Source organism: Phacochoerus africanus, chromosome 13, assembly GCF_016906955.1.
Source record: "Phacochoerus africanus isolate WHEZ1 chromosome 13, ROS_Pafr_v1, whole genome shotgun sequence".
Taxonomy (NCBI): Eukaryota; Metazoa; Chordata; class Mammalia; order Artiodactyla; family Suidae; genus Phacochoerus; species Phacochoerus africanus.
Genome location: NC_062556.1, coordinates 1,417,894 through 1,549,871, shown reverse-complemented (window position 1 = coordinate 1,549,871; position 131,978 = coordinate 1,417,894). Strand labels below are relative to the sequence as shown.

Here is a 131,978-nt window from a genome sequence, read left to right as displayed (position 1 = left end):
AGCTCAAGGCTGGCGGCGAAGGACGGAGCTGGCCCTACTCGGACAGAAGGCTTTCGCCGGAAGATGAAAGGCAGCAATGAATTTGCAGATTTCTCGGGCGCCGGAGGTACCGGCGACCTGGAGCGACCCGCCCCTGCCCCCAGGGCTGGAAGACGTGCTCCGCGAGCCGGGAGGACGGAGAGAGGCGCGGTGTCCTCCTCTCCATCCCCACACCCCTGTGCCGCAGTCCCGGGTCACTGGGCGTGCGGGGCTGACTCCGTGCGTCTTGCTTACGTGTTTATAAAGCTCCAGAGCCCTGCCCCGCGGTGCTTACAGCAGTCACGTCGACGGCGGGCTTTAGCCTTAACTGCTCAGTGGCAGATGCAAGAAGCTGGGGAGGAATGTCACTTCGCACAAACCACCCGAGTATCTCACATTCATCACGGAGCAGCCAGCAGCCCTGGGCTAAGCAGGGGCCCTCCTGGACCTCTTGGGTGCAACGCGCCGGGTTGGTTACTTTTTTGTAAAGCCTGATGAAGACAGACAGGCAGGCAGGCAGAGGGAGAGATGGAGAGAAGGAGACGCTTGAGAAGGAAAGGCGAGCAGCACGTGGACATGTCCACTGAAGACAGGACTGGGACAATTTCCACCAGCTGTCTCCAAGCACATTCTTTCGGTCTGAATTTAGACTGTCGGCCAATGAGCAGCGACCATTTCCGCTTCCGAATTCTGCAGCCCCGTGACTGTCACTTTAAAAGCGATGCAGCAGTGGGAGAGCGGGCTGAGGAGCTGATGGAGCACTTTCCCGGCTGGAAGCAGCCTCCCAGGGCGTCGCTTTTCCACTGCAGTTGCTTAGCCCACGTTTCCTCTGCGTCTCTAAGTGCAGCTGCAGAAAGCTGGGGCTGCTCCCTCGGCCCTTAACCTGCCCACCAGGTCGCTTCCGTGTGGTCGAGCTTTCTCCTCTGACAGTAGCAGAAGCAGTGGCCTTCCTCTTACTGACCCCATCACATTTCTCAGGAGCTCACCCAGCCCAGGGCCGACCTCATGGTCTTTCCTGGCTCCGCCATGACGGTGAGCTGGGCCTCACTTGCCTGCGCCAATGCTGACAAATACTCTTTAATTAGGATATAGATGCTAAGCTCCAAGAGGAGCGAGGCCTTGCTTTCCAGAGACACGTGGTGTAACTGGCTTGTAACTCCTGCCTTGGAAGAGGATTGTTAGGGATAGAAGGAAAAAAATGCACATAAAACAGGCAGCACACAATAGGCACTGAAGACAAAGTAGCTATCCTTATATTAGTCCTAATGTGATTCCCTAGAGTTCATCTGCCCCCAGGGTATTCAACATATACAGTTACTGTTTTGAACCCCAAAGCTCTCTTAGGCTACCTCTTCCCAGCATGTTAACCCCTTTGGTTTTCCCTTCTTCCAGTCTGTCATCTGTCTTTCCTGCCGATAATTTAGTACTTAGACCCGAACAGGAGGAATGACGAGGGTCGTGAAGAGAGATATGGAGGGGGATGTCCACTAGGATAGGATAGGGGTCTGAAAATCTGGACCTGGCTTCCCCACCTCTCACACACCCACGCACGCACGCATGCACGCGCGCAGTGTCAGGTTCCTCCGTGGTGGGGCTGCTGCAGAGTTGGGTTTAGGATGCATGTAAAAGTGGCCTGGATGCTCTCAAGTCTCTGCAAATATAAGGTGACCATTTGGAAAAAGTGCTCCACCCACGGCCTCTGCTTCATTAGCTTCATCCTTCTATAACCCCTCCAGGGCAGACCACCACAGAAGCTTTCAGCAGACAGGTGACTGGGCCTCTGTGCTTCATCCCCATGTCCCCATTCCCCACCCCGTGGACTCCCGTGTGGGAACTATGAGGTGTGTGGGGTGGAGGGGAGTGGGTTTGGAGTCTGTTCCCAGTCTGACCCCGGTGGACGTGGTTTCACTTCATTGGTAAGAGGACAGAACCGCTCCAGGCAACATTTATCAATGGCTTCCTGTGCCCAGAGGTTCTACTAAGAGCTTTCGTGCTTCCTCTTTTTAATCCTCAGAACGATCTTATGAGGTCAGTATTGTTAGCCCTCTGTACATGTGAGGAGACTGGCTTATAAAGGTTGAGTGACATGCCTGTGGCTCAGTGCTCACAAGCAGGCACCAGGTCCATAGACCTCTGAGCTCACTGTGCAGACCCCCACCTGCCCCGCTGTACTTGGGAGTATGCTTCTGCATATTTAACAGCAGTGTGTCTCCATAAAGATAAACATATAGAAGTAAATAGTATATCTGCAGGTATAAACAACCAGTTAAAATACATAATGAAGAAATAAAGACCACACTCACAAGAGGAAAAGAAAGACGAAGTTCCTAGGAATCAAATTAACAAAAGTGTGCAAGACTTACATGAAGAAATATGTTTAAACTCTCTAGGGACACAAAAGAAAACTTGAACAAAGGGGAAGCCATGCAATGTTCTTAGAAAACCTGAATAAATGTGCAATCATCCCTAAATGAATCTAAAAACTACATCATCACAATAAAAACAGCAAGTGTTTTTTATCATAAAAACTAAAGCTAAAGTTAATAGAGAAAATTAAATTTAAATTGACCAAAAATTGTTTGAAATTGACAAGAAAAACAAAAGGGTAATTAACTATAAAATATTTTTACTATTCCAACCTATATTAACACTACTCTGTTACTATAACACTGTATATAATACTACACTATAACACCATATATAATACTATATTATAACACTATATATAATACTATGCTACTACTATTAATATATACTATATGGTATATAGTATACATACTATACATACTATATATACTATACTGTATATATAGTATATATAATAATAATATATATACTATACTAATAATACAGGTAATACTCCTAACAGAATAGTATTATCCTATGACTTATTCATACCAGCATATGATTAAAGAGATAAAGCAATAACAGAATAGAAATTATAGAAATAGACCCAAATGTACGTATTTGCACACTAATAAATCAATGGGAAAAAATGAACTATTGAGTAAATGGTTTTGAAACAACTGAAAAATCATTTTGAAACAACTAGAAAAAAATTAGTATCTATTCTCCACACTCTACATGAGAATAAACCCTAAATGGAGCAAATATTTAAATATAAAAATAAAACTGTAATCAGGACTAAAAGAAGTAACAAAAGAATTGCTTTGTGATGTGAGCTGTGAAGGCCTTACTAATTGTATCACGGAATTGAAATGTCTAAAAGAAAGTAATGGTAAATTTAACCACACGCAAAGTTTTTGTTTAACTCCATGGGGAAGAACACAAATTTGTTCATTAATTTATCTATTTATTTATCTGTTCATTCCTTCGTTTTAGCTGTACCACAGTATGTGGAAGTTCACAACCAGAGGTGGAATCTGAGCCAGAGCTTCAACCTACACCTCAGTTGCGGCAATGCTGGATCCTTAACCCATTGTACCATAGCAAGAACCCTGAGAAAGTACAAATTTAAAAGAAATGACAAAATGGGGGGGGGGGTGGGCATCTCATATCAAGATAAAGGACTAGTTCCCTTCATGTATAAAGAGCTCCTACTAATCAATAAGAAAATACTGTTTCTGGTTCCCAGTCTGACATGCCAGGCTTGGAAGTCTCCTGTCTTCACAAGAAGAAAGAAGTTGACCAAAGTGAAAGTCAACAGTTCTTCTTGGATCCATCAAAGAATTGAGGTCATGGGACAAACTCCTGCTCTGGAAACCAGAGAGATGGACAGATACAGAGTCACAGCTTACTGGAGCAGAAGCTCACAGCTGGAACCAGCATCAGTAGAAACACTTTAAAATGTAACTCACGAATTGCTGGGGGCTCAGTGTGGACAAGGTTGAGAATTAAAAACTCAGAAGAGGGAGTTCCCGTCTTGGCTCAGTGGTTAACGAATCTGACTAGGAACCGTGAGGTTTCGGGTTTGATCCCTGGCCTCGCTCAGTAGCTTAAGGATCCGGCATTGCTGTGAGCCATGGTGTAGGTTCCAGATGCGGCTCAGATCCCGCGTTGCTGTGGCTCTGGTCTCCTGATTAGACCCCTAGCCTGGGAACCTCCATATGCCGTGGGTGCAGCCTTAGAGAAGACAAAAAAATAAATAAATAAAAATAAAAACTCAGAAGAGGCCCATTTGTAGAAGGGCACCCACACATCCCTGAAATTAACCTCCTGGAGCTGGACCAGGTTCTTACCGGTTCTCAGGAGATCTGAGAACAATCCCCTCCTGCTTCCCTCAGGAAGAGGGGGAAAGAAACTGTTTTGAAACATGGCCAGAGCGCTCTGTTTGACTTAAAGCCAGCCTTCGAGAGAAACTATTTTATCAGCACCTAACCAACCTGGGGGAGAGTAATACCCAACTCCAGCCCCTCTAGCCATCAGTGTGGAGGAAGGAAAACTGCTGACTCAGGCTCACTAAAATGCTGAGAGCTGGTCATAGGGCTGGGGGACATTTCCCCTGCCCCCATATCTTACTACCACACACACAGGGCTTCTGTGTAATAACAGGGATTAGAGCTAAAAGAACTACAAGACTCAGACCCTATTTAAGGATTCTCCAGGGAAACCCAAAGACAACAGGGGAGACAAAAACAGGGACACCAGAAGAAATTTTAGCCCCTGACACCATAGCTACTGCAAACAATAAAAACAGCCTAGCTCCTAGCCAGATAAATATAAAACTCACATGAAAGGACTCTCTACCTCGGTAAATGTTATCCGATACACCACAATTCGCTTTCAACAAAAAATTACAAAGCACGCTAAAAGTTTAAAACACACACACACTCAGTAGGAAGAGACAAAGCAAAGCATCAGAACCAGATTCAGATAGTCTCAGAAATGGCAGAGACTTTGGAATTATCACACCAAGAATTTGAAATAACCAGGATTAATATGCTAAGGACTCTATTGGAAAAAAATGGTCAACAGGCAAGAATAGATGGGTAATGTAAGCAGAGAGATCAAAACTAAAGGAAAGAATCTAAAGGAAATGCTAGGAATAAAAAATGCTGTAAAAGAATGAAGAATGCCTTTGATGGCCTCATCAGGAGAGTGGACACAGGCAAGAAAAGAAGCAGAGCGTTTGAACTATGTTAGTAGAAATTGTTCAAGCTGAAATGCAACGATAGAAAGAGAGAAAGGAGGGAGAGAGGGAGGGAGGAAGAATGGAACAGACTATCCAATAACTGTAGGATAATTACAAAAGACATAGCATATGCATAATGGAAAGATCAGGAGAAGAAGGAAAATACAGAAGAAATATCTGAAATGACAGCAGTCGAGAAGTTTCCAAAATTGATGACAGACCCTAAGCCACAGATCTAGGAAGCTCATAGATACTATGTAGGATAAATACAAAAAAATCTACACCGTTTATCATATTTAACATGCTATATACCATGTCTACAGTGTAGAAAACCAAAGACAAAGGGAAAATCTGGAAAAGGGCCAGAGAGGGGGACAAAAAAACTTACCTATAGGGGAACAAGGGTAAGAATTAAATCAGACTTAGCCTTCAGAAACCATGCAAGCAAAAGAGTGGAATGAAATACTTCAAGCCCTCAAAGATAAAAGAAAACTACCAACCATAAGATAAAAGAGTTTACAGAAAAGGAGATACAAATGGTTCTTAAACACTAGTACAAACATTTAACTCCATTCACAACAAAAGAAACAAAAAATAAAATTGCGATGACTTTCCATTTTTTACCTCTAAATTTGACAAATATTAAAAATAACATGAAACACAGTGTTGGAGTTTAGGGAATTCAAGCACTCTCATTACTTCTAGGCTTTTATTACTGTGGAGATGAACTTAACCTAGACTTTATGAAGGGTGCATCAGTAATATTTACTAAAATTAGACGTCCCCTGTGGCCCAGTGACTTAAGGATCTGGCATTGTCACGACATGCCATGGCTTGGGTTCCATCCCCAGCGCAGGAACTTACACATGCTTCTGGCATGACCAAAAAAAAGTGGGTCTCATAGCCAGGATGTAATTGGATCTTGCTTTTTTCTCAATATTCAAGAAATAAATTTTTAAAAAGGGAGTTCCGTTGTGGCTCAGTGGGTCCATGAGGATGCCTGCTCGATCCCTGGCCCTGCTCAGTGAGTCAAGGATCCAGCGTTGTCATGAGCTGCAGCAGAGGTCGCAGATGTGGCTCGGATCTGCCGTGGCTGTGGCTGTGGTGTGGGCTGCAGCTCTGATTTTACCCCTAACCTGGGAATTTCCATGTGCTGCAGGTGCAGCCCCAATAAGATAAAAACAAAAGCAAAAATTCCGTGTGACACTCTCTGCCTTTCGATTGGGGTGCTTAATCCCGTTACACAGTGCATGCGATTATTACTGTGGCTTTGCTTACATCTGCCATTCATCTCCTTTAATACCTTGTGAAAGTGAACAATAAGTTAAAACTGTGTTTGTTTGTTTGTTTGTTTGTTTTCTGTTAAATAGCTAAGCTAGGGATTTTCCCATTGAACCTATTAGGAGGAAAAAAAAAAAAAGCTTCCCTTTTTTTCTAAAGGCCTCTTCAGTGTTTGCTTCTTCCTTGACAGCTGATGGAATGTTCCTCGTATTCTCTAAGGATGGTTAGAAACAAACAGCAGCATCTTACTCACTGGGCTTGCCAGCCACCCCTGTTCTCCTGAAATGAGTGTCTCGGTGTAAGCCAGGGGTGGGTCCGCAGTCTCCTGTTCCCACCTCTTGGCTGGACCTGCCAGAGCTCATCTTCCGGGGATGGAAGCTTCCACGGTTTCCTCTCCTTAGCATCACTTTGTCGGTTTCTGTTTCTCTTGCTGCATCCCCTGTCCTTCTCAGCATCCAACACTCAGGTCCACAAACCTGGTCCCAGGTCCCTTCCCAGAACGCCCATCTCGTCCCGAAGCTAAATGCAGTCCAAGAGCTGAGACTTCCCAACCGCCTCCCTGGCATCCCCTCCACCTCAACAGTAATGTTTCTCCAGCCTCCATCCCGACGGCCCAGAAGGTCTCCAAGCCCCGACACGACAGAAGTGGACCCCCAGCTCAGGGCGCCCCGGTACCCGCTGTCTCCACCAGCCCACTAGCATTCACTCAGCTGCCCGGATGCAAGCAGGAATCACTCTTCACTCAAACCCTGGCAGTTCTGTCTTCAAACACCCCAACCCCCACCTGTCTCCGTCCTCACGGGAGTCTCACCACCAGCCTCTCTCCCTCGGCTGCAAAGCCTTCCCTCTGGCCTCTCTGCTTCAGCGCATCACCTGCAGGCCGCAGCAGTACGTCAGGTCCTGTCCCTCCAGGCGCCCTTATATCCAACGCCCTGGTGGAGACAGCAGGTACCGGGGCGCCCTGAGCTGGGGGTCCACTTCTGTCGTGTCGGGGCTTGGAGGCCTTCTGGGCCGACGGCTTCCTTAAAACTGGCCCCGGTGGCTGCCCTGATAGGCTGGACATTCCCATCTTCTGGCCGGCGTCCTGCTCCAAACACGTGTCCCTTTCCCACGTCGTCGCGTTGCCTGGCCGCACCGAGGTCTCCAGGGAATTGCCCCCTGGGGAGAACTCCCTGGATCACTCCATCGAAAACAGCTCTGTCTATCACCCACGGTCACTAGCTTCTGTCATGAGAACTAGTACGGGCCACGGTGCTTGCAACAACAAACTAGACGAGGCCTGTGCCATCATGAAGCTTACCCTCCGTGGAGAGAAGCAGAGGGACAGGCAGGCACAGAAGGTGGCTGTAGAGTGTCAAGGGCCTGCAGAGGTGCCTGGAAGCTCTTGGTTCTGAGGAGATGACAGGAGGGAGCCGGCCTTGCTGAGATCTGAGCGAGGGGGACTCCGGGGATGGGTCAGCCCACGGGCAGGACGGAGCCTGACGTCACTGAGGAGGAGAAAGCCAGTGGCGGCCGCAGAGTCAGCGTGAACTCGAGTCACTCGAAGCGAAGGAGCGAGGGACAGAGGCCGGCTCCCGCAGAACCCGTCGCCCTGGCGAAGGGGCTGGGCGTTACCCTGGGTGAGACGGACCCCACTGTGACCCATCACGAGTCCTTCGAAAGGGTCCACCCCAGGGACCTCCCAACGCACTCTGCCAAACATAGCAACCACCGAGCGGCGCGGAAACACGCCACGAGAATTCTCTGGAATTCTATCAACGCTCATGGGCATGAGACTTGATCTTTCCCAATACGGCCTGGCACTCCCTGTTCTTCCCAAAGACTGGTCTCTCCACGCCAACGTCTCCCCAGCTGAAGCTTCCTTTGTATCCCGCCTCCGCTGAATCGCCTGTCTACATCCTCTCCCTTTTTCCACCCCGGTTCCTTACCATGCACAGGAAGGCTGATTTTAAGGGAACATCTCTCTGCGTTCTTTCTTGCAGGCCTCTGCTCATCGATGATTCAACGGACAATGACAATTTTTATAGGAAGTACCTAAAAACACAAGACATAGGAAGAACAGCAAAACCATAAAAGCATAAACTCTATGAAGACGGAGGATATAGTACTAGACTTAAGTTTCTAGCATCCATATATCACATGTGAGAATGAGGGGAAAAGAAAAGAAAGGTAAAGAGAAAATTATCAACTAAGAAAGTAAGGGCATCTAACTCCCATTACCTGCCGAAAAAGCCTTCATGCTTCATTAAAGAATCTCTTTTCCAATTGGATCAGAATTTCTTTGGAAGAAAATATCCAGAAAAATATAGAGCACGTATTTTGCAGGAGACATTTGCTAGCGTTTGTTCGGGACACACACACAAATAAGGCAGTAGTCTTCAGCGTTCCTTTTGTTTTTATGCAGCCTTTATTCATTTGCCTTTGTCCTCTGCCTTTCCTTGATTGCATCTGGAAACACTTTCCTTCTTCTAAAGAACTCGCCATGGTTTTTCCTTCAGTGAAGCTCACGGGCCCCACATTTCCTCAGGTTCTGAGTGTCGGAAAGTGTGTTTATTTCACTCTCATCTTTTAAGATATTTTCCCTGGGTATAGCCCTCCTGCTTGACAGTCATTTTGTTCAATTGCTCTAAAGCTGTCCTTTCATTTTATTGTCTTCTGTAATTTCAGTGGAGCGGCCCGCTGCAAATCTTATTGTAGATATTTTGCAGGTAATGTGTCTTTTACCTGAAGGTGCTTTTAAGGTTTTTCTTTTTGCCTTTGCCTCTTCAGAAGCTTGAATATGTTGTCCTTGAGTACAATTTTTGTGTGCTTGACTCTTTGAGGGATTTACCAAACCTCTTCAATCTGTAATTGCTGACCTCCAGTTTTGGAAAATTCTTGGTCATGCTTTTGAATAGTTCTTCTCCCTATGATCTCTTTTCTCTTCTTCGAGAACTACAGCTATGTGTCTGTTGACGTTTTTTGTTTTGTGTTGTTTCCCCCTCCTCTTCTCTTTGTACTTCAGTTTGAGTATTTCCTTTTTTCTTTTTTCATCTTTTGTCCTTCTAGGGCCGTACCCGAGGCATATGGAAGTTCCCAGGCTAGGGACCCCCTCGGAGCTGTAGCTGCCTGCCTATGTCACAGTCACAGCCACACAGGATCTGAGCCACATCTGCAACCTACACCACAGCCACAGCAACACCAGGTCTGAGGCTCATCTGTGACCTACACCACAGTGTATGGCAATGCCGGATCCTTAACCCACTGAGCGAGGCCGGGGATCAAACCTGCATCCGCATGGATACCAGTCAGATTCGTTTCCAGTGAGCCACGATGGGAACTCCAGTTTGAGTATTTTCTGATAACCTCTCTTCCAATTTACTAATCCCATTTTCTACTAGGTCCATTCTGCTATTAAACCACTCACTAAGTGCTTAATTTCAGATCATGGGTTTTTTTCTGTTCTAAAATGTCCTTTTAATTTTTTAAAACAGATTCCCATTCTCTGGTGAAACCTCCGTATTTTGATTTGTGGTCTCCAACCCCCTGCATCTATTGTTGAACACTATTTTAAAGGTCTTATGTATTAACGCCAACGGTTTTTCCATGTGCTCCACTGCTTTCTGTCTCCCTATCATCATTTATGTTTTCTGGCTTCGCGGCATATGTCTAGACAGTGTTCACAATAGGAGAAGCGCCAGATGTTGTGTATTAAAAATGGAGGCTCCGGAAGATCCTGTTGTGACTCAGCAGGTTTAAGGACCCAACATCATCTCTATGAGGATGTGGGTTCGATCCCTGGCCTCACTCAGTGGGTTAAAGATCCAGCATTTCCATAAGCTGTAGCACAGGTTGCAGATACAGCGCGGATCCCATATTGCCGTGGCTGTGGTATAGGCTGCAGCTGCAGCTCTGATTTGACCCCCAGCCTGCAACATCCATATGCTGCAGGTACAGCCATAAAAAAAGAAAAAAAGTGGAGGCTCCTGATGACACTGAATCCCATTCTTTTGAAAAGGCTGGCTCAGGGGCTGGTCACCTGACTCCAACCAGGAACTGAGTTGGGTTGGGACTGGGGTGCAGCTTTAAGGAGACCTAGTCCTGGGTGCAGTCACCCCTGTTCCCGGGTGTAGCCCTCTCTCCCTGCTTCGGAAGGGGAGGCTGGTGGGTGTCAGATTCCTCAACTCTGAAAGACTGCAGGAAATCCGTCTCTACCCTTCAGAGATTTTCAAACCACCTGTCCAACCTCCTGGCCCCACAGAGCTTCTAAGCTTGAAGCCTCTGAAGTTTTCAACTTGTCCCACTAGCCCCATGTGGGTTAGAGCTTTGCTAGTTTCTCTTTCCTTCACAAGGACCCCTTGCCTGGGCCAAGCCTGATCCTCACCCTGTGTCCCCAATCAACAAGCACCCCGGGGCCAAAAACAGCTGTCAGTCACCAGCTGACCTTGGCACAGTTTTCCCATCTCTGTCATTGAGTTCCATCCAGTACTGCTTTCTTCCACGACATTCTGTGGCTTTAAAGATGTTGTGTTTTCAAGTTCCCACGTGGTACAGCAGGTTAAGGATCGGACATGGCCACAGCTGTGGTGCAGGGCACAACTACAAACCAGGTTTGATTTCTGGCCCTCCCACGTGCCACGGCTGTGGCCAAGAGTGTGTGTATGACAGTGTGTACATATGTGCGTGTGGTGTGTATGATTTTTGCTTGAAAAAAAATTCACTTTTGTAATTTCTCCAGTTTTTCCTAGTGGCTGCAGAAGGACTAGTTGATTGCCTCAACCAAGTCCTACTATCCAACCAAAAGTAGTGGGGTTATATTTTATTTTGAAAAATGATAAAATTGTTATGCCAAGGATTCTACCTTCTATTTCGTGGTGTCGTCCAGTCTTCAAAGGTCTAACACATCCACTCTCTCAACTGAACCCTGTCTCGTGGCTGGGACATCGTAAACTGGGGGACCTGCCTCAGCAGAGGAGCCCTAAGGTCCTACCACCCGGACATGTCTGTCCCTGAAAAAGACCAGGAGGGTTTGTCCAGCTTCTTCCAAGACCTGGCTTGTCTGCTCCGACTCTAATTTAAGGACCAAAAAAAAAAAAAAGGGAAACTTTTCAGCAGGCTCAAAAGCACAGCCTTCAACAACTGACTGACGCGTGCTCACGAAGCATCATGGATGCCGAGAGGTTCAAGCCGAGGGTGAAATGTCATCGGTGAATCCTCCTCCTGGGTCTTTATAAAGGCGGCTTTACGACACTGATGAAACAATCATCTCAAACAGCACTGTCCCCTGGGTTACTAAACAGAGAAAACACAGAATCAAACATAATGTTCCAGAAGTTTCCCAGTGGCTCAGTGGGTCGAGTGGCTCCAGTCGCTGCTATGGCTCCAGTCGCTGCTGTGGTACAGGTTCGATCCCTGGCCTGGAAACTTCCTCATGCAGTGTGCATGGCCAATAATAATAATAATAACACGGCAAATGCGTCTAAAGATGTATACAGCAGGAAACTGGGCCCGCGGGAATCTCCTGGCACATTAATTCTATGAATTATGCTGGTGTGTAAACTCTAAGATGATTCTGCTGGCTTCTCAGTGTTGTAGAGTCAGAAGGATGCGTTTATCCTTACTCACCCCCAGAGAGCTTTGCCAGTGCAGCGTCTCGCAGCATCTGCCCACAGTAAGCTTGGGCAAGTCAACGAAGCCCTTTCCTGGGGCACAGAGGCTGCTGCTCCATGAGCTGGGCTTCAGCCTGGCGGTGGTGGGATTTCTGAGGCAGCCTCTAAAGGAGATGCAGTAAGTCCCTCTGCCCCAAACTTCACCCTAACGAATTAAAACCAAACGACAACAACCAATCCGATGGGAGAGGAGGGCGAGTCTTATCCCCGAACTAGCCATGATGATAACTCCCTAATTTTTTAATTTTTAATTGCTCGACCATATGTGGGATTGTTGACCTCAATATGTTGAACATGTAGTGAAAGGACAATAACAAAAAAAGTCCTTAGTATTTCTGGGAGTTCCCGTCATGGCTCAGTGGTTAACAAATCCAACTAGGAACCATGAGGTTGCGGGTTCGATCCCTGGCCTTGCTCAGAGGGTTAAGGATCTGGCGTTGCCGTGAGCTGTGGTGTAGGTCACAGACGTGGCTCAGATCCTGCTGTGGCTGTGGTGTAGGCTGGTGGCTACAGCTCCATCAACCCCTAGCCTGGGAACCTCCATATGCCGCGGGAGCAGCCCAAGAAATGGCGAAAAGACAAAAAAAAAAAAAAAGTTCTTAGTATTTCTAAGTAGACACAAATATGGAGCGAATGCTCTATCTCGAATCAGTTCTCATGTGAAAAACTATACGGGGGAGTTTGCGGTGTGGCTCAACAGGAACGAACCTGACTAGGATCCATGAGGTTGCAGGTTCAATCCCTGGCCTCCCTCAGTGGGTTGAGGATCCGGCGTTGCCGTGAGCTGTGGTGTAGGTTGCAGAGGCGGCTCCAATTTAGTGTTGCTGTGGCTCTGGTGTCGGCTGGTGGCTGTAGCTCCGATTCAGTCCCTAGCCTGGGAACCTCCCTAAGCTGCAGGTGCAGCCAAAAAAAGCAAAAAGGAAAAAAGAAAAGAAAGAAAGAAAAACTATGAGGAGATCCATCTGACAGTGCCCATTCTTAGTCCTTGAACATTTCTTTCATGACAGCTGAGTTTTTCGTGTTTACTTTCCAGCCTTCCCATTGGATCAGTAGCATTTTTTCTGTCGATTTCAAGTGTGCATTTGATGATGCAGATTTTGATGGGATGGTTATCGATTACCAAGCCCAAACCTCAACACTATGACTTTTCCTCTGTAAAAAGTATTGCAGCGTGAACTAAATTTGAAAACATAAACTGAAGACATCTCTACTCACGCACGTAGAGACAAAGATGCGCTTCTCTTTGCTGAGTTGTAGAAAACCACTTCCACCATATAAGAAAACACAGAGCCAGATTTGGAGTCTCTGATGTCTTCTTTTCCACAGAACACAAGGCAAAGGAATGCTCCCCACCTTCATAAACCCCTTTATCCACAGAAGAAAAATTAAAATAAGCAAAACAAGACAGGCTCGCCAAGTCTTCAGATCCTAGTGTTCAGAACCCCGCACCCAGCGGACTGGACAAGCTCGCTCCCAGTCCTGGGACCAACTTTCTCCCTCTGTACAGAGACGACGATAATATTTGCCATGTATGTGTTTTGAGAACAAAGAGAGAGGCCATGTAAAATGCCTGGTACCTAAAAGAGGCTCAATAAAAAGTGCATCTTCGTATGCCACAGGTGCAGCTCTCAAAAAAAAAAAAAAAAAGATGCATCTTAGAAATGAGCATCGATTAATGTTACCTAGACAGTAAAGCCGTTTTCCACAAAGGGAAAATAGAAGGAAGTGATGCTAAGGAAGCCCAAGTTATAACAAAAACACACAAACAAACAAACATAAACACCTTTGAAGGCAGTGTGCTCAGCACCATACAAGCCCATGCGATGGGGAAGGGGGCCGGGGAGGGGGCCGGGGAGGGGCGCTGGTTGTTAAGGATCCTGAATTTACTGGGGTTTGTGCTCTAATTCACAGACTTTCAATAGTGTGCTTAATGTTACTTACATAATGAGGGGAAAAAAGTTGTTTTTGAATTTTGAAAGCTAAATGATGCCCTTTCTCAGAAAAATCACCTCCTTCCTAGCAGAGACATTCAGAATATTGTTTTCTATACTCCAGAGCTGTTTGCGTAATTGCGAATAATAATTTCATTCAATTCCTCGTGTATTGAGAGCCGGCTGCCTGCGTCCAGAAGAAACCAAAATAAATGAGATAGGGGCCTGTCCTCATTACGGCCCTTGACGGTCACAATGCTGGCGCTTCTCCTATTGTGAATCAGTCTGTTCATTGGGGTCACAGAGACACCGCGGGGAAGGGAGGGGAGGGGGCGAGCGCAAGGAATTGTGGGGCTGGCTGGGCAAGTTCAAAATCTGCAGGGGGGCCGGGGGAGGGGGGCGCGTGGGGGGAGGCGGAAGAGGGACAGCGCTCTGGGACAAGGAGCTGAAGCTGCTAGGGCCTGAGCGGGTTCTCCCGCTTCAGGGAACCCGCACCTGCTGCCAGGGTTCAATCGACTGGCTCAGGCGCCCCCCATGACCTGCGATAACCCGTCTACGTGGAGTCATCTGATGTAGCCCTGATACCTGCAGAACACCTGCAGCCCCTCCAGGCCGACACAGGCTCCCAGCTTTTCTCTCCTTCACCTCCTAGTAAACCATCGGTGTCGCAGCTCATTTCGGACCCGTCCAGAAGCAGGCTCTCGAGGAAACAACGTCTTTGCCAAACCCCTTTCTTCCGTCCCGAGGCCAGCTGGACACACGCTGGGTTGTTCGGGAACTTTCCGCGTAGCTGAACCACCATGCATCAAATGCAGCGTCATTACTACCCTGTGTAAACGCTCTGTCCGGAGACAGTGTTCCCGTTCTCGAGGCCGTTGCTTTGATCCCGGTGAAACCAAGGTCAGGAGGCACCAGGAAAGCCGGGGAACAGCAAAAGCCACTTCCTTGAACCCCCAAATCAAGTGCTGGGGCCTCAGGCCACAGGCCCCAAAGGCTCTGGGATTGTCGCCAGTCTTTAACCTTCGTGGCCATCTTTTTACGGGGCAGTCCCGTCCTTGTGCACACAACTGGCCTTGCTTGCGCCCTGTGTGTCTGCACCAGCCGGTCCCCTGTGGCCCCGCTGCCCGGCAGGGACTCCAGGCAACGTGGAGACCTGTTTGGCTGCCACCCTTGGCGGGGGGCAGGGCTACTGGCACCTACAGGGTGCAGGTGCCTCCGCGATGGACAGGGCAGGCCCCGTCCTGGAGAATCCCCCGGCTCACATGCCCCTGGGGCTGCAGAAAGAAACGCTGGTCCAGCGCGAGTTCTGCCCAAACTCCAATCAAGTTCCTCAAACACTTAGGCTGTGAAGAAAATCAGCTTGTTACATGTTCCTGCCTTTGAGTTAAGGCAGTAGTGAAACTGCCAGTTCAAAATGGTGTTAGAGCTTCCAGCGATTTCGAAAGAATAAGGTGAAGAAACCATGTCAATTTCTTTTTTGGCCACACCCACGGCCTGTGTGAAAGTTCCCAGGTCAGGGCTGGAACCTGCACCCCAGCAAGGACCCAAGCCACCGCAGTGACCATGCTGGATCCTAAACCCGCTGGACCACAAGGGAACGCCTCAGATTGTAGGTAAAGCATTAAACCTTTAAATATGTCACGTGTATGAGATGTCTACCACACTGCTGTCGGTTTGTCAGGAAACACAATTTATGTTATTGAATTTTTTTTTTTTTTGGTCTTTTCACCATTTTCTTGGGCTGCTCCTGTGGCATATGGAGGTTCCCAGGCTAGGGGTCCAATTGGAGCTGTAGCCACCGGCCTACACCACAGCCACAGCAACGAGGGATCCAAGCCACATCTGCAACCTACACCACAGCTCAGGGCGATGCCAGATCCTTAACCCACTGAGCAAGGCCAGGGATCGAACCCACAACCTCATGGTTCCTAGTCAGATTCGTTAGCCACTGAGCTACGATGGGGACTCCAATTGAATTTTTAAGTAATGTTATTTCAAGTCATTTCTTCAATTTGCATTTATTCTGTAACTGAACCCGCATTAAATATCATTTACTCCTTTCAAAACCCATTTCATCTCCAATGTGGGATAAGAGGAGGCTTCTAGGTCATAACTGTAGCGCCTCATGTCCAGTGATTCTAATTTGCAAGTAGTAAGCATATGCCTGTCTGCTAGCCAGCCAATGTGTTTGTTATTGAGGTGAACAATAAAAGCTAAAAAGACACTGAAATTGGGGGAGTTTCATTCCCCATGGTATTAATCCGGGTTCTCTAGATAAATATAATCAATATGATATATACGTGTGTGTGGAGAGACAGAGAGATTGATTACATATGCAATGTTAGTGTGTTTTATATATGACATCTTGACAAAGTTCCCTTCCAGTTGGGGGGCTGGCAAGTCCCAAATCTGTAGGGCTGCTCTCTGAAGGCTAGAAGCCCTATAAATCCAGGAAGAGCCCATGTCCTGGTCTGAAGGCAGGAAAATTCTCTTGCTCAAATGCTGGAAGGCGGAGTCAGCCTTTTAGTCTATTCGGGTCTTCACCTGATTGGATAAGGCCCACCCTCCTTGTGGAGGGCCAGTGGGCTTACTCACGTTACTGGTATAAAAGTCAACCTTGGCCCAAAGTACCCTCACAAAAACACCCAGAGGAATGTTTGACCAAATTTCTGGCCCGTAAAATTAACCATCACACCCACGGAGGGAAGAAAATGATGCCAGGAAAAGGAAAGAAAAATTAGAAATAACTTCAATGTCCAATAATGGGGAATCAGTTCAATAGACTCATTCGGCCACACTGATATGTGTAAACCATTATTTTTAGTGCAGCAGGAGACTGATTGGTATCATGGAAAAGTTTCTTAAATGCTATTGCCCAGGCTCTGCCATTATCAAGTGAATTCTTAGCATAATTTGAGATATAACTCATCCAGCCTAGGAATTTCTCTCTCTCTCTCTTTTTTTTTTTTTTTTTTGTGGCTGTTCACACAGCATGCAGAAATTCCCAGGCCTGCGGTTTGAACCCCCAGCACAGCAGTGACCCAAGCCACTACAGCAACTCCACTGCTGGGTCCTTAACTGCTACGCCACCAGGGAACTCCCAGCCTAGAAACTTAAACCTGTTTAGCACAGTTCACACTCACTCATCAGAGCCATAAAATGGGATCGTGTAATTGGAAGGGAAATTTGTCAAGATGTCACCCAAATGTTCACTAAGATAAACAGGTGGTGATTTCAGTGTACTTTGAATTATTGATGGGTCCTTGATTTCAGACCCTTTAAAATAATAAGCATTTAAACATCAGGCTAGGATTTGACGCTAATCACTACAAAGCAGGGGGAAAGTGTGAACCTATGGTAGCAAAATAATCTTTCACCCCCCCCAAAAAAAATCCCATTTTCTTATTACAAAGGAGAGACTGAATCGTGCCTACAGAGTGCTGTCACCTTCTAAGGAATCCTAGGTGTCGGTCTGGGCCCTGCCGATGTGTCAGGATTCTGTGTGCGGTGAAAAAAAACACAGTTACTTGGAACTCATTTCAGATGCACTGCTAGAACTTCCCTCCGCTTCTGGTGAGATTGCTGATCTAGATTTTTTCTTAAACTCTTGCTTTATTCAGACATGCCCAAAGCGAAAAGAAAAAAAAAAAACAATTACTGAGAGTGCAAATTCCGATTAAAAAAACAACAGGCCTACAATTTCAGAAACAGTGTTTTCACAACTACTTTTTTCCATGTTTAAAACAGAATTTTTTTTAAACAGAAAGTCTTACTGAAGTAATTTCTGAAGTTAATCACAAAAAAATACAAAGATTATTGATTTTAACTTGATCCATGTCAGAGTAAGAATTCAGTTATAAATTTGTAATACATCCTTTTTTTTTTTTGTCTTTTCAGGGCTGCACCCATGGCATATGGAAGTTCCCAGGCTAGGCGTCGAATTGGAGCTGCAGCTGCCAGCCTACACCACAGCCGCACCAACACCAGATCCTTAACCCACATCCTCATGGATGCTAGTCGGGTTCGTTAATTGCTGAGCCACAATGGGAACTCTCTATGATATATCCATCTTTTAATAACACTGAAACATTTGAATGCCACCCCATTCGCGCTAAAAATGCTCATATTAATGAGAGAGATGGTCTTTTTTGTGCCATTTGGTGTGTGTGAAATGCAGCAAAGTCTAGAGAAATAGTGGTTCTCACTTTTAAATCTGTTGCTCTTGGTCTGAAAAGGGAGAACAGCAATGTTTACAAACTGTCAAAACCATGATAAGAATGTAAAATTCTGGAGTTCCCATCATGGCGCAGTGGAAACGAATCCAACTAGGAACCATGAGGTTGCAGGTTCAATCCCTGGCCTCGCTGAGCGGGTTAAGGATTCGGCATTGCCCTGAGCTGTGGTGTAGGTGGCAGACGCAGCTCGGATCTGGCGTTGCTTTTTCCCTGGCGTAGGCTGACAGCAACCGCTTTGATTAGACCCCTAGCCTGGGAACCTCCATATGCCGTGGGTGCAGCCCTAAAAAAGACAAAAAAGACAACAACAATAAAAAGAATATATATAAAATTCGTTAAGAACTGAAGCGACAGTGTTGTTGTGGCTCCAGCAGTCAACAGAATCGGAAGTTTTTGTAGTTTTGCAAAACCAGTTAGGGAAATGTGTTACCTCTCCTGGGAGGTGATGAATTAATTTTTCTGAAATCTAATTCGATAATTTATCAAAGGACCTTCCCCACAGCAGACAGCTTCCAGCAAGGAGCCACCAAACAAAAATGCTGCTATTGAACCGGGTCTGTGCACCAGGCATCCCGAATGTGACCCGAAAACTATATGTATAGATTCTTTTTCGGATTCTTTTCCATGACCGGTTATTACCAGATCTCAAATACAGTTTTTCCTGTGCGCCACAGTAGGCCCTTGTTGTTGACTTCTTTTATGCATCGTAATGTGTGTATGTTACTCCCAGGCTCCTAGTTCGTCCTTCCCCGCTTTCACCTTTAATACCGTAAGTTTGTTTTCGATGCCTGTGAGTATATTTCTGTTTGGTAAATAAGTTCATTTGTATCATATTTTAGACTCCACATGTAAGTGATATCATATAATATTTGTCTTGCTAATTTCACTTAGTTTAATAATCTCTAGGTCTATCCATGTTGCTGCAAAAGGCATTATTTTATTCTTTTTTTTTTTTTTTTGGCCACACCTGTGGCATATGGAAATTCCTGGGCCAGGAATTAAATCCAAGCCACAGCTGCAGCCATGCCAGATCCTTAATCTGCTGTGCCACAGCAGGAGCTCCTACTTTACTCTTTTTTATGTCTGAGTAGTATTCCATTGTGTATATATGTACCACATCTTCTTTATCCATCCCTCTGTTGTGGACATTTAGGTTGTTCCATGTCTTGGCTACCTATGCATGGTGCCGCAATGAACGTAGGGGTGCGTGTATTTTTTTGAATTAAGAGTTTTCTCTGGCTATATGCCCAGGAGTAGGATTGCTGGATCATATGGTAACTCTGTTTTTAGTTTCCTAAGGAATCTCCATACTGTTTTCCACAGCGGCTGCACCAATTTGCATTCCCACCAACAGTGCCGGAGGGGTCCCTTTGCTCGGAACCCCCCTCCCCCAGAATTTATTCGCAGACTTTAACACGGGTGAGAATGGCCATCATTAAAACATCACAGCTGTTCCAAGTACAGTGCGTGGTTGATCTCGTTGTTCCCCCATGCGGCTTTCCACCCCGTTTCTCCCCATCTTCTCGTTTAGATGCCTTTCCTGGCGGTTCCTTCCATTCCGTCCTCCACGGAGATGGTCACTGTCCTGTCCGCCGAGGAGATGGTCGCTGCCCTGTCCAGGTCGGGAGTCCTCTGGCATCTGAACCCCATCAGTCTCATTTCCGAGCTGAAGAACCCCGGTTTCCTCCTCCCGCCGTTTCCATCCTCACCTCCCGCCCTCACCCTGGTGGGGTTTTCTCCACACCCCCACCTGGTAGGATGTGCCCTCCAACACCCCCCGGGGGGAGCCCTCAGGCCAGGCTGTGTCCTGTCCACACACACCTGCTGCCCCGCCTCGGCTGCTCACCTAGGAGTACCCGCTACCTTCCAGCTGTGACGACAGGTGACAAGCGCGTTATGTGCCCAAAGTGCACTCGCCCTCCTGTGGCGACTGCTGGGTGTCAGGGTGCTCGTGACACTTTACGAGACAGGAGTTTCCAGTTCTATAAAATAACACCTGTAAATGGCTTCTCTCCAAGATCTTCCCACTCTCTCCAGGCATTTCCTGGGCATCAGCCTGGAGGCAGCAGCACTCCTGCCTCCAACCACCTTTCTCTCCTGGTTTCCAAACACAAAGGTGATGGTTTTGTGCCAAGCCCTGGCTTGGCCGTTACTGGGAAGGAAGCCTACCCTCTGCCATCATAGGTCAAAGAACGTGAACACTGGGTAAGAATCCAAGCTTGAACAACGCACGATGCTAACGTCTTTCTCTTCCTTTGCGACTGGTTATCTGCTTCCAGCTCAGCTTTTGCTACGGAGCTCCCTGTCTCCTGGGAGAAGGCCTTTGGCTCGGAGCAGCCAGGGGGAGACTGACCCTCAGATAAAATCAGAGCTCCCGCCTTTCTTTCCCTCGGCTGCACTATCCTTTGCTGCTGCTCCTTAACCCCTGCAGAAAGGAGAGCAAACCCTAAAAGAGGCATCTGAACAACCGTGAAGGCCCCATTAGGACTTTGGCAGAGACCCAAGGAGACCACCAAGCTTGCTCGTGACTGCACAGCGTCTAGTAAAACTGTGACAGTGATTACCATTATACATTTATTGAGCAGCAAAAATGCGCTAAGTTTTAAAATGCATGCACGCTGAGATTCATAGCTCCTGATGGGTGTGCAGAAACTGCTGGCTGTTTGTCTCTCCCGGTAATTGGCATCTTGTTTTCCTGGCCCGATGGCTGCCACCATTCTGCTCACGTGCCATGGGTTTTCTGTGGACAAGGACGGCCCCAGACCATCACCTCCTGTCAGGGCCCCTTAATTGTGGGTCAAGCTCCGATCCACCAGTTGAGTCAGTGTGGGACAAAGACGCTTACCAGGCCCGGTGGGGTTTTATTTTCCATTTCTCCAAAGGGAAGCATTTGTTTGAGCTTTCAAATTGAGGAATTTGTTTTTTAACCCAAAGCTCGCTCTCGCTCTCTCTCTCTCTCTCTCTCTCTCTCTCTCTCTCTCTCACTCACTCACTCACTCACACACACACACACACACACACACACACACACACACACAGAAGTGACTTTGTATCCTAAATCCCCTTCTGACTTGGAAATCAGTGCAGGAAATCCCTGCCATCTCAGGAAAATTCCCGTTCTGTTTGGAGAATAACAACAACAAGAAATTAGTTCCTCGGGGAACTTTAGAACTTCCCCACCAGCCACGACTTTACAAGACTTTATCAACTCTTAGGCCAGGGGTCTGAAATACAGCACGTGTTTAACGAGTGGGAAACCACAGCTTGTATTTCAAACCAGATATAGGTGTTCTGTGAGCCACTGGCTTTCTCTTAATTCTGCAGTGAAAAGAATACAACCGGTCAATAGAAAAGTCTTGTTTGAAATCAGGTGAAGTCTGTTTTTCTCTGTGCCTCCTGCTCCTTTAAAGCTACAAGTCACTGAAATGACTCAGCCAAGGCTGAGAAGGACCCAGCTGGACTGGACATCAGGACCCAGCCCGCCTAAGGCCACTTCCTTAAAAGGCCCCGTCCCTTTTTGCACCTGCAACTATTTTCCTGCACAAGTAATGTAAGTGAAATCAGTCACTGGTGAGCTGAATTCAGCACTGGCTCTTCATCTCAGCTGATTAAGGAATCATCTTCCAGTGAAATCATAGTTTACAAGCAGGGTTTGTGTCTGCACGCTCCAGGGCCGAAACAAACCACCCTAAAGGTGGCGAGAGCAAGTCTTTTTAAAAACAGTACACTATGGAGTTCCCATCGTGGCACAGCGGGAATGAATCCATCTAGGAAACGAGGTTGTGGGTTCGATCCCTGCCTTCACTCAGCGGGTTAGGGATCCAGTGTTGCCAAGAGCTGTGGTGTAGGTCACAGACATGGCTTGGATCTGACGTGGTTGTGGCTGTGGTGTAGGCCGGTGGCTGTAGCTCTGACTCAACCCCTAGCCTGGGAACCTCCATATGCCACGGGTGTGGCCCTGAAGAAAAAAAAACAGGTACACACTAAACGTGTTTGTCATCTTCTCTCCTCCTAATTTTGTTAAGCTGATCAATCAAGAGCTGTCACACACATGCCAATTCAAAAAAACTAAAACAAATTCAAAGCGTCACGTGTTTCATAGTTTTCCCAAGAAAAGTCTGGGTTTGAGTCTGTCAGTTACGTCCAGGAAAATTACTCTGACAAAAAAGATCCAGCTGAGCCCCAAATCCCCACCCAGGAAAAATACTGTCATCCCAATTTTTTCACTTTATATTTAAGATTAGTTTACAATTCACACAACTCCTGTCTTTTGATGGAGAGGGAGCAGGGTATGTGTCCCTGTTACAGCAAATTTGCCAAGACATGGCATTCAGGAAAGACAAGGTAACAAAATCACTTAGAGAAGCAGTGTCCATGGCTAAGGCTGAAGGGTCCTTCCTGGGGAGGGGCTGCGGTGGGCGAGTCGGGTGCCCAGGACGCAAAGCGAAGGGGCTTCTGGGAGCCGCCCCGCCCCCGGAGGAGGCCGGCGTCCTGCCTCCCCTCTGCCCAGTCCGGGCCACTCTGGGGTCGCTGGTCAAGGTCACAGCCAGGCCTGGAAGCCCGTTTGGGTCCCTCATGGTGTGAAACCCGGGACGCTGAAGTAAGTCTCTGCATCTCCCTTACAACGAGTGCCAGGTGAAGGTGAAGGTGAGGTGGAGGTGGAGGTGGAGGTGGGGCAGGGGCGGGGAGGGCTCTGCTGGCCGGGGTGCAGGGGCCTTTGCAGGAGGCAGCTCAGCGGCTGCTCCTGCACGAGGGAGCCGGCAGGCGGGTGTCCGGCTGGCCGGCTGGGCTCTCGGAGAGGGGATGGAACCCTCCAGCCCCTCGGCCCCTGGCGCGGGCACGCTCGTCCCTGGGAGGACACTGTCGCAGGCCTGCTGTGGCTCAGGGAGATTAGTCTCTAGCTGGTGCACACGGCCTCGTTGAAAAGGCTCTGCTGGAGTTCCCGTCGTGGCGCAGTGGTTCACGAATCCGACTAGGAACCATGAGGTTGCGGGTTCGGTCCCTGCCCTTGCTCAGTGGGTTAACGATCCGGCGTTGCCCTGAGCTGTGGTGTAGGTTGCAGACGCGGCTCGGATCCCGCGTGGCTGTGGCTCTGGCGTAGGCCGGTGGCTACAGCTCCGATTCGACCCCTAGCCTGGGAACCTCCATATTCCGCGGGAGCGGCCCAAGAAATAGCAACAACAACAACAAAAAAGACAAAAGACAAAAAGAAAAGAAAAGGCTCTGCTGGCATTGGTGCCATCAGGCTGCTGCCCAAAACTTCCTGGAGGGAGCGGCGGGCGGCCGGGGGCGGGGGGGGGGGGGCGGGGGCACGGTCACTCAAGTGGAACAGCGGGCGGGCCCTCGCTCCCAGGCCGGGTCCATTAGGCAGAGAGGCGGCTCGTTAGCGGCCCTACCCCTCAGCTCCAGTTACCCTGCGCACGAGCCCCTCGCACGTGACCTCGCCCAGCGCCTCTCAGCTCAGCACCAGACCCCAGCACGGCCTGGGGACCGGGGACCTGGGCGCCAGGGAGCCCCGCCTCCGGGACTGGGAACCAGCGTGGAAAGCTCTTGTCCACATTTACAGCAAGGGGAGCAAAACCGGAGTCTCGGGGGGTGGGGGGTGGGGGTCTCTGTCTCATCTCTTTGCAGAAAACTGTGCAGAACAAAAAGCCAACCTGAACGCCTCTCGGTGCCATAGTCACCGAGGAGTGAAAGGCGCCGCAGGGCAGCCAAGGGGGACGGGGGGAGGGGGTGGGGGGACACTTCCCAGGAGAGCAGAAAACCCACCAACCCTCTAAAAGCGCATGCCCCCAGGTACCCACGTGCTGCACCCCTGGACAGAGGGCCCTGGGGCTCAGCCCCTGCTGGGCCCATGCTGTTATCCAGGGTCACCAAAATGTCACTCCGTTTCCCCACTCTCTCACCTGCTTAGTTCATGATGTATGTTGTAATTTCACACGGAGTTGCAAAAAGCCACGATGTTTAGTTTCCAGCTTTCTGGCCACTAAAGGAGTTGGTGTGTGTCCTCACCCGCCGCCTCTTCCTTAAAAAAAAAAAAAAAAAAAAAAGCCTCACAGGATGCAAGTCTGAACCTATTAAGGGAGTGTCCCCATAAGTGTCCAATCATAAGAAAAGGTAACTGTTTCATTATTTCAAACGAAGCAGCTTGTTTTCTGGGTTCTGTAAATACTCTTTCAAACATGCAGCCGCACACCCTGGAGACCGTGGCTGTGCTGACAGCTCTTGTCCGTGGGCGCTAATGAAGGAGATGTTTTCACGGATAAGCCAAGCAGCACCGAGAGCCCAGGTTATGAGGATCCCACAGGAATTTCCTGACGTTCTAAACTGACATCCCAAAGTCCTGATGGAAAAAAAATGGTAACTGTTTGGAATGTAACGCAACTGTCCAAAGTGACACGATGTTCTCTCTGCAAACAGCAAAACCTTCCAGCGTGAAGATAGAAAAGGTCGTTTCCAGATGGAAAATAAAAGCGCAGAATATACGCGCCCTCTTGTGGACAGAACCAGCACTACCGCGTCAGGAGAGCTTGCCCACCTCCCAGCAGGACCCAAATCACAGGTAAGCAAGGAAGTTCACCTTCCTAATTACTGCTCAGGTGAACGCTGGTCCTGCTCGGCGAGGACACCAGAGTTCTGTGCGCTGTGTAACCAGGGGCCTCGCCTCCCAGATTCTCCTTAGAGGACCCGTCCGTGAGCCTCCAGAGCCCCAGGAAGTGTGCCCACGGTGCCCCCGTGCTGGGAGAGGCCCCCTGGGAGGGCTGTCAAAACGGGGCCTCCCTCCAACATGTATGTTCGCTTCAACTTCACTATGTGCAAAATCATTAAAGCCTGGTAACAAGATGGTGCTTAAAAAAATCAGTCTTGGAGTTCCTGTTGTGGCTCAGTGGTTAACGACTCCAACTAGGAACCATGAGGTTGCAGATTCAATCCCTGGCCTCGCTCAGTTGGTTAAGGATCCAGCGTTGCCATGAGCCGTGGTGCTGGTCACAGATGCAGATCGGATCCCGCGTTGCTGTGGCTCTGGCGTTGACCAGCGGCTACAGCTCTGATTAGCCTGGGAACTTCCATATGCTGCGGGTGCAGCCCTAAAAAAAGACACACACCAAAAAAAAAAAAAAAAATCAGTCTTTATCCAGAGGCAGGTCCTTAGCCAGGAGGCAGTAGACCTGGGTTGTATTGCGAGATCGGCACAAAAATGTCCAGTCTCTGGGTTCATTTTACTTCCTTTGTAAAATTAGGGAGTTCATAAATAATTTCAACAGTTTCTCCCAAATCAAAAATTATATAATTCCAGAGTTTCCTTTGTGGCTCAGCAGTAACAAACCCGACTAGTATCCATGAAGATGTGGGTTTGTTCCCTGGCCTCGCCCAGTGGGTTAAGGAGCCAGTGCTACCTCGAGCTGTGGTGTAGGTCACAGACACGGCTCAGATCCCCTATTGCTGTGGCTGTGGCTGCGGTGTAGGCCGGCAGCTGCAGCTCTGATTCATCCTCTAGCCCGGGAACCTTCATATGGTGGCGGTGCAGCCCTAAAAAGACAAAACAAATTTTAAAAAGTAAAATTCCAGAGAATTCAAACTTTCCTATCATGACATATAATGAACAAAGGGGTCTTTTCCTCTTGTTATTAGCACAGAAATTAGAAAAATAACCCCTTTTCTTCTACTCAGATAACACCTTTTTTCCCCAGAGAGTTGGGCGTGTTTTTCAAAAGTATTTTCTTTAAATATCTTGACCACAGGAAGTAACCCAGTTAAAATACAATGTATTTTACAGGAAACAGTAATTATGATGTAGTGTTACAATCTGAAACTTTATTGAGGGAACAATTATATACACTTTCTCATCTCCAATATTATTTTTAAAAGCATCACATTTTAAGAGAGACTTTACTATTAATTATTATTATTAACAATAATAATACTAATTATAATCATTAGCCCTTGGCAGCTGCTTACAGAAGCTAGAGACTCTGTGAGCTTCTTCAAGTTTGGCATTTTTCTGCAGCATATAATTTCAAAATACTGAAAATAGATTTAAACACTACTAATTCTATACTTGTGTCCTTAATAGTGTTGTGACGTAAGAGATGTCGTCCCTACTTAAATAGTTTCTCCCAGCTGCATACGTGGCAATTATGCAAAACTCTGTAATTCACACGAGACTTGGATACAGAGACCCTAATAAATCTTTCTAGTGTCTGGAGTGAAATGCATCCATGAGCGTTGGTAATCTTGACATGATTTCTTGTGCTTCTTAATTCAGAATTCAGCTTATTTTAGAGCTTAGAAACAAATACACATGTAGGGATAGATATCTATCCTTTCACATTATAAGACCGTGTGAAAACCGTCAAAGAAATAGCAAAAGTAATAATTCCAATACAAATCAACAAGAACTGATTCCGCTGGTGTTACACATCCTAAATTTTCCAGAAATGATCATTTCACCCAAGTACCATCATCAGTACTTATCGTAGAGGACAGTCAGTCGGTTGCTTCCAAGGAGCAGTGTGAATGGTAGGATGTGTGCCTTACAATATTTTCCAAAACCTGTTTACCATTCTCAGTCCAGTCTGAGCTGTATTTTTCCAGTATCTTCCTTTCCATTTATACACACTTCATCTCCGCACACCGAGCAGCACTGTATTCTGTGTCATTAAATTTACAGAATTCTTGAGTGGGTGACATGAGGCACTACCTCGTATTCCATCCACCTCATCAAAATCAGTCAAGTGAGTCTTTAGAAAACGGGATTCATGACCTCCCGTGGCTCTCAAATCTTGGTCCAGGAAGCAAGGACCTGGGACCTCCCAGTGCAGTGGCATCGCAGGCTCGGTAGTCGGAAAGGGTCACTTACCGGGGCACAAACACATTTTGCATGAAGCGCCACCTCCGCTGCTCTGCTGGGTTTGCGGGAACCACGTGTGGCACGGCAGTCCTCTGTGGCATCACCCGTCTGGTCCCCCTGTCCTCCTGGGCATGTGGAAGCCTGTCTTTCCCACGTCCCCGCAGTTGGGGGGCCCCCAGTAAATGCCAGATGGGTGGCAGCTGTCCCTTGTGAGCGGACAGAGCAGAGATTTTGTGCCTAAGTCGCTCTTGCCTTATGTCAGGAAGGCAGGGGCCTCCCGTGAGGCAGTCTTTCACTTCTCTGGTTACATTCCTCCCGAAGTGTTTTATTCTTTTTGACGCGGTTGTTCGGTGCTCGTGTACAGAAATGCAGCTGATTTTTGTGTTGACTTTGTATCCTCTTAGGGAGTTCATGTATCAGTCTTAACAGTTTTTGTGTGGCATCTTTAGGATTTTCTCCGTATCAGATAACATCATCTGCCAACCGACGTCATTTTGCTTCTTCCTTTCTCGTTTGGATGCCTTTTCGTCCTTTACCTCGCCTGATTGTTCGGGCTAGAACTTCCAGGACTTTGTTGAACGGAAGTGGGGAAGGCGGCCATCCTTTGCTGGTTCCTAATCTCAGGGGAAAGGTCCATCTTCTACTATTATGTGTGATGATTGCTCTGGGTGTTTCAAATATGGCTCTGGTTATGTCGCGGTGCTTCCCTTCTGCTCCTCATTTGCTCAGTGTTTTACCATGAAAGGGTGTTGAATTTTGTCAAAGGCTTTTCCCGCACCAGTTGATGTTATCATGTGTTTCTTCCCCCTTCATTCTGTTCATCTGGCAAATTACGTTATTAGCTTTCGTGTTTTCATATGTTAAACCATTCTTGCATTTTATGAGTAAATCCCACTTGATCTTGGTGTAGAATTCTTTTGATATGCTGTGGAATTCTGCTTGCTAGTATTTTGTTGAGGATTTTTACATCAGTGTTTATAAGGGATGTTGGTCTGGAGTTTTTTTTTTTTTTTTTTATTGTGTCTTTGTCGGCTTTTGGTATCAAAGTAATGCTGGCTTCGCAGAATGAGTTTGGAGGTCTTCTGCCCACTTTAATATTTTGGAGAAGTTCGAGAAGAATTGGTATTAGTTCTTTAAAATTTGGTAGAAGGAGTTCCTGTTGTGGGTCAATGGATTAAGAACCAGACATAGCGTCCAATACACGCGTTTGATCCCTGGCCTCCTTCAGTGGGTTATGGATCCCCTGTTGCCAAAAGCTGCACCATAGGTCATAGGTACAGCTTGGGGACACTGTTGCTGTGGCTGTGGTCTAGGCCTGCAGCTGCAGCTCTGATTCCACCCCCAGCCTGGGAACTGCCACATGCCACAGGTGTGGCCATAAAATAAAAAGAGAGTGAGTGGTCATGATGGTAAAGTTTATTGAGGTGTATTTTACGACAATAAAAATATTTAGTAAATAACGATGGTTGAAGTGTTTCAAACTCAGTGGATGAAACAGCAGGAAATACAGGTGAAAAGAAAAATCAATGAATTGAAAGACTGATGAGAAAAAATGACTTGGAGGGACAGAAACGTAGGACATGTGAGAGAAGCCCTCACAGATGTAGAATAATAAGGAAAAGGCAAACTGGAGTTCCCGTCGTGGCGCAGTGGTTAACGCATCTGACTAGGAACCATGAGGTTGCGGGTTTGATCCCTGGCCTCACTCAGTGGATTAAGGATCTGGTGTTGCCCTGAGCTGTGGTGTAGGTCGAAGACGTGGCTTGGATCCCGAGTTGCTGTGGCTGTGGTATAGGCCGGTGGCTACAGCTCCGATGAGACCCCTAGCCTGGGAACCTCCATATGCCGTGGGAGCGGCCCCAGAAAAGGCAAAAAGACAAAAAAAAAATTTAAAAAGAAAAAAGGCAAACAGAAGGAGAAACGCTTCAGAATGAAGAAAAGACAGTAAGTGGAAAAATAATGACAGAATTGTCCAGAACTAAGGAAAGATGTGACTTCACAGATACTGGAAGCAGGACGTGTATTGAACAAGAAAAAAACACTTTAATCCACAGCTACACCCGTTTAGTAAACCATTGTTCACTGTGGGTAACGGGAGTATCTTCGGAGCAAGAAGTCACATCACCAAGAACCCACAAGTAGACGGGAAGCGGACCTCTCAGAGCAATCATGAGAAGCACCAAAAGGCCTTCAAAATGCGAAGAAGAAATAATTGTCAGTCTAGACTATTGTGCCCAGAAAAATTAAATTGCAAGAAAAAGTTCAAAGTAAAAGAATGTTCTGATAAATGAAAAAATGAGTATAGCCAGGAGCCAACTACACCAGAGGCATTTCTAAAAGATGGATTCTGGAAGAAGGAAATGGTCTCAGGAGGCGGAACGAGGTACAGGAAAGAATGAATGCCGGGCAGTTCATTTATTTAGAATGAGGAAAACCTAAGTAAATATTTGGTTTTGGAATCGGTAATAATGTTTGATTTGTAAAGAAAAGGATAGGATGAGATACTGGGTGAGCAGAAACATAAACCAGGAGGAAAAAATCAGAGCCAAAGTACCTGAGGACTTGGAGTTCCCGTGGGGGCACAGCAGAAACAAATCCGACTAGGAACCATGAGGTAGTAGGTTCGATCCCTGGCCTCGCTCAGTGGGTTAAGGATCTGACGTTGCCATGAGCTGTGGTGTAGGTCGCAGATGTGGCTCAGATCCTGCATGGCTGTGGCTGTGGTGTAGGCTGGCAGCTGCAGTTCCGATTGGCCCCCTAGCCTGGGAACCTCCATATGCCCTAAAAAGCGAAAAACGAAGTAAAATAAAGTATCTGAGGGTCAGAATTGTTCACAAGGGGTGAAAATATTAACTTTAATTATTGAAAAAGTATACACTGAGGAATTCCCTGGTGGCCTAGTGGTTAAGGATTTGGGGTCATCACTGCTGTGGCTTGGGTTTGATCCTTAGCCTGGGAACTTCCACATGCCACAGGTGTGGAAAAAAAGGTCAGTATACATAGTCAGATTTCAAATATGCAAACAGAATGTATCACTTGCAGCCAGGAGACAGAAAGAAAGTGACTTAAATGACAAATATATTTAAAATTAATATATAAAAGGAAAGAAAAAAGCAATAGGAAAATCTAGGCAGATAAAAAGCACCAAGCAAGATTATTGAAACAAATTGAAATATGGCTGTAATTACAATAAAACTTAGTAGACTAACCTTGCCTGATAAAAGGCAGGCAAAACCCAGCCACATGTTGCTGTTTGCAAGAACCAAAACACATGGACATGGAAAATTTGAAAGTAAAGGTTAATTTACTTTTGAATATGGAAAAAAGGCTTCCAAGCAACTATAAGCAAAAGGTAGCTGGAGTAGCCACATCCGTTCTAGATGAGAGATCCCTGGCCACATGCATTGTGAACGATGCATCAGGAGTTCCCGTCGTGGTGCAGTGGAAGCGAATCCGACTAGGAACCATGAAGTTGCGAGTTCGACCCCTGGCCTCACTCAGTGGGTTAAGGATCTGGCGTTGCCCTGAGCTGTGATGTAGGTCGCAGGCGCGGCTCGGATCTGGCGTTGCTGTGGCTGTGGCGTAGCCTGGAAGCAACAGCTCCCATTCGACCCCTAGCCTGGGAACCTCCACATGCCGCAGGTGTGCCCTCAAAAGACGAAAAACAAAACAAAACAAAAAAGGAGACATCAGCACAGGAAGGTTCAGAGTACCAGCAAAGTACTACAGCTTCAAAGCTCTGATGCCTCAAAATTTTAAAAGCCAGCTTTGCAAGAATTTGCAGGAAGAAAGTGAGAAAACCCCGTCGTGAGTTATCAGTGCTCAGGGGAGAGAGGTCATTTCTTTGGTTCATTCTTTCTTTGCTTCTTTCTTTCTTTGCTTCTTTCTTTCTTTCTCTCTCTCTTAAAGTATAGTTGATTTAGGAGGTGCCTTGGTAGCTCAGCGAGTTAAGAACCTGACTGGTATCCCTGAGGATGTGAGTTGGATCCCTGGCCTTGCTCAGTGGGTTAAGGACCCAGCACTGCCATGAGCTGTGGTGTGGGTGGCAGACGTGGCTCGGATCCAGTGTGGCTATGGCTGTGCTGTAGGCCGGCAGCTGCATCTCCAATTTGACCCCCAGCCCGGAAACTTCCGGATGCCACGGGTGCTGCCCTAAAAAGAAAAAGTAAAATAAAGCGTAGTTGATTTACGATGTTCTGTCATTTGAACATATCTTTCTCAGATAAGCCAAGCCAAGCAAACAAAACACAATAGCAGCTCTGGCTGTAGAGGAACTTGAAATCAACCAACAAGGTGGACGCACTGGACCGATGTAGAAAGGATTTAATAACAGGAAAATACACATGCTTCTCAAGCACACATGGAATGGTTACAAGACGCAACATAAAGCAAGTCTCTACATTTTGAGGAAATATCATGCAGGTCACATGTGCCAAACACAAGACAAGGCAATCACAAAAACACAAACAAAAGTCCCTGCATTTGGAAATTAAATGGAAACTTCTGGAAATGGATCAAAGAAGGCATCATACTGGGAAGTTTTAAATGTTTATAAATAACTCACGGGAACTCCATGTTCGAAAGCCTGCTGGGATTTAGCAAAAGCAATCATTCACGAAAATTTAAAGACTTAGATGCCTATTTGAGAAAAGAATAGAGACCAAAATTTACATGTACACATAAGAAGTTAGTAGAAAAAAAAAACCACACAAGGTAAACAAAAAGAAAGTCGAAGGAAGGAAACAAAAAAGAGAAAAACAATTTACTATGAAAACAAAGAGGCTAACAAAGAAACGAGGTGCTATGACAAGTCCAGTTTTCTGAATCAGTGACACTCACACTTTACCTTGTGGGAGAGCCCATGGAGGGCTGGGTAAAACTTGGATCATTAAGAATCCTCCCCAAAGTTCCTGAATCAGCAGGTCCAGAACTGGCCCGAGAGCCTGCGTTTCTAACAAGCTCCCAGGTGAGCTGATGCTGCTGGTCCAAGGATCCAGAGTTCCTGTTGTGGCTCAGTGGGTTAAGAACCCAACTAAGGGAGTTCCCGTCGTGGCGCAGTAGTTAACGAATCCGACTAGGAACCATGAGGTTGCGGGTTCGGTCCCTGCCCTTCCTCAGTGGGTTAACGATCCGGCGTTGCCGTGAGCTGTGGTGGAGGTTGCAGACTCGGCTCGGGTCCCAAGTTGCTGTGGCTCTGGCGTAGGCTGGCAGCTACAGTTCCAATTCAACCCCTAGCCTGGGAACCTCCATATGCCGCAGGAGCGGCCCAAGAAATAGCAAAAAGACAAAATAAATAAATTAATTAATTAATTAAGTAGAGGCAGTGGCAAAAGAAATTAAAAAAAAAAAAAAGAAGAACCCAACTAGGATCCATAAGGATGCCGGTTCCATCCTGGCCTCACTCAGTTGGTTAAAGGATCTGGTGCAGATGCAGCTCAGAGCCTGCATTGCTGTGGCCAAGCAGCTATGGCTCTGATTCCACCCCTAGCGTGGGAAACTCAATAGGCCATGGCTACGGGCCTAAAAAGACCAAAACAAAGAAAAGAAAAGAAAAAAAAAAACCAGGGATCTAAGGTAATGTCTTTAAATTCTAACCAAACCACCCATGGAGTTCCCTGGTGGCCTAATGATTAAAGATCCAGCCTTGTCACTGCTGTGGTGCAGATTCGATCCCTGGCCCCTGGGAAATTCTGCATGCCGTGGGTGTGGCCCCCCCAAAAAATAATAACCACAGAGGTGTTTTTTTGTTTTTTGTTTTTTGTTTTGTTTGTCTTTTCAGGGCCTCACCCATGGCGTACGGAGGTTCCAGGCTAGGGGTCAAATCAGAGCTGTAGCCACCAGCCTACACCACAGCCAGCCACAGCAATACCAGATCCAAGCCGCCTCTGTGACCTACCTCACAGCTCACGGCAACGACGGATCCTTAACCCACTGAGCGAGGCCAGGGATGGAACCTGCGTCCTCCTGAATGCTAGTCAGATTCATTTCTGCTGAGCCATGATGGGAACTCCCATTGAAGTATTTTTTAATTCCAGTTATTGAAGACACGTTACATATACACTTTTGCTGTCTCTCTGAGCCTTCTTCTGAGGCTCTGCTTAAGTGTAAACCCAAGTAACAATGAGAAGATCAGGAGGGTCCATGTGCACGTGAGAAGGTAAAAAAGTTCTGGAAGGAAGCAGCTGATGCCGTGGTGGCGAAGCCCACAGTGAAGAGAGTCACAGCCTCCTTGAGGACAGGGAGGTACTGCCTTGCTCCCACAGCGCCCTAGGATCAGAATCAACCTAGGCTGTGTGATATCAGACAGACGAACAGGAACCCGAGGGGGAAAGCGAGAGAGAAAATAGAGGAAAAAGTAATCAGCGAGATAACACAAGAAAATAATTTGGCATCACGTGCCTAAGGCTCCCCTTGGAGAGAAACAGCTGCAAGTGAAGATGGTGGTTACGGAACACAGTCAAGCTGGGTAACGACACTGAAAGGAACGACTTCAGAAAAGAAGTCGAACTTGATCTAGTCCTAAGCACCCTATGTTGCATGGGTGGCAAGAGGGTTTTTTTATTTTAAGTTCTTTTTTTTTGATACTTCATCTTCCAACGTAGTTTGTAGCATTGATGCATGTCAAAGGTAGGCTGCAAAACTTATCGAGTTATTAAGAAGCTTTTCGAAGCTTAAGTATCTGCTGCAAATTAGAATGTGAAACGTATTCACAGCTTCCGGAGGCAAGCGGGGAAAGCAGATATGAGAAATTTTTCATGAGCAGATCTTCAAATCATGTGAGTATATTCAAAGCACTATATTTTTATTCCAGAGACCGTGCATATCCAGGAACACCTGAACGGCACTGTACTCCTTAGGTGTCTGACCTGAGGGAAGGCTGAAAATGAAATTGTGAACTTCTGACTGGAAGGAAAAATTTAGAAGATTAAACCTTTAACCAGAAAGACTTAGTTGTACCTTGGGTGCTTCTATTTCTGTACATCTTGCTCTAAATCGCCTATCATCCTCATGTGCAATGTCATAGAACAGTAAAGAACATTAAAAATAACTGCTACATTTCATATAAGGAAAAGGAGACCCAACAGTGCTAAGTGAGTCCATTAATTGTTGTGCTTCTCTTCTCTTCTCTTTTCTTGTCTTTGTGCTCTTATTTTCATCAAGATTTCGGTTTAAAGAAAAACCTTAACAGCAGTTAGATTTGTATGGGGTGGTAGACATTACATTTTGTTTATTTAAAGGGAAGCCTTGGTTCGGCTCTGCCTGGCACCAATCTAGTAACAAACACCCAAATTGCAATGCTTTTTAAGTGAAATTCAGTAAGTAGTTTCATGAGGGCTAGCTTTGCAAAGGGAAAATGATGCAGGCCTACAAATACCTTACGGGAAGCGCAGGCAATTCTTCATCTTCATGGGGGTTTTTTCCCTCCCTAGAGGACACTTTCTTGGCCATCTATGTGGCCATCACCCTTCCTAATGCTTTTTAGGAAGAGGCAGAAAGTGCCCAGCGTCTTGTCTCAAAGTCTCGGATACCTAGGGTTTCAACGATCACCTGTCTCTAAACGTCCCTCTATTTTTCTTCCCCACACTTGCTGCTGCTTCATCTTCTACCTCGGCCAGTGTCGCCGTGGGGTGTGCAAATACCGTTCTGGGTTTCCTCCATTCTCTAGAATGTATCTTGAGAAACTAAACAGATTTTCTGGTTGGTTGTTCTCCAAGAGGACTGGCTTTGAGGGTTGGTCTCCTCGCCCTGAGACCAGACAGCCTCATCGGTTGCGGCACACGTGTTCGTGCTTTGATGGCTCCCACCCCACGTGGGAACTGGGTTCCTGGTCTTCATGCATTTTTCCCTCCCATCTATTAATATTCCTATTAAACTGAATACAGATGAGATGCTTATGTGCTAGTGCCACCTATTGTTGAAAAAAAGACACACGAAAGTGACTTTTGCCCGTGAGCCTGGAAATTGGATTTATCTTGACTTTAAGATGACCGAGTGAGGAGTTCCCGTGTGGCTCAGCGGGTTAAGAACCTGAAGTAGTGTGTATGTGAGGATGCGGGTTTGTTGCCTGCCTTGCTCACTGGATTAAGGATCCAGCATTGCCTCAAGTGGCAGTGTAGGTCACAGATGCAGCTCAGATCTGCCATTGCCATGGCTGTGATGTAGGCTGTTAGCTGTAGCTCCAGTTCAACCCCTAGCCTGGGAACCTCCGTATTCTGTGGGTGTGGCCCTAAAAAGGAAAAAAAAAATGCCAGGAGTTCCCATCATGGCTCAGTGGAAACAAATCTGACTAGCATCCATGAGGACGCAGGTTCGATCCCTGGCCTCCCTCAGTGGGTTAAGGATCCAACGTTGCCATGAGCTGCAGTGTGGGTCACAGTCACGGCTCGGATCCTGCATTGCTGTGGCCGTGGTGTAGGCTGGCAGCAACAGCTCCGATTCGACCCCTAGCCTGGGAACCTCCATATGCCGCAAGTGCGGCCCTAAAAAGCCAAAAAAAAAAAAAAAGCCAAATGATAAACCACAATTTTATCTTTAATCTATTATGAAAACACTACTGCAGTGCAGTGAAGAAGAGACCACGTATTTTATTTTGGTTTTTCTTTGAGATTTGCAACGACTATTTTCACTTTTGCCACATTCAACTGGGCAAATTTTATAATGATGGCAAGCAAAGCACACATTCTAAGTACAGAAAAGAGATTTCGATTCAAGTGAAAAAACAAATGAGGTAAATGATGAACTGTACCACTTAGGTACAGCCCAAACTGTCAGTGTTACAGTCAATTCAGAAATTGAAAGTATTTTTGCATTGATACCAAGGCTTAACGTAAACATACCATGAGAGTTGTGAGGGAGGCAAAAGGCACCGTTTCAGGAGCTTCCCGACTGCTCCTTTGGTCCTCCAGGGAGAAGCTCTGATGATTCTCCAATAAATACGGAATGAAGCCCAAATACTCCAATCTAGAAATTCAAAGAAAACCCTCAGGGGTTCCCGTGGTGGCACAGCAGAAACGAATCCAACTAGGAGCCTTGAGGTTGCGGGTTTGATCCCTGGCCTCGCTCTGTGGGTTAAGGATCTGGTGTTGCCGTGAGCTGTGGTGGAGGTCGCAGACACGGCTCAGATCCTGTGTGGCTGTGGTTGTGGTGGAGGCCAGCAGCTGTAGCTTTGATTCGACCCCTAGCCTGGGAGCCTCCAGATGCCGTGGGTGCAGCCCTAAAAAGACAAAAGACCAAAAAAGAACAAAAATCCTCATCTTTGGGGTCATTTGACTTCTTTCCAGCTTATTTTCCACTTCACATCCTCTAACCACACGTCCAGTGGCTCTGTTCTCCTAGGATGCACCCCTTCCATCCAAGTTACTGCCTTTGCCCACGTGTTCCAAGGGCAGCGACCTTCTAGAAACAGCTGCCAGTTGACGTGCTCCACTCCTGAATTCCCAGCACCACGTCCTTACCTCTTGCAAGAACGTTCCCAGCCATCACCAACCCTTCCTGCCCCAAACATCTGAGTGTGCATTGCAGCGTTCATCCCAGCTGACTTTGGAATGGAGTCTTTCTCCCACCCAAGTGGAAACTTCCTGAAGGCAGGGACTGCTTCCTATTTATCTCTGCGTCGTCCACAAATTCCAGCAAAACCTTTTGCTCATGGCAAGTACCTCATAAATATTTATAATAGGAATGAACAAAAGTCTCATGAAAGTCGGAGCAGAGTAGCCTACAGCATGAGTCAGCTGCTCCGGGAATGCGAAGAGACGAGGTCCTGGGTTTTTAATGTTTTTATGTCTCTTCATTGGTTAACGAGATATGGTATGTTGCCAATTAGTAAAACAAGAGAAAATTGGTTAAGAAAATTGGTCGCACCAAAACTTGGTTGGCATCAAAACGGAAAAGAAATGTACTGCCCAATGGTTTGTCCTCAGACAGCCGGATTGAGGTTGTTTTCCTTGTAAAAGATAAAATCTCGTAAACCCTTAGAAGCTCCTGGGGGACAGGCGACACACAGAAGCTCTTTGGTCACGTAATACGTTTCTTTGTTCGAGGGGCTCAAAGAAGGGGGGCGACCGGGAGACGGGAGAGGAGAAGGAAGGAGAGGAGAGAGGTGGGCAGAGGGAGGGTGGCGGGAGAGGAGCAAAGGACCAGGCATGATTTACGATCCGCTCAGTGTCCACGGCCTCGGCCCCCTGCCCTCCGGTCCCCGGCTGTCTTTGATCTTTCTCACGGCCCGTCCCATCTGCTCCCTGGAGAAGCTGGAAGGCCCAGGGGTCAGAGCAGTGTTATCTCTGCTGCTGAACGGCAGGCTCTCCCGAGTCCTGCTCCCTTGCTGCTTTTATTGGAGCTAAAATCAACAATCCGCAGCGTGTGTGTGTGTGTGTGTGTGTGTGTGTGTGTATAGTTAAACGGACGGGTGTGGGTGCATCCTCCAAAAAGGGGCTCCGGTCCTAAGCTCTGGTGCCCGTGACCGTGACCTTCTTTGGAAATAGTCCTCGCAGGTGTAATCAAGGTAAGGTGAGGTCATGGTGGCTTAAACAGATCCTAATCCAGTGCCTGGTAAGAGACGTGCCTTTGCAAGAGAAGAGAAGAAGACAGCACGTGATGGTGGGGGCAGAGGTCGGAGGAGGCAGCTGCAAGCCCATGAGCACCAGGGATAATCAGCAGCCACCAGGCAGGAAGGCACAGGTAGGACCCTCCCTGGAGCCTTCAGAGGCAGCCGATTGCAGACTTCTGGCCTCTAGGACTGCACGAGAACACGTTCGTGTTGTTTTAAGCCCCCCGTTTGGGGTAATTTGTGACGGTGGCCCTAGGAAACCGATCCAGGGACGAAGCAGGCTGAGTAATCAGAGGGGATCTCAGACCCGAGAAGAAAGCTGCCCATGTCCGCCCCCAAGATCAAAGTGAACCCATTCGCCCAGATCACTATACACGGCGGTTCGGTTGACATAGAAAATATTTCGCAATATTAAGTTCCGGCTGGGCAGCTTCCTTTGCTTAGCGTTTAAAATCCCCAGCAGAACAAAGACTCTGTCTTGGAAGAAGAGAAGAAAAAAGAATGAACAGATGCCTGGCACCTGGTAGGTATTTAATAAACGCCCCCGCAAGGAATGAGGGAAATGAATGGAACCAGAATTATCAGAACGTGGTGTTAAGACATAAAGACGGACCCTCTGAGCCTACTCTCCGAGCACCAGCGGGCATCGTTTTCACCAGCTGAGCTGCGCAACGCGAGGACACAGGCTTACAACTGGGGGTCGGGGGTGGGGGGAGCCACACGTCAAGAGCAGTTTGCATAACGTAAAATATGTGTGCAGCGGCATCCCCAGCCCTGCAGAAAGCAGCACCTGCTCAGGGAAACCGCATGTGTCCTAAGTGGAAGGTTCTGGGATGGATCTGTCGTGTGTACCTACCAGTCGGGAAAAACCGTAAAAAGTCCAAATAATTGGTTATGACGTGAGCAACTGTTACCCTCCCTCTGCTTTCCCCCCAAACCTGTGCCATGTCGTTACCCTTCCCTCCAGCGTAAGGGCCGTCATCAAGCCATCTCTGTCCAGTCGAGCATTTCTTCAGCAATTTCCAGCCACTGCTCAAATCAAGCTTTCGTTCTCTTTTGGCCCTGTGTGTCCGCTGGACCTTTCCGACGTGGTGAAAAAGGCCGTGTATCTGCACCACCACCCGGAATGCAGCCAGTGCAACTGCAGAGCTGCGTTTAAATCTCACGTAGCTGAAATTAAACAGCCACGAGTGGCCAGTCCCTCTTGTACGAGACAGCGCAGCTCCAGACGGTTTTTGAGAAAACGTCCCAGTCTTTTTCCTTGCTTTCATCTCCTGCTTCCTCACCCTTAAGCTCTGGTCTGACCAGGAGACAGTTAATAGCCATCTATCTACACAGTCTGTTCCCTGGCCTTGCCATCTGCATAAGGTCCCCAGGCAGCAAGAGGAGGCCCTCCCTGCTCTGCCTGAGAGGTGGCGAGTTTCAGGGGAATTGATGGAGTTGCAGAGAAACCCACCATCCAGCCACTCACATAATGCATTACCGAAAGAATTTTATCACGAGGCTGAATGAGCCGGTTCCTCCTGGAATTTCCATCTGGTATTTCCAATGACCTATGATGACAGGCAGTTGGCATTTCTTAACAGCTTCTATGTACGGAGTGATTTTCTAGACGCGCTATAAAAAAGTGAAAAAGGAGCTGGCCAAGTGGGGTATTCCTCGCATTGGGGAAACGCTATCATTTAGAAAAAAATAAAATACGTTTTGTAAAAGCAGATGAATTCAAGATATGTTTAGTTGGTGTCTGTCTTCTGCGCCTGGGTTTCGTCTTCAGCTTTCAGTGTGAGCTCTCGAAAGGCAGGGGTGGTTCCTAGAGCAGAAGGGTGCTCGGTTCTCGGTCTAAACCCTGCTCGTCGGTCTGGGTTCATGAGGATCTCCTGGGAGCGTGTTAGAAACGCAGGCTCGGAGTTCCCGTCGTGGCACAGTAGTTAACGAATCCGACTAGGAACCATGAGGTTGCGGGTTCGGTCCCTGCCCTTGCTCAGTGGGTTAACGATCCGGCGTTTCTGTGAGCCGTGGTGTAGGTTGCAGATGCGGCTCGGATCCGGAGTTGCTGTGGCTCTGGCGTAGGCCGGTGGCTGCAGCTCCGATTGGACCCCTAGCCTGGGAACCTCCATATGCCACAGGAGCGGCCCAAGAAGTGGCAAAAAAAAAATAATAAAAAATAAAATAAATTAATTTCATTGTAATTTAAATTTGAGACGCAGTATACTCTTGTGGAAAGAGTGGTCAACTGAGACTAGACACCCTGAATTTTCTATGCCTGGTGCCACTGTTATCTTGTGATAACACTTTCAGGAAAAAAAAAAAAAAAGCCATTCTTTTTGTTAGATTTCAGTTATTTGGGGAGTTTTTTCTCATGACTCTTTATTTAAATATATAACACAGGGTTTTCCGCTAGTTGCTCCCAAACTGGGGCCCACGAGCTCTTTAGAACCCCACCCAAGAGTAGCCGTCAGACCTCACCTGATCTTTTGTGTGCAAAAAGCCTGGCCTTGGTCTCAGGCAGGGGAAGCACCCCAAATTTGCTCCTACGTTTCAGCGTCTTCATTGACTCCTGGATGCATGGCAAGAGTCAGCTGTCCAGAGAGAGGAGAGATTGTGTCGTTTTATGAGGCTTCCGGAGTTACTGTGGGGCGGCTGTTTAACCGTCCTTACTGTAAGAGAAGCTAAATCCTCCCGTCCCTTAGCTGTCCTCGGAGCCCGAGTCCTCCGTCATGGGGATGAGGCTCCGAAGCCCCTTCTCTGAAAGGAGCCCCTCACCCATCCCTTACCTGGCTTGGCCTCCGTCGGGGGAGGGGGTGGCAAGGCCTTTGGGGACACAGATGCTTTCAGAAGGTGTAACGGGGCGGTGGGGGGATGGAGAAGACGACAAACCCGGTACCCTCCTTCATGGTGCCACCCGGGGTCAAAGGCAACAGGGAGGCTGGACCCCCGTTTTCTTGCTCCCGTATGTGCTCTTTCTTTCTCTCCCGGGCTTTACCAGGACTCAGAAGCCTTTTTCCTGTCCAGCTGCAGTGACTTCGTACTGTCACTACTTTGTAAACGCAAAAGCAGATCTGTCTCCGGTAGGCACGCCTGACCGTTGTCCAGGCCCTCGGTGTTCTAGGGACTTAGGGCTGTGTTGCGACACCACACTGCATCTCAGAGAAAAATGTGCCTTTCCTTGAAGGGTTTGCACCCACATTCCCTGCTTAAACGAGATGTACTTTCCAGTTAATGAAAGCTCTACCTGCCAAGGCAGCCAATCTGGCTAGCATTAAAGGGAGGCAACAATTGACACACAAAAAATGTGTGATCTTGTTAAAGCCTAAATCAAAAAAACAAAAACAAAAACAGAAAACAAAAAACAAAAAAGATGAAAGCAAGATGTTTTTATTTACTAAACAAGACGCTGGAAGAAAATTGTCGTAACTGCTACCTTACCATATTCTAATACCCTTTTAATAATGTTTCCCACAGTGATTGCAGTGGAGCTGTAAAAATAACTTTAAATTCCAATGTCAAGTGGACCATGAAGATTTGGTTTCATTTTCTAAACTGCTCTGTTGAGAAATACGCCCTAAAAAAGCAATTCTCATTTTACTCCATTATAGGTCCAACAGCTGCAGGATGAATTATAAAATGTATTCCACCCAATCTGAAATTTAGAATTTTGATCTCTGAGGAAAGCACTTCTGAAGAATCTCACACATGCTAGAAAAAGGATTTAGAACTTTGATAAGCCTTCACAAAGAGAGCAGCACTGTGAAATTTTAACAAAAGGTACTTTTTTTTTTTCCCCAAGAATGCCTCAGATCTATCCTGTACAATTTAATACTTTATACACTATATTGTAGGTGGACTTGTAATCCTGTATGCCTGAGTTTTACACTCCCTGGACATACTGTCAAAAAGATATTTTACACAAAGGCAAACATTTGTTCCCGAAGAAGGAAATGTTGCCTACACACACCGCATAGTCATGGGTACTTGTTTTCTGGCAGTTCGACCACAACAACCCTGCTTTCAACCGCGCCGTACCTCTCTGATGCTACACACAGCTCTTTGAGAGCTTACCGTTTACAGGGACCCAGTGCCTTGGGGGATTTTCAGAGCCTACCCCAGGGGACATCACAGCTGGCCAGGGAATTCAGAGGGGCCTCCAGCACCCCCCCCCCCCGTCTGTCCGGGTGGGCAGGGGGCGCTCCATTCAGCTCCGCAGAGCCGGGGTCCCCCTGGCAGACGGCCACTGCCAGGCCTCATCGTCGGTCTCTATGGCGGGAACTCATCATCGCGCCATCTTTTCTGAAAAGAAGTTACAACGCAGGGATTCAGTGTCTGTTTCTCTGCAACCGTTATGATTCTGATATTTGCACTAGGGAAGAATATACTTAACTCTCGTATTAGTAAAAAAAAATGCACACGCTCACACGCTCCTTTCCTCCTTTTACATCATGAAAAAAGCATTCAGTGAAATTTGTATGCACTGCATTTCTGCCTAAATAATAACATATGATGCTTCTCAGTATCTACATTTGAGTGAGAAATGAAATATTTCTTAGAAAAAGGTGGCCAGACACAGTGAGATCATTTGAACTGAAATACAGAAAAGCGTGTGCATAACCCAAGATGTGTGCACGTACAGACGTCTGTCTCATCTTTAATCGTTTAGTGTTACAATATCCCTTTCCTAACTTCTGTTCCATTTCTCCCATCTAATTCCATTTTAAATTTAACCTTTTTAAATCAACACACATGCAAACATCTTTATTAATCAATCAGCCAAGAAATATTTATTAAATGTTACTAGGGGAGCTACCAAAAACCTAGAAAACCTATTGCAAACTCTAGTTTATAATCTTACTGAAAGAAAATGACAAGAACCATAGGAGTGTGCATATTTTTAATGTGTTCATGTCAGCTGCTTTTCTTTTTTGGCCAGGCCACAGCATGAGGAAGTTCCAGGGTCAGGGATTGAACCCACGCCACAGCAGTGACAAGGCCATGTCCTTAACCCTCTGTGCCACCAGGGAACTCCCCATGTTAGCTTCTTCACCAAAATTACTTGAGGCGTTTAAAGAAATATTAAAAGAGTGATTTTTATCTTTTATTTTTATTTATTTATTGTCTTTTTGTCTTTTTCTAGGGCTGCACCCATGGTATATAGAGGTTCCCAGGCTAGGGGTCCAGTCAGAGGTTGTAGCCACCGGCCTACTCCAGAGCCACAGCAACACAGGATCCAAGCTGCGTCTGCAACCTATACCACAGTTCATGGCAACGCGGGATCCTTTACCCACTGAGCGAGGCCAGGGATCGAACCCCCAACCTCACAGTTCCTAGTTGGATTTGTTAACCACTGAGCCACGATGGGAACGCCAGTGATTTTTATTTTTATTTTTTTAAGCAGGAAAGTATGATGACACAGAAAATAAAGGCAGGGAACCAGATTAATGTATATCACAAATATGAATACCGCATATTATGCAGTTACCAGACACAAGCCACAGCGCCGGCAGTGAAGAAGACATGCTTAGCAGGTGCAGTGTCCGTGAGCAGGTGCACAGGTGAGGCATCTTTCATTATGACTGGAACTCAGGGAAATCTCCCCTCTGGTTTCTCATCAGAGGGCACAGTACGCCTCAGTGGGCTACAACGTCAGCCATAGCCTGTTCACCACAAAAGCGTGGGCTTTGTTTTGCTGCACAGCTCTCTCCAGAGTGGCATCAAGGAGTGGCAGTAAAGAGGCACTGGGAGTACTCACGGGCCAGGTACATCACGCCAGCTGCTGGACACCTGACCACAGGAAGGTCAGCATCAAGGCTAGACTGTGGGTTTCTCCTTGGCCGCTCCCCCAGCAGGGTCTCCGCTCCCAGCAGCGTCCCCTGGAACGCAGGGCTCCCACGGTCACCACAGAAGATGATCCTGGCTGAGCACGGAGGTGGGACACCGGCGCTCCATGCCAGGGGATGCACGTCAGCCGTCCTCACATGCAGGCGGCCGGACGTGGCAACATGACCACATGGCACTGGTGCCCCAGAGAGGAAAATAAGGGGGATTCGGCGGGTTTACAAAGTTGTCTTTGCTGGGCTGGGGGCCTGGATCTGATTCAAAAGTGCACTGGAGCTGTAGTCCCTGGTGGCTCAGCGGGTTAAGGATCCAGTGTTGTCACTGCTGTGGCACAGGTTCAATCTCTGGCCCCAGAACTTCCACATGCTGCAGGCGCGACCAAAAAAAGGAAAAAGGGGGAAAAAAAAAAAACCAGACCCATTGTTCTCAGAGACGAGCGCACACACCACAGATGACACAGCTTGTTTCAATTAAAAAAAAGTTGTGGGCTTCGTGTCACCCTGACCCTTGCTCAGCCCTGCAGTAAATGCTGCCCTTTCCTTCAGGGCACCTGGTGTCAGTAGATGGCTTTTCGGCGGGGGCAGCGGGCCAGTGACTGGTTCACCACCAGGCTGGGCTCGTCGTGGGAATGCGGCTGAGCGGTCAGCCCACCAGCCACACGAGCTTCCCACTGTCCTACCCCAGCTCATCCGCCCTGGCCCCGGGACCATAGCTCATCCACGCAGGACCACATGGCGGCGGCAGCCAGCGGGGCAGCCAGTGACCCATGACAACGCCACTGGCCAGCAGCCCTGCCAAAAAACGGCAAGACAATGTTGACCCAGAGTCCGCCCCTGGCGGGAAGCATCCACCCTCACCACCGCCCAACAATAGATCAGAACAAACCCTTCCGAGGCCCAGCCTTCCACACCCAGGCTCAGCACACTCTCTGCTCCCTGGTGTTTGCGCCCACCTGCCCCTGGTCCTGGGCACGCCCCCATCCAGCCGTCCTGCAGAAGGGAAGGAGCCCTGCCGGCCCAGCCCTGCAAAACAGCCCAGGCTCCCCAGCAAGCCAGGGGCCCCAGAGAGTAACAGCGAATCAGCCGCTCAGCCTGGAGGCCAAGTTCAGAGGCCCAGGTGGAGTAGGCGGCCTGACCCCCAGCCTCATTTGCTGACTCCATGAAGCCAGGCTTCTGCAGTCGACCCAAGCCCCAAGGAGCCCAGCAGTCCCGTCCCCCATCCTCTGGGCTGGCTCTTCTGCATACCAACACCCCCTGACGGAAGCCTGCCCCCCAACCGGGCCTCTGCCCTTGACCTCACAGGCCCGGCTATGTTGGCCCAGGTTCTGAAGATGTCCCCCTGGTGTGTCTGGGACCGCTGGCTCTGGAGAACCACGGAGTCTGCCAAGTTCCTCCTCGTCTCTGCAACACTGTCCTGGCCGGGAGGCCTTTGCTCCCCTCCCTGCCCCCGGACACCCGAAGGTTGCAGCTGATGGCCTCAAGACTGTCGTCACCGCCAGGAACACACACGGGATGAGCCGCGCCGCATCCCTCAGGCCCGCTTGCATCCCCTCCCTGCTGGCCAAGCAGGTGGCAGGTCCCTAACACGCCCCGCATCCGTCTGCTGCGCCCAAGGTGCCGACCGTCCACCCCGTAAGTCACACAGGGTTACCTGTCCCCACCCCCTGCCGGGTCCCCAGCACATGTCCACGCTGTGATCAACACCTCTTCTGGGGGAGCCACTGAAAGGTGACCATCTGCATCCCCAACGCACAAAACAAAGTCAGGAAACCTGGTCAGTTAGAGAAAGAAGCTTCGAAGGGGTCTGAGATTCTTCTGCTGCCTCGTGACCACACCCACCTGCTGGCCTGCATGGGGCACGGCCCCGCTGCCACAGGTCCCCGCAGTGTGGTGGCCTGAAGCCAGATGCCCAGAGACCTGCCTTTGAGGGGAGGGAAAGCAGAGTGAAACTGAAATGTCTTGTTTGTTTAGGAAGCAGTAAACGTAGCAAAGCTTTGGCACTAGCTTCATGCTTCCGTTTTTCACACAGTTGATGACATTTATGGTCTTGATCACATAAATACGTATCGCGGACTCTGGACATAAAAGTTTCCGCTGAAATCCTGGACCAGAGAACGTTCCATTAGCGTTTTCCTTCCCGTCGTGTCCCGGACGGACGTGCTACCTCTCTGAACTGTCCCGAAGTCACCTTCTTTGACTTGCCTGACGTCATTTACCATTGAAAACGGGAAAAGGAGAGAAAGGCGTTGCTTTCCTTTCTTAAGAGAATATGCAGAACTTTGGAGACTTAAAATAAGGGACTTGAAAATAACCAAATAGCCCACACATACACCGTCTCTTCCAAAAATGTGTTTTCAGAGAAGATCCTGCTTGCAACTCCAGACGTTGTGCTGTGGCCCCTTCATGGCATCCTTCTTGGCACAGACGGCTCTCCCCACGTGCGACTGTGACACACGCTTGCACGACAGGTCGTGTTGCTCTTCTTCTCTCCGTCACCTTGGCGTCCCCTAACTTCCTAGCATTTTTTTTTTTTCTCAGTGAAGATTTGTGTGTTCACTGGATGACAAACATTACTAAGAAATACAAAACAGGAGTTCCCATCGTGGCTCAGTGGGTAACGAACACAACCAGCATGCACGAGGATGCGGGTTCGATCCCTGGCCTCGCTTAATGGGTTAAAGGATCTGGCGTTGCTGTGAGCGGTGGTGTAGGTCGCAGGTGTGGCTTGGATCGCATGTTGCTGTGGCTGTGGTGTAGGCCGGCGGCTACAGCTCTGATTGGACCCCAAGCCTGCGAACCTCCATATGCCCCGGGTGCGGCCCTAAAAAGACAAAAGACAAAAAAAAATTCAAAAAAAAAAGGAGAAAAGAAATACAAAACAAAACAAAATAGTATCTGGGTTTTCTCATGAGTCCTCGTCTTTTAAAAATACATGATGGAGTATATAGAATAAAATTATATGAGCTTGACAATGGGTCCCACACACTCTAGCTAGAGGCAGGAGAGATGAGTCGAGGTAGGTCCTGAGCCAGTAATTGCTGAAGTCAGGTTAGATGTATGTAGACATTCATTATTTGATTCTAATTTTGTATAAAATTTGAGTTTTTCATCATAAGAGCTTAAAAAGACACAAGTATCATGATTTCATTCCTTTCGTTCACTCTTTCCATTCGAACGAACATATCTTGGGGAGCTATCTTTCTGGCCCATGACAGTCATTAGAAACTAGTGTCCGAGTTAACTGAACAGAAGGCCAGACCTTGGTAACCAGCTCACAAAACTTAAAACAAGATTTTTCTAAGTTCACGTCATCAATTTAATCACACGGATCTCACTGAAATAATATCAACCTTTTTAGAGAGAGCAACCATTCGTCGTACCTTTAATACTATTTCACCTGTATCTCTGCATTTAAATTTTTATGATATGACCGTTAGTAGCTATGAAGGTGTAGATTTAAGAAATACATACATGGACACAAATGGGGGCCACTCGCTTTTACAAGTTCGAAGTGTAGGGGCACAAGCCATCGTGTGACCGGGCCCTGTGAGGGGACCCGGTCGGCATCTCAGGCATGGCACTCCTCCTGGCACGTATTTCACACTCAGTATAATTTGCCAAATGGAAAAAAAAAAAGCCACTTAGGAGTGGCATGGAGTGAGAATTTTAGAACTAGAAAAATAAACTGAAAGCAATCTCCTTCTTTCTAACAAGGAGACGGAGGCTAAATCGCACAGCTAATGGAAGTACGGTGAAAGAAGTGTTCTGGGAAGATTGATCGGACGTAGGTCCACGGGATGCTTCAGAGAAGAAAAAACCCAGAAGCCACAGTCCGTGTCAGGAGACGCCGGCGATCATCAAAGCCCGCGGAGAGGAGAGCGGGAGCGGGGCTGACAGGGAGGAATGAGAAGCAGAGGAGGGTCTGAAAGACGTTGAAAATGCAGCTCTTGGCACGGCTCTCTCACTGTCAGGAAGATTTAATCTTGACCTATTTCTGCACATGCTGGTATCAATCATGATAGTCAGATATTTTTACCCCTGGCCCCAAGTGCACAAAAAGACATAATTAGCGATTCTTTGGGCTCATCTAGGGCGTCTGAGGATGAGCCATACCCTCTGCTCCACAATTATCCACCGTAAATATAGACCAACCTCTGTCTATTCCAAGCAGCCGGGCCCCCGAGTGTCCATTCACGTGCCGCGCGCTCTGTTACTCTAGGACCGAGTCCAACCTCTTTAATTTACCTTTCAAGACCTCCACCTTTTTCCCTCCTCCTCCGAAGGCGATCAGTCTCAACACTCATTATTCTCTAATACGACAGTAAACAACCTTTCAGAATCGGGAGAGCGATTTTTGTTTATCTTCCCCACACATGCGAGGATTAACGATGCATTTGAGCTAATAACTCCACCTTTTAAAAGGGAAATACAATAAATGCCTTCAATAAGCTCAGTGTCCTCTTGTCTCTCAGTGGCACAAGGATCTGGCATTGCCCCTGCCGTGGCTCGGGTTTGATCTCTGGCCTGGGAACTTCTGCCGGAAAGGAGGTAGGAAGACCCCAAAGACAAACGTGCAGGGGGTCAAGAGAGCTGACGCCCGGACGATGTACTGGTGGAGATGGGTGCACGACCCCCTTGGGGCTACCAAGCCCCTCGAGACTGGCCCCAAAGAGCCCTGCTCCAAGCCATGTAAACACCCCCGTATCGCGTTCTCTCCCGGGCTCCCAACCGCACCGTTCCTCCCGTCTTGGAGGAGTCCATCCACCCAAACCTTCCCCACTTTCCAAGCTCCGGATGGGCCCTCCTCTCTGATCAAGACAAGAGGCCAGCACCATCTTGCACTGTTTTGAAATTCAGGCTTGGTCTCTCCAGGAAAACGACACCCCTTGAGCAGTTTTTCTGCCATGTTAACTTCTGTCCCTCCTAGAGAAAAGGAGCACAGACTAAGTGAATTAAGGATGATATTTTGAAAACTGTCAGCATTTATAGTCTGTTTTTCCTCCAACTACCATTTTTAAAAGCATAAACCCGAGAGCTTTACAAGCAGTTCCTTTGGGGGGAGATTGGTTTATAAACTACATGGTTGAAAATACATCCCAGCCAAGGACTTTCTCTACAGCTGGTGGGGAAGAAATGAACAAAGCTGGAGCCTCAAAAGACCAATGTATTCAATGCATTCAGACAAGTGTCAGCAGCTGCCAGGGAAGATATCATACTTAGAATGGTTAGTCGGCTGGAGATTGGCTCTATTATAAGAATGTGTTTCCTCTGCAAAAGAAAGGTTTGAATGCATTAAATCTTAACGAGAGTTGTAGCGGCCTGGGCACATGACGCAAAACATAATAATAAAATTACAAAGCACCGTTCTTGAAATAGGTTCAAATATTGAGCCAAAAAAATTTAAAAGTGAGGTCTTTGCCTTGGAATAAATTACAAAAAGGAATAATATATTTCTGTATGTTTGATGCGCAAAGAATGGAAATCGGCACACCAGAGCTTCGCGTCTGCCATTTTCTCTCTCACCCACGTATTCCCTCACTGAATGTCTGATACGTGCTGGGCATCATGCTGCGTGCTGGGCATTCTGCTAGGGGCTGGGTGTTGTGCTGCGTGCTGGCACTGTGCTAGGTGCTGGGCATTGTGCTAGGTTCTAAGGGGACAGAAAGTAAGATATCCTTACCCACAAGGATGTCAAACTGTGGGCAAAATACAAAGTTTTTAAACATACCACATGCCCTAATAGGAATGTGCACCTATTTGGGGCTTCGAGCTGTGACCACGTGATAGAGGCTGTGACTTATTTCATTAAATGCACGGAGGAACTGTGAGTTAGGCAGCAGCATGAATGTAGACAACCACACAACTACGTTGCATACCTGTGGTTTCTGGAAATCAAGAATAAGCTTTTAGGTCAGACATCCAGAATGTCCAAACATATCCTAGAAATCACCAGGGGACAGAAAGAAGCTAGATGTCAATAATCCAGAAAAGAAAGGGGGGGGGGGCAGTTCAGTCCTTGGTCTTGCTCAGTGGGTTCAGGATCCAGCGTTGCTGTGGCTGTGGTGTAGGCCGGTGGCTGCAGCCCCAATTCAACCCATAGCCTGGGAACTTTCACATGCCACAGGGGCAGCTCTAAAAACAAAAATAATAATGATAATCCAGTAAAGTAGAATTTACGCCAAGAGCTACCAGATTCAGCAGCAGTGAAAAACATACCAGAGGGTTATGAAGACAAGCCAGGGATGAAAGAGCAGGAAGATCTCGGGTTAGATGGGCCAGCCATCTGGATTCACGGACATTCTGTCAAGCTCATTTGTGATCAGAAGGCAGGAATAAGTCACAGCTTGAAGATGGTAAGCTGACATCTGCGGTGAGTCTCCTGGGACCTAGTTACTCACTTCCTGTAGAAGGTCCCATGTAATCCCCAACCCCAAACCATGAGCGTTGTTTACAGCGGAGAAAACTGAGAGAGTTTAGGTATTTGCCCCGAATCACAGCGGCCATCCTGGCAGAGCCGGGATCCAAGCCCTGTGGTCTGGCTCACACAGCTGCACACCGTCCCAGCTACTCCTTGCTGGGAAGGCAAGTGGAAAGTGGTTTCAGCAGCTGGGGAAGTGAGGAAGCTCCAAATGCAGACCCACTGAGAGGCGCTGGCAAAGGAAAAGGGAGCAAGAACTCAGGGCAGATCATGACTAGAGGATCCAAGGAATAAAGTGGTCAGATTAGATTTAGTGGGGCGCTTGTTCTTCCTTTGGGGGTTTTTGTTTGTTTTGCTAACTCCAAGATGTCAGTGATTACTTGATAGGGGCTCTTGGCACTTTCACATTGGCTGAAGTTACTGCATGCCCAAGTAAAGCTCCTGAAGGCTCAGGGACATTTGAGGCCAACGAAGTTGATTAAGGTAATTGACTCTGAAAAGTAAAGACCAAATAAGGGAGGATCAGAGACTACAAAACAAAGCCAAGGCATCTGCCTCAGCTAAATCCTTTCTTATGAGCAGTGAAACAGCCAGGACGGCCCTGTTGCCCCAAGCCTGCACCAGGGCAAACGACTAGGTCCCTGATGATAGGGACATGGGTAGGTGTGCTGCTGCATCCAACTTGGTACCAAGTGGGAACTAAACACCACCAAACACTTTACCAGAACAGACTGTAAATCCAACATTCAGCAAATAGTGATTGCCTGAAGGAAAAAGAGAGCGACTTTGGGAGTTCATTAAAGCTGCACGGCTGGGATGGGATAGGATAAGATTTAGCAAAAACCAAAGAGCAGACAAGACTCTAAGGACAGGAAGGATGAAAGAAGACACTGTGCCAGTTGCGCAAGATGAAAAATGTTCTGGGTACGGATGGTGGTGACGGTTGCACAAAAATGTGAATGTACTTAATGCCACGGAACTGTGCACGAAAAAGTGATAGTGCTATGTACATTTAAGATGTAATATTTAAAATGGCAGTGCTATGAATATTTTTTAACAATTTAAAAACGCATTTTTAAAAGTCTGATTAGCTACTAAAGTGAAACAAGTAGAGCATAATTTTTTAAACAAGGTTGTTGTTTACTCGAGGCTGGGCGAGCTCATTAGCGTGAAAATCTGTGCAGCTCAGGCAGTTTTCGAATTTTAAATTCTGGACGAAGCGTGCTCCCCGGATGCAGAGCAGACACTCTCCTCCGCACCCGCAGGGCGTTTCTTCCGCGCCCCGCCCACGCCTCCGCAGGCCCCGCCCACGCCTCCGCAGGCCCCGCCCACTCCCCCTCCCGCCCTTGAGGCCCCGCCTTGCCGCTGCTCAGCACGCCGGCTCTGGGGCGGGGCGGGCGGAAGCCGCCCGGATCTCGCGACACCGCGGCCGCGCGAGTGCTCAGGCCTCCGTGGGACGCGGCGCCGTGCCCGCGCGCTTCCGCAAAAATGGCGGCGGCGGGTGGTGCGCGACTGGCCGCCTGGAGCGGAAGGCTGCGGCGCGGGCTGGCAGCCGGCTGGCGGGCCTGGCCCGGCCCGGGGCCCGTAGCGGCCGCGGCGGCCGGCGTGGCCCTGGCGGGAGCAGGAGCGACGTGGTACCACGGCCGCGTGAACGGGGCGGCGCCCCGGGGCGGCCTCACCGTCGTGGCCCAGGTATGGGACGGGCCCCGTCTGGCAGCCCCGCCGCGCCCCTGCGTTGGGGGACGCCGGGGCGGGTGAGGGGGTTAAGGAGCGGCGTCTGGAGCCACCGCCCCCCGGCCACGGCGGGTGGAGCGAGCGCGGCGGCCGGCGCAGCCCGTCCCGGGCGCCCCGCGGACCCCACCGGCGACGCGGCCCGTCGGTGACGGGGGCGTGTCCGCGCCCCGGCCCCTCCCCCGGGGCCGCCGACCGGTCCTCCGGGCCCCCGGCCCGCGACTGCGGCCGACCGCGCGCTCGCTGCGCAGCGTGCTCAGGCTGCCCTGGTAGGGCCCTAAAACTGACCGGTTGGCGAGAGCCGGGTTTCATGGTCCCCCGTGAGCAGTTGCACTTAGTTCCACGTGAGTGACGTGTCATAAACGTGATGCTCAGGCGGACTCTGAGTCCCAAGCAAAACATTACTTCTCAGACTTTCATGTTTGAAGGTAAAGGTCATATTCCCTGGTTCGGTATAACATTGCCTCGTAAAACATTGGAAAATTTGCAAAAGCACCTTCTTTGAAAATCTCTAGTGGACATTTCATTAAGGTGGTGTGGAATTTTTAAAAATTAAAAGCAGTAGTCTTTTTCTTCGTTGGGTTTCCATTATGCTCTTCTAAATGCCTCGAATTCTGAAAAACCCAGCAATACAAAAAGAAGAAAGCAGGCCTTGTGAATTAGAGTGAGTACTGACCGATAGTATTTTTTACTTGTATTAAATTAAGATGCCACCTGGTTAGTACCTGCAGTAACTCTCTCCCATCAACATACCATTTCTCATCACAGGTGGGAGGATCTAATAGTGTCTCATATCATTTTTTTTAACCTTGCTGGGTCTGGCAGTTCAGTTTATTCTTCATTTTAGGTTTCTCTAACCTTATTTCATCCTGTCTGGTTAATCCTCCCCAGAGTATCACTTTAGCTGTATGATGTATGCTGCTTCGGAAATCATTAGTGCCTCCTCCTCCCCGATAAGCCACATTTGAAAACGTTGTCGTTCTGAAGCCACTCTGACTTATCACTCCTCAGACACACCTTCTCACCAACGTGCTTCGCTTTCCCCCTTAGTGTGGATTCCGGGTTCCGTTCACCTGTCTCGTGGTTTCGTGGCCCACTGCTAGCCTGTTTGTGTCTAAAATTCCTGACAGGACACTAAAGACTTGACACCAGTGTAGCATTTTGAGTTCTCCCTGGCTCCCCTCCCTCCCCACAGCACAGCCTTGGGTACTTTCCTCGCAGCCGAAGTAGCACAGGAACCATTTTATTATCAACGTGTTTACGAGGTCTGATGACACAGCATTTGCTGCTGTTTAATGAGAGCCGCGGTGTTCATCCTTCGGCCACCACCGTGGACTTGAGGATGGCCTCCCCTTCCTTCAGCTGCAGCGGCTGAAGCCAGCAGGCATTGAGGGGCCTGCTTTCGGGAAAACTCCATCTCCTCACTGATTATTTCCCCAGAGGGGCCTGGGAGCCCCAGCTGCGGCAGCACCGCCTCGGAGTCACGTGCGGGTGGTTGGGGACTGCTGAGGTAGGTGTGCTCCTGATGGGATTGTACTTTATGTGTTCGAGTTACTGTATCGCCGGGCCCTTAAGCTTCCTGACGTAGCCTGGGAGTAATTGTGATGATGTCCTTTATTTCCAATCATGACACGAGACGATTTTTCCAATAAAAATAGTGAATTTCTATTAATGGAATCGTACACTTTTCAGGTTCCCATTGTGACCAGCGCTTGCTGGGTCAATCAGGAATCAAGGCTAGAATTCAGGGTCATGAAACAGCAAATAAATTGGGTTTTCCCTTCTTTCTCTCCCTTCTTCCCACAATCATCAGAGTACTGCCCCTGTGTCAGGCAGTGTGCAAGGATTGGGGGTTCACCACACGATTCAGGTACTCACATGTTAATGGGAGGGCACTTTTAATCCAGGGCGGTAACTGCTAGGCTGGGTGCTGGGGGAGGGGGCACCTGCAAGAGCCCCTTACAGTCTGGGCTTTCTGAGGCAGTGACAGGTGGATGAATGGAGTTTCCTGGGCAAAAAAAATGGAAAGAATGTTGCAGGCAAAGGGAACAGGATCGCAGAGGTGTGAAGGGATGCCTTTGATTCAGTAGAACATGAGCAGGAGAAGAAGCGTTCAAAACTGGGGGCAGGGTGGGGGCCACCAGGGAGTCACATCATGAAGTGCCCCTTAAGCCGTATGACAGAAGTTTTTATCTTGAGGGCAGCAGGGAGCCGTTGTAGGGGTTCTTAACCTTCGCCGTCCGCCAAGAATATAGGCATAGCATTCATGGAGCTATAAACTTGAATAGAAGAAGGTTACATCTTTGTTCCCATTGACCTGTACCTGCACATCTTCCACTGTGAATGTAGGCACCTGGCTGCAAAAGTGTTAACAGGAACTGGCATCAGTAGACTTCTCATGCTCCTGTTCTGTTACAGTATCGCCTCTTTGAAACCCTGCTTGTTATTGCCACCATGTCATGTTATTTAATGCTTAAACCAGGAGTTAGACAGACTCTGGTATTGCAGATTTACCCGCTGTGAGTTAGTTTTTGTAGAAGCGTGAGCTAGGGGGCCAGTCAATTCTTCTGCATGTGGCCGTCCAGTTTCCCAACACCGTTTATTGAGGAGCCTGCCCTTTCCCCTTCCCACGTTCGTGGCTCCCTTGTTGAAGATGTGCTCACTGTAAGTGCATGAGTATCCTCTGGGCTCTTTTTCTGTTCCATTGGTCTATATATCTGTTTTTATGCCAGCACCATGCTTTTAGGTACCTGCTGCCTCTGGCTTTATTACTGGAGCTTTATAGTAGACTTGGAAATCAGAAAGTGTGGGGTCTCCAGGGTTGGCCTTCTTATTCAGGGTGGCTTTGCCTTTCAGGGACTTTTGTGGTTCCCCGGGGGATTTTAGGACTTTTTTTTTTTTTCCTGTTTCCATAAAGAATGCGATTGGGATTTTGGTAAGGAGTGCCTCGAATCTGTAGGTCACTTAAGTCTGTTGCTACGGAGAGGGTGAGGACAGACAGCTGAGCTTTGGGTGTGGCAGTAGGGGAGTTGGTGGCCTTGACAAAAAGCATGCCAGTGAAATACTGGGGACAGACCGAGGTGGAATTATTGGGAGCAAGAAAGTGAAGAGAGATGCTTTTTTCTAGAAGTGTTGTTGTAAAGGCTCTTAAAAGAGACTGAGCAAGAGAAATGAGACCGAGGACAGACGTTGTTGTCTTAAGATTCGAGGCAGTAGAGGGCGTCTGAACACTGGGAGAGGATGTAACCCGGAGACGGAGGTCGGTACCGCCCCGTGGGGGTGGTTGAAGTCTTCGAGGCAGGAGGTTACCTGGAGTCAGAGGCCAGGTAGAAAGAAAGGTGGGGCTGTGGGACTAACCAGGCTTCCCTCCTCCATCCTAACAGGAGTGGAAGCAGAGGGCATGGGTAACCCTAGCAGCTGGCCGTAGACGGGGGACCTGATGGTGAGCTGCCCTGGAAAACAGGAGGTAGAGCAGGGAAGCCAGGGCTCTGATGGCTGTGCTGGGGAGGACGCCCGTGGAGGTGGGGGAGACGGGAAACGGGAGAGCTTAGAAACAGCAGTCACCGGAACTACGGGGCCAACGGCCCCAAACCTCTTACTAGCTTGCCTCTGCTGCGTTTTTCCAATGTAGCTGGATCATATTCTCCAATAAATTATTCTTAAGAAGCCTTAGTATTCAGAGTTTAATATGAATAATATATTGCTTTTTTTTTTTTGCTTTTGCTTTTTAGGGCCGCACCTGCGGCATGGAGGTTCCCAGGCTAGGGGTCTAGTCGGAGGTGTAGCCACTGGCCTTTGACGCTGGAGCCACAGCAACGCCAAATCTGAGCCGCGTCTGTGATCTACACCACAGCCCACAGCAACACCGGATCCTTAACCCACTGAGCAAGGCCAGGGGTAGATTCGATAACCGCTGAGCCGCGACGGGAACTCCTCAATTCATATTTTAAACTCATTTTATACTCCGTGAGTGCGGCCTGACTTAAATGGTCACAAATTTTGAGTAAATAAAGCGCGGCATGTGTATCATCGTGTCGAAGTGGCCTCGCGGAAGTCGGTTAACTTGAGAGATGCTTTGGCAGTGTCATTGGGTGTAGGACTTCTTTTCTGTTGGATATCAACGGCTACTGTAAAAACTCTAATAATGTGATGAATGAGATGGAGCTATTTTAATTCACTGTAAGAGCCCTAAACGATTGGAGGTCTCTGGTGGCTCAGCAGGTTAAAGGATTGGGCGTTGTCACTGCAGCAGCTTTGCAGCTGCCCCCCACCCCCAAAAAAAGCCCTAAACAATTCATGAAAATTGAATTGTCATTGCTCTCTTTCATTGTAAGTTGTCTAGCTATATTTGTGGGTGTCGTTTTTGTGAAAATGGGGGTAAAGGACATTAACGAGACATTAGCAAGGGTAAAGCTAGGATCCGTTGGCGTCTCCCTGGATTGGAGTGTAGTTGTGTGAGTGCATTGGGTTTAATGGTAGTACGTTTGAAATTGGTGTGCCAAGGGCAATGAACTTTATAGCAACGCACAGAGGTTTAATAACCGTGAAACACTGTAAGCCTAATGAAGACTAAAGCGTTCCTGCAACAGTAAAGCAAGAATGCAAAGCAGCTGTGTGCTTTATTGCCTCAGGTAAAAATGTCTCTGGAAACAGATAAGTGATGACAAAGCTTTGATGTTAATAAACCCAAATGGAAGTCAAAAATCAAAGTGTTAAATGGCCAGATTATGAAAAGAAAGATGAAAAAGTTATACCCTGTAATTAGGTGTAATTTGTGCTTTTGGCACAGCTATTTGTCCTGCATGAATGAGAGGCTGTCTGACTTTCTTCCTCCTATGATAGGACAGTATTTATATTTTCCTACTGTAAGTCTGTGGAGGTGCTTTTCAGGGAGCGAGACCAAGAAAGGAAGAAAAACATCGTAATGTAAGAGCAGAGGCATTTTTTAATCTGTTCTTTTGCAATTATACATATTTAGCTGAACCTGAGTAAATTGCTGTTTACTCTTATTCAATAAAACATATGTTCTGGCGGATAATGTATTCCAGTTAATGCTTTTCTTACTGTGAGTTTCAGGGTTTTATGAATTACAGCAGGACATACACATACCCAAAGCCACCAAAGTAGCAGTATATGAATTTAAAAATTACAGGTTAAAGAGTGGCAAATATTTGGTAAAGTAAACTGTAGCAAATATATTATTAGTAATTTGCTCTCCAAAAAAGTTGTTAAATTTTTCAGATTATAAATAATTTCAACCTGGAAATACTACTTAAGGAATCCTATATTTAAGTGCAGGCTGGTCCATATAGAAAATTTCCATTGACATCTGTGAATGTTCCATGGGTGTGTGGTATGTAGAATAAAAGTTGCGATTACTGTTTATTAGAGAATTCCCTGGTGGCCTAGCAGTTAAGTATCCATTGTCACTGCTGTGGTGTGGGTTCGATCCCTGGTCTAGGAACTTTTGTGTGCCATAGGAGCAGCCAAAAAAAAAGGAAAGAAATAGAGCCTCCTAAAACCTTAAGTTTATCCGTGCGTCTGTTGTGTGGTTGATGCATTCAGCACCAGCAGCTCAGCAACTCTACAGCTTCAGTGCTTCCTGTTACACGGCTTAGTCCCAGGCGTCTCCTTCCCAGACCTCATTGCTGCCCTGGCATGAGCCCTGGAAATACAAAGCCATTTTTAAAACTGATGTTTTTGCAAATTGTTCTGGTTATTCCCAAGCAAAATATGATTGACTTCGTATATTTGCTTTTTGGGAGTATCAGTCGTTTTTCTCATTTGCTAGTATACACAATTAGAAGGTTATACCAAAGTGGGTTGGTTTCTGTGTTTTTGAATCTGTGCAGTGCCTAAATACCTAGAGATTAAATCACACTGTTAAGTGTTTTAAAGACAAAATCTTGTTCGGTTTAAATGTGCTCGAAATTGACCGATTAAGAACCAGCTCACATCAGAAGCAGATCCCTGCGGGCTTCCTGGGAGTTCTGGAGTGCTTGAAATTGCTCCAGGATCAAAGTCCCCAGGGCCAGGAGCTGGCTCCTGTTGTACACACAGCTCTGGATGCTGCGTTGCTTCAGTGGGCGCCCCAAGGCTGTGGCTGCAGAGGAGAAGCAGTGACCACCGAGCTGGACACTTCCTAAGGGCTCGTCCAGTTACAGTCCCGCTTGCATTGCAGTGTGAGGTGAAAGGCTTGTCTCCTCCAGTGGGGACTTTACCGAGTAAGGTACTTTATTTAATGAGGAGCTGGGAAAGAGTAAGCACAAGGAAACATTTCAATTTCACCAGGGAACTATTGCAATGGAAAGAGGCAATCAGTGTTGCACTGTGAGCCAGAGACACACTTTTCTTTTTTAAAAACTTAATGCTAACCATATTTTATTTGTAATTGAAGCTTGACCTAATTTAATACTGCAAGTTTTTTTTTAAAATTGGACTTTGCATTTTATTATACAAAATAAAAAATATACAAACTATATTAGGCAGACATTAAATCCATCTTAAATTACACTCATGAAAAGATTGCTTTTTAAACACTAAAGAAATGTATTAGCAGGGAAGTTTAGGAACTTCCTAGGAAATAGCTGTTGGCTATTTCTTAATCCTTAAAGTTGCTTATGTTAGCTTTTTTTCTTATTAAAATTTGTGTGTATTATAGAAAATTGGCGGAAAGGGGGAAAAAACATGTAAAAACCATCTTTCCCTCTGCTGTGACTTGAAAAGACTAGTTAGTGTTAAAGTTTTAGGTGTTGGGTCTCAAGTGGGAAGGTTTTTATGAAAAGGTAAAGTTAATGGCCCTGAAGTGAAGAAGTAATGTGGCGGGTGAGAGGTCAGTTCTCAAGGAGAGCTGCCCACGCCCCGTCTTCTTGCTCTCTCGTCTCCTCATCCGTATTTCTGATGAGTTGCTTTTCTGTTAAAAGCCATGAGTATTGACTAGGCTTAGTGTGGTCACTGCTTCCTTGTGTAGAGTAGTGCCTGGTTTGGGGAAGGCAACCTCCGTGGCTTTAGCCCATATCAGTGGGACAGTAAAGTGATAGAAAAATCAGAATTGTGCAGATAGACACAGAAGACATAGGGCCAAGCTTTTCTTCAAGTTTTTTAATACAGCAATGATGTCCTTTAGTACTTTGCTTTTCTGTGGCTACATAGCAATTGTGTCTTCTTGAATTAATCTACATTTACCTGGTGGAAAATATAAGGACTGGAAATCAAGAGTTTTCTCATTTTATTCTTGGACCAGCTGGAGAAAACTTTTTTCTTTTCAATTTTCAGAATCCTCTGCAACCACGTGTTGAGAACGGATGGCGTCTCATATTTTTCTTCGTTATTTAAAACTAATTCACTCTATGCTGTATTGTAACATGGGAAGTACTTAAAATAGGAGCTTTCTGGTTGTTTTACTAATCATTATTATATTTTACTGTACTGTCACTCACGTGTGCTGATTCATCTTTGTCATTTACTCTTGAGTAGGTTGTGACTCTGTCCAGGAATGTGGAAAAAGTTATGTCCTCTCTCCCAAAAAGCTCACACACTGTTTTCACGCAGGATTTCCAGGAGTCGCGGACACCAGGAAGCGCGACTGTGCCGCGTGGCACCGAGAGCCTCTGCTCTGAATGTTTAGGTTGCCTGCCTTGTCCCATCTGGATTCTTAGTATGTGGCCTTCTTTGTCTTATGAAATATTTCAGGTGTTATGTCTAAAATCGTTTTCAGGTTTGCTGTTTGGATCCCGTCACTGCATTGCTTTTAGGGTTGGGGTGCTGTTGTCCTCAGATGAGACCGTTTGCGATACTCACTTTCCTTCGCGGTATCCACTCTTCCGTCCCGCTCTGACCGCAGCTTCTCTTTTCTAGCCCAATACCTTGGCCCGGCCCTGTTGGACTAGCCCATCCAGTTTACCTCCTCATCCACGGGTCGGATGCCGCAGCCTCTCCCTCCCGGCAGCAAGCAAGCCCCGTTGTCCAAGAGCGCGGCTCCCACTTTCTTCTCTTTACGCTCTTATTGTCCCACTTACCTGAAGGTTTCCCCAAAACCTGTTTTATTTTCGGTTTGGCTAAAAGTTCTGTTTGCATGCAAGCAACACGTTGCTCTTTGGTTGTTTCGTTGGGGTTTTTTTTAACCCCCAAAGTCCAGTCTTTAGGCAGATTTTGTGTAAAATTAGGGTTTGGGGTCTGAGGGACTTGGTCCTCGAGATGCAAACTGCCTTCCGTATTGAGCCACAAGCTTTAAAAAGCCAACCTCAGAGTTCCCTGGCGGCTCAGCAGCTTAAGGATCCCGGGTTGTCACTGCTGTGGGGGGGGGTCAAGCCCTGGCCCTGGAACTTCTGTGTGCCGTGGGTGTGGCCAAAACTAAAGGCCGTCTTCCCTGTGCGCTTCCTGTAAACCGAGGAGGCCTTGCTGGGGGTAGGGATGTAGCCGCCTGAGTGGATCCCAGAGACGGGGGCCTGGGGGAGGCGGCACAGAATGCCCTGTGAATGAGTCACCGGCCTCCGGAGCCCCGAGCAGGAAGGCCCGAGCCACTGCCGCCCGCACCTGTTCCCGAGACGGGGCGGGAGGGAGGCCACGCGCTGCTTTAGTCCAGCCCGTCTTTGCTGTGTACCGTGTGTCTTGTAGGGTGTCCCTGGCCCTCGTGTAGCCTTTGCCCATGACTCAGCCCTTTGATAGTGTTTCCCCTGGCTTGCTTGAGGTTCTCAGTTTTGAGGAGACCTTTTAGCATGGGTGTGCGAGGTTCCTGAAATTAGTCATAGCTTCTATCGCAAAAGCTACCTTGTTGTGTCTGTTCTCCTTCTCGGCTGCCAAAGATCACAATCCAGGTACGTTTACTGACACCAGATCTGTTAGTAGTCTTCTATTTAAATTTAACTCTACAGGAGTTCCCGTCATGGCTCAGCAGTTAACGAATCTGACTAACATCCATGAGGATGCAGGTTCGCTCCCTGGCCTTTCTCGGTGGGCTCAGGATCGGGTGTTGCTGTGAGCTGTGCTGTAGGTCGCAGACTAGGCTGGGATCCTGCTGCTGTGGCTCGGGCGTAGGCCTGCGGCTACAGCTCCCATTCAACCCCTAGCCTGGGAACTTCCATGTGCCGCGGGTGCGGCCTTAAAAATAAATAACTAAATTTAATTACAGAATAATTAAAAAATACTAATCTGGTGCCCCTCTCTCCCCTCCCTCTTCTTAATTCCCTCTGCTCCGCAGTACATCCTTGCTGTTTATTTTAGATGTAGTGGTGTATATCTGCTAATCCCAAACTCCTAACTCATCCTTGCCCCTTTGGTAACCATAAGTTTGTTTTCTTTGTCTGTGAGTCTGTTTTGTAAATAAGCCAATTTGTATTATTGTTTAGATCCACATGTAAGTGATATAATACCGGTATTTGTCTTTCTCTGGCTTTCTTCAGTTAGTATGATAATCCCTCGGTCCATCCATTTTGCTGCAAATGGCAGTATTTCATTCTCTTTTATGGCCAAGTAATATTCCATTTTATACACACACACACACACACACACACCTTTATCCATTCCTCTGTCAATGGACACATGGGTTGTTTCCATGTTTTTGCTGTTGTAAAGTGTGCTGCTGTGAACATTGGGGCCCGTGGACATACCATTTTGAAAAGAAAGAAGTCAAAAGTGTCATGGTTTATCATGGAGGAGTTCCCAACCTTGGCATGGTGGGTTAAGAATCCGACTGGCAGCAGCTCAGGTTGCTGTAGAGGCATGGGTTCGATTCCTGGCCTGGCTCCGTGGGTTAAAGGATCCAGTGTGGCCGCAGGTGTGGCCGTAATACAAAAAATATATACATAACATTGGAAACAACTCAAGAGATTGGGATTTATCGTTGTGGGACTTTGAGGCTGCTTCTTCTGCACTTCTGTTTAGCAAAAAGGAGCTGTTTTTCCCGTGTCACTTCATCTCCGTACGGTTGTAGCAGGAGTTCACAGGTAGCATTTACCTTCTGGGCCTGGCGCTTTTAGCTAAAGCACTGCCGCGGTTTCTCAGGGGAAGCTTTATTTGGTGGTGCACCAATGATACGATGAAGCTTCAGGAAGATACTGAGCCTTGAAGTTAGGGCTCTAGTCTTTTTTTTTTTTTTTTTTGTCTTTTTGCTATTTCTTTGGGCCGCTCCCATGGCAAATGGAGGTTCCCAGGCCAGGGGTCCAATCAGAGCTGTAGCCGCCAGCCTACGCCAGAGCCACAGCAACGCGGGATCCGAGCCGCGTCTGCAACCTACACCACAGCCCACGGCAACGCCGGATCGTTAACCCACTGAGCAAGGGCAGGGGCCAAACCCGCAACCTCATGGTTCCTAGTCGGATTCATTAACCACTGCGCCACGACGGGAACTCCCCTTTTTTTTTTTTTTTTTTTTTTTATTTTAGGGCCGCACCTGAGGCATATAGAGGTTCCCAGGCTAGGGGTTGAATCAGAGCTGCAGCTGCCAACCTACATCACAGCCACAGCAGCACAGGATCTGAGCGACATCTGTGACCTACACCACAGTTCATGGCAACCCCACCCAGATCCTTAACCCATGAGCGAAGCAGGGATCGAACCTGAAATCTCATGGTTCCTAGTCGGATTCGTCTCCACTGAGCCACGCCGGGAGCTCCCAGGTGCCTCTCTCTTTGCTCGTCAGTGTCCCTAACTGGCCACTCTTCTGCAGACGCCTTACAGTGATGCTCTGGTGCTGCTACGTGTCATTCCGTTTGACCACGCTCCTTTAGGGAAACCATGCTCGCTTTCTTCTGTCGCTAGCCCCAGACAGTGTTCGTGAGTCACAGAGACTAGGTCCCCGAGCTCCCAGGTCTCCTAGGAATGCCTTTGTCTCCCTCGGTAATGCTCCGTCATTCTGTAGAGTTTAGCTTGAAGCACAGCTTACACCGTGACTACTTCTAATTTAGTCTGGTAGTATTTTGTTTCACGCACAGTAAAATATCTCTGATTCAGAGTGAAATGGAAAAGTCTGCCTAGTGAGTGAAAATTTCCAGTTGTAAAGTTTTCTTCAAGAAAAAAAGATATTCTTTAATTACACCATGGAAAGTCCACAGACAACAAAACAACTCATTTTTATCCAGATTATTCCAAATTCCAAAATAAAGACCCCAGAGGAATAAGTTTTTACTGCATTTTGCCTAATGCAATGTATATATATTGGACATATTGAAAGCATTGTTGGAAAGCCTGTTCTTTTCCCACTTTCTTCCTGAGAAATGTGGAGAGCAAAGAGTGTTCCACGAAGAAGAAAACTCTTTCCCGTCTGTCAATTCATGGATAAAAGTAGAGACAGAATGGCGAAGCACCTGTTGCTTTAAAGGCAGTAAACCGGGGAAATGGTTCAGCAGAAGCCATCAGCTTTCAGGGACCTCTTCAATCCAGTCCACATCACTCGTTGCTCTTAATTCCTTTGTCACATTTTTTACTGCATTACAAGTAAGCCTCGAGAACCATGGGGCGTTTACACTTAACCAGAACCATGTGGATGGTTCTCGCATGTTGCGTGCAGCCCCCGATCCCGCATTTATTCTGCGCCTCCTTCCCATCGGTCTGGCTTTAGATGCAGGTTTGAGACGCAAGGTCCCTGTGGTAACCGGAGGCGCTCGTCCCCGCTCCCCGGGGCTGGGGCTCGGGCTCAGCCCCCAGCAGGCCCTCCGCAGCCCTTTGATCTCCGGGCGGCCCTCTTCTGCCTGCGGGGCTGCTTCCCCACCAGGCTGCTGGTTTGTGCGTCAGGGGTGTGCTGGCCAACGGAGTTGACGTCTCTCTGAGGTCTCATTCAGGTAAAGGCTGAGACGGGTGCCTCTCAGTCCATTCCTACTGGGGTAGTTCTTGGAGCTGCAATAAGTGAGTTAGGGTGAAGGGGGGAAAATGCTCTCCAGCCTTTCTGGCTAAAGCTTGACTACGTCGCCCCTTACGCTGCTTCCATTTCCTCGTGTGATATTACAAGGGTGGGGTGTGTGTTTTAAGAATAACCTTAGAGGAGATCCTGCTGCGGCACCGTGGGTTAGGAATCCAGCTGTCGCAGCTTGGGTCACTGGGGAGGTGCGGGTTCGAGTCCCAGCCCAGTGCAGTGGGTTAAAGGATCGGCATTGCTGCAGCTGGGCCATAGGTCAGAGCTTCCGCTCACATTCAGTCCCTGGTCCAGGAGCGTCCATGTGCCACAGGTGCGGCCATGTAGAAAAGGGGGGGAGGTTCCTGTTGTGGCTTCGTGGTTAACAAATCCAACCACAAAGCATGAGGTTGCGAGTTTGATCCTTGGCCTCACTCAGTGGGTTAAGGATCCTGTGTTGCCGTGAGCTGTGGTGTAGGTCGAAGACACAGCTCGGATCCCGCGTTGCTCCGAGTGTGGTACAGACCGGCGGCTGCGGCTACAGCTCCGATTGGACCCCTAGCCTGGGAACCTCCGTATGACGCAGGTGCAGCGCTGGAAAAGACAAAAAATAATAATTTTTAAAAAAGGACAACCTTAGAAATCTTACCTAGCCCTTCGCTGTGTCATGTCTGTGTGTTAACTCCTCGGAGGACGGCTTTTAAGAAGTTTATGTAGGAGTAAGGGCGCCCGGGTTCTAACCTCATCTGCCTTGCCGGCCGTCTGCCTTGTTGAGGTTTTCTGAGAGAACTAAAGCTGCTGCATCTCCGCTGGCGTCTGCTGGGGTTGTTCACACCAGGGACTGGACCCACCCAGGGCAGTGGCAGGCAGGGGTCCAGTCAGGGCTTCGATGCTTCGGTGAACTTTTCCCTCCTGTTTTTGAAGTAGATGCTTGATTTGCTCTTTCTCGTCTTCAAGTGCAGCGGTTTTCACCTGTCAGACCCTTGGCGTTTGTCACGCATGTGGATATTCTTGTCCGGATTACTTTTCTCTGTGCTTTTTCTTCTGCCTTCTGTGTGATTTTTTCCCATCATTAGTTTGTGTATTTTCTACAGTGTTGGTCCCTAGTCTTTCCTGTTTCCTAAGGATCTTTAATTTTATGATGGTATTTTTCTCCTCTGTTTCTTTTATGTAGCTCGGCCGCCCCCTTGTCCAAAGCTCCTGTCATCTTACATCTTATCTTTGCTCTCTGATGTTTTAAGTCTGTTGCATCCTTTGTTTCCAGTGATGTATTTTTCTGACTTCTTTCAGAATTTGGTTTCCATTGTTGCCTCCCATTGCTCTTTATCTTCCACAGAATGTGTATAGGCCCAACATCAGGTTTTAAACAGACGTTCTAGCTGGATATGTTATTTGCAAAAAACAGCACAAATGTATAACTTTGACCCTGTTCCATCTTGAATCGAGCACTCTTTATCTTCACATCAGAATATTAGCTGAGGAGTTCCTGCTGTGGTTCAGCAGGTTACGAACCGGACTAGTATCCACGAGGACGCGGGTGCTATCCCTGGCCTCGCTCAGTGTGTTCAGGATCCATCAGTGCTGCAAGCTGCACTGTAGGTCATAGACGTGGCTCGGATCCAGTGTGGCTGTGGCTGTGGCTGTGGCATAGGCCAGCAGTTGCAGCTCTGATTCATCCTCTAGCCTGGGAACTTCCATATGCCACAGGTGCAGCCATAAAAATAAAAAAACATGAGGAAAAAGAGAAATATTAGCTAAAGAGCAGGATGTTAACAGTTTGTGTGGACTGTGGCTCATTCAGTGCCTGGGACTGGAGCAGGAGCGGGGCTGCGTCCTCCGTCTCCTCTGACTGTTCACCTTCCAGCCAGGCGGGGGGTTATCCTGTCCCATGAGGGGGGGGGGCCTTCCACTGTCCCTCTGTGCCCCAGCTGGGGTGCTGCCTCTTTAGAGACGCACCCTCCTGTGCAGGGATAGGTGTTGGGTCAGCGTGGTCATGCATGCACGCTTTTCCTCTGCCGCCTCCCCGGCCCTTGCCAGTGCTGGTCCTTCCCGGGACAGGAGCTGGCACAGCGAGCGATGGGGGCTCTCCATACTCTTGTGTGGCTGCGCGGTCCCTGCACTCGGGGGCTCGGTGGCAGCCTGGTACCCCCTGCACAGTGCCCTTCTGGCCATTTGCTTGGCAGCTGTGTGAGGATCAGGTGTGAGCGCTGCCCGGAGTTGGGCGGTGCCAGCAGCCAGACGCAGCAGCTGTCACAGCAAGGTCTCCCACTGCGTTACACTCTGGAGGAAGAAACTAGTTTTCATTCCCAGTATTGTCCTGGGTCCAAGTTATCAACACCTGCATGACAAGTTAGGGTAGGACAAGTTAGATGGGAGGTTAGGAGCCAGCGTCAGCATGGCTGTGCTCACTTTCTGGTTTGGGTTCTGCTTCTTTGTCAGGTTGCGGGACAGAGATTTTAAGAAATTTGACTTACTGCTTTCTCATCAATTTGTGTTTTTTTTTTTTTTTTCTAATGACACTTTTTCTTTTTAGGGCCACACCTGCATCAGGTGTAAGTTCCTAGGCTAGGGGTCAAATCAGCACTGCAGCTGCCGGCCTACACCTCAGCCACAGCAACACCAGATCTGAGCCGCCTCTGCAGCCTATACCATACTCATGGCGACATTGGCTCCTTAACCCACTGAGCAAGGCCAGAGATCAAACCCACATCCTCATAGACAGTAGTCGGGCCCCCTGAGCTACAATGAAAACTCCAGTGGCCCTCTGATTATATTAAGTGTTAACTCTTTCGGGAAGGTATGTTCTGGCATCTTTTTAGCATGGAGAAGGGCCTTCCCAGATGTCATTTTCAAATGGGTTGTTATATAGAGTGAGAGCATAGAGCAGAAATCGAGAAAGCTTGGTTTTCTAGCAGAGCCTGTAAAACCTGGAGGTTCCATCTTCTTGCAGTGCTCATGCTCTCACCACACCCTTGAAACAGCCCTCCAGGCTCAAAAGATTCTAGACGTGAAGGGTAACATGTGTACTGAAATTTATATCCTAAATAAATGGCCTAGAACTGTAGTTTGCCTTGTGATACCTTTTACCTTTGAAAGGAATCGATTTAGCCCACGGAGATAGCAGTCAGATTCCTCTTGACATCCAGAAACCCCGAAGCCTCCGCGTCAGCATACTGAGTTGTTATTTGTGTGGATGCTTTTCCTGTGAGCGATAGCTCGTTGTGGCCGAGAGCACACTGGTGGTGAGCTCTTTTAAAGTGTGTGTTAACAAAGATGAAAAGAGTTGCATCCCGTGGTCTAATTTTATTTGATGTATAGTATTTACGACAGGCCCAGCCTACATCTGCTTGTGTTTTCTGAAAGTCATTCTGCTTTTACTCGCAGTTCTGATCATTTTCAGTTTGTGGAGACATGGCCCTGGCCTTTTCACAGAGCATACATCCTACACAGCGGGTGTATGTAGTAGGTGAGCGAGTCATGCTGACTTTATGCAACAGCAGCGGGACGTGAGTTGTGCCCTGTGAGGGAATATTCCACACAACTAAAATTACCTTCATAAGCCATCGAACATCTTTTTTATGCAAAATTTGTATTAAAAACAGTTAAACTACATCACACATTTTCCTACACTTGTAGCAGAACGTTCCCCGCATAATGAGTCATTTCTAAGTGACTGAAGGGCGTTTTCACCCTGAGTTGACCTAGAGGCTGTTTGGTGGCCGCGACAGCATTGACTGGCCCAGACCACAGTGGCCAGGTCAGATTGCCCCTCCTCTCTCAGTGTCGGGCTCTTGGCTCGCCTTTCTGCCAGGAGCATACTTGACTCTGGCATCTGTAATGTAATGGTTTTAATGTGCTGGGATTTCGAAACTAAAAACCAAGTCTATTGCATTGATACCTAAACCGAGTAAATCCCCAATCTTGATATGAGCCATCCTGTAGATTCAGCTATCCTGTAGTTTCCAGTGGCTTTGCGTATACAGTGACTGTTGTATAAGTTAAAAGAGAACATTGGGAGTTCCCAGTGTGGCTCAGCAGAAAAGGATCCAGCTCATATCCGTGAGGACACAGGTTCGATCCCTGATCTCGCTCAGTGGGTTAAGGATCCAGCGTTGCCATGAGCCATGGTGTAGGTCACAGACACAGCTCAGATCTGCTGTTGCTGTAGCTGTGGTGTAGGCCGGCAGCTGCAGCTCTGCTTCAACCCCGAGCCTGGGAACCTCCACATGTAGCATGTGCGGCCCTAAAAAGACAATAAGTAAGTAAATAAAAGAAAATGTCAGTATCCAGGGTGACCTTTCTAGTACAGTATATGTGCTCTTGTTGTCATTTTTGCCAGGCTCCCCAGAGATCCTCTGCGCCGTGGGTTTGCTGCCCAAACCTCAGGACTGACTCTGGTATAGTTTGCTCTGCTGTTGTCCCTTGTCTTGGCAAACTCCTCCTTATCCTTGGCAGTCCAGTTCACATGTCCCCCGGCCTGTGCTGCCTTTCCTAAGTCTTCCAGTTAACAAGGCACTTACCTGGTCTTCTCGCTGCCTTCTCGTAGACTTTTTACTTACTGCTGTTAGAGCATTTGTTCAAATCACAGTGGCCATAATAGTGACGGCTGGCCTTCTGGAGCACGTAGTCTGTGTCGGGCTCATGGCAGGGGCTTTACGGGTGTCGTTTCATTGAATGCACGTTTTTTAAACACCCTTCGAAGTCGGTAGGACCACTCTCTCCATTTTACAGATCCGTTAGCTGAGGGCGAAGTTACATTAGAAACTTGGCCGAGTGATAGAGCTGGGGGTGAAGTCCAGGCCGTTTGATTCCTGTTTTGTCATTGTTCATAAGTCAGCTGAGGTTCAGAGCTGTAATGGGCCCAAGGTCACATACCAAGTAAGTGATGGAACTGGAATTTGAGTCCCAGGCAGTTGACCTTGGAGCCGGCGCTCTGAGTTGTTTGTGTGTCTCCACTGCTCCTTAAAGGCTGTACTGTGTCCATCTCTGTGTCTGCAGAACAGGGACACATGACATTTGTTAAATGTTTGAAGATGGACCCATGCGCTTTTTCCCAGCAGGTGCGCAGCACCGCGGGCATTGCTAAGCTGGGCACTTGGCCGTGTGTGGGCACTCTCAGAACTTTCGTCTCCTGTCCTTTGTTCCTCCCATCCTCTTCATCCAAAGTGACGCTGCAGCTGCGCGTACGAACTCTGTAAGCCATTGTCTTTGCCCAAATCCAGCTTCCCAAGTACAGCTGGCCCCAGGTAGCCGTGTGTATGCCCGAGTAAGAAGCGGACAGAGGAGATTAGGGAGAAGAACGGGGGCCTGAAATAATGGGGTTAGTTCACGGAATGTGAAAACAGTAGCAGCAAACAAAAAAGCCGCCTGCGACATGTAAGGGAAGGAGGGGGTGACAGGAAAATTTGAAAAGAGGAGCCATGCTCAGGCGTGAGCAGGTAAAAGCAGGAGAAGGAAGGAAAGGGCTGGGGTGAGGCAGGAGGACAGAGCGCCGGCACAACCTCTACCAGAACCCAGAGCCCTTGAGGACACGGCACGCTGGTTAGAACTCATCAGGCCCAAGGAGGTGGAAGACTGGGCTTCGGGGGAACCTTGCATCTCATTGTGCCCTTCTCGTGATACGTTAGCTCAGTGACACCGCCACCAGGCCAGGCCGACCCTGAAGGGCCAGAACGTGGGCAGTGGCAAACCTCCACCCACCCACCCCCGAAATAGTTGGAATAGGCCTCCCAGTCGTCGGCCTGGGAAATCACCCGCCCAGAGACTCGCCGCTCAGGATCTGAGCGGCCGCCTTCTGCCCATGGAACACGGGTCTCCCAGTCACCTGCTCTCCCTCCTGCCGCTCGCTCTTGCATTCCTTCCTGCACGAAGCCGAGGCCGCTCCCGCGGCGGGAGACCCCGGACACGACCGTCCTCTCGCACCCCGTTTGCCTGCGACATCTCCCCGCCCCCGCTCTTGCTTGGATTACGAGCCCTCGGCCTGCCCACCTGCGTCCCTCACAAGGGTCCCGTATTAAGAGCTCTGCTTCTTACCCGTCACTGTGCCTCTTGCTGCGTTCCTTTTGCCCCAGGACCTAAAGAACCTGCACGTCACTAAGTCCCGAGACGAGGTGTGCACTTCCAGGGAGGGCGGGGAGGCTGTTAATGCTTGACAATTAAATCCGTCCAGTGAGTCTGAGATGTGAGCATGGTTTTTGTACATGTGAAGCAAAGCAAGAAAAAACTTTATAGATAAATAAAAGATGAAATATGGCAAATTGATCTTACAAATTCTGTGAACTAAGCATAAATATAACGTCAATTATATGTGGTCCTTTAAAATATACTTTTAAATTCAGCTTTATTATGATAAAGGTGACCTAAATAAAATTGATTTGTTGGTTCTTCAACTTAGAAAAGCTCCAGCAATTTCAAAACAATGCTTTTTTTCCCTCTGTGTACATTTTGCTGTAGCAAAGAAATATATTCAGAACATCCCACTTAAGTTTAAATTTTATCAAATGAGGAAAGTAATAGGTATCACTTAGGAAATGGACAGCCCTTGGCCTAGGCCTGAAGGATGGCTACTTCCAGTTCTACTCTTTGTTATTCTCTAGAGACTAACCTTAATCCTACTCTTTTTATGAAAACTTCCTCAGCTGTCATTACCCACTCTGCTTTCTCTGTTTTCCAAATTTATGGGAGTTCCTGTCATGGCTCAGTGGTTAACGAACCCAGTCAGCACCCGTGAGGACGCGGGTTCCATCCCTGGCCTCCCTCAGAGGGTTGAGGATCTGGCACTGTCGTGAGCTGTGGTGTAGGTCGCAGGTGCAGCTCGGATCCTGAGATGCTGTGGCTGTGGTGTAGGCCGGCAGCTGCAGTTTTGATTCCACCTCTAGCCTGGGAACCTCCATATGCCCTGGGTGTGGCCCTAAAAAGACCAAAAAAAAAAAAAAATCTAAATTGTCGTATCTCTTAGAGGAGCCCAGTGCACGATAGCAGTTGAGGTGGTTGCATTGCTGTCGGCTTTCTTGCCACACGTACCTAGCCAAGCCGGTTAACCTTGACAGGCTTTGGTTTCTTCTTTTGTGAAATGAAGGTGCTAAAAGTGAAGTGTCTTGTTCTTGTGAAGGTCGAGCGAGGCCATGTATGTGAGGATTTTAGTGCCCTGCCTGCATATGCTGTGTGTTTATTCATGGTAGCTCTTGCTGTTAGCATTTGCTACCATACCGTTGGCCCCTGAGCCATCTGCATCCTGTCTCTTCCCTGAGTCCTCAACTTAGTAGGTGCCTGACTGTGTATTTTCGTTGGAGGAGGGGGGGCGGACAGGCCGGGAGGACGTGCTCGTCTCCAGCAGTAAGAGATGGTGACCTGGGGCCTTCCTGTGTGTGTTGCCTAAGGGACGTGGTGGGGTTCGAACCCGCAGAGATGCTGACCTCCAGCTGATCGCTGAGTACTCAGTGAACGGAGTATGAGAGGTAGGGAGAGGCGCCGTTAGTGCTGGCAGGGGCGCCCTGCCGTGAAGCAGCAGGTTGACGTGTGAGGGTGTTGGTGGATGAGCTGTTAGACAGTTTTACATCCCGTCGTCTACTCTAGAGCGTCGCGGTGGTGGCCACGTCTGGAGGTCATTGGTTTGTAAGTGACCTCCTAAATCCTGCTCTGTGATGCATATGATAGCTTTAAGCTCAGAAAGCAACCCAGGAAAGGGAGCTTCAGTTTCACCTCCGCTGCGCTTTCTTGTTCATCGGAGAGGATATTGAACCAAAATTGGAAGGGCTGACAAACCGCCCAGTCCACCATTATTTACAATGGCACTTCCTGGAATAGGTGACTTTTCTCACCAATCTTGGGAAGTGTTAGGCTCCTGCAGGTTGTAGGCAATGCAGGTGTATAGCATCTGGCGGCCCGGAGGTAGAGGAGTAGCCTTCGTATCTTGCGGTAAGAGAGTCGGGGTTTGGAGCCCTTCTCGGTCATGTTCAGGGTAGGTCAGGACAGGCGAGTGTAAGGTTGCTGCGACGTGGAGGACAGCACGGACACTGACCGAGACGGAGAGACCACCCGTCTCGTCAGGAGGCAGCATGGATGTGTAATTGGCCCCTTTTCATTGGTTGCAGTTTGGAAAGAGGAATTTGTCCATATAAAAAGGATTAAGGTGTCAGTAAGAGGCACTTCTTTAACTAGTCATGAACAACTTAGATATTAGTATAAAAGAGCCAACACTTGTTGAAAGATATAGAGATTCCTATACGTATTTCTGAATAGATTACCTTTTGAACCTCTTAGTAGACCGTGTATTAACTTTAGCATAGTAAATATGGAGACTCTAAGGTGACAACGCATATGTGTGTGTTCAGCCTCTTTAGTTCGGCAGGCCACTCTCTCATCTCTCGTTTCTAAGGCTGTGCCAGTGCTGCGGCATTTGCTGGCAAGACTCTGCCCCTCCCTCTGCTGTCCTAGCTGTACCCCTTCGGTACCTGCCAAGGCCCTTAGGACATTCTAGTAGGAATTAGTGTTCGTCTTGCTTACCACTGTTTGCCTGCAGCTACTACCAATTTGATAATACATCAGATGATAATGTATCTGCCTCATGTATAAAATGTTTTGAAAATATTAGCAAAATTCAGTTTTCTGATTACTAGGATAAAAGTTTGGACCCGTATAATTAAAACATGCCCCTTGAGTTAGTACTTTAAGGGGAGAGAAAGCAAAGCCGTAGACGAGTGGCGGGGCGGTTAGAGGCGCAGTCACTGCAGTGATTATCGCGTGTCCTGTGTGCGTCCAGTGTTCTGGGGGCAGCGCACAGAACACGGGAGAGGTCTGAAACCAGCTGTCCTGTTGAGGGGCAGAATTAGCAGTGAGAGTACTGAGACCAGCAAAAGAGGCGTGGTTGCCAGCCGTGAACTCGAGGAGGTTTACGCACCTGCAGTTCAGTTCCCTTCAGCCCTCCTGGGCCTCACTGGTGCAGGTGGAAAGGACGTGACGCGTCCAGGAAGGGAGTTGTGGAGCAGGTTAGAGCATCGCCCTGACGAAGCCCGTCCAGAGTGAGTGCGCTGCTGGGTCTCCCAGACGACAGACACGCTGTGATCAAGGGGCTGTTGTGACCTTGTATCTGCACTAACGGGGGTGCATCGTGGCCCAGTCTACCTATACCACGCAGAGCACACCTGTGGGTAGGAGCACAGGGTGGCAGCTCAGAGATTGAAACGCCTTTGAGTCAGACACGCCTGGCTTTTATCCCGGCCCTGCCGTTTTCTCTGCAGCTGTCACGGCCACTGTAGTTGCTGCCGTTCAGTCAGAGTGAACATTACCTCAGGGATCCGTGCAAAGTCCTTGATTATGCGGTGCCTGGCCCGCGCTGGCCCCTCTCAGCATTCGGGTCAAGGTCCAGGTCCTGTCGCCTAAGATACACTCTTAGGCTGACAGTCTTTTGCCCATTCTTCTTCTTTTAGCTGTTTTGTCTTCTTGAAAGTGCGGCTCTACGTGATCGGCTGCCTCCCTGCCTCCCAGTCGGAGCCTCTGGCACCCGGTTCCCAAGCCCAGCACGCTGGTGCCCAGCTCGGGGCCTTTGTCTGTCCTCCAGAGAGCCCCCCGGCCTCCGGGCGAAGCTCCCCTGGGCTCCCGAAGTGTCACCTCTCTGGGAAGGCATTCCTGGTCCGCGCCCCCGAGACGCTGCTGCTTCTCGCTTTCCCGTCCTGCCTGCTGTCTCCTCCTGGCCCTCGGGGCTGTTTTGGGGTCCCCTCCCTCACTGTCCTTCTCTCCGCAGGAGCGCGGGACCCCTGGCGTCGGCCTCCTCCGCTGCTCTGTCTCCCGTAGTCCCAGGAGAGAGAAATGATTCAAAAGTCTGGAGGTCGTTAGACCTAAACACTGAAATGTTAAGGGTTTTTCCAGAAGTAGCTAAGTGGCGGGATAATACTGAAAACAATCTTCACTTGCAGTTTCTCTTCTTCCAGAAAAACGTTGGCCTTGGAGAGCTGGGGAAACCGTCTCTTCGGAAGCAGCGCTTCATGCAGTTCTCTTCCCTGGAGCACGAGGGGGAGCATTTCATGACGCCCCGAGACTTCCTCTTCTCAGTAATGTTTGAGCAAATCGAACGTAAGTAGTTTGGGGGGGGTTTAGTTAGATGCAACCAGGGCGGAAAAGCCTCTGTTTTTCAGAATGGTAACAGCTTTTCCTCATTTTAATTTTTATCATCGTACTTTGTACCGTGTGCTTGTTACTGAGGTCAGCTTTTCCTCCCTTGTGACACGAAGCAGTAGGTGCTTTGCACATGGGCTTTTCTGAAGAGAGGAAAAAATAGGTAAGTTTTTAGATGTCACTAAATACATTATTAGTGGGGTAACTGATTCATCCCAGATGTAAGTTATGGGTGGTATTGATGTTTAAAAATGGCCAAGAGAGGTTGTTCCTGTTGTGGCTCTGCAGGTTAGAACCCAACTAGTACCCATAAGGATGTGGGTTCGATCCCTGGCCTCACGCCAGGATCTGGCATGGCTGTGGCTGTGGCGTAGGCTGGCAGCTGCAGCTCCGATTTGACCTCTAGCCTGGAAACTTCTATATGCTGCAGATATGGCCCTAAAAAGGCAGGGCGGGGGTGGGGGGGAGACAAGGAAAAAGAAACTAGGTTGGAGCAGTTAGGAGGGTCGTGTAAACAGACAGAGAATAAAATGAGAAGCAAAATCCCGAGCGCTAATTAAACGACGTTTCCTCATAACTGTCGGTCCTCAGCGCACTCGTGAGCCGTCTCCGTTCCATTTCCCTACCCCAGCCCCCTTGCTCTGCACAGAGTCGACCCCGCCTCGCCCTCCCCATACTGCACAAGCCTCCCGAAAACAGGTGCCGGCGTCTCCCAGGGCGTGCGGCGGCAGCGCCCTGTGGCTGTGGAACAGGTGCGAAGGCGCGGGCCACAGGGAGCAGCAGCAAGTAGGGCTTGAGTGGAAAAGGCCGGGGAGATGGGGGAGGGCCTCGTCCACGCTGAGGGAAGACTTGACCGGAAGCGGGGTGAGCGACCACGGCACACTTTAGGGACAGGGAGTTCAGCAGAACCGAAGAAGGGCGCTGGACCGAAGCGAGAGGTCAGAGTGAAAACCCAGCAAGGGCCACACTGCAGAGGATTTCAGCGACCCTGTGCAGCCAGAGAACGTGTGGAGCTGGGACTTCATCTTGAACCAGTGAGGGAGCACTGGAGGGAACAGGGGTGAAGGTATGCTTCGCTTATTTGGGTACATCTTAGGCTCTTCTCCAACCACAAAGCAGCCAGTTATTTTACCAGCAGAATGGTTTATTTGGGAGGAGCGAAGAATTGCATTTTGGAATATGCATCACACCACATGTAAGTTCCCTGAAGCAAAGGAGAGAAAACCTTTATAGAGGGAAGGGAGATTGGGAGGGCTCCCGTCGGACGGGTGTACGGCTGGAAGAACCACACCTCTCAGACCTTACCTGAGAGGCCGCTGGGAAAACGGCCACACGGCGGAGGAGACAAAACCCAGACGCTACAGCCACAGCAGACAGGGAGCACAGCCTTACACTAGCCGGGGAAACAAGGCCTCACGCTCAAGAGGCAAAGCGAGCATCCCAACCTGATGCAAATACTGGAGAGGTTTGGGAATTATCAGACCAGGGATTTTATATAACTGTCATTAATATACTGAGGACACGAATAGAAAAAGTGCACGACATATCAAAAGCAGGTGAGTAATGTAAGCAGAGATAGAGCAACTAAGACTCAAAGGGAAATATCAGAAAGAAACTCTGTAACAGAAATTAAGAATGCCTTTCAGAGTCTCATCAGAGTGATGCTCTAGGGTGAGGAAATAAGTAGCGAACTGGAAGATAGGTCAATTAAAACTTCTCAAACTGAAAAGAAAAAAGAGTAGAAAAAACAATATTCAGAAACTGGGATAATTGGAAACGTGTAACGTGTATATATAATGGCAACACCAGAAGGAGAGGAAAGAGCAGAAGAAATATTTGAAGTATTAACAGCTGAGAATTTTCCAGAATTATTAACATCAAACCACAGATCCAGGATCACAGAATACCAAGCAGGATGAGTACAAAAATAAGCTCAAGCTGGCTTAAGACCTCAGTGTAAGACCGGGTACTATAAAACTCCTAGAGGAAACACGTCAGCAGAACACTTTTGGACGGAAATTGTAGCAGAATCTTTTTGAATCCATCTCCTGGAGTTGTGGAAATAAAAACAAAAATCAGGAAATGGAACCTGATTAAACTTAAAAGCTTTTGCACAGCAAGAGAAACCATCAACAAAACAAAAAGACACCTTACAGAATGGGAGAAACTATTTGCAAATGCTGCAACCGACAAGGGATTCGTCTCCAAGATACACAGACGGTTCATACCGCTCATTCTCAGGAAACAGGCAACCCAGTCAAAAAATGGACAGAAGTAGGAGTTCCCCTTGTGGCTCAGCAGGTTGAGAACCCAACGTGTTGTCCGTGACAATGCAGGTTGAATCCCTGGCCTCACTCAGTGAGTTAAGGATCCTGCGTTGCGGCAAGCTGTGGTGTAGGTCACAGATGTAGCTTGTATCCCGAGGTGTTGTGGCTGAGGTGTAAGCGGGAAGCTGCAGCTCCAATTCGTTCCCTAGCCCAGGAACTTGCATATGTTGCAGGTACAGCCCTAAAAAGAAAACTGGGGAGTTCCCAGCAGTGGTTAACGGATCTGACTAGGAACCATGAGGTTGTTGGTTTGATCCCTGGGCTTGCTCAGTGGGTTAGGGATCCGGCGTTGCCGTGAGCTGTGGTGTAGGTTGCAGACGCAGCTCGGATCTCTGCAGGAGCGGCCTAAGAAATGGCAAAAAAGACAAAAAAGACAAAAAAAAAAGAAAGAAGAAACAGTGGGCAGAAATAGACATTACTCCAAAGACAACAAACAGATGGCCAAAAGGCACATGAAAAGTTGCTCAACATTGCAAGTTATTAGAGAAACGCAAATCAAAACTACAATGAGGTATCACCTCACGCCAGTTAGAACGGCCATCATCAAAGAGTCCACTAACAATAAATGCTGGAGAGGTTGTGGAGAAGACTGTTGGTGGGTTTGTTGGTGGGTGTGTAAATTGGTGCAGCCATTATGGGGATTCCTCAAAAACTGAAAACAGAGCTACCATACAATTCTGCAGTCCCACTCCTGAGTATGTATCTGGGGAAAAAAATGAAGGCCAATGTAAAAAGATCCATGTACCTCAGTGTTCACAGCAGCACTCTTCACAGTAGCCAAGACACAGCCACAGCCTAAATGTCCATCAGCAGGATGTGTGTGTTCGTGGAATATTAGCCATAAAAAAGAAGGAAGTCATGCCATTTGCAACAACAAATGGATGGATGGATCTAGTGAAGTAAGCCAAACAAAGACAGACAAATATCATGTGATGTTACGTATATGTGGAATCTTAAAAAAAAACAAAGGTGATACAAATGAACTTAGATGCGAAACGGGTGGACGCGCAGAGACAGAAAACTAACATATGGTTACCAAAGGGGAAGGGCGGGGGTAAATGAGGCGTTGGGATCAACATGTACACACCACTTTTTTTTGTCTTTTTTTAAGTTTTACTGAGGTATAGCTAATTTACAAAGCCGTGATGACGTCTGCAGTACAGCAGCGCGACCCAGCCGTGCAGCTTCCCACACCCGTTCTCTCTCGGGTACTTCCCATGGGTCATCACAGGATTCTGGGCAGCGCTCCCTGGGCTGTACCACGGGCCGTCGCCCATGTACCTCAGACACTGCTGTATGTAAAATAGATAGGCGGTGGGGAACTGTACTCAATGTTTTGTAATAATCTATAAAGAAAAAGGATTTTTCTGTGTTGATTTTGTTATGCCATAACTTTGATAAGTTCATTCTTTAGCTCTAACGTTTTTGGTGAATTTCTGAAGATTTTCTGCATGTGAGATCCTGTCTTCTGTGAGCAGGTATAACTGGACTTGTTCCTTGTCTATTTTGGGTGCTTTTTATTTCTTTTTCCTGCCTCATGACTCTGGCTAGAGCTTGTCGTTATGTGTTAAATCACAGTAGTGAAAGCAGCATCCTTTTCTTTCTTTCTTTTTTTTTTTTTGTCTTTTTGCCTTTTCCTGCGGCATATGGAGGTTCCCAGGTTAGGGATCCAATCGGAGCTGTAGCTGCTGGCCTACGCCAGGGCCACAGCAACTCAGGATCCGAGCCGCATCTGCAACCTAGACCACAGCGCGACGCCGGATCCTTAACCCACTGAGCAAGGGCAGGGATCGAACCCGCAACCTCATGGTTCCTAGTCAGATTCGTTAACCACTGAGCCATGACGGGAACTCCAGCATCCTTTTCTTGTTCCTCATCTTCCTGTTAAAGCCTTGTCTTCACCATTGGCTCTCATATTGCATCTGTGCCCTTTGTAATGAAGGACTCTTCTCTTCCTAGTTTATTGGGTGTTTTTACCATGAAAGGGTAGCAGATTTTGTCACATGTTTCTTTTGCATCCATTGAGGTGAATGTGTGGTGTTTGGGTTTTTTTTCTCTTAATCTGTTAATGCTGTGTATTCCATTGATTGATTTTCATATCTCGAACCACTCTTGCATTCCAGTGATATATCTTATTTAGTCATGGTGTATAATGCTTTTAACGGGCTCTTGGATTCTGCTTGGTAGTAATTTTTTTTTTTTTTTGAGAATTTTTATACCAATATTGGAAAGAGCTAGTGGCCTGTAGTAGCTTCCCTTTTTGTTACATCTGTGCCTACCTTTGGTGCCACAGTCATGCGCAGCTCTTAGAATGAGTTCACACGTGTCATCTCCTCTTCACATTTTGGAAGCGTTTGAGGAGGATCGGTGTGAATTCTTTAAATGTTTGGTAGAATTCACTAGCGAGGCCATTGGTCCTGGGCTTTTCTTTGTAGGCAAGTTTTTGATTGCTGATTCACATTCTTACTTCTTAGGATAAATTCACATTTTCAGGTTTTCTTGAGTTCAGTTGCTAGTTTCTGCTTCCTGTCCCTTTCGTCTGGGTTATCCAGCTTGTTGACATGCAGTTGCCTGTAGTATTCTCTCAGAATCTTTCTTGTTTCTCCCTGTAAAATCAGTGGTAATAGCCTCCTTTTCATTTCTGCTTTTTGTAATTTAACTTGAGGTGTTTCTCTTTTTTATATGCAAACTAGCTAAAGCTTTATCCATTTTGTTGATCTTTTTCAAAGAACCGGCTTCTGACGTCATCGGTTTTCTTCCTTACTCGTCCTTGCTTTATCTCCATTCCAATCTTTATTCTCTCCTCCCTTGCGCTGGCTTCCATTGTGGATTGTTCTTTTTTCTAGCTCCTTAATGTGTACATTTAGGCTGTTGATGTGAGAGGCTGCTTCTTCCTTTTTTTTTTTTTTCCCGTCTTTTTAGGGTGACACCTGGGGCACATGGAGGTTCCCAGGCTAGGGGTCAAATTGGAGCATTGGCCTACACAGCAATGCAGTATCTGAGCCAAGTCTGCAACCTACACCACAGCTCACAGCAACACTGGATCTTAACCCGCTGAGCAAGGCCAGCGATCGAACCCTTATCCTCAGGCATACTAGTTGGGTTCATTACTGCTGAGCCACAGCGGGAACTCCAGTTTAATTTTATACTGCCATGTAGTTGATCTGTAATGTGTTAGTTTCAGGCACACCGCAAAGCGATCCGGTTACACATACGTCTGTTCTTTTTTGGAGTCAAGGTGTTTCCTGTCTCCCTTGTGATTTCTTCTTTAGCCCATCGGTTATTTAAGAGTGTGTTGTTTAATATCCACATGTTTGTGAATTTTTCGGTTTTCCTTCTGGTTTCATCCCACTGTTATCATATGATTTCAGGGTTTAATTTTATTAAGACTGGGGAGTTAATTTCATTCCTGGAATGTTCCATGTCCCCTTGAGAAGACTGTGCACCTGCTGTTCTGAGGTGAGGCGCCCTGTGTATCTGTTTGCAGTGTTGTTCCTATCCTCTAGCTGCCTGCTGGTGGTCTCTGTGGTGGTTCTGTCCACTGCAGACAGGGGCGTATTGAAGTCTAAGGTTGTACAGCTGTCTTTTTTTCCCTTCAGTTCTGTCAGGTAGGCAGGTTTTTTTAAAACTATGTAAAGAGTAAGTTCCTGTGTTTTTCCTTGTTTATATATGTGTATAAGTAGAATGTAGTCTGCAAGGATATACACCAAATTACTAATAGTTCACTATTCTAGAATTAGCAGTTTTTATGTTTTCTTTTTTGTCCTTATAGTTTTCTAATTCATCTGCAACAAATTATTATTTGGATAAAAAGAAAAAGTTAAAAATACTTCTTAAATCTACATTTAAAAGGTGAGTGAAGGGAGTTCCCTGGTGGCTCAGCAGGTTAAGGATCCAGTATTGCTACTTCTCGGACGCCCATTGGATCCCTGGCCCCAGAACTTCCACATGCCGTGGGCACAGCCAAAAAAGAAGTAAGTGAAGCAAGGCAAGCCAGTTGGAGCGATGTTTAAAATAAGACCCCTGGAGTTCCCGTCGTGGCGCAGTGGTTAACGAATCCGACTAGGAACCATGAGGTTGCGGGTTCGGTTCCTGCCCTTGCTCAGTGGGTTAACGATCTGGCGTTGCCGTGAGCTGTGGTGTAGGTTGCAGACGCGGCTCGGATCCCGCGTGGCTGTGGCTCTGGTGTAGGCCGGTGGCTACAGCTCCGATTCAACCCCTAGCCTGGGAACCTCCATATGCCGCAGGAGCGGCCCAAGAAATAGCAACAACAACAACAACAACAACAACAACAAAGACAAAAGACAAAAAAAAAATAATAATTAAAAAAAATAAAATAAAATAAGCCCCCTGGCCAGGAGTGAGAGGGCGGCATCGCGGGCGTCAGGAGGGGTGTGCTCGGGAGCAGGGTGTCCAGGAAGGTCCTGAGGACGGCAGCTGGGAGGCTGTGGAGTTTGGTCACTGGCACAGGCAGTCAGGACCTTTGGTAGATCCGTGTCAAGAGAGTGGTAGACAAAGAGAATTAGGAAGAAATGAAAATAGCACATAGAGATCGGTTCTTCTAAAAAGTGTTGTTCTGAAAGATAGCGATCAGGATGATGTTATGAAAGAAAACAAAGGGCAATGAAAGTTATTTTTTATTTTTTTAATTCAGCAAAAATGTGCTGTGTCCTATAATTTATTCAGATGTTTTCATTTTAGAGTTTCGAGTAGAGGTTGTCAGAGTTTGATTAGCACTCACAGCATTAACATACCTTATGCTTGTACATAATACAGATTATTGTGTGTTTTCTCTTTACCGACTTCATGAATGGTTCGCTCCTTTGACTTTTTCTCATTAAATGTTTGTATTTTCTTCCTCATGTAACATCAGCTATTTATTCCTTGCTCGATGTCATCAAAGAATTTTCCCCTAAGTTATGGTCTGTGCATTGAAGTTTTGCTTTGCTCTACCTCTTTTAGCCGTAGGCTCAAGCTCTTCTAATGAAGTTCAGAGTTGACATGGCTTTTCCTTTGTTTTCATTGTTGGTGTTTTTATGCAACCCTCAATTCAGCCAATTTGGGTTCTTGCGTTTCCATTTTATTATTCATTGGAATGCACTTAAACTCTATCAGAAGGCATTTGTCTAAATCAAGAATTGAGTGATTCGGAAGGCTGAATAATGCATCCTTTGTGCATCTGATGTTCTCGGCTTCGTTTTTCATCATGGGTAAGAAGAAAAAGATTCCTGGCTGCATTCCTGCAGCTCGGGGTGAACAGCACCCCCCGTGAGACGGCCAGGCCACTGACCGTGATCTTCACGGGTAAACAGAAGTAAAACAGTCTGAGATTTATTAGCTCCTAAACTCATTTTTACCTCGTGTTTGTCTTCTGAACTTTTTACAAATGATACACTTTATCAGTAGTAATTGATGGGGCTTATTTAAACCCTTCCCTCATGCCTCTCGAGTGGACGCTGGCTGCTTCCTCCCCGGGTTATATGGTAGGTTTGGGGCAGATCCGTGTCGTCCTTAAACCCTATTGCACACTCCAACAACCAGGAAAACACGCTCCCTGCAGAGTCAGGTCATCTAGCCAAATCACCGTCCTCCCTCGGTTAAGTTCTGCGCCGTTGAGTTCCCAGTGTTGATGCTATTTTCTGCTCAGCGTTTTTAGCCGTCCAGTTCCTCAGCGTTCGGTTTTAATGACCTTCATTCTTACCATGCACATGCCACGTCCGTCACGGAGAATTGCTGCGGTTCCGAAGTGCCAGGTTACAGAACCCCGCTCTGGCAGCAGCTTCGTCACCGTCCCCGCTTGCCCGCCGCTTCCTCACGCCGCACACCCGTGCTTGACCTCGTCAGAGCCTCTGCTCTCAGCGCTCCCACTTGTCCCAAGGTCTCAGCTCCTTCTGGACCCACATCCTGCTGTGTGGCCGCAGGGTTTGTCCCTTTGTCACTCCTCAGGAATTGCTTTCCGTGGCTTTCCCCTTTGTCCTTCTCGAACCCAGCCCACTGTGAACTGCTGGGAAAATGCCTCGGCTGTGTGCGTTGGAGCCGCCAGATCCCCCGCGTGCACGGAGGGCCCCCCTCTCCCGCCTCCCGCCTGAGTGTCCGGAGGGGCCCCTGCTTTCCGAGACCAGGTCCTTCACATCTCCTCGGCACCTGGACCCGTAAAACCGTGTGTGTCAGACAGCAGCGGCAGACCACTGTCCTCAGGAAAGCACAGAAACTTCACTTGGAGAAACGTTATCAAAAGTCAGAGATCCATGGGGTTCCCGTCCTGTTGCATCAGAAATGAATCCGACGAGGAACCATGAGGTTGTGGGTTTGATCCCTGGCCTCGCTCAGTGGGTTAAGGATCCAGCGTTGCTGTGAGCTGTGGTGTAGGTCGCAGACGCGGCTTGGATCCCCTGTTGCTGTGGCTCTGGTGTAGGCTGGCAGCTGCAGCTCCGACTAGGCCCCTAGCCTGGGAACCTCCATATGCCACAGGTATGACCCTAAAAAAAAAAAAAAGGTCAAAAGCCCTGTGACTTTTTCTTAGAGTGGTTTTAGCGCGCAGTTCATTCTAGTAGAATTTGTTGGTTATGTTCCTTCTACATTGCAATTTTATTGAATTAATTTTGGCATCTTCAGAATTAAAATGGGTTTGAGGGCACCATAATAAGGCTTTACATTATTAGAAAACTCTCGTACGTTAGAAAATGAGCATTTTTGTGGTCAAGCACCATTTCCCCCCTTGCCCTAATGGCCTGGTAGCTTAAATGCACTGTTCTTATGTAAGGTGTACAGCTCTACCTGTTACGACAGCACGTAGCGAGGGTTCATGTGCGTCTGTCTACCTTGGTCAATTTTATTTTAGGGACACTTCCTTTCGGGTTGTTTCATCCCACAGAGCTGCGTTTTACTTCGCTGACCAGCCCAAGGCAGCATGCACAGAAGTAGGCAAAGCACTCTTCCGTGCTCACGGGCTCTCCAGTGGGCGCGTGGGAGCCTGGCTGCTAAAGGACCACACGGACAGCAGGGAGGGGACGGCCCTGCTCCTCCAGCGCCACGAGATCAGTGTCTGCCCTCTCTGCTGCCACTCTGGTGGGAGGCTGAATTCAAGCAATTTCACGTTAAAGTATTTTCTTTTTCTTCTTTTAAATGATTGTCATTTTTAGCTGGTTTACAGTGTTCTGTCAAGTTTCTACCGTACAGCAAGGTGACCCAGTCACACACACTCATGTATACTTTCTTTTTCTCACGTTATCCTCCATTGTGCTCCATCATAAAGGCACTAGATAGAGTTCCCAGCACTGCACAGCAGGATCTCATTGCTTATCCAGTCCACAGGCGATAGCTCGCGTCTGTTAACCCCAGATTCCCAGTCCAGAGGCTGCAGTTGCCGCTCTCACCCAGACACCTGTTACTGGTCTTAGGTCCCTCCCAGCTTTGCTTCCCGCAGCGCAGACCTGCCCACCTGGGCCCTTGCCTGCAGCGCCCCATCCAGAGGTCTTCCCGGCCCTTCGTGCTGCTTCGCAGGGAGGGACCGCCAATCTCCCCCGACCCCCGCCCCCGTCTTACTCCCTCTGCTTCTCCTTAATCCCTCTGACCTTGTCTGGTTTTTCTCCATAGCACTGACCCCACTCGGATGTGTTGTGTGTACAGTTTACCTTGAAGTTCATTGTCTGCTTCTCCCCTCGGAGTGCCTGCTCCATGACAGGAGCCTTTGTTGTGCTCGGTGACATGAGCCAGTGCCCAGGACAGTGCTCGGCACAGAGTAGGTGCTCATTCACACGGGTTCTCCAGGCGTCTACGAGGGACTAAGGAGCAGGGAGTTCACGTGTGACTAGAGCAAGGAGAACCGGAAACGTGGATGCGGGACTCCAGGGGATCTGGCAAAGCCAAGGCCTGATGAGATTGCAGGAGTGGGGGGGGGACGGGGGCAGGAGCTCGCGGCTCCCGCGCTGAGAAGCTGGGAGAGGGAGACAGAGCCGCTGAAAGGCAGGAGAGGACCAGGAAGGTGGGCGGTGGGAAACCAGGCAGGCAGAGGCACACGGGGGACAGTCCCTTGAGACAGCCGCCAGGGTCGGGCACCTGGGGACTGAGACGGACCCTGGCGCCCCGAGGGCTGCTGGCAGCTCTGCTGGGACAGTTTGGGTGGAGGAGTGGAAGCACACGCCTGACAGGGCAGGTTTCGATGAAAATGGGAAACACAGAAATAGACCTTGAGGAGTTGCCCTGAAGGGAAGGAGGTGGATGAAGCCGCGGGTGGGAGAGGCGAGGACCCAGGAGGGTTATTTCTGAGCTGGGAGAGACTGGTCTGTGTGTTGGCAGGTGCCACAGGGCCGGGGAGGGAAGGATGTGTGGGACAGAGTCCCCAAGGAGGTGCTGGGGGAAGGAGTCAGAGAAACGGTGGACGCTTGGCGTTGGGCGGAGGCAAGAGAACCCCGCGGAGCAGCGGGAGGAGAGGTGCCCTGTGGGGTGGGCGCTGGTAGACGTTACTGTCTGTTTTTATCCGTGAGTTAAGAGGACGGCTCATCAGCTGAGAGGGAAGAGGGGGAAGGCATTGGATGTTTGCAGGAGTAAGCTTCTGAATCAGAGTTGGTGAACTGAGATATATGATAGCCAATGGCCCAGTTAAAATCCCACTTGAGGTTGTTGCCTAATGAAATGAAAATGCGTCTGACCAGCACAGTTGTGTTTCTTTTTCTCCACCGTGTTCAGCTGCAGAAGTACTGGTGTGAAGTAGGCAGGCGTGGCATTGCCAGGAGCATGTGGCACGGTGAGACCGAGGCACCGCCTGGGTGTGCAAGGGGGTGCTGCTAACACTGGGCATGAAAGCTGCATTACCAGGTGGGAAGTTGCGACACCAGCAGGTGAGGGGTAGTGAGAGCCGATGGCACCACACAGACCCTAGGGTGCGGTGAGGCCAAAGGAGGAGGGGCGCACGCAGTCCGTGAGGCAAAGCGCTGCGGGCACCATCTGTGGGGTGGTGGCTCGCTCAGCTCTTCCACCCTAGTCTTCTCATCAGTAAGGCGGGAAGGCAGTGGTGCTGTGAGCTTCCCGGGACAGAATCCAAGGAAAGCACGGAGCACCTGGCACATGGGAAGCTCTGAAATTTTAGTTACTCCATAGAATTGCTACTCTTAGTGGGAAAAGGCGGTGATATTGGCAGTTGGTACATCTGATTTTAATATTTTTATTATTTTCTATATCTTTTATAGATTCTTATTAAGCATTATCATTCCCAGAATTGGAATTATCAATCAGATTTTAGCCAACTAAATCCAACAGCACATAAAAGAGATCATACACCATGACCGAGTGGGATTCATCCCAGGTTCTCAAGGATGGTTCAGCAGACGCAAATCAGTGTCAGACACCACATTAACAAGAGCCAGGAAGCACGTGATCATCTCAGTAGATGCAGGAAAAGCATCTGACAAAGTCCAACATCCATTCATGATAAAAACTCTTGCCAAAGTGGGTGTAGAGAGAACCTAACATAACAAAAGCCATTTATGGGAGTTCCTGTTGTGGCTCAGCAGTAATGAATCCAACTAGTATCCACGAGGACGTGGTTTTGACCTCTGGCCTCGCTCTCGTGGGTTAAGGTTCGGCATTGCCGTGAACCGTGGTGTAGGTCACAGATACGGCTCGGATCCCGCATTGCTGTGGCTGTGGCGTAGCCCAGTGGCTACAAGCTCCACTTCATCCCCTGGCCTGGGAACTTACATATGCCACAGGTGCAGCCCCAGAAAGACCAAAAAAAAAAAAAAAAACCATTTATGACAAACCAATCACCAGTATAATACTCAATGGAGAAAAGCTGAGGTGTTCCTGTTGTGGCTGAGCAGGTAAAGAACCCAGCATAGTGTCCTGTGAGACTATGGTTTCAATGCCCAGCCTCACTCAGTGAGTTCAGGATCCAGGGATGCTGCAGGCTGTGGTGTAGGTCACAGATGTGGCTCTGATCCTGCATTGCTGTAGCTGTGGAGCAGGCCTGCAGCTGCAGCTCCAACTTGACTTCTAGCCTAGATACTTCCATATGCTGCAGGTGCGGCCCTAAAAAGGGGAAAAAAAGAAACTGAAAGCCTTCCCACTAAAGTCTGGAAAAAGATTAAGATGCCTACTCTCACCTCTTTTATTCACCATAGTATTGGGAGACCTAGCCACAGCAGTCAGACAAAGAAAAGAAATAGAAGGCATCCAAATGGGAAGAGAAGAGGTGAAATTGTCACTGTATACAGATGACGTGATACTATATACAGAAAACCCTAAGGACTCCACACAAAAACTACTCAAACCGATCAACAAATTCAGCAAAGTAGCAGGTTAAAAGATTAACATTCAGAAATCAGTTGCATTTCTGTATACTAACATGAAATATTAGAAAAGGAATATTGAAAAAAAACTTTAGAAATCACACCCCCAAAAATTAAATATCTAGGAATAAACCTGACTGAGGGGGTGAAAAGACTTACATGCTGAGAACTATAAAACATTAATCAAGGAAATTAAAGATGATTCAGAGAAATGGAGAGATACTCCATGCTCCTGGACTGGAAGAATTAATATCGCTAAAATGACCACACTGCCCAAAGCCATCCACAGACTTGACGTGATCCCCATCAAATTACCCATGACATTTTTCACAGAACGAGAACAAGCACTCCAAAAATTTATATGGAGCCATAAAAGACCCAGAGTTGCCAAAGCAGTCCTGAGGGGAAAAAACCAAGCAGGAACCATAACTCTCCCAGATTTCAGACAATATTACAGAGCTTACAGTCAAGACAGTGTGGTACTGGTACAAAAACAGACATAGGGAACAATGGAACAGAACAGAGAGTCCAGAGATAAACCCAGACACCTACGGTCAGTTAATCTTCGACAAAGGAGGCGAGCATATAAAATGGGAAAAAGACAGTCTTTTCAGCAAGGGGTGCTGGAAACCTGACAGCCACATGTAAATCAGTGAAACCAGAACACACCCTCACACCGTGCACAGAAATAAACTCCAGATGGCTTAAAGACCCAAGACACCATCAAACTCCTAGAAGAGAACGCAGGCAAAGCATTCTCTGACATCAGCCTTACAAATATTTTCTTAGGTCAGTCTCCGAAGGCAGTAGAAACAAAAAAATAAGCCAGTGGGACCTAATCAAAGTTACAAGCTTTTGCACAGCAAAGGAAACCATTTAAAACAAAAAGACAGGAGTTCCCATCGTGGCGAAGTGGTTAACGAATCCGACTAGGAACCATGAGGTTGTGGGTTCAATCCCTGGCCTTGCTTAGTGGGTTAAGGATCCGGCGTTGCCGTGAGCTGTAGTGTAGGTTGCAGACGCGGCTCAGATCCTACGTTGCTGTGGCTCTGGTGTAGGCTGGCGGCCACAGCTCCGATTCAACCCCTAGCCTGGGAACCTCCATATGCCACAGGAGCGGCCCAAGAAGTAGCAAAAAGACAAAAAAAAAACCTACGGGATAGGAAGAAATAGTTGCAAATGTTGCAGCCAACAAGGGCTTATTCTCCAAAGTGTACAAACAACTCATACTACTCAACAGCAACAAAAGTCCAATCAAAAAATGGACAGAAGACCTAAATAGCCATTTCTCCAAAGAAGACATACGGATGGGCAACAGGCACACGAAAAAAATGTTTAGCATCACTAAGTACTGGAGAGATGCTGGAGTTCCCATCGTGAGTCAGCGGTAATGAACCCGACTAGTAACCATGAGGACGCACATTCAGTCCCTGGTCTCGCTCGGTGGGTTAAGGATCTGGCATTGCTGTGGCTGTGGTGTGGGCCAGCAGCTGCAGCTCCGATTGACCCTAGCCTGGGAATTCCCATATATGCCGAAGACATGGCCCTAAAAAGCAGAAAAAGGAAAATTACGTTTGGCACGGATGTGTTTCTCTTGGAGTTGAGTCAGAGATGGTTGTGAGATTTTCTGTGACTGGAATGGAGTGAGTGAAGTTGAAAATAGGCCTTTCAGAGAACTGCAGTGTTTGTGTGTAGACTTAGAATTCTCTGGCTCATAACTTTTTAGTTTAAAGCTGAAATTGCTAAACTTGTGTTTTTTACATATATTTGTAGTTTTTGTCTTTTGCGTGATTTTCCTTCTTAATGGAAGTCGTGTGTTACCAAGGTATGCGGGTACTAAATCATGCTCCTTCTCTGCCATAGGTAAAACTGCAGTCAAGAGGCTGACGAACAAGGTAAGCAGTAGGGGTGGAGGCCTTTCTTTCTAAGACGGAACGGGAGCTTTTGTAAGTTCAATTGAAAGATTTCGTATGTGTGTTCAAAGGATATCGAGGATGTGCTGGCAGGAATCAAAGGAGCTGGCCGTGGATCAACTTTTTTTAGAGACCTTGGTGATAAAGGTAATTTTTATTTATTGTTAAATTTCTTCCTGTATTTTATTTAACCAAAGTATTCTTTGGGATTTCTGTCCTGGGTTTTGCCATATATTGGTTTTTTTTTTTTTTGTCTTTTTGTTGTTGTTGTTGCTATTTCTTGGGCCGCTCCCGCGGCATATGGAGGTTCCCAGGCCAGGGGTCGAATCGGAGCTGTAGCCACCGGCCTACGCCAGAGCCACAGCAACTCGGGACCCGAACCGCGTCTGCAGCCTACACCACAGCTCGCGGCAACACCCGATCCTTAACCCACGGAGCGAGGGCAGGGACCGAACCCGCAACCTCATGGTTCCTAGTCGGATTCGTTAACCACTGCGCCACGACGGGAACTCCGGTTTTGCCATATATCGTATACTAGAGAATAGCCATTAAGAGAATCGCCTGGCGAATGTCACAACAATGTGATTTAAGGGGTGGTTTTAAATCGTAATGAAACGTTCTCTGCATTGGAAGTAACCTTCTCAAACTCTTGGAGCAATTCCAGATAAATTATGTAGATGTCGATTTTGTTTAAAGCCTGGAGAGAAGGATGAGGCAGAGCAGGTAAAGTAAGGAGAGACAGCCCCAGAGATAGTGCGGGGCACACCTGCCTTGGAGGGAGTGGGAGAGATGAGGCCGGGCAGTGGGGGAGGGCGCTGCGGACCGGGGAGCTGCCTGTGCGTGACCCTGTGAGCGTGAGTGCCCGGTGGCTAGAGGGGCTGGGGGAAGCCGGCCGGGAACAGAGTTGGGGTTGCCGGGGGCGGGGAGGGAGTTGGGGGTCAGTGCGTGCAAACCATTGCGTTTGGGATGGATAAACAACAAGGTCCTCCTGGAGCACAGGGACTGTATCTCTTCTCCGGGGATAGACCACATGGAAAATAATACTAAAAAAGAATGGAGGGAGTTCCCTTCGTGGAGCAGCGGAAACGAATCCAACTAGGAACCATGAGGTTTCGGGTTCGGTCCCTGGCCTTGCTCAGTGGGTTAGGGATCCGGCATTGCCGTGAGCTGTGGTGTAGGTTGCAGACACGGCTCGGACCTGGCGTTGCTGTGGCTGTGGCGTAGGCCGGTGGCTGTAGCTCTGATTCAACCCCTAGCCTGGGAACTTCTATATGCCATGGGTGCAGCCCTCAAAAGACAAAAAAAAATGAAATTAATTAGTTTAAAAAGAATGCGTATGTATGTATGTATGACTGAATCACTTTGCTGTATAGGAGAATTGGCACAACATTGTGAATCAACTATACTTTTTAAAAAATTCATTATTGTGCATGCTAATTACAAATAATTCTGATTCCTGGAGCCCTTGAATATTTCTGTTACGTAGTAACTTCCGTGAGCCTTTCTGGGCATTGAAAGTTGGAAGGCTTACATGTGTTTTAAGATGTTTTCCAGGGGTGCTCTGGTGGTCTAGTGGTTAGGACTTCTTAACTCCTGCAGCCCAGTTCAGTCCCTGATCTGGGAACTGAGATCGCACATCCAGCTGCTGCACACTGCAGCCAGTCCATCAGTCGATAACAACAGAACAACACTTTTAAATAATTTATATTCATCTTTCTCCTACTTACAATTAGTTGGCGTGGTTTTTGTCTTTTTAAGGCCGCACTTGTAGCAAATGGAAGTTCCCAGGCGAGGGGTCCAATCGGAGCTGCAGCTGCCGGCCAACACCACAGCCACAGCAAGGCGGAATCTGAGCCACGTCTGTGACCCACACCACAGCTCACAGCAACCCTGGATCCATAACCCACTGAGCAAGGCCAGGGATTGAACCCACATCCTCAGGGATACTAGTCGGGTTGGTTACCACTGAGCCACAGTGGAAACTCCAGTTGGTATTATTTAATCCAGAAAATTAAATCCATTTGGCAAAAATGCCTTTGTAAATTTTAAAAAGGATACATCATCTGTGTCAACATCTGAATAAAAACATGGAATTATCTAATTTTTACTTCTTTTTCATTAAAACATATTCTTTGGATGTAAATTACTTCTAAGATAAACTCAGTGAAATTTCTGTCTCCTAATGACCAAGAATTTTATAAGCTTAAAAAATTGTACTGGGGACATAGCAATAAATTTTTTTTTTTTTGTCTTTTTGCTATTTCTTGGGCTGCTCCCGTGGCATATGGAGGTTCCCAGGCCAGGGGTTGATCCGGGGCTGTAGCCACCGGCCTACGCCACAGCCATAGCAATGTGGGATCCGAGCCACGTCTGCGACCTACACCACAGCTCACGGCAACACCAGATCCTTAACCCACTGAGCGAAGCCAGGGATTGAACCCGCAGCCTCATGGTTCCTAGTCGGATTCGTTAACCACTGTGCCATGACGGGAACTCCCGCAATAAAAAAATTATTTTAAAAAAGTCCAAAAAAAAAGAATTTTATAAACTTAATACTTAATGATTTGCAGCTGTTGTAGAGAATATTTTTTCTTTTTCTGAACTAGATATTATTTAATTGAAATTACTCAATACATTACCGTATTTAATATGAGGTACAGTTATTTCAAAGTACTTTAGCTATAAAATGCAATCGAAGTAATTAAGTCTAATTATGGCAGAATTGAACACAAAATATCTTTTTTTTTTTTGTCTTTTGTCCTTTTAGGGCTGCACCTGTGGCATATGGAGGTTCCCAGGCTAGGGACAGAATCAGAGCTACAGCTGCTGGCCTACACCACAGCCACAGCAACGCCAGATCCAAGCCACTTCTCCAACCTACACTACAGCCCACGGCAACACCAGATCCTTAACCCACTGAGCAAGGCCAGGGATCGAACCCACAACCTCATGGTTCCTGGTCGGATTTGTTAACCACTGCGCCACGACGGGAACTCCTCCAAGGCTACCATTCTTTCATCCCGCCTCTGCCTCCAGCAGTGGGATTCGTGGGGCAGTTTCCACGTCGGCAGGTGGGAGGGGGATCCTCAGTCCACGTGCTGAGTTAGAGGTTCTTCCGGACTGTGGCTGCATCAGGAATCGTGGCTCTGGTCTCTGGAAGAAGGAGTGTGCTCTGTATATCCTTTTTTTTTTTTTTCTCCTATGGCTGCACCTGCAGCAGGTGGAAGTTCCCACGCTAGCAGTTGAATCGAAGCTGCAGCTGCCGGCCTACACCACAGCCACAGCAACGCCAGATCCGAGTTGCATCTGTGATCTACACCACAGCTCACAGCAACGCCAGATCCTTGACCCACTAAGCGAAGTCAGGGATCCAACCTGCATCCTCATGGATCCTCGTCACTTCTTAACCTACTGAGCCACAGTGGAAACTCCCATGTGCTTCCTTTGCTGCTCCTGGAGCACGGGGGGAGCAAATAGATCTTTGTTTTCAGAGGAAACTGGGAAATATGATTAGTTGACGATTAGTTACTTTGTTATTTATTTTCTTTTACTTTTAGTTAGATGCCCAGATCTCTGTATATACACTCTCTGAATATCAAAGAGAGAAATTCATCAGCCGCTCACACATTTTCCTCCCTGCATAGTCCTTGCTGCCTGTTCTTTACAGGCTAGAAGACTCTTTATGGTCTCAGAAGGAACAGGGGCCTCGCACACTTCCTAGATTTCTTAAGGAATAAAAAGTGAGTATTTCTGGCCGACTGGGAGAGGCCCTTGGTGACGGACTGTTCCACACTTGATCTTGGCCAAAAGGCTGCAGACCAGCTGGATGGACTCTTCCGAAATAAACAGGAGGTGGAGGCCCACTGCAGAAGAGCTGATTTTTTTTCCTTTAGGCCAAGTCCATGAGGATGTTAGTAGGAGAAATAGAAGGAGGAGGAGGAGGAGAGGGGGCTTGAAACGTGCTTAGCCGAAGGCACAGATGACCGCCCGAGAGCGAGAGCGAGCGAGAGCAAGAGAGAGAGAGAGCGAGAGCGAGCGAGAGGGCGAGCGAGAGCCTGCGTCTCGGAGTCGGAGAGGAGGGTGGGAAGCCCGCGCCAGGCCGCTGCAGGAGCAGTTACCCTGACCTCCGGCCGTTCCCACAGGCCATCCCACAGCGCTGGACTCACAGGGACGACGGCCACGGAGTCGGGATGACCAGAGAGCCGCGCGGCTGCGGGGAGACGCGGCAGGGCTGCAGGGCTCCCGGGGTTGGAGGACCGTGAAAAGGCCGAGTGCGAGCTGCTCCCCACCGACCCCCCAGGGCTGGCTTCCCGTAACCACGGCTTTGTTTTTGTCTTACTTGGTACTGGAGCTTTCAGCCAGCTCTCTGTCTGAAACCCAGAAGTACCTCTGGCCCCTCTCTGCCCTCCCATCCTTCACACACAGTCAAACTCATCGCTCTCATTTTGCGTCCTAAGTAGTCATTGAACCCATCGTCTCCCCACCTCTAACTTACAGGAAACAGAACAAGAAGAAGTCTTAAGGGAAGACTTAACAACAGTGATTTTTTATTTTCTCTGAAATGCAAGAGTTGAAATGTACCTTCAGACTCAAGGAAACAACACTGACGAGTTTGTAGGAAAGATTCAGCAGATGCCCTTGCTTCCAGATACTCTCCTCTGTGGGTGTTAATGAAGTCATCCTGAAATTACTAAAATTTAGCTACAGTTGGAGCAATTTAGAGTATTCTACTTGACCACATAAAAGAATTATCAAAATGGATACTGTATCATAACTAGCAGAGGTAGTGTACTCTTTGCATGGAGAACTGTATTCAGTATCCTGCGATAAACCACAATGGAAAAGAATATGAAAAAGCATGTGTGTATATCGGAGTTCCCGTCGGGGCTCAGCAGTAATAAACTCGACTTGTGTCCGTGAGGACTCGGTTTGCTCCCTGGCCGCACTCAGTGGGTTAAGGATCTGGCATTGCCATGAGCTGTGGTGTAGGCCGGCAGCTGCAGCTCTGAGTAGATCCCTAGCCTGAGAACTATCTATGGTGCAGCCCTAAAAAGACCCCCCCACACAGACAGAAAATAACTCTGAGAAACAGGGTGCTGCCGTACAGCACAGAGAACTGAATAACCTGTGATAAACCATAGTGGAGGAGTTCCCTGGTGGCTCAGCAGGTTAAGGATCCCACTGTTGCTCAGCTCACTTGTGTGGCGCAGGTTCAGTTCCTGGCCCCAGAACTTCCGCATGCGTGGTTGTGGCCCAAAAAAGCCATAATGGAAAAGAATATGAAAAAGAATAGGAGTTCCTGTCGTGCTGTGGAAACGAACCCAACTAGGAACCATGAGGTTTGATCCCTGGTGTCACTCGGTGGGTTAAGGATCCAGCGTTGCCGTGAGCTGTGGTTTAGGTCGCAGGCGCAGCTCGGATTGTGCGTTGCTGTGGCTGTGGTGTAGGCCGACAGCTGCATCTCTAATTCGACCCCTAGCCTGGAATTTCCATATGCCATGGGTGCAGCCCTAAAAGGCGAAAAGAAAAAAAGAAAAAGAACACACACATGCGAGTATAACTGAGTCATTTTGCTGCGCAGAAGAAAGGTACACTTGGTTTACACATTATAAATCAGCTATAATGATTTTAAAAAGAAATCAAAAGAAAAAGTTGTGAAACAGACATTTGTAAGCCTGATTTGAATTTGATGACATTCGGGAATTACTGATGATCTGTCAGGTGTAGTAAATACATGGTTTTCTGTTGGTTTTTGTCTTTTGTCTTTTTAGGGCTGCCCGTGCCGCAGGTGGAGGTTCCCAGGCTAGGGGTCTTATCAGAGCTACAGCTGCCGTCTACACCACAGTCACAGCAACGCCAGATCCGAGCCATGTCTTCGACCTTTGCCACAGCTCCCAGCAACGCTGGACCCTTAACCCATTGAGCAAAGCCAGGGATCAGACCCATGTCCTCATGGACACTAGTCAAGTTCGTTAATCACTGAGCCACAACAGGAACTCCCAGTATATTTTTTTTTGATTGTGTTTTGCTATTAAATCAAGCTTATTATCCAGAGGGAAAATTTTGTTTAGTTTATCAGGAATCTATGCCTTGCACTGTTTCTGTATTTATTGTGCTTTTCATTACCTGACTCCATCCACTCAGGCAGAGAAGGAAACTTATTTAGTGGCCAGACCTGGATCCTGCTTCGAGCGCAGCTCAATCCAGGGCTCAGACAGCACCTGCATCCACCTCGAAGGCCTTCCTCTTAGAGTCGGGCTCCATCCTCAGTCTCCCGGCGCTGGCTCTGGTCCCGGCCTCACTTTCCTACGAGACACACTCTGTCATCATCACAGCCTCAGGGAGGTGGAGCAGGTGACCCCGCATTCTCCACAGGAGCCCCACACGGTGCCTCCAGCCTGGCCCCTGCAGCCCAGTCCCTGCCGCAGGCCCCATAGCTTTGCTGGGCAGCTTCCCAGGAATGGACCGTTTGCTCGGGCCCATCAGCATCTGCCTGGAGTTGAAGATGGGTCATCCCCCCGGGCTGCGAACGGGGAAGACGGGGTCCCAAAGACAAGCGAGGCGCTGCTGCACAGATTTAATTGCTTCCCTTGGCATAGCATGGCTCGCCCCTTGGTGTGTCCAAATCTCTGTCATTCTGCTGGACCTCGACATTGGCCGAGTTGTATGGGTAGTAACAGCTGAGTAGAAAAGACACAAAACGCCACGGGAATTGAAGCTGGCGGTGGACAGCAGCCACTCCTCTTCCTCACTGGAGGCAGGGACCTGGTGAGACCGCCTCCTCTTTTTAGGATGAGCTCTGTACCCAACTCTCCCTGGCAAGTTTTCCACTCTTCCAGAGACAGGCAATTTAAAGTAAAAATGTACGTGCGTTTTAATTAGGCGAAGGTTCCCTATGGTGTATGTGTGATTATTTCTAAACCATCTAAAACCCAATTGCTGATGTGTTTATTTTCTCTCTTTCAGGGCTGATTTCGTACACCGAGTATCTTTTCTTGCTCACAATCCTTACTAGTAAGTTCCCCACAATTTTTCTCAGTGATCGTGTCCAATTCTCTGTTCTTACCAAACCGGATTTTAGAAACTTGGCATTTAGGGTTTTATCATTAAGAATGTTGTTGGCGGGAGTTCCCATCACGGTGCAGCAGAAACGAATCCGACTAGGAACCATGAGGACACGGGTTCTATCCCTGGCCTCGCTCAGTGAGTTAAGGATTTGGCGTTGCTGTGGCTGTGGTGCAGGCCAGCAGCTGTAGCCCCGATGGGACCCCTAGCCTGGGCACCTCCATATGCCGTGGGTGTGGCCCTAAAAAGCAAAAAGAATAATAATAAATTTAAAAAATTTTTTAATTATAAAATGTTATTGGTGCCTCGGTTTCTGTGCCTGCGTGATGATGCGGTTGGATTTGACTCTCTGCCTCCTCTGCTGTCTGGCTTCTCACAACGTTGCTTCCTTAACCGAAGGCCTGTTGAACAGAAGAATCAGAGCTCACTTGGGAAGGTTAAAAGTCCCTTGTCTGACGCTGCAGCGTTCCTGACCGTCCTGTTCACACTGTCGGTTGTGAAAGTCAAGGAACGGTTGGAAGCTTTGCCAGCCCAGCAGCTGAATGCGGCATGTTCTCTTGGGATTGACCTTAGAGTGGGAAAAACGTGAACTCCAAATAACGTCTGCAGTTTTATTGAAAATGACACCCCAGTGCTAACTCCCTAGTTTTCATAAAGGTTCTGTGGTTACATCGGATGCAGACCTGAGAGGAAGCTTCAGGAAGGGCTTTGGGAGCTCGCTGTCCAGATTTACAGTGTTTCTCTCAGTCTAAAACGATTTCAAAACCCTTGTTTACAAAAATCTACTCTTGAGCAAGGGAGATAAAGAGTAGTAATCAGTGTGGAAATAGCCAAGGAACTCTAAGCATAGAGGCAAGCCGCTAGTAGAGCTGAAGAAATAAATAGAGTTCTCGAATGAATTTTGCTTTGAAGGGCAGAACGCTTAATGTGGGTGGCACACCGTGGAAACACCCCAGCCTTCGAAAATTGCTCTCCCGAGAAGAGATTGCTTTCCTCCGTTTCGGGCGCTTTTTCGTACCCTCTCTCTGAGCTGGTTTCAAGTTTGAAGACCCTATAGGTCTTCAGGTAACTTGCATTTCACCAACAGTATTACTCATTTTTCACTTGCAGAACCACATTCAGGGTTTCATGTTGCATTTAAAATGCTGGATGCGGATGGTGATGAGATGGTTGAAAAAAAGGAATTTTTTAAGGTAAGTCAACTCTAGTTGTTTTTGGTTTGTCATAAAACACCTGAATGCTCATGTGATAATTTTACATTTCCATTAAAATGAAAATTAGATCTATTGCTTATACTCTGAAAGGTCAAGAAATCATTTATACATTCAAAAATATTAAGTTTTTTGTCATACAGCCTTGAGGAAACAGTTAGAGGACAGAGTGTGAGATTCCAAAAGGAGAAAGGAGCTTAAGCATGTACGTTTTTTAGTTTTTATTCTTATGGTTTCAGCCAATGATAATGTAACAGAAAACTTCATGGATACATTGAACATTTTTCTCACAACCCTGCCAAAAAAAGGAATAAGAAAAATAAAACCTTAAGCCTTCATAAAGAGTAGGGAAAAAAAAAATGAAAAAGCCACAATAGTTATAAATGGTACAAATTTTCCAGGAATTTGTGATGGTCGATCATTGAAAAGCTAAAAAAATGTGTTTAAGTGACAGTTCCGGAGACGTGACTCTGACACACCAGCAGATTTCACTCTGTCCAAGGAAGTCGATGGTAATGTCAGCAAGTGTGTCAGTGAGAGAGGGTGGGAACAAATGTACCTCTCAGTCGCTTGGCCTACGGCAGAAATGGGCGCCACACTCTAAATCAGACGTCCTTTGTTTTTGCTTTTCAGGACTGCTCCCGAGGCATGTGGAGGTTCCCAGGCTAGGGGTCCAATCGGAGCGACAGCTGCCGGCCTACACTGCAGCCACAGCAAGGCGGGATCGAAGCCTCGTCTGTGACCTACACCACAGCTCCCACGGCAACGCCAGGTCCTTAACCCACTGAGCAAGGCCAGGGATCGAACCCCAGTCCTCATGCGTGCTAGTCAGGTTCGTTACTGCTAAACCACCACAGCAATTCCTCAACTGTACTTTAAAAAAAAAGAACTAATGAGACAGTTTAAAAAAAAGTTTGGTTCAACATATGCAAATCAGTCATCATACAGCACATTAACAAAAGAAAACTCAGGAACCACATGATCATCTCAGTAGATGCAGAAAAAGCCTTTGACGAAGTCCAGCTTCCATTCATGATAAAAACCCTTACCAAGGTGGTTATGGAGGGAACACACCTTACCGTAATCAAAGCCATTTACGACAAACCCACAGCAGATATAACACTCAATGGAGAAGAGCCGAAAGCCTTCCCACTAACACCTGGAACAAGACAAGGGTGCCCACTCTCACTGCTTCTGTTCAGCATAGTACTGGAAGTCCTAGCCGTGGCAGTCAGGCAAACAGAAGAAATTAAAGGCATCCAGATTGGAAGAGAAGAGGTAAAACTGTCACTGCATGCAGATGACATGATACGATATGTAGAAAACCCTAAGGACTCAACCCCAAAAACTACTCAAACTGATCAACAAATTCAGCAAAGTAGCAGGATATAAGATTGACATTCAGAAATCAGTCCCATTTCTGTATGCTAACAATGAAATATTAGAAAATGGATACAAAAATACTGTACGTTTTAAAATTGCACCCAAAAAAATCAAATACCTGGGAATAAACCTGACCAAGGAGGCGAAAGACTTATATGCGCAGAACTATAAAACATTAAGCAAGAAAACTAGAGAGGATTCAAAGAAACGGAGAGATATTCCATGCTCCTGGGTTGGAAGAATTAATATTGTAAAAATGGCCACACTACCTACAGCAATCTACAGATTCAGTGCAATCCCTATCAAATCACCCATGACATTTTTCACAGAACTAGGACAAACCATACAAAAACTTGTATGGAGCCACAAAAGACCCAGAATTGCTGAAGCAATCCTGAGAAACAAACACCAAGTAGGAGGCATAACTCTCCCAGACTTCAGGCACTATTACAAAGCCACAGTCATCAAGACAGTGTGGTACTGGTGCCAAAACAGACATACAGACCAAAGGAACAGAATGAAGAACCCAGAAAATAAACCCGGACACCTATGGTCAATTAATCTTTGACAAAGGAGGCAAGAATATAAAATGGGAAAAGGACAGTCTTTCAGTAAGTGGTGCTGAGAAAACTGGACAGCTGCATGTAAATCAATGAAACTAGATCACACCTCACACCATGCACAAAAATAGACTGAAAATGGCTTAAAGACTTAAACCTAAGACAAGACACCATCAAACTCCTGGAAGAGAACATAGGCAAAACATTCTCTGATAGCAACCTTACAAATGTTTTCTCAGGTCAGTCTCCCAAAGCAACAGAAATAAAAGCAAAAATAAACCAGTGGGACCTAGTCAAACTGACAAGCTTTTGCACAACAAAGGAAACCATAAAAAAAAAAAAGACAACTTAGAGAATGGGAGAAAATAGTTTCAAATGATGCCTAATCTCTAAGATACACAACTTACGCAACTCAACAGCAAAAAAAGCGAACAACCCAACTGAAACATGGGCAAAAGACCTGAACAGACATTTCTCCAAAGAAGATATGCAGGTGGCCAACAAGCTCATGAAAAAATGCTCAGCATCACTGATTATTAGAGAAATGCAAATCAAAACTATTAGGAGGTCACACCTCACACCAGTCAGAATGGCCATCATTAGTAAGTCCACAGATAGCAAATGCCGGAGGGGGTGTGGAGAAAAGGGAACCCTCCTGCACTGTTGGTGGGAATGTCAGCTAGTACAGCCACTGTGGAGATCAGTATGGGCGTACCTTAGAAAACTATGTGGAGAACTACCATATGACCCAGCAATCCCACTCTTGGGCATATATCCGGACAAAACTTTCCTTGAAAAAGACACATGCACCCGCATGTTCACTGCAGCTCTATTCACAATAGCCAAGACATGGGAACAACCTAAATGTCCATCGACAGATGACTGGATTAAGAAGATGTGGTGTATATACACAATGGAATACTACTCAGCCATAAAAAAGTACAAAATAATACCATTTGCAGCAACATGGTTGCAACTTAGAGACTCTCATACTAAGTGAAGTAAGTCATGAAGAGAAAGACAAATACCATATGATATCACTTATATCTGGCATCTAATATATGGCATAAATGAACCTTTCCACAGAAAAGAAAGTCATGGACGTGGAGAACAGACTTGTGGATGCCAAGGGGGAGGGGGATGGCGGGGGATGGACTGGGAACTTGGGGTTAATAGATGCAGACTCCTGCCTTCGGAATGGCTAAGCAATGAGATCCTGCTGTGTGGCGCTGGGAACTCTGTCTAGTCACTTGTGATGGAGCAGGATAATGTGAGAAAACAGAATGTATACATGTATGTGTGACTGGGTCACCTTGCTGTACAGGAGAAAATTGACAGAACACTATAAACCAGCTATAGTTGAAAAAATAATCATTTTAAAATAAAAATTTTTTTGAAGTCTGTCAGTGCATATAAACTGGAGTGTACACCAGGCAGACCTCGCTGTTCTTAATCTAGAAGAGACCTCACGGAGAAAACGGGTCCCTTCTTGTCATCTGTGTTTTTCTTCCAGTCCCCAGCATATGGGGAAGGCAGACAACCCGGCTTGTTGAAATGATCCCTCTGTACACGGAGTCTGTGCTTGCGCTGTTCATCAAGTAGCCGGGAGCCGCGGGGGCTGTGACGCCTCTGAAGTGTGACTTGGGACTAAGAAACTGGAGTGTTTCAATTTTAATTAATTTTAAATTTAAAAACTGTCATTCCCTTCAGATACTGGCAAATTTTCAAGTATGTTTGAAATAGTGTGAGGACGTGACTACTTTTTATTTTTATTTTATTTTAGGGTTTTTCTGTCTTTTTGTCCTTTTAGGGCTGCACCCATGGCATATGGAGGTTCCCAGGCTAGGGGTCGAATCACAGCTGTAGCCGCCAGCCTACACCACAGCCACAGCAACACCAGATCCAAGCCGCATCTGCGACCTACACCACAGCTCATGGCAGCGCCAGATCCTTAACCCACTGAGCGAGGCCAGGGATTGAACCCACGACTTCATGGTTCCTAGTTGGATTCATTTCTGCTGCGCCACGACGGGAACTCCGAATCTACTTTTTAATTGTTACTTTCATTTACTTTTGTAAACTTTATGAAATCTTAAGTACAGGTCAAGTACAGAAATTGGAGTAATTGTGGGTTTGGTTTCAGACCACCACAAGAAAGCAAGTCACCAATGTTTCAGCTTCCCGAGGCAGATGAAAGTTTTGTTTACACTGTACTGTGGTCTAGTAAGTGTGTAATAGCATTGTGTTGGTTTTTTTCTTTCCTTTTTGGGCCACACCTGCCCCATGTAGAAGTTCCCGGGCTAGGGGGTCAACTTGAAACTGAAGGTGCCAGCCCACACCACAGCCCCAGCAACGCCAGATCCTTAACCTGCTGAGCAAGGCCACGGATTGAACCCTTGTCCTCAGGGATGCTAGTCGGGTTTTTAACCTGCCGAACCACCCCAGCATTATGTCTTAAACAGTGTGTATGCTTTAATTTAAAAATACGTCATTGCTGGAGTTCCTGTGCAGCTCAGCAGGTTAAGGATCCTGCGTTGTCACTACAGTAGCTTGTATCAGTTCTGTGACACAGGTTTGACTCCTGGCCTGGGAGCTTCCACATCCCACACATATGGCCAAAAACAAAAAATAAATAAAAATTTTAAAAGTACTTTATTGCTGACAAATGCTAATCATCAGCTGACATGCAGGGTTGTCACAAAACTTCACTTGGTAAAAAACGCAAAATCTGCAAAGCGTGTAAAACAAGGTGTGCCTGTAGTTCCAGTGAAATATAGTATCTGATACCTTGTGGAACATACCTGGATTTTGAAGGAAAAAAGAAAGGGATATAAAATACCAATTTTTATATTGAATATGTGATAAAGTCATTGTTTCGAGATAATTAATTTCACCTGTTTTACATTTTTAGTGCACTTGAACAAAAATGAGACTGGAAACTCCAGAGGATAAATTATTTTTATATTCTTAGGCAAGACATATAAGTAATTTCAATCAGTGGCCTCAGTCCAAAGAAAAGGCCTTGGTTCTAAAATTTATGTTATGTATTTCAGTTAATTATAATACTTGTTTATGTAGGGATCTTTATTTTTTAAGATGATTCCCCAGTTTAACAGACTTTTTAAAATAGTGCAGCTGCTGACACTGGCCTCGGTAGATGGTCCTGCAGCACTTCAAGCTGAGACGCTGAGAACTTCCTGCCGCTTCACTGCCCACTCATGCATGTTCATTTACCCTAGACACCCTCATCCGTAGATTTATACGCTCGGTACACCCCTTCCAGATAATTTCCAAAGCTGTTAAATATTTATAAACCTAATTTTTATGATCCTGCTGCTTTAGAAACGTCTTCTCTGAGATCTTTTCCGCTCTAGCCTGTTTCTCATCTTTGAGATCATTTCTTACATATAAAACCAAACATTTTAGGACGCAAGTTGGCGAAGCCTGGGGTGTGGGTCCTTGTCAGAGGTGTTTCCAGATCAGGATGTGCTTTGCGGACAGTCGACGCCCAGGTTACGGGTTCAGCTGGATGACCGGCAAGGTGACGTGCTCATGTCACTAGCCTCCTGGCGCAGAGCTGCAATATTCCAGCTCCAGAAAGGCCTCCTGTGCCCTTAGAGCCAGTCCCTCACTCCCTCCCGCGCAGCTGCCAGCCGCAGCCCGCGGGCTGCTTCCTCTCGGCACAGGTGGGCTCCCTTCCAGCCTTTCGCGTGATGGAATCAGAGCGCATCCACCCTTCGTTTGACGCAGACTCCTCCCCGTTGTTGTGTTTGCCAGTGGTGTGCTCCTTTTGATCGCCGAGCAGTGTTTTATTGTGTGGATGTGATCTGTTTATCTCGTCACTTGGTGGTGACTGTTTGGGTTGTTGCCAGGTAGGGGCTCTTAGGAATATAGCGGCTGTGAATATTCACAGCCAGGTCTTTGGGTGACCATGTTTTCTTTGATGAAGTATGTGGGAAGGGAATTGCTGGGTCCTGTGCTAAGTATGATAAGTACAAATTAGGAAGCTGGCAGTTTTGCTTCCCAAAATCTGTGTACCACTCCACATCCCACCAGCAATACAAGAGCGTTCCATTTGAGACATATCTCAAAGGCTTTGTTTGTTTGTTTTTAGGGCTGCCCCCATGGCATATGGAGGGTCCCAGGCTAGGGGTCCAGTTGGAGTTACAGCTGCCAGCCTATGCCACAGCCATTCAGGATCCGAGCCGCATCTGTGACCTACACCACAGCTCACAGCAACGCCAGATCCTTAGCCCACTGAGCAAGGCCAGGGATCGAACCCGGAACCTCATGGTTCCTAGTCGGATTCGTTTCTGCTGCACCACGATGGGCATTCCCTCAAAGGCTTTTTTAAAAAGTCATAAATTAGGGAGTTCCCGTCATGGCTCAGGGGAAACAAATCTGACTAGCATCCATGAGGACGCAGTTTCGATCCCTGGCCTCGATCGGTGGGTTAAGGATCCAAGGTTACCGTGAGCTGAGGTGCAGGTCACAGACACGGCTCAGATCCCACGTTGCTGTGGCTGTGGCGTAAGCCGACGACTATAGCTCCAATACGACCAGTATCGTGGGAACTTCCATGTGCTGTGGGTGCCACCCCAAAAAGACAGAAAAAGTCCTAAATTAGTCATTTAGGTGTGTCCCCATTAATTCATTGTGATTTTTCTAAGTAGTCAGTGTGTGGTAAACACTGTGGTACATATTTGCCTTTTTACTTTTTTAATGTGGCTACTAAAAAAATTGGAAATCGGAGTTCCCGTCGTGGCGCAGTGGTTAACGAATCCGACTAGGAACCATGAGGTTGCGGGTTCAATCCCTGGCCTTGCTCAGTGAGTTAACGACCCGGCGTTGCCGTGAGCTGTGGTGTAGGTTGCAGACGTGGCTCGGATCCCACGTTGCTGTGGCTCTGCCGTAGGCCGGTGGCTACAGCTCCGATTTGACCCCTAGCCTGGGAACCTCCATGTGCCACGGGAGCGGCCCAAGAAATGGCAAGAAGACAAAAAAAATGAAAAAAAAAATTGGAAATCACTTATATGGCTCTGTCATACTTCTCTTGGTCAGCACTGCTTTAGAATGTATCAGACTATAGATGCTGAGAAATTTTTAGCATATTTACTGCATGTTCCTTCTGACACTTGTCTCAAATGCTGAAAAGGTTTCTCTGACTCCTGGGTGTACAGCACAAGAAAGAAAGCTGGAAGAGTCCAGAAGATTGAAGTTGCCTGAAGTGTACCTCTAGCTACATGAGGTTTTACGTATTATTCAGGGAAACGTCTTATAGATTTCATTTTCTCCAAGCAGTGGAATTTAAATGTTAATAGGTAGCTGTAGAGAAAACTGTACCATTTAACTGCTTAAAGATTCAACCCCAGCCTGGGAAGCTTTCCATATGCCACAGGTGTGGCCCTAAAAAGCAAGTTTAAAAAAAGAGTCTTGGAATGTTTCATGTATTTATATATTTATACCGTTATGTGTAAGAGATACGGAGTTGAATTGAGAAAGATGTGTTTACTTAGAAAATCACTGTGAACAAACATTAGCATATCTACTTGTCTCCAAAGAAGCAGCGTGGGTGGTTTATCGCTGCTTACTGATCACCAGCTGGTTTATGAAAAGCAGCTTGGGATTCTACCAAGAAGGTGAAGGCACTTGTGAACAGACATATTAAAGAGAACCAAGGCTTTCCAGATATCATAGCTCTTACTTAGGCAGGACTGCGCGTGAAAAATACAGAGCCAGGACGAGAGGAAATACTAGATAAACGGCCTGAGTTAAGCTTTGAATTCACTTCCGTTCAGGCAGAGGAAAGCAGAAGTACCAAGCCTGGAGCTCTCCCTGTGGCGCAGTGGGTTAACGATCCAGCTTGTCTCTGTGGAGGTGCCGATGGGGTCCCCAGCCCGGCACAGTGGATGAAGGATCCAGTGTTGCTGCTGCTGTGGCGTAGGTCACAGCTTCAGCTCCGATTCAGTCGCTCGCCCAGGAGCCTCCATAATGCTGCGGGTTCAGCCAAAAAAGAAAGGAAGTAACTATTTTGCTCTGTTTGATGGGAACAGTGATGAATGGCCATCACTAAGGGTCCCTGGGGACGTGACCCGTACAGGCCACTGTAAAACCATTGTTGGGGAGTTCCTGGGTGGCTCAGTGGGTAAAGGACCCCATATTGTCACTGCTGTGGCACAGGTTCAGTTCCTGGCCTGGGAACCCACCTGCCACAAGTGCAGCAGGCAAACAAACTATTGCAGTTGTGCGGCTGCAGTGTGCAGAGGCTCCTAGGAGGTGGACAGCATGGCCCTCAGGGACCAGCAGGCGCGGCAGTGCTCCAGACTCGTCTCTGGGCACAGTAGGAAGGGTGAACTCAGAGGGTGGAGGCGGAAGGCCCCCGGGCTGCTGCACTCGTCCAGGTTTCAGCTAGGAGTGAGAGGTAGGAAGTGCTCCCAGAGGTGTTGGGACACGCGCCATGGAGCCTGCCTTCCAGTCAGATGAGAGAAATGAAGGCGAAGCCGAAGCCAGGAGCAGCCACTACTGTCCACCCAGCCTGACTCAGGGTAATAGTGCTGACCGACCGCAGAGAAACGAAGACTCGCTCTTTTGAGAGCTGGCTTTATGACACGTTGTCGTATTACTAAATCTTTACAGCAGCCTGTAGAGGTCACAGCATCCCCGTTGTCAAAGGTGAGAGAGTAACGTCCGTGCAGCATTGCGGCCGCGGTGTGGTTCCGAGTCCGAGAGACTTGAGCAGCAGACCCTGCACGGCCTCCTTCACCAGGGGGACAGCTCCTCCCCAAGTAGCTGAGCTCACCTGCCTCCAAAGTCTTCCAGAGTCAGAGGAGTTCTTGTCGTGGCTCGGTGGTTAATGAATCTGACCAGCATCCATGAAGTTGTGGGTTCGATCCCTGGCCTCGCTCAGTGGGTTAAGGATCCAGCGTTGTCGTGAGCTGTGGCGTGGGTCGCAGACGCGACTCAGATCCCGTGTTGCTGTGGCTGCGGTGTAGGCCGGCAGCTGCAGCTCTGATGAGACCCCTGGCCTGGGAACCTCCATGTGCCGTGGGTGCGGCCCTTAAAAAAAAAAAAAAAAAAAGTCTTTCAGATTCTTTAAACATAATAGTGTAACACGCTGAATTTATAAAACACTTTCTGAGCACAACAGTTTTTTTCCTTTAATGTTTGGAAAGCTCTCGGATGATTAACCTGTGAAGTAAGAAAACAAGAAAAAGAGTATGTTCGAATGCACCACCGATTTTTCTCTTTAAGGTTATAAAGCTCAGCCTTCTAAGCCCGTAAGATGTTCTTCGTGCTGGTGTGAGGACACAGCACTAAACTGCAGAGCCCGCAGAGCATGACGCAGCGCGTCAATTTCAGGTGGCGGCGTAGGAGTTTGCCCGGGGCTGCAGCAGGTTCAGGATCCGGCGGCGTCGCTGCTACGGCACGGGTTTGGTCCCTGGCCAGGAAACTTCCACATGCCAAAGGCACGGCCAAAAAAAAAAAAAAAAAGCATAGAGGAGAAAAAACTGTGTTTCCATTAGTTATTAGTTATTTGAAAGGTTGTTTCATCTCTGTGGTCACTGTATTAGGAAGCCTGGGTACGTAGCATCTTCTACGTCTCATTTTATTGCAAGAACCAAACAGTTCTTTTTATATCAGAAAAGCGTATTTAAAAGGCAAGGTTTTGTGGAGGGTTTTTTTTTTTCCCCAGTTCATCTGAATGTTTCCCCAGTGAATTTTATTTGTTGTTCTTGCTACCCTAAGTGCTAAAAAAGTAACAAGAATGACTTTAATACCCAAAATAGAGACATAAAGTGATTTGAACAGCAAGTGCAAAAGTAATGAAGGAATATATTAATATAACGTTTTGTGGAAATGTCCTAAAATATAAGTTGCCTTAGTTTGTTCCTTTTGTGTTTCGTGGTACATTCCTATTTTGTTAGTATCCAGATCAACAAACTGCTGGTCGGTGTACCCCGAGAGCAAGTGAAGTAGCAGCCGTCTGTATCAGTGGTTCTCTGTCAGGTAGTGACAGACAGTGCCCCCAGCGGCCAAAGCCGTAATCGTTAATCCGCTTCGTCTCTACCTTGATAGGTGGCACATCGGCTTATTTGGGATAAGGGCCAGGGCTTTAGTGCCACTTCTTTGGACAGTAGGTTGATGACAGGTCTGTTTACTCACATAAACGTCCGCCTGGGGGTCCTTGGGCTTCACGTCGTGTTCTCGCCGGCAGGCAGGGCTGTGCCTGTGCTCTCCCTGCCCTGATGTTATCACGTTGTCGTATGCCAAATAAGCTGCTAGAGGGGTTATTGCATATAAAGGCCTTCAGCAGGATTTATTCTTCTCGATTCTGGAAGTGCTCCTATTCCAGAGATTGAACTATCAGGATCCATCCTCAAAGCAGAAATAAGTTAAATTGCCCTTATGTACTTTTCTTCATTTTCAGCCAGGAATCGAAAGTACGGATCCTGGTAACGTTGGTCGGTCTGGCAGTCGTGTTTCGACGTTCAGAGCTTGGACTCGAGTGTGTCCTCGGGCTTGTTTTACCACTTCTGCCTAAAACTTTGCCTTCTTTCCTCTAACAAAGCCCTCCTTTTCTACCAGAAACGCGGCCCTTCGCTCTCCCTGCAATGCCCTTTCCCCGTTCCTTTGAATTATTCAGATCTCCGCCCAAAGGTCACGTCCTCAGAGAGAACTGTCCAAAATAGGCCTGTCAGACAGTCCCTCCCCAGCAGCCTCAGCAACCTGTTGCCCTGTTTTATTGTGTTCTAGTCGGGACCCTTGACCTTCTCTGAATTCTCTTATTATCTGTTCACTTGCCTGTTCCCGTGGCCATTAGAGTATAAATTCAGTGTTTTGGGTTGGGGTGGGGGGGTTGGTAGGAGGCGATGTCAGTCCTTCACCACCATATTCCTGGCACGTAGCACGTTGCTGTCATGAATCAGCATCGTCCGGCTGTCTTGAAAGTACCTTGGGATATTCAGCAAGCATTGCTGGGAAACCTGGACAGCTGCATGCAAAGCAATGAAACTAGAACACACCCTCACACCATGCACAAAAATAAACTCAGAATGCCTGAAAGACTTAAATATACGACAGGACACCATCAAACTCCTAGAAGAAAACATAGGCAAAACACTCTCTGACATCAACATCATGAATATTTTCTCAGGTCAGTCGAAATTAGAGCAAAAATAAACCCATGGGACCTCATCAAACTGAAAAGCTTTTGCACAGCAAAGTAAACCCCAAAGAAAACAAAAAGACAACTTTCAGAATGGGAGAAAATAGTCTCAAATGATGCAACCGACAAGGGCTTAATCTCTAGAATATATAAACAACTTATACAACCCAGCAGCAAAAAAGCCAATCAATCAATGGAAAAATGGGCAAAAGACCTGAATAGACATTTCTCCAAAAAAGATATACAGATGGCCAACAAACACATGAAAAAATGCTCAACATCGCTGGTTATAAGAGAAATGGAAATCAAAACTACCATGAGATACCACCTCACACTAGTCAGAATGGCCCTCATTAATAAATCCACAAATAACAAGTGCTGGAGGGGCTGTGGAGAAAAGGGAACCCTCCCGCACTGTTGGTGGGAATGTAAACTGGTACAGCCACTATGGAGAACAGTTTGGAGATACCTTAGAAATCTATCCATAGAACTTCCATATGACCCCGCAATCCCACTCTTGGGCATCTATCCGGACAAAACTCTACTTAAAAGAGACACATGCTCCCGCATGTTCATTGCAGTACTATTCACAATAGCCAGGACATGGAAACAACCCAAATGTCCATCGACAGATGATTGGATTCGGAAGATGTGGTGTATATACACAATGGAATACTACTCAGCCATAAAAAAGAATGACATAATGCCATTTGCAGCAACATGGGTGGAACTAGAGACTCTCATACTGAGTGAAATGAGCCAGAAAGACAAAGACAAATACCATATGATATCACTTATAACTGGAATCTAATATCCAGCACAAATGAACATCTCCTCAGAAAAGAAAATCATGGACTTGGAGAAGAGACTTGTGGCTGCCTGATGGGAGGGGGAGGGAGTGGGAGGGATCGGGAACTTGGGCTTATCAGACACAACTTAGAATAGATTTACAAGGAGATCCTGCTGAATAGCATTGAGAACTTTGTCTAGATACTCATGTTGCAGCAGAACAAAGGGTGGGGGAAAAAAATGTACTTGTAATGTACACATGTAAGGATAACCTGACCCCCTTGCTGTACAGTGGGAAAATTAAAAAGTTAAAAAAAAAAAAAAAGAACATAGCAGAAAAAAATAAAATCATATAACTAGTGCTTTTGACAATAAAATATCTTATAAATGCAAAAAAAAGAAAGAAAGAAAGTACCTTGAGAGACAGAGACCTTGGGCCTAAGAGGACGCCAGGATGTAAAGTGGTTTGAAATGGAGCAGCTGCCATAGAACCAAATATACAGCAGTGTAACCTTCCCAGAGCACCAGAACCCTCTCCCTGAGTCCAAACCAAAATGTTTTAGGTAAGACTGACGTGACAAGCTTTATCTGACACTAAACCCCCATGGATAGACTTCAGGACAGACCCTTGTTTTAAATTCCACGTGGTATTGGAATAAGCCAATACTATAATAAGCCTCCTTAAAAAGTTATTTCAGTTAACTAATCCTATTTGCTTTTTTGTTCTGTCTGTAACTATTTACAGTAACTATGTGAAATTATTATATTATGTTGTCTTATATTAAAGGTAAGTTTTGAAGTCCCTGTAAAAATTTATATCATTTTCGGGGGGAGTTCCCATCATGGCGCAGCAGAAACAAATCCGCATAGGAACCATGAGGTTGCAGGTTCGATCCTTGGCTTCGCTTAGTGGGTTAAGGATTGGCATTGCCTTGAGCTGTGGTGTAGGTCACAGACGCAACTTGGATCTGGTCGTGGTGTAGGCCCGCTCCTGCAGCTCTAATTGGACCCCTAGCCGGGAACCTCCATATGCTGCGGGTACAGCCCTAAAAGGCAAAAGATATATATATATATATAATTTTCTGAATAATTCCTCTTTCTGTTTTTTAAATTGTCACTGTGATAAATGATCATTTTTTCCTACATTTCAGTATTTGTTCTAACAAATACAGACAACAAAAGATCCACATTACCCGTGTTGGCAGTGAGAAGGGAGAGCTCTCCACAGACTCTGTGGAAATCAGAAGGGTGAAAATGGAATGTTGTGAACAACTGCTTCGTATGTGACTTAATTTGATCAGTCAGATGACTGGACTCGTGCCTTAAGAAACAAAACTGACAAGAATGGCACAGAAACGTGCATAGCTTACCAAAAGCTTTCCCACAAAGAAATGGCTAGGCCCAGAGGGTTTCACTGGTACAGCCTGTCATGTATTTAAGGAGGAAGAAATGCCCAGTTTGCACAGACTCTAAGAAATACAAGAAAAAGGACACTTCCCTCATGTTATGAGACCACAATGTCTCTGATAACTAAAAAGACCTAACAAGGAGCTCCCATGGTGGCTCAGTGTGTTACGAACCTGACTCGTATCCATGAGGATGAGGGTTTGATCCCTGGCCTCCCTCAGTGGATTAAAGACCCATCGTTGCCATGAGCTGTGGTGCAGGCTGGCAGCTGCAGCTCTGATTGGACCCCTGGCCTGGGAACCTCCATATACAGCGGGTGTAGCCCTAAAAAGACCAAAAAAAAAAACCCAAAGACCTAATGAGACAAGTAAATTAGACTTACTTTCCTCACGAGCAGAGATAGGAAAATACGGAACCAGATGAACCAAAGCACATCCAGGAAGCGTTTGTCCAAGGAACACAAAATTCACTCAGCACAGACCTCCGTCTTAACCGAATAAAGGAGAAAACGGCGTGACCCTATCCGCACATGCAGACAGAGCATTTAACCGAGGAAGCGGTTTTTGTGATAAAACTCAGGAGAGTTGCAATAGGAAAGAACTTCTTCAGTTTGATAAAGGGTGTTTACAAAAAATTTAAAGTAGCTTCATGCTACAAGAGAAAATACTGAATGCTTTCCCCTTGAGGTCAGAAACAAGGCAAAGGTCTTTTCTTACCTCTGGTAGGTAACATTTTCCTGGAAATTCTAGGGATAGCAGCAGTACGGGGCGGGGGGGGCGGGGGGAAGGTTGGAGAGGACGAAGTGAGTCGGACTTGATTCACAGATATTATGACTGAGGCACCAACAAAATCGAAGCATAGAAAGTCACGTGTGTTTGCATGTAATAGTAGCAAACATTTGGAAACTGAAATTCAGTTCTTTTTTGGCTGGTATCCAGTAATATAAGTAGAAATAAATTTAACGGAAAACATACACCAGAAACTTTGGACATTGCTGGTAGAAATTCAAGGAGGCCTCAGTGAATGAAGAAATACATCGTTATGGATTCGAAGTCTTCGTGGTGTTAAGGTGTCAGTTCTTCCCAAACTGGTCTAAAGATTCAGCATTGCTAGCAAGTCTTTTTTATAGAAATTGACGAGCTGATTTTAAAAATGTATATTCCGAAGCAAAGGACCTGAAATACTCAAGTCAGTCTTTAAAAACAAGAACAAGTCTGGGAGTTCCCATCATGGCTCAGTGGTTAACGAATCCGACTAGGAACCATGAGGTTGCGGGTTCGATCCCTGGCCTTGCTCAGCGTGTTAAGGATCCGGTGTTGCCGTGAACTGTGGTGTAGGTGGCAGATCCTGTGTTGCTGTGGCTGTGGTGTAGGCCAGTGGCTACAGCTCTAATTAGACCCCTAGCCTGGGAACCCCTATATGCTGTGGATGCGCCCCAAAAAAGCAAACAAAAAAAAAATAAAGACAAGAACAAGTCTGGACAGCTGTTATACTGCCTGACTTTAAGATACTGCAAAGCTGTGGCCTCAGGGTGCTGTGATACCGCCCTGAGGATGGACAGGTAGACCAGTGAGAGATGCTGAGGAGGCCACACGTGCGTGGCCACTCAGCTTTCCGCAGACGACACTAGAGCAAGTGGACAGGATCTATACATGAGAAAACGAGCTGTGACTCCTACCGAACCCCCCACACAGAAGTGTACGTGAGCGGGTCCCCTGGGGTCCAGTGCATAGGACTCAGCACTTTCACTGCTACGACCCAGGTTCAGTCCCTGGTTTGGAAACTGAGACTCCACATCAAGCTGCTGCACAGCATAGACGGGAAAAGAAAAAAAAAGATTATTTGAGATTTATTACATATCTAAACATAAAAATTAAAACCATTAAGCTTCTAGGAAAAAATACAAGAATATCATCAGGATCTAGAATAGGCAGAGCTACTTGGGGCCCTAAAAGCAGTAACCATAAAAGGAAAAAAATGATAAAATCATCTTCATCAAAATTAACTTCTGTTAAGAAAAGGAATAGGCTGGAGTTCCCTTGTGGTGAAGCAGGTTAAGATCCAGCATTGTCACTGCTGGGATGTGGATTCTGTCTCTGGCCTGGGAATTGCTGTGTGTCCTGAGTGCAGCCCTCCACCCCTGCCCAAAAAAAAGAAAAAATGAATAGGCAAACTGTAAGGTAAGAGAAAATATTTTTCAAACAGATACTGACAGAAGACTTTTATCCAGAATATATAAGAAATCCTTAAAACTTAATAATTTTCAAATAAATTTTTTAACCAGGCGGAAGACTACAACAGAGGCGTTTCCGTATGGCCCAGCAGGTTAAGGACCCAGCACTGCTACGGTTGGGTCACTGCTCTGGCATAGGTTCAGTCCCATGGGCACAGCCAAAAAAAAAGTACGAATGGGAGATAGCATTTGGGAAGGTGCTCCATGTGAATTATCAGGGACGTGCAAGGTAAAACCACCTTGAAACGGTGCTGTTCCTCCAGCCAAACGGCCCGAATCTGAAAGACTGAGAACACGAAATGGTGAGGACACGAAGGAACCAGAATTCGCTTTGGGAAGAGGTTCGGTAGCTTCTTACAAAGTTAAACAGACCTACCTGTGCCCCGCCTGGGTATTTGGCTTTGAAAAAAATATTAAAACATATTTGAAAAAGGCTTGCAGTGGAAAGTTTATAAAGCTCTGCTATACAGCATAGCGCCTATAAGGTAGCAATATGCCGTCATGCCCTTAAAAACTTGGCAGTGGCAGTGCCCTGCTCTGCGGCAGGGGCCCACTTACTCGGGTGCGTCCGTCTGTGCATTTCCGCGTATATACATTTCTGCGGAAGAGCAGCTGCACAGAATGCGGATTGAGGGGGCACAAGGGTGGCTGAGCCAGGAAGGCAGGCTGCTGCTGATTGTTGGCACTGAGCAGGCCGTGCTGGGGGCTATCTCAGGACCCCCTTTGAAATTTTCCATTCTAAAAAGTTGAGAGGGCGCATGGAAAGCCGAGGGACAAACGTTTGAGTGTTGAGCCTGGCAGCACGTTGATTGTCACCTTAAACCAAAAGGATGAACCAAACAAGAAGCCTTCCACCTTTATTCCCTAAAATAAACGGGGGTGGAGGGGGGTCGGTCGAGTGCTGAGGAGTTGGAGGCTTTGGAGAACTAGACATAAGCCGGTGCCTGAAACAAACACAGAAGCAGCCTCGTTGAAGACAGTCAATCTGGAGCTTAGAGGCAGCTATTTTCAAACTATTAGCAAAGAAATAGCCTAGAAAGAAATGGGTGACTTTTGTCTCCTAATGGACTTGAATCCATAGTTTGAGATTTTGTCTACGTTTAATTTTTTTAAAAACCTTTTTTTTTTTGTAATTTGCTTCCCGTGTGAGGATTGGTACAAGTGATTCCGCAAGGGTGGGTAGGTTTTTCGTGTGCTCAGCCCCAAGGTGCTAGTGCCCGCTTTATAACTAGTAGAAATATGGGCCTTCAAGTTATTTTAATGCTTTATCAGTGCATAAAAAGGAAAGGGAAGGACATTTGTATGATGTGAGTAGCTTTTTAAAGAGCTGTATTCTGGAAATGTGTCCGTAAACAGAGACACAAAAAATTAATTATGAACAAAGTTCTTTCAAAGAGGGAGGATGATCATGTTTCATAGGATGATGCCTTCTGAATGCGTGTGTGTGAGGTAAGCCAGGTTCCTAGGAGAAAACTGTCCAAGTTACAGTAAAAAGAATGTTAATACTTGCATATGTGTTTCCCCTTTGGTCCTGACATGACTTAAGAGGAGGAAAAAACCCCTGATGTTATGAGGTACAATGCAGAAATAATTGAACGAATGACTGGTACGTATTTTATAATAAACGCTTAGCCTCAGAGTTCCCGTTGTGGTGCAGGGGCCGCTGCCATGAGCTGTGGTGTAGGTCGCAGAGGCAGCTCGGATCCCGCATTGCTGTGGCTGTGGTCTAGGCTGGCAGCTGCCTCTCCAGTTCAACCCCTAGCCTGGGAACTCCCATATGCTGCTGTTGCTGCCCTAAAAAGCAAAAAAAAAAAAAAAAACTTAGCATCTGTTTTTGGGGTGGTTCTGAAAAATCCAGTAGACACGTATCTAAACTCATGTTTGTGCTCTTTTCAGCTGCAGAAGATCATAAGTAAACAGGATGACTTGAAGACAGCAGTAATTCATGAAACAGAGCACCAGGTACGTGCGAGTAAGCTAAATATTTCCAGACGGGCGTTACTCACCTGCGTTCATGTAAGTATTCCCAAATAGTTGAGAAAATTGCCAGTAACTTAATTTTTCTACACATTCAGTAGATTTGCTGCATTCACGTGACCCAGGCTTCAAAAGAGTCCCCAGAGAATGTAGGTAGGGCAGAAATTTCCCCAGTCGCCCAGTTCTTGTGTGTTCTTGCAGAGGTGGCTCGCGTATATGAAAGCAGACGTGTGAATAAACATCTACACATCCACAGATTCTTTTTACCATTTTTGTGCAAGCAGTAGTCGTCTCTGCATTATTCTGCATCCTCCCGTTTTCTCCTTCCTGTGTCTGAATACATCCTTCTTTGTTTAATAGCTCCGTACGGTTTATGTAGTTGTCCACCTTTTGAAAGGTATGTAGCATACATCCAATATTTGATATCACAAAGAATGCGGCAGTTAATAGTCCTGTAATTGTATCGTTTTATGCACATGTGAATATGTCTGGGGGATAAGGTCCCAGAAATTCCCTTGCTGGATCAAAGGGGATGAACGTTGCTAAGGCTGTCGATAAACTTGGTAAGTATTGGCAAATATCTTCCACAGAAAGTGAGCCAGGTTCGTTCCCACCTGTCATGTGTATCCTTACATTTTCTACTGATAGTCTTTCCATAAACTGCCATTCCACAGCGTGCTTTCTGTGAGATTTTCCTACATTTCCCGATCATTTCTGCTTTGAGAGGATGTCTGCTTCACATTATGCAAGTTATTAAAATCCCAGTGTGTGCCGTCTCCTTCCCTCTCAGTGCCCCGTGTGGCTTTTCCTGGGTCCGGGTCCTTGACTGAATGGTGTTCCCACCTCCTGGGCGCACACATCCCCCGCGTCCTCAACACGCGTCCCACGCCCGTGACTGTTGAGATGTCTGTGGTCCTCTGAGGTGGTGCGAGGTGAGGTCAGGCCACAGGCCACTCGGCGTTGATGGTTGGCTGGAGGCACTCAGAGTAACCCCCCGAAAGTGGTCAGGTTCGTGGCTACAGCTCGTTACGGTGCGAGGACTCGGGTTAAAGTCGGCTGGGGGAGGGACACTCGGGCAGAGTCCAGGGCTCCGGTTGTCCTGTCTGAGGAGCCATGGACGGCGCTGACCTTCCCCGCAGGGACAGACAGGGCCTTGATGAGACGGAGGGGGTCAGCAGGCACACCTGGTTGGCTGCCCATGTGGCTGACCCCCGACTCCGCGCGTCTGGAGAGCAGGCTGATGCCCCATGGCCCAGAGCCCAACAGTCTCAGGGTGAGACTGCCGGGTGTGGCCGAAGGCCTGCAGGCCAAAAAAAGCAGCCTTTTCTTAGGGTCACCTCCTAGGCAGCCCCGGGCAAAGGCCAGCCTCCGTTTGGGTGAAGACCACGCCTTACGACGCAGGTGTATCTCCATAGCTGGCAAAGCACCGGGCACACGCTCTGTGCTCCACAAACGAATGAATGAACAGTTAGGGATGAACGTTTTTAACCACTGACCTGAGGTTGGTCATGAAGCCTGTGCCTGTATTTGCTGTTAGAAGCCCGGCGCGGTCAGTAGCCCCCCACGTAAATCTAGGGTCGAGGTCTCGACATGAGCTCGTCGGGCCAGAGGCCTGCGTACTGTGAGGCCTTGGTGCCTGCTGTCACACTGCCTTCCCCAGCGGCTGTGACCGCTCACCTCCCCAGGAGAGAGGACCCACCTCGCCCACAGGTTCTCCAGCACCAGTGTCATTCTCGTTTTGTTCTTTTTTTTTTTTTTGGCTTTTTGCTATTTCTTTGGGCCGCTCCTGTGGCATATGGAGGTTCCCAGGCTAGGGGTCAAATCGGAGCTGTAGCCACCGGCCTACGCCAGAGCCACAGCAACTCGGGATCCGAGCCGCGTCTGCAACCTACACCACAGCTCACGGCAACGCCAGATCCTTAACCCGCTGAGCAAGGGCAGGGACCGAACCCGCAACCTTCTGGTTCCTAGTCGGATTCGTTAACCACTGTGCCACGACGGGAACACCCTCATTTTGTTCTTTAATCTGTGTCACTGCGTTAGGGGAAAAGGCATCTCATCGTTTTTTGGGTTTTTTTTAAGACAGTCTAGGAGTTCCCGTTGTAGCTCAGTGGTTAGCAAATCCAACTAGGAACCATGAGGTTGCAGGTTCAGTCCCTGGGCTCACTCAGTGGATTAAGGATCTGGCGTTGTCATGAGCTGTGGTGTAGGCCACAGACACGGCTTGGATCCCGCATTGTTGTGGCTGTGCTGTAGGCTGGCGGCTACAGCTCCGATTGGACCCCTAGCCCGGGAACTTCTATGTAATGCGGGTGCGGCCCTAGGAAAAAAAAGGAAAAGCCAAAAAAAAGAAGGCAGTCTACAGACCATTTGTATTTCTCATTTTATACATTTTCTACTGTTCTTTGGGAATTTCTTTCTCACTTTGCTAACTGCTTTTATCCTCTGATTTAGCTGCGGGGTTTTTTTTTTTCTTACTCGTTTGAAATGTGTTTCTCAAGGGCGTCCCCAGAACATTGCATGACTGTGCTTTTTACTCTAAATGGACTCTTCTCTTTCAAGAGAAAAATTACTACAGTGAATAGAAAATGTACTTATTTTTTAATGTTTTTGTACCAGTCTATCGTAATGATTTTCCTTATTAGGTTGATGTTTTCTGTTGACCGTTGTAAGTATAAAACCATATTATCTCTAAGTAATGTTAATCTTAGTTTATTCCTCTGTGTGTTGGACAGAATTCCCCCAGAGTGTCCCATGATGGTGCTCACGGGAGGCGTCCCGCTCGTATTCTGACCTTCACGCAGACACGTCCAGTTTTATAGTCTTGGGCATTTATGTGGAAATTAAGAGAGAAAAACTCCAGGCATGGCAGGAAATCACAGGCAATTACATAGTTTAGTTGGCCTGTAAGTTTCCAGTGGCTTCTAGTCAACACTAAGTTCCAAAAGCAGGTGTTTTAGGAAAACCAACATATTTAATATAGTATAAGATTTTACTTTTTAAATATGAACCAAAAGTATGTTTGTTTTTGGGGGGGTTTTTTGGGTGTTGTGGGGTTTTTTGTTTGTTTGTTTGTTTGTTGCTTTTAGGGCCATACCCGTCGCACATGGAGGTTCCCGGCTAGGGGCCCAGTTTGGGCTACAGCCGCTGGCCTGCACCACAGCCACCGCAACACAGGATCCAAGCCATGTCTGTGACCTGCACCCCAGCTCACGGCAACACCAGATCCTTAACCCACTGAGCGAGGCCAGGGATGGAACCCACAACCTCAGAGTTCCTAGTCGGATTCGTTTCCACTGCACCATGATGGGGACTCCTAGAGCGTGTTTTCATGCGGCTTATAAATAATGACACTAAACGTTTGATAATTAATTAGTTTTTAAGATGTGTGAAAGATAGATGTTAGTATTTTCAAAAATCGAGGAACGTAAGAAAAGTGAAATAAATGTAAAGACAGGCTTAGTTCTTAGACAGGAAGAGTGAGTGTCCTACCGTGGCTGATGCCCGCTGAATTAGTCCAGGAGAAACGGGACACCTGAGCCCTGGGTTTTGTCTTTGCTTGCTTGGTGATCGTGGTGGGGGGGGGGGGGCGCGGAGGGGGCTGCAGGCAGGAGCTGTACAGAAACTTGGCCCAGTGACTCTGAAGTTCGTCTGGAGAGAGGAACTTGCGAGGACAGCCAGAGCAGTCTGGAAAATGCCAGCCCTGGGAGGGACAGTGAGGTGGTCTAATGAGAAATAGCCGAAATATGAGCCCAGGCACGGAGGCGGTGGTGTGATCGAGGTACCATTTTAAATCAGCAGGAAGCAGCTGGTGAGCGGCTTGCTTTTCCAAAGTCCAGGAGCCCAGAGGTCGTCGGGACACCCATTCAGTGCCCAGGTCCGCCCCCGCCCCCCGCCCCCGCCGCGCCCCCACAGTGCTTCTCAGACCCGCCCGCCTGCCGTCGCCTGCGTCTCCGCCTCGCCCACCAGAGCTGCCCGCCCGCGGCTCTGCCTGCACCGGCTCGCCTTCGCTTTCACGCTGGGCCCGGGGTGGCTTAAGGCCCGAGTGGCCGGCCCACTGCTCCCCGCGGCACAGGCGGCGGGGAGGGCTCGGACTCCCGCGCCCAGGCTGCCTCGGCCCCCGAGGGCCGTGCGGCCGTGAGCAAGAGAGCCGCTGCCCGCGCGTCCTGTGCGTGACGCGGGTCATCGTCTCGGGCCGCAGCGGTGGTGGCGAGGGTGGAATCAGCTGGGACGGTTTCTGCTGCCCGCGTCAGCGCAGCGCGAGGGGCGGCGGCCCTCTCGTGGCTTGTCGCCGCTCTCCCCGCCCGGCCCTCCAGCTCCGCGCCCCTGGGCACCTGCAGCCCTTGAGACCTGCCCGTTGGGAGTGTTTGTTCCCTTGTCACCGTCCTCTGCTCAGACCTGGGGTCTCAGCCGGAGTGGCGTTTTCTCAGGGACGCCTTGCTGAGCTGCTGGGTGAGGCAGACCCCCTGTTCCACGCTCCGGGGGCGTCATGGGCCACTTCCCAACGCCTTCACGCTTCGGTCACCGTTTTAGTTTCGTGTTTACGCCCGGTGATCCCGCAGGAGCAGAGGGGCCTCCCGACTCTCTGCACGTGGCGGGCGTCCACCTGGTTGTCCCCGCCCAGTGGATGTGTTGCCTGAGTAGTGCTGGGTGAGTGTCCCGGTTCTTACACCAAATAAAGTGTGGACCCAGGATTTCACTTTCAGCCAGTTCCCTGGTGGCTCAGTGGGTTAAGGATCAGTGCTGTCACTGCTGTGGTACAGGTTTAATCCCTGGCCCAGGAACTTCCACATGATGTGGGCACAACCAAAACATGAAAAAAATTTTAAATTAAAAGAAATAGGCCTTCCCATCCTGGCTCAGCAGAAACAAATCTGACTAGCATCCATGAGGAAGCAGGTTCGATCCCTGGCCTCACTCAGTGGGTTAAGGATCCGGTATTGCCGTGAGCTGTGGTGTAGGTCGCAGGCATGGCTCAGGTCCCACGTTGCTGTGGCTGTGGTGGAGTTTGGTCCGAGGCTGGACCAAACTCATCTTTCCCCTCTGAGCTGCGGGTGTTGCGTTTGATCCACTGCCCTCAGCCCTCGCTGGACCACCATCCCCCGTCCTCTGCCGTGGAAGGTCCTAGAACACATCCCCCTCCACCCTTCAAGGTGCACCCCCCGGGCTTCCGGTTGCCCTCAGCTGAGCAGTAGCTGGGGGATCCTATGCCCTGGAAGCCCGTCTGGGGGCCTCTGCCGGCCTCTCTCCTACGCTTGTCCCTCCGCTTCCTCCCCGACTGCTTTGCTGTCGCTGCACCTCAGGTTCTCGTGAGTCCAGCCACGAGCAGTCCCGCCGCTGCTGCTTCTGGGACGTGGGACGGCCGTGGGCAGTATGCCAGACCGCCCAGCGCCTGACTCTAGCGTTCCTTCAGCTGCTCTTTTTCAAAATATTTGGTTTAAATTTCTGCCTCTTTTTATTGTTTAGTTGCTGCTGATCATCTTTTTAGAACACTGTTTTGAGAGATTGCGCTGTGGTTCAGCGGGTTAAGAACCCAACATAGTGTCAGTGAGGCCGCAGGTTCGATCCTTGGCCTCGATCATCGGGTTAAGGATCTGGCGTTGCCATGAACTTCGGCGTAAGTTGCAGACGCAGCTCAGATCCGATGTTGCTGTGACTGTGGTGTAGGCCTACAGCTGCAGCTCCGATTCAGCCCTAGCCTGGGAACTTCTATATGCCCTAGGTGTGGCCCTAAAAAGAAAAAACAAAAAGGGAATGCTGTTTCGTTGTTTGTTTTACTGGAGATTTGAAGGAGGAAGAGTCTGTGAATTTGTTCTCATTTCCTTGGATGGAATCTTCCCCTGTTAATTTTATTTTTAAAATTTTTTTATTAGAGTATAGTTGACTTATAATGTCTGTCAATTTCTGCTGTATAGTAAGGTGGCCCAGTCATGGATATATGTACATTGTTTTTCTATCCCAAGAGATTGAATATAGTTCCCTGTGCTGTACAGTAGGAGCTCATTATGCTTATCCATCCTAAATGTAATGGTTTGCATCTCCTAACCCCGAACTCCCCTTCTATCCCGCTCCCTCCCCCCTCGCCCTTGGCAGCCAGAAGTCAGTTCTCCAGGTCTGTGAGTCTCTTTCTGTTTGTGCATAGGTCCACTTGTGCCATATATTAGATTCCAGATACGAGTGTATCATATGGTATTTGTCTTAATCTTTCTGACTTATTTCACTTAGTATGAGAGTCTCTAGTTCCATGGTGCTGCATATGGCATTATTTTGTTCTTTTCATGGCTGAGTAGTATTCCATTATATATCTGTACCACATCTTCATAATCCATTCGTCTGTCAGTGGACATTTAGGTTGTTTCTATGTCTTGGCTATTGTGAATAGTGCTGCAGTGAACATACGAGTACATGGATCTTTTTCAAGGAAAGTTTTGTCCTGATATATGCCCAGGAGTGGGATTGCTGGGTCATATGGTAGTTCTATATTTAGTTTTCTCAGGAACCTCCATACTGTTTTCCAGAGTGATTGTACCAATTTGTGTTCCCACCAACAGAGCAGGAGGGCTCCCTTTTCTCCACACCCTCTCCAGCGTGTGTTATTGGTGGACTTGTTAATGAAGGCCTTTCTGACCGGTGTGAGATGGGCCCTCGTTGTAGTTTTGATTTGCATTTCGCTCATAATTAGTGATGTTGAGCGTTTTCATGTGCCTGCTGACCATCCATACGTCTTCTTTGGAGACATGTCTGTTTAGATCTTCTGCATATTTTTCGATTGGGTCGTTTGGGTTTTGCTGTTGAATTATGTCAGTCGTTGGTATATTTTGGAGAGTAAAACCTTGTCAGTTACATCGTTTACAGCCATTTTCCCCCATTCCATAGGCTGTCTTTCTCTTTTTTTATAGTTTTCTTTTCTGTGCAAAAGCTTGTAAGTTTGATTAGGTCCCGTTGGTTTATTTTTGTTTTTATTTCTGTTGCTTTGGGAGACTAACTTAAGAAAGTAGTTGCACAATTGATGTCAGAGAATGTTTTGCCTGTGTTCTCCTCTAGGAATTTTATGGTGTCTTGTCTTATGCTTAAGTCTTTAAGCCATTTTGAGTTTGTTTTTGTGCATGGTACGGGGGTGTGTTCTGGTTTCATTTATTTGAATGCAGCTGTCCGGTTTTGCCAGCACCGCTTGCTGGAGACACTGTCTTTTTCCCATTTTATAGTCTTGCCTCCTTTGTCAAAGGCTAATTGTCCAAGTTTCTGGGTTTGTTTCTGGGCTCTCTGTTTTGTTCCATTGGTCTGTGTGTCTGTGTTGGTACCAGTACCACACTGTCCTGATGACTGCGGATTTCTAGTATTGTCTGAGGTCTGGGAGAGTGATGCCCCTGCTTGGTTTTTTTCCCCCTCAGGATTGCTTTGGCAATTCTGGGTCTTTCATGGTTCCATATAAATTTCTTGGATTGTTCTATTTCTGTGAAAAATGTCATGGGTAATTTGATAGGGATTGCATCAAGTCTAAAGATTGTCCCCTGTTAATTTTATAATTAGCAAAAGCTGGAGTTCCCGTCGTGGCGCAGTGGTTAACGAATCCGACTAGGAACCATGAGGTTGCGGGTTCAGTCCCTGCCCTTGCTCAGTGGGTTAAGGATCCGGCGTTGCCGTGAGCTGTGGTGTAGGTCGCAGACGCGGCTCGGATCCCGAGTTGCTGTGGCTCTGGCGTAGGCCGGTGGCTACAGCTCCGATTTGACCCCTAGCCTGGGAACCTCCATATGCCGCGGGAGCGGCCCAAGAAATAGCAACAACAACAACAACAACAAAAAAGACAAAAGACAAAAAAAAAAGCTAGTGTTTTTGTTTGGGTTGTTTGTTTGTTGTGGTTTTTTGTTTGTTTTGTTTTTTGCTTTTTAGGGCCACATCTGCAGCATATGTGGGTTCCCAGGCTAGGGATTGAATTGGAACTACCCCTGCCGGCCTACACCACAGCCACAGCAATGCCAGATCCTTAGCCCACTGAGCGAGGCCAGGGATGGAACCTGCAACCTCATGGCTCCCAGTCAGATCGTTTCTGCTGCGCCGCGACGGGACCTCCAGGAAAAGCTAGCGTTAAGTTTCTGGCTTTCAGCAGAAGGTCCAAGACTGTCCCCGTTTAACTCTCTCACTCCTGCTTCGTGAGGAAGTGCCTGGGGGCGTCACATTTTGAAGTAACTGGTTTCGCTGTTTTCAGCCCTGTTTTTGGCCTGTCCCAGGTTTTGCTCCCTGCTGCACCCCCCTTTTGTCCCCTCCCTTCAGCAAAGAGGATGGTGTTACGCAAAGCAGCGGACAGAACGGCCTCACCTCTTTTTGCTCTTGTTACGAGGATCTTGTGCGTGTGTTGTCCTAAGTGTTGTAGCCTCGAGAATCAGTTTTCGTTCTTGATTATTTGAAATTATTGTATCAATTTGTACAGGAACCAACAGTGAAAGAACCTGAAATTAACACAACCCTCCAGGTACGTTTCTTTGGAAAACGAGGAGAAAGAAAACTTCATTATAAAGAATTTCGAAGGTAAGAATAAATTTCTGTTTCTTTGTTTTTTGCTGTTTTTTTAGGGGGCCGCACCCGAGACATATGGAGGTTCCCAGGCTAGGGGTCCAGTCGAAGCTGCAGCCGCCAGCCTGCACCAGAGCCACAGCAACTCGGGATCCGAACCACGTCTGCAGCCTACACCACAGCTCACGGCCACGCTGGATCCGTAACCCACTGAGCAAGGCCAGGGATCGAACCCACATCCTCATGGTTCCTAGTCGGATTCGTTAACCACTGAGCCATAACAGGAACTCCAGAATTTTTAAGGTACAACGAAAAACCAGAACCGTCTTTAGTTTTTTCTCACAGATGGCAGAGTGCTTTCCAGTTTTGTTACCTATTTTTTAATTTGAAAATTCCGTAGTGCTCAATAGTCACTTAAAACGAAATATGGAGAACACGTGGGGATTTTATGACTGGCCCCTGGTGGTTGCGAGGTCCTCCTGGAGCTCCCGAGCATGTCCTGGCCGCCAGGCGGGGCGCTGGCGTCTGGTCACAGCTCTGGTCACAGCACCGAGGTGAAGCTGCGAGGAACTTACATCCGTTTCGCATTTTGCCATTTAGATTTATGGAAAACTTACAGACCGAGGTCCAGGAAATGGAGTTCCTTCAGTTTTCTAAAGGTTTGCATTTCATGAGAAAAGAAGACTTTGCAGAGTGGCTCCTTTTCTTCACTAACACTGAAAATAAAGACATTTACTGGAAAAATGTGAGAGAGAAGCTGTCAGCCGGAGAGGTGGGTTCGCCTTTTCTTCTGCTCACGGTAAAGCTGAGGCGGTAATTGAGACACATTGATGAACGGACGGCCCTCCAGTTTAGTCAGGCGTGAGCTGCTCTCTGTTGTGTGATTGTGTAATGGGTGGAAGATGATTGCCGGGCTGTTAATAACGGGTAGTGTGTAGCGGTAATATCTCACGCGGTTTTTACTGTATTGTTCCAAAAAACTTTTGAAATGCATATGTATTTTCATATAATTTTTAAAGTTATCTGTAGAGCGAGGAAAAAGATAATGAAATATAAAGATCTCATTTATAATTGCAGTAGAGATACATAACAATTAGAAATAAATTGGGGAGTTCCCGTCGTGGCGCAGTGGTTAACGAATCCGACTAGGAACCATGAGGTTGCGGGTTCGGTCCCTGCCCTTGCTCAGTGGGTTAACGATCCAGCGTTGCCCTGAGCTGTGGTGTAGGTTGCAGACGAGGCTCGGGTCCCGAGTTGCTGTGGCTCTGGCGTAGGCCGGTGGCTGCAGCTCCGATTTGACCCCTAGCCTGGGAGCCTCCATATGCCGCGGGAGCGGCCCAAGAAATAGCAACAACAACAACAACAACAACAAAGACAAAAAAAAAAGAAAGAAATTGAACCAGAAATATATGGAAAAGGCTTGATGAATGTAAAGGAAACTTACCTGATTACAGAAACATCTCCTGTTGTTGATGGACTAGAACTAGTCTTAGTGTTACTTACAGCAGCTGGGCCTTAGCCTGGTCTGAGTGAGTGTGACGTGATGTGCATCTGTAACAGCCGGGATGTGCAGCCGTTGCACACTAGCCCCGAAAGCCGCTTGGCTCACGCAGGACGGCTTCCCGTCTCCGTCCTGCTCCGTTTCCCGGCTGGGCTGGCGGGAGACCCCTGCCCGCATCACTGCTCGAGACCCAGCCTCTCCCAGGCTGCGCGCTCTCGGAGCTCCACCGTCTGTAGAAACACCATCCTCAGAGGGCAAAGAAAAGCGCGAGTCACGTTCCAGTGACTATTTTGCCTGGAAATGCCACCCACGACGACCGGCCGGACTGATCCCATGGCCACGCGTGACGGCAGGGAGGTGGCAGTGTGCGGAATCGGGGAGAAGCGGGTCCTGGCGAGCAGGGGCAGGCGGGCTCCTGTAACAGGGCCCTTCCTTGGGAGTCTGGGTGAAACAGCTGAGGGGCAGGGCTGTGTGGAAATCTTTGCACCTTCCCCGTCACTCTGCTGTGAACCTAAAACGGATCTAAAAAAACTAAGTCTTTTTAAAGAAAGAGTGCTGCGATACTAAAATGCATCACCAAACCTTACAACTAAAACAGCGTTACTGACAATGCATTTGACTAATGAGCTGAACAGAATAAAGTCAGAAATAGACACAGATACACCCGGAAACTGAGTATGTGTAAACTCAAAGTGCAAATGAGTTGGGTAAAAGAAGAACCGTAAGCAAGTGGCACTGGGCTAATTCCCTGGGCACCTGAGGGAGAAAGTGAGGTAAACCCCCACCTCATTTATTACTCCAGAGTAATTCCTAGGTCCATCAAAGGTTCGGTGCTAGAGAGAGAAGTGAACCTGAGTAAGCGTGGCCCAAAACGTGCAAGCAGTGTCGCAGAGTGGGGTCTATACACACTAAGCAAAATCCAGATGCCTTCGATGAAACTGGTTACATTTTTTCCTAAAACTTAAAGGTCTGTTGCCTCCCTCATCTCCCCAAAAATTATAATCACAGCCAAAAGAAAAAAATTAACACAATAGGAGGAAATACTGGCATCACATGTAATAGACCAATTTCTATAGTGAGATCTTACAAAACCAAGGACGTTGAAGGGGCTGACATTCCAGCCTGCATACTGTGTGGCGGGGTCTGAGAAGTCAAGGTCTGAGATTTGTATCTGTTTGCAGGTTAGCCTGCATGGCGTCATGGCTGCTGGCAGAAGACACGGCATGTTGCACCAAGGCACGTTTTTTGTTTTTGGCTGTGCCCAGGGCGTATGGAAGTTCCTGGGCCGGGGGTCTGAGCCAGGCCACAGCAGTGACAGCACCTGATCCTTAACCTGCTGCACCACACGGGAACTCCCGGAGAAGTTTATTACTCTGTTCATTGCACCGAGCCAGCACAAGCATCGCATTTGCCTCCATGCCCCTTGCCCCAGGGCCCGAGATGTGGGTTTGCACTGCAGCCAAGGAGTCTGGATCTTTGATGGCGGCAGTAGGAAGGCCGCCCTGCCCTCGAAGGGCAACGCTGTCTCTATTCTGGTCCCTCTGCCAACGTCCGGACAGACCGTGTGGAGAGAGGTGATCGGGGCCTCTGTTCATAAGATGCACAGGAGGTCAGAGGACCCCCAACAACTGCCTTCCGGCAGCAAGTCACCTGTCAGCCCCTTAAACACGGGCGGATGACACAGCGGGCGCGGGAAGAGAAATCCACATCTGGCTCCTGAACACGGAAGTGCGGCCTTTAACGTGCTCGCAGTTACAGACACACGATCCCAGCCTTGACCACAGGCGTGTCTCGCTACAGTGAAGCCGGTCGGAGGGGTTGCGCCGGGGCCGCTTCGAGACCACGATGCCGAGGAGCAGCCGCGGGCTCGCTCGTGTGATGAGAGAGTGAAGCAGGGTGTGGACCGGCGAGGACACACCCGCTGTGCACAGGGCATCCGAGGAGGGCACGAGGGAGCTGGGGTGAAAGGGGGAAGAAGAGTTCGCGTCGTTTTATTCGTTGTACTGTTGGAATTTTTTTAACCATGTGTACATATTACCTCTCCAAAACATTTGAATAAAAGAATTCAACAAATTTGCAAAAGCGGAAAGCAGTGAACCTCGGAGGAGACGCCGCGTGTCCGAGGATGCGGTCCTGAGCGCCTCCACAGGGAGGAGCGTGCTTCCCGAATAAGGATGTCCATGCGTGGACGTTCTCAGTGGACACACTAGCCTTCTTGCTTGCTTTTTGTTTGTTTTGCCGTCAAGTGCACAGGTTTTAAAATCAGGTGGTGCGTTCCCTGGTGGCCTAGCGGTGAAGGATGTGGCACTGTCACGTCTGTGTCTTGGGTCAGTGCTGTCGTTCAGATTCAGTCCCTTGCCCCGGAATTTCCACATGCTGCAACATAGCCAAAAAAAATTTTTTAATTGTAAGTTAAAAAAACTTCACATAAAGTAAAATCGGATGGACCAAGGTACCGGTCCTGCTTCCCATTCAGTGGGCTTTCGACAGCGTACTTCGCCCTGACAGGGGACCCCTTGAGGCTGAGAAGTGGGGCCTGCGCCGTAGCGAGGGGCAGGCCTGCAGTTTCAGCTGGCCCGTCTACACCAAAACCCGGAGTTCTCACTCGGGGCCGTGTCCCCTGGTGAAACACGGAAGAGCAAAGAGGTGGGCCACGTGGCAGGATGCCTTCGTCTCCTCCGGCCGCCGCAGACTGGGTGGCTTCCACGGCACATTCATCCCCTCACAGTTCTAGAGCCCGAAGTGGGTGGTGTCTGGCGAGGTGTCCCCACACTTGGCTGACGGGACTGCCAGCTCATCCTCTCACCAGGACGCCGGTCCTGCCAGACCAGGGCTTCAGCCTCGGTTAGCCCTGGCTACCTCTGCTAAGGCCCCTCAAAATACACCCCCCAGGGGGGTGAGGCTTTGCCCAGGGCTGCAGAGAAGGAGGCACAGTGGGGTCTCTGCTCACAGCTCGGGGCCGGTCACACGGGGCTCAGCCTGCACAGTCACACCCAGGGCCCTGCCACCTCATCTCAGAACTCCAGAATCTGCCGTCCTGCTAGTCTGCACGCCAGACTTGCCAGTAGCCTCGCTTGGAAAGATGGAAGGCTTGAGGATAGCAAAGAAGACTCCTGGTTCTCGTCGTAAGGTTATTTAATGTAAATATAAAACTGTGCTAACAGCTCCCTTTGTTACTATACTAGAGCATTAGTTTGGATGAGTTCAAGTCCTTCTGTCACTTTGCCACCCACCTGGAAGACTTCGCCATCGCCATGCAGATGTTCAGTTTAGCGCATCGCCCTGTCCGACTGGGTAAGTTCTACCGTTAGTTTTTCTCTTTTCCGAACGGTGCTCTCTTCTCCAGCTGGGCGATGCCATTCAAGGAACCACTTACAGTAGCACCGTTGACTGGCCGTTCCCTCCGCTCCCTGGGGTTGTTCTCATGCCCAGCACAGGCACTCGTGTGTAACACTTTCTGTCTGTCCTCACAGCGTTGATTAGATTAAAGTGACCTGCTCAGAGTTGCTGCTGTGGCTCCAAGGGTTAAGAATCCAACTGCAGGAGTTCCCATCGTGGCGCAGTGGTTAACGAACCCAACTAGAAACCATGAGGTTGCGGGTTCAGTCCCTGCCCTTGCTCAGTGGGTTAACGATCCGGCGTTGCCGTGAGCTGTGGTGTGGGTTGCAGATGCGGCTCGGATCCCGCGTCGCTGTGGCTCTGGCGTAGGCCGGTGGCTACGGCTCCAATTGGACCTCTAGCCTGGGAACCTCCATGTGCCTCGGGAGCGGCCCAAGAAATAACTAAAAAAAGACAAAAAAAAAAAAGAATCCAACTGCAGGAGTTCCCATTTTGGCTAGTGCTTAATGAACCCAGCTAGTATCCATGAGGATGCAGGTTCGATCCCTGGCCTCACTCAGTGGGTTAAGGATCTGGCATTGCTGTGAGCTGTGGTGTAGGTCGCAGACGCAGCTCGGATCCTGCGTTGCTGTGGCTGTGGCTGTGGTGTAGGCTGGTGGCTACAGCTCCAATTCAACCCCTGGCCTGGGAACCTCTATATGCCATGGGTACAGCCCCCCCCCCAAAAAAAGAATCCAGCTGCAGTGGCTCAGGTCACTGCTGAGGCACGATTCAATCCCCAGCCTAGCGCAGTGGGTTAAGGACCTGGCATTGCTGTGCCTGCAGTGTATAACGCAGCCACAGCTGGGGTTCAATTCCATGACATTTCACAGCCAAATTTATTATCTGAGTATCTTCTCAATGAGGACTTTTGCTTTTGCTTTCCTTCCCAAATAACATACAGGTTTGTTTTTACTTCTCAGGCAGTAAAGACTTAGAGGATTTTGGAGTTCCCATCATGGCACAGTGGTTAACGAATCTGACTAGGAACCATGAGGTTGCGGGTTCGAACCCTGCCCTTGCTCAGTGGGTGAAGGATCCAGTGTGGCCATGAGCTGTGGTGTAGGTTGCAGTCACGGCTCGGATCCTGAGTTGCTGTGCCTCTGGTGTAGGCCGGCGGCTATAGCTCTGACTCGACCCCTAGCCTGGGAACCTGCAAATGCCGCAGAAGCAGCCCTAGAAAAGGCAAAAAGACAAAGGAAAAAAACAGCCTTAGAGGATTTCACGCGGTTGGTGAGCTGTGTGTTTTCTCGTCCTAGCGGAGTTCAGGAGGGCCGTGAAGGTGGCAACAGGACAGGAGCTCTCGGACAACATCTTGGATGCCGTCTTCAAGATCTTTGATCTGGATGGTGACGAGTGTCTCAGTCACGAGGAGTTTCTCGGGGTGCTGCGGAACAGGATGCATCGAGGTTTATGGGTAACAGTCCGAGTCTCTACATAATCACATGTTTGTGCGTCGTTAAATGAATGGACCCGAGCCTAGAGTTGGAGCACATGTATGCTCTGAAGTGAGAGTTTTCATCTTTTTTTTTCTTTTTTCTTTTTTAGGACCACACCCACAGCATATCGAAGTTCCCGGGCAAGGGGTCGAATGGGAGCTGCAGCTGCCGGCCTACCCCACAGCCACAGCCATGCAGGATCCAAGCCGCGTCTGCAACCTACACCACAGCTCATGGCAACGTTGGGTCCTTCACCCACTGCGCAGGGCCAGGGGTTGAGCCCCAGTCCTCCTGCGTTCTAGTTGGGTTCGTTACTGCTGAGCCACGGCAGGGACTCCGTCCTCATTCGTAAAGCGATTATAAGGTCCAGTGACGGTTCTGAAATATCTCCCACAGATGGCATCTACCATTTTTCTTTGCCTTTTTTTCCTTTTTTTTTAATCTAAGTCTAATCAGAAACCACCGTTGAGAAATTGCAGCCTAGATTTTCCATTGGCTCTGCGGGTGGACGCCTGGATTCAGTCCCAGCCCTGTCCCTTGCTAACGGCCAAATCTTGCAAAGCCACTTAATTTTTCTGAGCCACAGATTCGTCATCTGTGCAATAAGCAAACGAACAGACTCTACCAGCAAGAATTATTGTGAGGAATACGTGTAAAATACTTAGGGTGGTGGCTGAGACAACTGAAGTAAATACACGCTCTTAGCATTATTCTCTCAGATCCACTTAGGCATCTGTAACTGGGGCAGATCAAACTCAGCGTCTGGTTTACGTTAGAATCGGCTGGAAAGCCGTTGAAAGCCGTCCACAGGTTGAAAGCCGTCTGGGTCCCGGAGCTGCTCAGTAGGTGGTTAGTCCAGACGAAGGGCAGGAGGGAAAAGAGCAGAGACCCTGCTGGGGCCATTTCAGCAGGGCTGTTCGTGTGCAGCCTAGAAGAGCGCAGTCATTTTCCTGCTGCAGACGTGCTTTATAGGAAATGAACAAATACGGTTTCCACAGCAGACGGGTTTTACAAGCTTCGTGGCGATCCAGCACGTCATAGGTGAGAACCGTGTTGCTGGCAATTAAACCAGCCTTTCTGGGCATTCCCATCGTGGTGCAGTGGTTAGCAAACCCAACTAGGAACCATGAGGTTGCAGGTTTGATCCCTGGCCTTGTTCAGTGGGTTGAGGATCCAGCCTTGCCGTGAGCTGTGGTGTAGGTGGCAGACATGGCTGGGATCCCGCGTTGCTGTGGCTGTGGCGCAGGCCGGTGCCTACAGCTCCGATTGGACCCCTAGCCTGGGAACCTCCATATGCCTCAGGAGCGGCCCTAGAAAAGGCAAAAAGACCCCCCCCCAAAAAAAAGGCGCCTTTCTGGTTACCTGTTTAGCATATGCAGCAGCCTCTTTGCCACTTCTCAAAAAGCATATTAGGAGTTCCCGTTGTGGCGCAGTGGTTAACGAATCCGACTAGGAACCATGAGGTTGCGGGTTCGATCCCTGGCCTTGCTCAGTGGGTTAACAATCCGGCGTTGCCGTGAGCTGTGGTGTAGGTTGCAGATGCGGCTCGGATCCCGCGTTGCTGTGGCTCTGGCGTAGGCCGGTGGCTACAGCTCCGATTCGACCCCTGGCCTGGGAACCTCCATATGCCGCGGGAGCGGCCCAAGAAATAGCAACAACAACAATGACAAAAAAAAAAGCGTATTAAAGAGCAGACCTGCAAATGAGTGGTAGGAAAAGGACACAAATGTCATGTGACATAGACTTGGGCTCCTGCAGGTGGTTTCCAGCGGTGCTGTGCTCTGTGATCCCCGGGAGACACCAGTTTTCTACGCTTTGCTTTCTGGTTTAACTGGGAGACATGAGAACCACACGAAACTCGTGTGAATTCTCTTCTTCGTGAGGCTTCTCATCTAGTATAGTGTGACCTGTGGTTTCTTTCTTTCCAACTTTAGCCAAGGTTAAATCTAAGTTTTAGGCTTATAAAATTTATTCCACTTTAGTAGTAAAGTTCAGCAGAAAAAAAGGAAGCATTATAAAATATTGTAACAGGAAAACATGAAATATCTTTATATTTTAAAACAACACATGAAAGAAGATCAGCCAGCTACTGGCTTCTGAGGGAGGAAGCGCCATTCCCCGGTTACCTGAGGATATTTTTATGTCAGTTCACTTCTCATCTTTTACAGGGAAATGCACAGTAGCAGGTACACCTGAGTCACTTCTACCTTCCCAGATAGTGACCCCTTCATCCTTGCTTTTGTCAACAGGTAGCACAGCAGCTCAGTATACACGAATTCTGGAAATGTGTGAAAAAAGAAAGCATTAAAGGAGTGAAAGAAGTCTGGAAACAAGCGGGACGAGGTCTTTTGTAGAAAAGGATAATGTTGGAATTGTATTGCTCCGAAAGTCAGAGTTGGGGATTTTTTTTTTTTTTTTTTAAGTACTAATCTTCACTGGTTTCCTTTGTAATATAAAGATGCCTCGTGTCTGCTTTCTGAGTCCGTAATTTCTTCGTGAGATTTCATTGAAGAACTTAGTAAAATGGAAAGAAAGTGTCCTTTATATGAACAGATGCTGGGTCGTGTCAGGAGGCCTAGGATTGCAGTCGCGCTTTGACGTTGATGGGGTGGCTGCCCGGATGGTCGCTGGTGTCCCGACACCACGGCGCAGGTGTGCTGAGGGGTCGGCGGTGCTTGCAGAGAGGGTTACCCACACCTGCCAGGATCACTTCCGCAAGCCCTGCTCTTCCCGGGGGGGCAGGTGAAGTTAAAGCAGTCTGGGTTTCTCATCTGTACCTTACGTCCATCCCACAAACTTCTTGTATATTTTATTGCAGTGACCTGTATATTGTCACAACAGTAATATGTAAATTTCGGTATTTTGTCTGGAAACAGAATAAAGTCTTTGTGAAAGTGAAAAGTTACTGAGGCGCAGTTTGTTTTAAATGTGGTAAACTCCTCTTTCCGTTGTTTGACGTTTCACGGAGGCGTGGTTGCGCCACCGCGTTGGGATCGTTGCTGCTGTGCCACGGAGTGTTTCCGGGACCCGTGTGCCCACGGCCAGTCCCTCTCAGACCCTCTTCCCACAGAGACGGTCACAGGCTTCAGTGCTCGTCCCTGTGCTCTGTGGCGGGTCCCGTGGGCCGGTGATTCCATGTACCTCCGTGTTAAAACTGCATTTTTTTAATAGAAATACTCTCCTTTCTTGCCACCCTCATTGGTTTGTAGTCTTCAAAAACTGGTATGATTGCGAGAACCTTGATCACAAGAGAAGGGTTTCTTGGGATATATTGGGCTATGGGTAAATGTTTAAAATGGCCCTAGAAAGC

The 131,978-nt window shown here is 47.9% G+C and overlaps 1 protein-coding gene across 2 annotated transcripts; it reads left to right on the top strand.

Moving 5' to 3' along the window:
• The first annotated feature begins 51,321 nt into the window (after positions 1 to 51,321).
• On the top strand, positions 51,322 to 131,569 carry MICU2 (mitochondrial calcium uptake 2). Of its 2 annotated transcripts, XM_047756517.1 has the most exons (12): positions 51,322 to 51,540; positions 73,336 to 73,477; positions 87,999 to 88,030; positions 88,120 to 88,195; positions 95,015 to 95,062; positions 96,224 to 96,306; positions 113,759 to 113,824; positions 122,268 to 122,365; positions 122,951 to 123,122; positions 127,037 to 127,145; positions 128,489 to 128,646; positions 130,918 to 131,569. In XM_047756517.1, exons 1-12 carry the CDS (start codon positions 51,337 to 51,339, stop codon positions 131,020 to 131,022), a joined length of 1,293 nt encoding a protein of 430 aa, XP_047612473.1. In that variant the 5' UTR covers positions 51,322 to 51,336; the 3' UTR covers positions 131,023 to 131,569. The 2 variants fall into 2 exon arrangements, with proteins under 2 accessions (XP_047612473.1, XP_047612474.1); XM_047756518.1 differs by lacking the exons at positions 127,037 to 127,145; positions 128,489 to 128,646; positions 130,918 to 131,569 and adding an exon at positions 125,033 to 125,928.
• The last annotated feature ends 409 nt before the right edge of the window (positions 131,570 to 131,978 follow it).

Excerpts from the sequence above, each read along its gene's own strand:
- MICU2 (XM_047756517.1), top strand. The coding sequence starts at position 51,337 with ATGGCGGCGGCGGGTGGTGCGCGACTGGCCGCCTGGAGCGGAAGGCTG. Across the intron at positions 73,478-87,998 it reads AATGTTTGAGCAAATCGAAC|GTAAAACTGCAGTCAAGAGG; the intron begins GTAAGTAGTTTG and ends TCTCTGCCATAG. Across the intron at positions 113,825-122,267 it reads TTCATGAAACAGAGCACCAG|GAACCAACAGTGAAAGAACC; the intron begins GTACGTGCGAGT and ends CAATTTGTACAG.